Source organism: Phaenicophaeus curvirostris, chromosome Z (genome assembly GCF_032191515.1).
Source record: "Phaenicophaeus curvirostris isolate KB17595 chromosome Z, BPBGC_Pcur_1.0, whole genome shotgun sequence".
In the NCBI taxonomy this organism is placed as follows: domain Eukaryota; kingdom Metazoa; phylum Chordata; class Aves; order Cuculiformes; family Cuculidae; genus Phaenicophaeus; species Phaenicophaeus curvirostris.
In genome coordinates, this window is record NC_091431.1 from 52,576,076 (window position 1) to 52,720,254 (window position 144,179).

General features: G+C 39.6%; 1 protein-coding gene across 4 annotated transcripts; it reads right to left on the reverse strand.

Moving 5' to 3' along the window:
• Nucleotides 1-41,440: 41,440 nt before the first annotated feature.
• Nucleotides 41,441-96,633, reverse strand: PIK3R1 (phosphoinositide-3-kinase regulatory subunit 1). Of its 4 annotated transcripts, none has more exons than XM_069880726.1 (15): nucleotides 95,870-96,633; nucleotides 68,782-68,874; nucleotides 67,009-67,083; nucleotides 64,074-64,205; nucleotides 62,991-63,192; nucleotides 62,712-62,791; nucleotides 52,117-52,219; nucleotides 51,349-51,447; nucleotides 51,048-51,228; nucleotides 50,458-50,583; nucleotides 49,308-49,450; nucleotides 48,854-49,030; nucleotides 48,672-48,740; nucleotides 46,412-46,582; nucleotides 41,441-45,979 (listed from the first exon to the last, which is right to left on the reverse strand). In XM_069880726.1, the coding sequence occupies exons 1-15, from the start codon at nucleotides 96,201-96,203 to the stop codon at nucleotides 45,790-45,792; spliced, it is 2,175 nt and encodes a 724-aa protein (XP_069736827.1). In that variant the 5' UTR covers nucleotides 96,204-96,633; the 3' UTR covers nucleotides 41,441-45,789. The 4 variants fall into 4 exon arrangements, with proteins under 4 accessions (XP_069736827.1, XP_069736828.1, XP_069736831.1 ...); XM_069880727.1 differs by lacking the exon at nucleotides 95,870-96,633 and adding an exon at nucleotides 73,023-73,182; XM_069880730.1 differs by lacking the exons at nucleotides 62,712-62,791; nucleotides 62,991-63,192; nucleotides 64,074-64,205; ... (1 more) ...; nucleotides 68,782-68,874; nucleotides 95,870-96,633 and adding an exon at nucleotides 55,754-56,045.
• Nucleotides 96,634-144,179: the final 47,546 nt, after the last annotated feature.

Consider the following 144,179-nt stretch of genomic DNA (forward strand, 5'->3'; position numbering starts at 1 on the left):
AAAGTGCCTGTTGGATTTTTTTCTGGGACCTGGCATGCATCTCCTCTGTATTTATCTCCTTTGTTGACTTTCTTTGATTATTATTCAAGTTGATTTGCTTAAATTTGATTCAGCTTCATCTAATTTCTTAATGCTCAGTCTCTATGTAAGAGAAGATGAGAAAAAAAATCTTACTTCTTGTTTTACTTCCACCACCAAAGTAGGGAGTATGGTGATATCTATAGTGGGCTTATGCCTAACCTAGTAAAGCAAGATAGTATGTTCTAAACAAAGAGACAGGGTAATTTTATTCAAAAAACATGTGTTAAGCTGAATAGCTCCTGACTTATCCTCTCTTTGTGCACACCTTTAGTGCCACAGTCTATATACATCTGCAATGAATACAAATCCCTAACATCAATTAAGAAATTCATACTGTCTTGGTGCAGGTGTGCAAAACAGCATTCCCTTAATGCATTGCCTCCCATCTAATTTCTTTTAAAATCATTTGCACCTAAAGCAATTGTAAGGGATTCCTTTTTTTGACAGGGAACAAGTTGTCTTCCACTTAAGGAATGCTTTTTTGTATCATTACAACTACAATGTGCTCATATTGCTGTGACATCCATTAAACTTGGTCAAGGCTCAAGACACTCCTGCTGTTGGACCAAGTATTATTTATATGTTGTCATCACAGAATCACAGAATAGTTGCGGTTGGAAGGAACTTCTGCATATCACCCAGTTCACCCCCTGTACTAAAGCAGTTTCACCTAGAGCAGGTGGCACAGGAACTCGTCCAGGTGGGTTTTGACTATCTCCAGAGGACAAGACTCTACAACCTCCTGGGGTAGCCTGTTCCAATGCTCTGTCATCCTCACAGTAATTTTTTTCCTCATGTTCAGATAGAACTTTCTGTGCTCCAGATTGTGCCCGTTGCCCCTTGTCCTGTTGCTGGGCACCACTGAAGAGTCTGTCCTCATCCTCTTGAACCCTATCCTTTTGATATTTACTATATGCACTGATAAGTCTTTTCCAGGCTAAATAGACCCAGGTCTCTCAGCCTCCCCTTGGACGAGAGATGCTCCAGTCCCCTAATCATCTTAAAGGCCCTCTGCTGGACTCTTTCCAGTATTTCCTTGTCTTTCTTGAGCTGTGGAGCCCAGAAATTACATCTCTTTTAATGATGGGATATAGCAGACTGGACCTGTAAGACCCATAGGTTGTACCTTCTCTTTCCCGAGGTGCTGACAGTCTTTATTACACACTGGGAGGCACAGTGCCGAGCAGGCAGCAACTGAAGAGCAAAGGCAGTTTCCCCTTTGGGAGATTGTAGCTCAGTAGAAAGAGGAGGGCTTGGGCGGGTGGAAGAGCACAGGGAAGTAGTAGAAGGGCATTGGTTAAAATCACAAAGCAACAGCACATGCACAGTCTAACATTATCAGGTTGCCCATGGACAACTAGAAAACCAGCCACATCTCCATAAGTTGCCTTGCAGTTCTTCCAGCCATAATCAGCAGGCACAAAGATCAACCAGCCAATAAAATAAAACCAGAAGTCTGCTTAAATCCATCCTTATAAATGCAGAGATGGGAGCAACTGAGCAGGGCTGGTAACTGGGGATGTGTTGAGCTCCTTGTGGCCCCAGGCACCATGTCACCACGAAACATACTTGAAGAATGTGCCAGAGAAAATAACTATGGTCCTGAAAGTTCTTCTGACTTCCTGAGTGTGCATCTACCAGGGATGGCCCCTGTCCTAGAAAATTTGGTCAGTGGCCCCAGAATCAGCAGTTTGAAAAGGGACCTGATTAATAAGCATTTGTTCTGTGAAATCTCAGACTGGTGCAATTTTAGGTAAATATGCATAGATGGAGTTAACCCACTTCTACTTCTGATTAATAGCATTTATTTATTTCCCATGCTCACAAAGTAGGAGAATGAATCTGCTTTCTTGTTTAGACCTGCATGATAGACCTAATTGACCGATCAAGAAGCTAGAGGTGATTTTTACAAATCAACATGAATAAGTATTTAAGCATTTCTGCAAGAATCGTAGAAGACAGAAGCTGCAACATGTATTAGGTAAAATGGATGACAGAAAAATAGAGAAGACAGTAGCTGGAGGCTCAGTAAAAACCTGAATGACATAAAATGGCTTTATGCAGTGTTTCTGGTGCCTTGGCTTAGTCCTGTGGCTTAGTGGACAGCAAGGAAAAATGTCTAGCCTTGCATCCCTGTCTCTGGACCAGATCAGCCCTTGATGTGACAAAGTCCCTGTAAGAAGCTGTAAAGGGGAGTGACAACAAGGATAGGGCAACAAGGCCCTATTTCTAGACGTGATGCCACAGCAGGTCCCAGCAGGAGCACACAGTGCATATACCACAAATATACAACACACTCTGTTGCTTGAGCCATAGGGTAGGGGAAGAAAGTGTTGTGCTTCTTCAACTCTGGTCCAGACGGTTCCATCTCCTCCATTGCCTTCCAGATGTATGGGGAAGCACCAGAATTCAGCACTATGGTGCTGTGCATTCCTTGCCAGCAATGTACTGTTACCGCTTCAGACACAGAAGGGAGCTGTGGCGTTTGCACATGAGGCTGCTGGGCTAACTGCAGTGGTGTGTGTTGTCATCTCAGTCTTCAGTAGAGTTTTAGTTTTTTGCTCCAAACTATTTATCTAGCATTTTTAAACCTCACACACACCAGGTTTCAGCAATTAAAAATGTTTTAAACCATTTCCACCTCACCATTTGACTTTGATGTTGAAAGAATGGATACCTCACATGTATTATTTAACACTGAAGAGGGGGACAGAGTTGAAAACTATGCAAGCTAAAGATGACCAAAATATACTTTGCATTGTATCTGTTATGTTCTTGCTTAGTTTAAAATGACCCAGCCAAAATCACACGATACCCAACTTGTGCTATGTACCATTCAGAAATCAGAACCTAAGGAAGATCTTTGGCAATGTTTTGTCAGCAGATAAGCCAGCTAAACATTAACCACTTTTTTGCAATCTTAATCAGAGTTTTCCATTCATATGGCTGCTCTGTACTCTGAACCTCGAGTTAATTTGTCTCTGTTTTACAGGAATGTCCACATTGCTTCTGGGCTCTGCAAGCTTCACAATGTGACCTCCTGCTGCTGGCTCAGGAAAGAACATGATGCTGCCTCTGCTTAGGTCACGTTAGTTAACAAGTTCGTGTAGGTCCAATTATTAGCTTGTTAACCATGACTTGAGGTTTCTGAATGAAGGTACCGTCCTCAAAGAAGAGGTTTGCAGTTTGAGAGAAAGTACTATGATTTAGAAATTCACATTGGATGGAAAAAAAAGTATTTCAAAATCCTTGTACAGGAGTAAAGGAAGCCTGAAACAAATTACTTGCCTGGTAAAACAGACTCTGTCAGCAGAGCACCTACAAGCCCTCAAGAATCTTCTTCCATGAAAAAAAATCGAACAAAAAACTAGATACTTTGGTGTTTCTGGATAAACCATCTATGTGGTCTATTTTTTGAGTATAAGTGAAAGAGAGACATTAACTCAATGTTGTCATTTATTGATACTAAATATTAAAAAGGAAAAAGAGATAAGGGACACAACAGCAGCAGAAATGTTAGGTTTGTACATCAAGGGTTGTATTTTAATTTTGGTAATGTAGGATTGTTTTATGATTTCTCAGTAGAATCATAGGATCATATAATAGTTTGAGTTGGAAAGGACCTTAAAGATTATCTGGTTCCAACCCCCCTGCCATGGGAAGGGACACATCCCACCAGACCAGGTTACCCAAGGCCCCATCCAACCTGGCCTTGAACACCTCCAGGGATGGGGCAGCCACAACTTCCCTGGGCAACTTGGGCTAGTGCCTCACCATTCTTAGAGTGAAGAAATACTTACTTTTGTCTAATCTAAATCTGCCCCTTTCCAGTTTATACCCATTGCCCCTCACTTGGGGCAATGGGTTTACATATCACTACAAGATATATATAGATGTATGTGTATATATATATATCTATATCACTACAAGCCTTTGTAAACGGTCCCTCCCCAGCTTTCTTGTAGCCCCTGCAGGCACTGGAAGGTTGCTAGAAGGTCTCCTTGGAGCCTTCTCTCAGCTGTCCTCATATGGGAGGTGCTCCAGCCCTCTGATCATCTTTGTAGCCTTCCTCTGGACCCATTCTAACAGTTCCATATCCTTCTTCTGTTGAGGATTCCAGAACTGGACACAGTACTCCAGATGGGGTCTCACAAGAGAGGAATAGAGGGGCAGAATCACCTCTCTCGGCCTGCTGGCCACGCTCCCTTTTGATGCAGCCCAGGATGCAGCTGGCCTTCTGGGCTGTGACCTCATGTTGCTGGGTCATGTCAAGCTTCTCATCAACCAGCAGTGCAGAACTTATGCTGTTGTGGGTCAGAACTGATGCTTGTTGTGGGTCATATGCAGGGATAAAAATGATCTTGTGGAGCAGCTCAGTGGGGTCTTGGTTGATCATGAAGCCCAGTCAGCAGCCTGGGGTGAGGAAGACTGGAGGATTTGAAGAGCATAAAATATCTAATAATATTCTCTACCTTTCTCAGCTTGCCTGGACTCTGGGAATGCTCTGTAGGCAGTGCTGGGCCAGCATTTCTGCAGAATGGAACCATTTCCTCTCTCCCCAAATTCTGCAGCTTAGGGATTTTACGGTCTGCAGTGAGAACGAGTGGCAAGTCTTGCTCTCAGTATGCTGTGTGTCAAGGCTCTCACCCACTGAATTTAAGTGTGCCACTGCAGGCTTAGCCCATCCCTTCCGTGTCCTGAGAACCTAGTTCTGAAATATTATTCCTCAGGTCCTGCTTAAACATTTTATTTTCTGGAAAAGAATTACAACTAGGTTACAATTCAGTAAACCATCTCTATTCTGCACAATACTTCATCACATACCTACCCATAACTTTAGCACTGACCTGAAGGGGATGTGAACACATGCTTAACTTACTGTTCATGTCAAAGTGTTTTCCTGAGCAAGGGCTGGCAGAAGGATCAACCCTAAGCTGAACTGGATTATTGCCAGATTTTATTTTTTATAGCTCAGCTTTTTTTTTTGCTGTTTTTTTAAATTTAAAAAAAAACAATCAAAATGACAGCATTGTAAGAATTTATTTTATACCATGAGAAAAGATGTATTTTTAGTACTCTGATGTAACTCAATAACAATTGAAGGGGTAAAGCTCAAACTAATTTATTTATGTCCAGAAAGCAGAGATGAACATTTTCAGATTTCAATTCAAACAGTTTTAAGGCTCACAAAAGGTGAGAACTGAGGATGATGTCTGAATCTGTCTTGTGGTTTTATTGCAGCCTTCATGCAAAAGCAGGTAAATTACTTCTTCTTACTTGCAGACTAAGGCAGTAAAGTTTTTTTGAAGTACTTACAGTACTGCAATGTAGTCCTGTGGATGTAAGATCATCAGTACAGGAATTATATTTCCTTTTCCTGTTGTACAGCTCCAAGCACGCTCTGACATTAAACAAGTACAGGACAGTAGGAGAGTACAGGGTCAAATATAACCCCATGTTAAAAATGCAACACTGGTGATTACATTAGCTCTGGCTGTGGGTGCAGACGAAGACACCATTTTCCGACTGTGTTACAGCTGTGGCCAGGACAAGCTCTCCACTAGCTCTCAGCAACCACAGTTCTCGCCTAAGGATCTAAATTTTAGACTTATGCAGTGAAGAGCAGTAATACAGAAGCCCCTCCTATCCCCAGATTCTTTATGTGGGCACCATACCATTGATGCACAGTGTTTGCTGCAGTATCAGTAACGAGTGGTTTATGTTGACCCTTGCTTCTATTCTGAGTGTGAATCCTGACACAACAGGCTCAGTCCCTTGGGAAACATGGGGGAGCAGAACCTCAGAGGAGCCTGACACTGCCTCTCCATCCTGCTCAGCTGCCTTCCCAGCCCTATCATGTGACTTCTGCTGAGGCTTTTTGTCGTAGCCATACTGGAACTATTTGTCTCCTGAGTGTCCTTCCCTTCTGAACCTCTAGGAGACCTTCCTACAACCTGTACTGTCTCACCTAGGTGGATCTGCTTCTCTTTGGTATCTTTCTGTGCTCATTTAAGAGAGTGGGAAAATAATTTCCTCCTAAGAAATGCTATACAGCTTTACTTTTAAATCCCTTATGACTCACTACCCTCATGAACAGATTTCTTTTACTATTTTTGATGTCAGATACAATCTAAATTATATTTACATGTGTACTAGGCTTCTTCTGCGTGAAGGATTTCCAACATATTGAAGCAAAGCCTGATAACTGCTTAGGACTAAGCAGTATTATCTGATTTTTTTTTTTTTTTAGTGTCGGAAGAATAGTAATCATACATTACTCTGCAGTAAAGCCATTATATAATGACCCATCTGTGGAAGAAAAATTCCCATGAACCTAGTGGTAAAGAAATGATCCATTATAACTGCCTATCACTTCCATATGAGGCAGAAGAGCATGGCTATATTGCAGAAAACTGCCTCTCCAGGAAGGCTGGTGATAAGGGAGGCCTGTGGATGGAAACTGGTTTGCTTGAATAACATTAAGTGTGGATAGGCTGCATTATAATAAATATCTGTACCTGTTTAGATTTACCTCTGTGATCACTGAGGAATAGCAAAAGCATATAGAGTCATATGCAATTAGAGATTCCATCCTTCCCTGCATGAACCCATCTGAGATACATCGTATGTTGATACATATGTGTTCATTATATGCATTCATGTTACATACGGATATAAGGTATAAAATACAAAATACATGTTATCTACTTTACAGAGCCCAAAATAACCTGTAGAAAAATGGCAGTGACTGTTTAGAAATTCTAATCAGCCAAGTCAGTTAATAAAAGGTAATGAAATTCTTCCTGCCCCTGCAGCACGTGAACAAAGGATGCAACTTCTCAAGACTGAAGTGGCTTTGCAGCTTTTGTTTTCCTTGCTACTGTTTGAGTTTCTATGGGCAAGCTGGCTTACATCTGAATTGTACTTCTCGCAAGGTAGCCATTGGTGACAATGTAGAAAGCTGCACTATGAGGTGTTCTTTGAGTTGGCTGTACTTTCAGGTGATCACAAGATTTTGATTTGTTTCTTTCAGGGGATGTTTTTTTGTTTTGAAATTTCCCTCTTGGCTTGTAGGTATGATTTATAGCTTGCTTTGTTTTCATGCAAGAGCAATCATTCATTTTCTTTCTGCATGAAAACTTTAATCTGCTCTTTTGTAACTGCTTTCTCTTCAGGATTGCAGTTTCAAATTCAAGAGGTCCTAGCAATACTGGTTAAAATTGTCAGTTCCTGGTTAGCATTTAGAAGATACAGGATACTAGGGCTAGATGCAAGCTGCAGTGCCAGTGGTGGAGCTGGGGATGGATGACACATAGTACCTGAACAGACAATACCAATGCCTGTAATCCCCTACTTGCCACTATGTGAGCCAGATACACATGTAGGGGCAGGGAAGACTGTCTGGGTCATCTGCCCCTGGATGTGTATATTCCCATGTAGAAGGCCTTAGAGTTATTATTTGCAGGACTTGATAAGCCTTCATTTTTCTGAGGAGCTCTTCTCTTTAGCCAAAAGAATCATAGAATCATAGGATCATAGAATCACCAGGTTGGAAGAGACCCACTGGATCATTGAGTCCAACCATTCCCACCAATCTCTAAACCATGCCCCTTAGTACCTCATCCACCCGCCCCTTAAACACCTCCAGGGAAGGCGAGTCAACCACTGCCCTGGGCAGGCCCTCAGAACACCATCAGTAAATGAAGCTAATCTACCCTGTGCTTATTTTACGCTAAACTGACTGACTTCATTTTGTATGTCAAAGACAGATCTCCTCTTTTGCTACCCAGCTTGGTATGCACTCCCAGCAACTGCCAGCATTGCCCCTGAAGATGACTGATTTATTGAGAAGCATTTAGAAACTGAGTCCCACAAGCCTTCTCCTTTGCCACAAAGCATAAACTCTGATTTATCTTCGTGACCATGCACAACTGCAGATATGATTGCTTGTGACAAAAACAACCTCCTGACACTTAACCCAAGTTTCTGATTCTGCAGCCATTCTGAAGTGTGAGCCACACATCTTTACAGTTCTGCTGCTGAAAGGTGGGGTTTGGAGGTCAGCATGTCCTTCTGGGTAACAGCACATACAACCCAAAAGAACCGAAAATTTTACCCTTTCCTAAGACAAAGACAGCAAGTAAAAAGAGTCAACAAGAGATCTAAAAAGATAGATCCTGAACATGCAATTGAAGTTTAGTTTGTCTGTAGTAGCTCCAGAAGCATGCCCCATGCTTGTAAGCCTATTGAAAGCATTAATGGACACCAAAGGTTTGTGTTGATAGTCTTGAGGACTGTGCAAACATGGCTGATTAGTGGTAAGGTACTAGCAGTAGCACAGAATGAATCTTTACATTCATGCAATGCAGCTCCCCATTCTGCTGCTTAGAATGCACTTCACAGAACTTGGATCCACATTGGCTCTCCACATGAACAGGAATTCTCCTATTCCATGAGTGAGGAAGTTGCATCACATAGAGATCAAGTTACTATCCCTTGGTTATGCAAATTCAAAAACAGACTATGGGAACCCCTGATTCATTGTCCTGGCTTGAACTGTCAGATGAAAGTTCCTTGGGGTAAAAAAAGTCAGCTTTTTCAATAGTACACAATTGCTCTGTCACAGGGAAGATTGTTAGACCATTGTTCATGGTGTTTGTAGCCATTAGGACATCATTTCAAGAGGTGAATAAAATGTGAACAATCTTTATGGAATGATTGTTCCAATCTCTGCTCTTTTGGTGCTGCCATTATCACTGCAATCCTCTGTATCTTTCTGAAACTATGCCATTTTTCTCCCACTTCTTACTCTAAGGACTTCTCTCACAGGCTCTGTAGATATATTTGGTATTTAAGGTAAATGGTTTTGTAAGGAGTCTTAGAGAATAAATGCAGTGGTCAAATCTTACTCTCTTTCCAACGTCTGTTCAGAACATGCCATAAGTCAGCACAATGGTGTGCTAACTCATGACTGAGCAATGATTTTACTAATCAAGTGCTCTGATAAACTATGAGAGACACCAAACAGAATATGGTATCATCTTTCTTTCCCTAAGTGCTCAATTTGAGTCAGATTTAAAACAAAGAAGGTAGAGGAAATGAAAGGGGAAAAAAAACCCCAAAACCAAACCTGTGACCTAAATGAGAAAATAAAGAGAAACTAGTAGAGCTAGGAAAGTTTTTAATAATGCAGGAATCCAGTACTTCAAGTAGAAAGAAGTTTAATCAATTTTAAAATATTTAAATTAGGAAATCTACTGTAGGAAACATTTCCAATAATTCATTCCATTAAACAAACAAAACCCTAAACATTACCAGAGATGTGTGCATGATGGAAAGCTGGAATGATTCAAATCCAGAATGATGAGGGATTCATAGTAGGCTCCTTATTGTTTTCTGGGCCAATTCTTTGTATCATTTGCTGGATACAACCCTTTCCTAATTCTGTTACCAGCTGCCTTGTAGGCATGAGAAGTGAGCATGCAGTATTAAAGGGGCTACAGAGGTGAGAGAGGCAGTCCAGCCTTCAGGGTGGTATTGGCATATAGAACAGCACAAGGGAACCAGAGTGGTTTGTGGAGGAAAGTCATAGAGGAGACAGGGAATGCTGCAGGGACACTGGTGTTCTCCTTGAATGTGCTGGTCAGAACTCTGCCACGTTCTTCATACCTGGTGGTGTTAGATAACTAATTTTCGCAGCAAAGAAAGATGACTTTGGGTCTTGTAGGCTGACTCCTGCCTTTTATTTGGTCCTTGGGGTTTCCTCTTTCTTTCCCACTCTTTTTTTTTTTCTTCCCCTTCTCTATTATTTCTGAAAGAGAGAGAACAGTGTCATTTCAGGTTCAGAAACACCAGTCCTTGAAACTCACAGCAGCGCCCTTGGACTCCTATGAGAACAGAATTAGGATAGTTACCTGGTACTCAGTGCGAGCAGATCATGTAGCTAGATTACAGTCTGGGGAGTTGCAAGCAGCTCTTCCTGGCCCTATGCATGTAACTGTGCCTGACTTCTCCCTGGATGCTGTGGAAATCTCTCTGCACACATAACTGGGCAGATTAGCAGCAGTCAGGGAATGAGAGGATGATGACAGGATCACTGTTTTCCCCCTTCCACCACAAAGAGGTCATGTTCATTTTCAGGTAGTATAAGTTACCCAGAGGACAGATGTGCTGTGCAGGAGAGGCCATAGAAAGAGTCATCAAGGCCAGTCTGTCTATGAGAGGTCATAGTCTGAGGATCTGCTGGCATGTGAAATAACAGCAATCAACCTTCCAGTTCTGGGGCACACTCTCCTCTTTGTGTTTTGCTTTCCTTTCTCAATGAGCATGCTAGGAGGAAAATATTTGGACCTGGCTCAACTGCAAATTATATTTTTTATTCACACATGCACACACAAACCCTGGTGATTCCTGCTGTGTATGAAAAAGAAACTTGGTCAAGGTCCCAAGCTACTAAAAGGAGTGTGATGCTATATATTTGCACCAATACTGGTATATGTATATATATTGGATTAATAAGTGGAAAATCATCCCAGTAAGGTATAACTTACATGGATGAAGGATTTTCTTACCTTTTACAAGCTCCCTTACGTTCTTTTTTGGAAATTCTTGGAGCTGTAGGGGAAGAGATTTCCAGGAAGGACAAAAGAAATAACTCATTTATCAAATGTAAGGCTATTTGTCTTGTAATCACTGTATTCAGGAGCCTTCTTTGCTTGTTAAATTTTCCAGCTGCGTTCAGTTATTTGGAGGATGAAGTCACCTACATTAGGCATACAGAAACTGATTAGGTCATCTACATTTCCCTGAGTGTTTAACTTCACCCGTGGCACATCCGCTGCATGGTGATACAGTGAAGAACAGTCAGCACAAGTAGAATAAAAGTCTCTTGCATGCTGCTGTAGGATTGCTTCTGTTTGCCTGCTTCCAGATGTGGGGTGTTAAATGCATTTTGGGGTTGCTATTAGAAGCCAAGCAGTCAGCACTCATAGCTCTTTGGCTGAATCTAGTGCTCATCTAATGCTCAGTCTTCAGTTCAGCAGAGGAACCAGACACCCTGCTGGATTGTAATCTATTCTGATGCTACAGGAGCACATTCCTTTGATGTAGAGGCATGTTGTGAGGTTGTTTGCTCTTCTACAGTGTTTGTGACTCAGATGGTTTTTATTATTGTACTGCCATTAGCTCTTTGCTCTGTTATTTTCGTGCTAATCAGAACTAATTTCTTCTAAAAGTTTCTTCTTCAACCTCTTTAAAAGTTTTTGCACTGAGTATCAAATCCCATGAGCAAGCAAGGACATTTTGTTAAGGCTATAGGTATATACTAACCTGTAAGTGTAACCAAACATATTACAATGCCATGAGTTAATCTCAGGGGCTTGCATGGTGGTTAAGAGATGTAAAAGAAAATATTTCTTTGGTTATTGCATAATCCCACTACTCAGAAGTACTTTGAAGGAAGCATGATTTATAGGATCAGTCAGTTCCAAAAAGTGTTCCCAGCAGATGCCAACTCTGGTTTAGGAGGACCAGGAAGCCACCTTCTTTATAGCAGTGTTGACAAACTCTGTCAGTGATGATGCTTGTAGTATTTTTCATCAGCTATGACTGGAATGGATTTGACTTACATGTGGTGACTCTGATTTCTTTCAGCACTTCTCTGATGCTTGGCTCTGTTAATGTGATGAAATCTGGAAGAAGAGGAAACATAGCCCCTCATGTGCTTATTGGTGTGGTTGCTCCCAAACTGCAAAGGTTTCTGCAGGACCAGGGACACCTGATGCATGTGTCTGCCAGTTTCTGATATTGTGTGAAGCTGATTTCTGGAGAGACTGGGGAGCACTGAGGGCTGACAAGTGGAGTTAGAGGCCGACACAGTCTGGAATGTGGGAAGGAGTTTAGTAGCTGCAAAGACAGGACTGGGACATCTCCCTGCAATTGACACATCCATTTGGGGATTTGGGGAATATTTGGAAAATGTCTGAATCTGACAATATTTTCCATGTCTTCTGTTTTATTTTCTTTTTTCATTTTTAAACCTGGGAGTTTTTTTTTCTTTTTCTGCAGGCATGATTTTGGGACAGTTTGTCCTCCAGAGACAGTAGTCCTTGTACGTAGTTAGCTAAAGTTCCTTGTCAGATTTCAGGTGCTTCGAGGAGGCAGCAACAGGGTACACTTCTGTTGTGAAGCAACAAAGGGATTTATGATAGGCAAAAGATGGAAGAAGAAGTTAACATGCAAAAAAGGTGTGTTACCCTGTTGAGTTTTAAGATAAAAAGGGAATAGAGTTACATCATAAAATTACTTTACACTCTTTCATTCATTCTCCCTGTAGTATAAAATGCCCTACATATCACTGTGCTTCTCTTCTTATTGGAAAGTTCATAAAGAACAGCAAATTAATAAAAGAGCCCTGGCACACTAAATAAATAACAAAATCCCCAAAACAACAAAAGTAAACAACAAAAAACCCTAACACATTAGTATTGTTTTGCGATAACCCGAACAAATTCTTTGGAGTGATGCACTGATGTGCAATGTTCTTAGATTATCTGCTGTTAGATTTTATGCCGTCTGCCCCAACATTATGGCTATCAATCATTCCTGAACAAGAAGAGGAAGGTTAGTTACCTACTTGTTCAAGCAGGTACAGAAAAACAAGCTTTTCAGTTTAGCTGACTTAGGTCACTTCAGTCTTCCCATTCTTAGACTGATAAGAGTGGAGAGGATAAGGATAGGAAATAAGAAGGATGATAAAGATGGAAAGTTGGAGGAGCCTGAATGTTATCAGGCTGAGCAATTCAAAGGTGAAATATCCATAAGTATGAGTTGAGGATTAAAGAATTACGCTGTTACTACAATGCCTTACTACTTTCAAGAGGAGGAAAAGTTTGATCAGCTGCTTCCAAGAAAAAATAAATTCACAGGCAAAATTTCCCTCTAATGGACTAACAGTGGCTTACGCCTGCATGTAAAGGTTTAGCATTCACGAGGAAGAAGGAAAGATGCCTCTTACATACCAGTTTTAGCAGAATTCTGTCTGAGCAGTGCTGGGGAAAGAAATGTAGTAATACAGGTAAAAATGTTAATGAAGATGTGGTCTGTAGAATTCTGTATGCACGGGATTAAGAAAAGCAACTTGGAGCTAATATGTAGGCTACAGAGGCAGTTTCTGGAAGGGTATCTCAGATATAGAAGAAGCGTAGAAAGCATTGGAGAAAGAGGTGGCAAAGGCACGACTCCTTCAGCACTGGTACTGTAAGCAGTGAGCAAGTGGAGAGAAGCTGTGCAGTGAGCTCTGAATAGAGAACATTTTTGCCTCTCATCAACCATTGTGTGTGACAACTGTCAAATAATTTTACCTTTTCTGTGCTTTTTTCTCCTTTCCATTTTGGAAATGTCTCTTGCTTCAGGTTTGCATAGTTCTAACAAAGGAGGCCCTTAGGTTTTCTGGTGCCTTCAGGCACCATGGCAACAACGTGTTGCCTAATTATAAGAGAAGTAATGGAAAAGAGGCTAGGTCTAAGCATATGCCTGGAAATGTAAGGTAATAACTAAGAGGGAAAACACAAAATTTCCATAACCTTTCCTAGGAAGGAGGAGTGTTCATCAGCTTTGAAATTTCTGGATCTCCTCTCTTTGTCCATCTCTTTCCCTCTTGTCATTCCTCTGCTATTGTGCCTTCATTTTTATAGCTACCAGCTGACTTCCAGTAACTAAAATCTACTTGTGTCATTCCCATCTATAGCTTGCACATTACTACAAACTGCATCTCTAGCCCTGTTTCCATGGAAATAGAGGCTAGCAGCATAACAACAAAACAGGAGAAAATCATCAAAAGAGGGCAGTTTAATACCTTTATCTTCTCTTAGTAGTATCAATAAGGCAAATGCTTTATATCCAGAGCCATTCCTAGTGGTGGATCTCAAAGTGCTTTCCAAACATAACTGTAGTGAACCTCCAAACAGCCCTAAGGTAATCAATACTGCCATTTCATAATGGACAAATAAACATTTTAGACTTGAATATCCTTTCCCAGATGGATACAGGGTCCTTGTTTCTGTCTGGGCTTTTTAGGCACTGTATAGCAGCGTCACACAGCATGTGACATGACACGGTCATGTTAATGTGTTCAGGAGTAGCCCCCAAGGCTGACTATCACAACACCTTATCCCAAGAACAATCTTCTTCATAGGCATGAAAGGAAGTAAAATGGCCTCTCCTGGTTTTCTGAGATTATAGATTCATATTATACACTAGGAAAAAAATAACAAAAATTGAGTGTTTCGCTTTCATTCCCACTTCCATTCTCAGAAAAAGCGAGATTAGGGAATAGCAAAGCCTTTCAAGGACATTCAAATTATTGCCTAAATCATGTATGTGACCTTATTACTCCCTTCCCATAGTAACAAAGCAGAAAAATATGTGCAGTAGAATGGGACAGAAGACAATTGTGCATATGTGTGTAATAGGTGTCACTAATAGACTCCAGTTTCAGGTTGGATGCATTTTAAGCAGGGAAATTTTAAAAATTAAAGCTATCTGAAGGCAGATCTCTCCCCAAAACAAATCATCATCAACCTGCCAGACTTAATATTTTTTACTGTTCATATCACAATAAACCTTATTTCACTGATTGACAGGTCTCTTCAGGTTGGTTGTTGGTTGCAACAAACTGCCTTGTAGTCCTATGGAACAATTGTACTAGAACAGGTACATAATGAACAACAAAATCTTAAAAAACTCTCAGACACATTGACAACAAGTTTGTCTGTCTATTTCTCTCTGAGCAGTAAGTCCATGCAACCTTAAACAAAACCTTTATAAGATGTTGTAATTCTTCATTACAGCTCCTTCAGACTTGCTTCTGTCCTCACTATGACCATCCAGTAAGAAAACAGTGAAAAAAATGCCCTGGGGCCATAGCAAACCGTTACTGTAGACTCTTGTTAAAATTCCAGACTGAGCTCAGAATAGAAAACGGAGGGATTTCGATGTGCAAGGGGGAGTAACTGAGAATTAGAGAGAGGGAGAGACCCTCGAAGAAAGAAGAAAGTTTTGAAAGAGTGTTGCCAGCAGGAGGAGGAGAGTGTGGGCCATACAGTATAATCAGACTTGCAACAGTTGGGAAAACACAAATAAAGAGTAAGTGAGGGGGAATTGTGGTCTTATGGATACTTTGGAAGCACACAAATAGGCTGACTTAATCAGATATGTTATTAAATGTGAATTATTCATTTCACCTGAATGATTAGCAAATCTATTTGTTCTTGTAGCCCATTTTATATTTCTTGACAGATCTTACAGGTAAATGCAGAACTGGTTACTTAGGTAAGGCATTGTGATAAAGGAACAAGGCATATTAGTCAACTTGCTTACAATGGCTTCCTGCCCAAGGGCACTTGACACAGATTACCTTACACAAAGAAATAATTCAGGTGTGACTCTGAAACAACCGCATGACTTGCACTGAACTTTTATTAGAAACCTTGTTAATTGTTTACATGTGCAATTAAAAAGTCTACACCCCATCTTGGCACGAATTGAGACAATTCTATTCTCCTTGAACTTTACTTGGAAAATTCTGAGTTTAGACCAAGTAAAGGAGATGTGCCCTTATTGGTAGAGCTAAGATGATTTGACAAGATTAATCTGAACTGTAGAGAGCTAGTATGTGGCAGTATCCTTCCACTCCAGCAAAGGAAAGCAGGAACCACCTTACTCAATGGCTAATTTATTTATCTTCAGATATTGCATAGAAAGAGACTTGCTGTCCTGGGAGAGCCCTACCTTTCTGGTGCTAGGAAAGTCAGGTCAAGATAAGTCAGAAAAATGGCTGCAGATTAAAATTCAGCTCCTCTTTGAACTGTTTGGGAAAGCTTTACTTTCTGACTCATCTAGCTATTCACTAAACTGACATCACAGCAAGTCTGACAGAATTTTTTGCCTGTAAGCCAAGGCATCCAGAGCAATTTGTTTCTTCTGGGACATGGAGGACAAAGCTCTGGCCTTGGTCTGATTCACATGGTTGTCTGCCCTGGGTCTTCCAAATCTGCCTGTAATTCTGAGGGCATAATTCACCCAGAAACACCTCTTAAGATCAAGGTGCTTGAGGCTTTGCGCACGGCCTTGCAGCCTGCATAGCTCAGGTTAGTCCTCCCTCTGCTGTCACAAATCCGCTCCAGATGTGCTTCCTTTGCTGTGGTGGCCCACACAGAATTGCTCCTTCCCTACGTAGGTGTCATCATCAATAGTGACAGGACTTTTGATCTGCTTATCTGAACATTTTGTGTCTGACACCAAAGGTTCTTCACATATGAGAGCTGAGGGTGGTGACAGATGAGCTTCCCAGCCCCGCCTAGTCCTTGATCTATGCCTGTCTTCCGGTTAAATATTTCTTTGTGTTGGAGGCCAGGAGTGCTTTCCAGGTCGCTTGTGCGGAGGAGGTAGATGCAGGGGTCTAGGGACCACAAGGAGGAAGGCTGATGCATACCATTAGGAGCTTGCTTCTCCCTTAGTGTTGCTTAATGCACAGACACAATCTTTACCTTCAGATCTGGACAGTGGTACCTCTGCCCTGTTTCAGAGGAATGTGGATTTCTTTGCTGTGCACAGCTCAGAGTCAGTCATACAGGTGTAGTAGTGACTCTTGTGCCTCAGAGTGAGGCTGCTTTTAGCCCACTAGGTCACCCTGCATTTATGCCTTACCCAAGGTTTTGAGAGCCAGGAACAGGTCCCTCCCTCAGAAGATTCTCAAATCTAAGCTCTGTCTTTCTTTCTTCATCTGAAATTAACACACCAAAGTGGAAAAGAAGGCATACAGCGAGGTGAGGTATGGTAAATCTAAAGATATTTTTGGTTGACTTTCTTCTGGAAAATGTATGGCTTGTTTACCAGAAATCCTTCAGGTCTTTTGAGGAGAGAGTCATCTACTTACAGGAACAGTCCTACTCACTCATGGATTTCAGGACTACCTTTTAAAGCCATCTCTGTCATCCAGAGTTGCTCAGCTCTAACTTCTCCTCTCTGCAGTGCCTCTGGAGTGCTGTGGTGCAGTGTGGGGTGATACTGCTGGGAGGAAGACCCAAGGGTCCCTGTGTTATGCCCGGCTCAGGGACCACAGCTATCAGACACTAGGGAGAAAACAGGTGTGGGGCCATTCATCTCCTTAAAGAGATAAAACCACCGCCTTCTTCCTTTGCCTTTCCTGCCTATGAGACTGGGAACGTAACCTTGGAAATGCACTTCAATTTTGCAAATATTACCTTTTGCTCCCAAACATTCTTCAGGAATCTTATCCACAATGCTGAATGGTTTCTGCATTGAGCTTAATTGCCAAAATAGCTGCTTAGTTGGGTTGTCACTCAAAAGATCTGGCATCTGTTCAATGGTCTACTATCAAGTTAATTTGCGGCCGTAAGCAGATCCCTTCCTCTGGCTGTAATGCAGAGTGGTGAACTAACAGTGAATTGGGGAATTTAATTATCTAAAATTTTGCTTGTTCAGATGTAGAATTTATCGTAGCCCTATGACATGTTAAACAGGAAGGCAGTGAGTGAAAAACACCAATAAAATCTGCACAGCCTTAGTATAGAACTGGTGAGCAGTGAAAGGGACGAAATAAACTTCCAGAAAGTTCCAGCCAGTCTTGCATCAGCCTGGAGTCTCTGGAAATGTTTTAGCATGTATTAGTTCAGGATGTTTACTAGGTTTATATTCAATTTCATTTAAAAAAAACAAAGCAAATGTGGGTATGAACGTATGTATGTAGTTGCATATTACAGTTGTAATTGTAAATGTAGGTTACAGTTGCATAGATAGCTTATTACACACACTTACATGTATATGTATTTTTTTTCTGATTCAAAAAAAGAGTGAAGACCGTTTCCATTACAACAGGAGTGTCTCCTAAAAAAAAACCCACAAAAATCACCTCAAGTTTATCTCTCTGTTGTTCTGAATGGCACAGAAATCAACCAATATATTCCAAAGGCAATGGAGAGACAGCAGATCAACAACATAGTTTTCATTGCCTTAGAAAACTAGGCCAAAAATCAAGCTTAGAATTTGGAAAGTTTCTATAGTACTCACACTCTAACACTTGAGCGAGCAGAAGTAATTATTTTCTAATGTCGTCACAGAAAAATTACTTTATTTGTTTACCTTTTAGACTCTGGTTTCACTGGATTAATTACTGTGTTTTTCAGACTTGCCTCCTATTTTCCTGCTCCTTTCCATTTTCTTGTTGAAAACAACTTACAAAATGCCAGGCAAATCTGCATAGCCTCAGGCTAGTGATACCTTGGATCAGCTCCTACCTACTTAGCAGCTTTATCGTGGTCTACAAGTCATTTTTGAGTTAGGGTTGTCCACCTGGCTGGTCACTGACTATACCCGTCCTGTGAGATAGTTATATCCAGCTATCCATAGAATTCAGGTGTTTCCTGGTGTGTTGATGCATGCCAGTGCCCTGAGACCTTCAGCTGTTGTTACGTCCACACACACATCCTCGTTCCTGAGCCACTGTTGTATCCAACTGAACAGCCCATAGCATGGCCCCAGAATTGGCAGCCCAGTGTTTGAAAAATTGGCTGACACAGAACTCACTTTTAAATGAACAACTTCTCAGTTTTTCTTATGCCAATACAGACAAAAGCCTCTCGCGCCCCAGAAGTCCACCAAAGCATACTACAGTGATCAGGCACAGGGACAAACATCCAGACATATTTGGAAACCATGACAAAAGTGAGAAAAGGGCAAACCTAACAAATGTTTGTGTTATCCACTGTTTAGTTTTGACCTAGGTTCTTATTCCTTCTCATTAACTTTATTTACAGAAGTATTTGCATTCTCATCTACATAGGGTATGAAGCTCGTTTTTTCTGGACACATTGCTTGTTGCCATGGAGAAATCTCCAAAGTCTTGCTCAGACTCTCTGCAAAAGGTATCAGAATTGGTCCCTCATCTCTCAACCCTAAACAGCTTGTAAATCCCATCCAAACATTTTCAGCAGTGCTTATAGGGCCAACAGCATTTTCTAGGATCATATGTCTCCAGTGATAGTACAGAAAATTGAAAGAATTCAGCACCATGTATATAGCATTTTGCCCAAATAAAGTCTTCATTTTCTTTGGGCGGAGAAGTTAATTTTGAGTGCTTTCAAGACACGAAAAACACCTTCTAAATAGAATCTGACAGGTGATGCAACAGTTATTAGACTAACAAGAAAGCTGGGAAAAATATGGCTCTGGAAGAATATTATCATTCCAAATAGCCTTTCATAAGTTTACGTATTCATCAAACTGTACTTTTTCTCAGAGTTCATCAGTTTTTGCATAACATTTTTGGGCTGATCAGGGGTTTAGAGTACTTCTAACCTTTTTTGGCAGGTTCCCATTTCTTGTGACATCTGAAGCACAGGATCCATTGCAAAGCCTTCCTTTAAGTCACTCCCAAAAATGAGTTCCCTTCCTTTCTTCTATCCACTTCACCTCTGTGACCTCTATTATCACAGTTTAATCTCCCAGGGCTTCTTGCTCAGCAGCCACATGTCCAGGAATAAAAGAAGTCTTTGCATCCTCCTGACATGACGGTTTACTAAACCCTGTGGGCTGGCACTGCTTATATTCTAGGAGGCTGCTTACATGCTGTGCAGGCACTGGCTTTTGGTCAAACTTATATCCCGTTGTAACAGCTATTGCGCTCCTTGCCCCGCCTGTTTCTTTTCTCTCCTACTCCTCAACTAGCCCACCTCAAGTCCAGTGAACACATAAAACATAGCAGTGACACATATTTACATAAAAGCACAACCTACTGTGGAACAGTATGGCTACTGGAAGGCCAAAGTCCTATATTTATTTTTCCTGAATCATATATCTTTAGTTCTTTCTACTTTTAAAAATACTTTTATAAGCTTACTGGCACCAAAATGTGTCTTTCCTTTTGCTCTTGTGTCTTTTTGATCATGGTGGACTGTGCAACAAAACCCATCGTAAGTTATACCAAGATGGCAATTGTTTTGGATGTAGTAGGACAAAGGGGAGTCAAACTGAGCCGGTCTGAAATAAGCATCATGGGTTTTCAAGCTTACTGGTAGTCTCTTATCCAAGTCATTCATTGATCAGAACCACCAAAACAAACAAATTATCAGATTTTGTGCACTTCTCGGTGTGTCAGTAAATGTCCTGTCAACTGCAGAAAATAAACATTTAGTTGAAGGCATTCAACTGCATAAATAACATATTCACTCATCAGCGTATAGGCTGGGCTAAGGGAAATATATGACACGAATTTTTTACGTATGCCTTTTTCCCATTTTTCTTGGCTGTGTTTCTAGTCCTGGATGTGACAAACATTTTTTTTTTTCTCCGTCCCGTTTCAACAGGAAAAGCAAACAAGGATATTTTTGCATCTCTTCCATGCAAAACTGTGAACTACTTTGCTATAATTCTGTTTCTTCCTTGTACAAGAAACTAGCTGGACTCATTGTCCATGTGATTTCCAGATTGAGTTGATTTCCAATTGTGGCCCTTCCCATGATGTTCTCATGGAGTTAAGAGTATTGTTCAGTCTCCCTCTTCTTTAGCTAGGAGTACTGTTGGAGGAAAAAATCACCAAGAAAAGTGTTTTTTAAGTCCTGCATGTTGTTAGATGGATTTAGGTCCACAACATTTCATGAAATCAAGAATATCAGATCAGATTATATTGATAGAGAATGAGGTGGGGGCGTAAGCATGGTTTAACTTAGTGAAACTCCTTGAGATATCTCAGTCACTGGCTAGAATAACAATCAATGGACTCAGCATGCTGTTGAAGGTTATTTTTTTGCAGTGCAATCTTAGCTTAAATACACCCTCCCCGCTGCTGTAATCTGTATTGGCTTGCCACAGATTCTTCAAAGAAGATGAAACACTGTTCTCTCCTGAATTTCACGTTTATTAAAAGATTTCATCTTCTCCTGTGTAATGTTTGCATCACAACACAAATCATCAGCTTGCTTTGACCCTGACACCATTTTATAGGCTTAATAATAATAAATCTATGTCCTGAAATAGTTTCTGGAGATTACGGCAATCAATCAAAATTCAGGGAGCCTTAAACCATTAATGTCATCGGCAATGATCCAGCACCCTGGGAATCCATCTAAATCAGCCATTATTACTGAAAATGCTCCTTAAGAGCCTTAAGATAAAGGTAGTATTTGGAAGCATAAATTGCAGTTCTATTTTTATCAGCCATTGAGGGATGATTTTCATAGCGATTTTTTTGTATCGGTTTTGAACAAGCCAAAGCCAGAACAATTCTTTCTTTCGCCTCATGCAGATGTTTTGGTTATTGTAATTGAAAAATAGAAGGCAATGCATAACAGATTGCTTTACTAAAGTGAAACTGAAGCATTTGTTATGTAAAGGAGTCTTCAGATTTTTTGAAGGAAGAGGAAAGATGTGCCATCGCAAGTTGTTAGTGCACTTCATGTTGAAACATTTCTAGCTCAAGGCTATTCTCCTAAGGGCAGTTGTGCCCACTTTATTAGACTACAGATATCTACAGGTTTTGGTAATTTCACACTCTAGAGCTTTGTGATGTGGAGAAATAATGCGAGAGTTCAGGGCAAAGCAATTCCTTCACTGAGGGATGCATCTACAACTTTTTGTGTTGGGATTTTCTGTAGCCATCCATTAATGGAGTACCTGAAATCCTATCATGTAGAATCAATAGAAATAGTGAAATGTTGTGAAACTTATACACATTTTTTTCTTTTATGTGTAGAAATCTGTTTACTTTCTGATTTGTGTGTAGATTTTTTATATTAGTTTTCTTTTACCAAATTTAATTGCATTTGTATGAGATATTTTAATTTTATTTTTATTGAAATTGAAAGCCCTGTGATTCAGGGTAAGGTCTTTTGAAAGTATTTAAGTTAAATCGTGATGATTATCACGTCTAATGTGGTCTGACAGCCTGTTCCCACTCATTTGTGAGCACACAACACATTTCAAACATATCAGTGTAAGCTCTGCATCCAGCATTTTTTTGAGAACAGCCATCACAGTAAAAATACTAGTGGGAATGGATTCAAGATGCCATTGAAGACTAAGTCCAGCCTCACATATTTGCTACAAGCCAGCTAATTTCACAACAACCTAAACATATTGGGCAGTGCTAAGGCTCTCCAGCAGTGTCCATCTTCAGCAAACTCCTCAGAGATCCAGCCAGATAGTTACAAAACATACCAGCAAACTCCAAGTTAGAGGAAAATGTTTCAATCGCGTTGCCTCAGACAGGAATGTAAACCAGCTAATCAGACTGTCCTCATCATAAGGCATCTCTGAAATGGGAACAAAATTTTTCCAGTGGCCTGGTTTATCAACAGATACAGCTACCATTCTGTTGTTCATGCCTTGCTGTTTCCCCAAAATAGAGCAAACCTGAGCTTCATGAATGATTTTGAATCTTAATACCTAAAAAAGGAAACAGAAAGAATCCTGTCTCAGAAAGCATGAGAGTCACTGAAAAGCTCCCTGAAGTTGGATCTAATTCAAAGGAAATATATCTCCAGACAGGTTTTCAGCCTCCCTTGTCACACTGAAAAGTGGAATATGTAAGAGAATAATTTTTTGGTTCACCGCTTGTGAGAAGCACTCTAGTATCTCTTGGTGGCTCCCTTTTTCTGTAACTGCTATAATTCCCTGATAAGACATTAGCTGCTGTTCTGCACTTGAAAGATGACAATGACATTGTTGTCTTTTAATGGTTCAAACCAAGCTTCAGGTGCCTAGGGAAAAAGATTTCCACAGCTAAAACTTTCTCGGTGAGAAATCTCTAAACTTTGCTCCCTAACACTACGAGGTCTATAAAATTCTGGTCCACCAGAAGCATGCCAAATTCCTTTGCCTGAAGCTGGATTATAGCCCATGAAGTCTATGCAGTAGAGAGAGACAGGTGTAAGGGTAAAACAAACAGGCATTGTCATCTGTTCTGTGGGTTAATGGAAGAATAACCTTTGAAAATTATAAACTACAGAGCATGGAGCTAAATCACCTTCTCTTGTTCTCCCTTTAACCTTGTATTTCCTAAAATGATACTCTTGACCGTTTATGTCTTTTAAATTTGATAGCAGTATCTTTCAAAACCAGACAGACAATTGTGACCTCGACAATGTCAAATAATTTTATCTACCATTAGATGCCAGTCCTTCTCATTTAACTGATTTGCATTCGTGACTGCAGCTCTCCCTGAGCTAGGTGGCTGTTAATGGGGCCTGCTGCTGTGGTTGGTGATGCAATAAGCTATAAATGCAACCTTTTATTTTAGCTTTTACTATGCAAGTAAAACCAGTTACTGTAAAAGCTGTTTGGGGAAATGGGTGACGAAGCCCATCAATTCAGTAATGTGGCCCATTCTACGTCTGAAATTTTGCTGCAGGAATTACAGTTAAAGACTGACAATGAGGACCAAAAAAGCCCCAAGGCCAAGACTTCAGAGGTGGATAACTGCTACTTTAATGTAGTAGAAGAACAAGCAATGAAGTTTTTATTAGGTTATTTCTGAGAAAATTTTCCCAGATGTACTGAAAAAAGGACTCGGCTAAAGAGGAAAATCACGTCAGGAAGAGCTATGTAATTTCTTGGGGTTCATGAAATCCCCCATTATCTTGAGGCTGGTCTAAGGTCCATCTCATGGCTGCTGCCCACATGATAGGCGGGACAAAGGCAGATTTCTCTGGGTTCTTCTTTTTGTGCTTTTCTGTGTCTCACACCTGTCAAGCTGCATAAGATTGCTTCAGGTTCTGCTCTACAGCTCTAACGAATGGTTGTGAGATCAGTGTAAAGTGGTATTATGGTGTAGGAGCGAGCCATAAGAGAACTCCATACAATAATGAAACACATGGACCTGGGCAGTAACAGAGCTGAGAGATGTGCCAGATAATGACTTAATCCTCATTTGAAGATAAAACCAGGTTCTTTCTGACTTTCATTTTATCTTCAGCAGAACAAGCAGAGGTTAATTAAGATTACCTATACTCTACAAACAGTTTTGGAAAGATTTTAATCCTTGAAAGCTCTTGGAAAGAACATCTGGACTCTGAACACCTAACTCTTGACACAGTATCCTTTCTTTCAAAGGAATGTTATCTTATCTGAGAGAAGTGCTAATTTGCTCTGAGTTGTATTTCTATGCAATCTAAACAGGAAGACGGTATTTCAGAACTGGGACGTTTTGTGTGTGTGGACTCCCTGTACTCATGAACATTTAGTCTCTTACTTAACTTTTGACCCTCCATTTCTGACTGTCTCGTTCTGGAAATCTGAGGGGTTTGATCTATGTACTCTCATCTTTCATCTAAACTGCAAATTGAGACAACGATATCGATACTGCAAGGGAGAAAAGACCAGCAGGATCACCCTCATTGCAAAGGATAGACAGGATTGGCAACTAACTATCCCGCAGATTTCTACATGTCCTTTGTTTATTTTGAGGAGCAGCACAGATTCTGTTACGTTGCACTTTGGTGTATGCTACAGTACATAACTTAGATCATGATCTTACAAATCTCAATCTGATTTTTGCAAATAACTTACATGTATTTAATAGAGCACTCATTGCATTTAGTTAACCCGTATGCATAAAATGACTCTAAGAGCTGAACCTTAATTATTGCATGTTAACCTCAAATTTTGTATGTATTTTGTCCTGTCCTACGTTTTCTCAGATTTATGCCATACAGAAGAAGTCAGTGAAAGGTTTCAAAAATGTGACCTTCTTGGAGATCAATGAAGTCAAATTAGCATAGAAAGACCTGGAGTACAAGTATGTATGTATCATTAAATAAATCAAACATGGTCTTTCTGAGTTTGGATTAGTTTATTACTAGCAGATTTTGGTATCCTGATTTCCAAGTTCCACACCTCAAAGATTCAAAATCATTCTGCTAGTTCAAGCAGCTCTAGGGGTTCCCAGTTCTGCTGATTCAAACACCATTGAGAAACTATGCCAGAAGACACCCTTTCCATCCAGGTGCGCAGTCCTACATCAAGAAAGCTCCTCAGGAACATCAAATACCTTCTGTAGGAACTGGTAGCAATATGAGGTCGTGAGGGACTTGAAATAGAGTATGTTTAACAAATGGCACTAGGTTACCCAACCAGTATTCCTGCCTACAGGCACTAGGCCTTTCAGATCTGTTATAGCAGCAGACAAAGCAATCCAGCCCACAAGCCGTCAGGGTGTTGAAGGGGAGAACTGGAAAGTGGTCAAAAATGTAAGAATAATCATACCAAAATTAACACAGAAAAATTCTTCAAAAACTTCAGGACAGTTTTCTGTTCCTAATCTGGAAATGTAAATTTCTTCCTCAGTGAGCTGGTTCTCCCAGTACCTGTCTCTATACTCCTGAGAATTTGCTCACTGGATGAGGGCTAGAAAGAAAATGCAGTAGCTAAAGGCAGACTGGTGAGTTAGGAAGAGCAGGATTTACACTACTGGTTTTATTGAGAGGATAACTCAAAGACTTAATGCTTATGGCTTGTTGCATGTGGTGCCATTTGTGAAGCTAAAGATGGAGGAAGGGATTATTATTTTAATTATCATTCTGCTGAACATCTGAGAAAGGCGTTTAACAATTTCCATACTGTCCATGAAGAAGTGTTGGTTGCCTCTGTGTTTTCAGGAGATTAAGGCAAACTATCCAGTGTCTGTTTTCAGAGGAAATTTAGTAATAAGCAGCAGGATTTTCCAGAAAAAAAAAATCTTGCATTAAAAATTGTGAAAAGTATCTCTCCATCTTTCATTTCTGCGTAGACATGTATTGTCATTCTCAAGGAGTCGAGGTGGAGTCTGGATGGCAGTAGAGAAAGCTGAAAGTACAAAACAGAGTTATCTGCACAGTTGTAGAGTAATGGTCCATAGTCAGGAAATATTTTAAGCATTTAGATTTGATGTTGTGATGAGGTTCAGTATACCCAAAGCCTAATGAGGTCTGCAGAACAGATTGACCATAACAGAGAAGCAACTATCATCATCTCTTTTTCTATCCACATTATTCTAGATATAATGGGGAAAACCTCAAGGAGTTACATCTCTGAAGTATCTGAACAAATTTCTTAATCATGGAATTTCAAATGTGTAGTTTTTCCTTCTTTGTGATGAAATGTTAAGTGAAAGTGTTGTTTGTATTGTGGATGACGAATTCTGAGTGCAGCACGGGAGCAGAGAACTGACAGATATACAGTGAAGGTTTTCTGAAAACTAGCTGTACTTTTGAGTCACTAATTGTACAGCAAACCTGTGCTTAGTCGGAATTTATGCACAGCCATTAGTAGAGTTGTAAGAGAGAAATATATCCCATACAGTATTTCCTGGTTTAGGGCTTGCCGAACGTTGTGCTGTTCCCCGTGGTGATGGATATTTTTAAATCTCAAGAAGTCAAAAGTATCATTATGTTCTTAGTACCTCTCCTCTGTAAGAACAGAGCCAACAGGCTCATTGCAAATTATGTCCCAGAGCAGTGCAGGTAGGGAAGTGCATATCTGCAGGTGGGTGGGTTTTAGAGGTCTATAATCCCCCAACCAGCATCAGCCCAGCTAGGCTCAGATGCCATCTTGGGATAATGCTGCAGTTGGGCTTTTTGTGACAGAAAACTGGATGTTGGATGACCAAGATCTTGATTGAAGTCCCATGCATCTATGGTACTACGCATGTCAGCTACAAAACAGCAGGTTTCCAAGCTTTCTTGCACTGCAATACAAGTCTGTTGTGCTTTGCTGGCTGTGTAACAATATGGTTGCACTCAGGACTAGAAAACCCACTCAGAAGAGTACAGAGCAAGTAGCTTTTGCATCACACTTATGCCACAGATGTTGCAACATTCACAACTATTCAGGATTTTGCCTGATTATTTTGATGGGTAGAAAAAACTATCCCCAGCATATCCTTTCGTTTCAAACTCTGTTCCTGCTTCCTCAGAGGTCCTGTCTTAGTAGGCTAAAAAGCATCCTTTTTCACTCATTTAAGCTCAAGAAATGCAACTGAGAAACTGTCAGGTTACCAGCTAATATAATTAAAAAATTGTTAGCTGCCCATATTCGCCCTGGGGCAGGAGTCTAAGCTACAATACATTGAGTAATACACCTTTAACCTTTGCTTTGCTCCTAACAATTAATCTAAATGTTATTCTAATTGTTAATCTAAATAAAACCAGAAAAACATGTGGGTATAATTGGATTCCAAAGACACACATCCATCACTAATATGTATGCAGATAGATATACATGTAGTTTCACTATCTAACTTCTTTAGCAGGTTTCCAGTGGCACTCACAATAGTAAAATGAAGGCCCACACAAAAGCTACTGAATACTAGAGAGATACAAACATTTTCTTAAATTGCAGCTATGTATTGTACTGGGCTTTTCAATCATCTTAAGTTAGCTTAGCTGCTCCTTTTCTACTCCTAAAGGAGGATCAAACCCACATGATCAAAACCACCTTTTCTGTTATCCCTGACTGGTGGTGAATGACATTTATCTGACTGAATAATCAAGCTAAGTCAGAATAATAATTCTGTTTTACTTGGATATGTTTGTACAGGAAATACATTCTCCCATTGTTCGTGACGTACATGGAAGCTTGATACGGGTACATTCATGTAGGGGTTTGCTTCCTGAATGCTGATTTCAGAACCAGTCTGAGGACCAAGCCTCAGGTTTCCCACGGATTTAGACTGAGCTCAAGAAAGAGATGAGGGCATTTTGGACCATTACAAATTCAGACCATGGGTATCTAAACGCACAGGTGAATTCATGTATTGTTACTGCTGTAAATCCATTCCAAGCATGCAGCATGATATGGATTTGCTGCCTCTGAAATCCTTCTGGCAGATGATAATGTTTGCTGTTGTAGTGGTTCATTTTCTGTTTGAGGTAAACAACAACCAAAATCCATTATTAAAACTAAGAAAAATATTTCCTAGTTCAGATGGGAATAACATCCCATGTGTGCAGGGCAGCTCCTAAACCATGTCCTGCCAACCTTCCTCTGCCACCAGAGAGAATCTTCTGCACCAGCCCTTGGGAGTATTTTACCTCTGACACACTCCTTATGCTCATACTTGCAGGATTTGCTCCCCCATATAACCTTCATCACTGGCAAATCTTCTTGTATGCTTTCTTTGAAAACCTAACAAAAAAAAATATTCAGAGCACTCTCCTAGTCTTCCCTATTACTCATAGCTTTAAAATATCTAAGCAGTTTATTTTAAGCCACTCCTTCATCTAATTCCATGTCTCTAATCAAATTATCCTGCTGTTAGATGTTCTCTCAGTAATCCTCACAAAATTGTTTCTCAGCTAAGCTGATTTGTAACAAAGTCTCCTCCACAAGCTCAGTTCTGGGACCAGAGCTCATGGTCCTTCCACCCTGACCCTGAGCTTTTAGTCTTGAAAGTTTGTACTTTGGGCTATTTTGCCTGGATGTAGACCAGGCAAGGTGATACCACGCTGCTGGAGGTCTCCACAAGCAAAGCCTGATTCAGCTGACTTCAGAGTCCATTTACGACAGTCCTAGGCTTCCTTCTATACTCCTAAAATCACTGAAAATTTATCAACTGAGTGGAGGTGACCCACCAGCACGGATGCAGGAATTTTGCCACATTAGTGGCAGGCAACAAGTTTTCTTCTTTCATGAATATAAATATAACTATAAATGTAAATGTAAATAATATGAATTAAAAATAATATTACTTTTTGGTGGAAGAAAACCCAAGGGGAAAGGACACCAGTCTTCTGCTCACTAGAACGGCTGATAGATAATTAGCTTCTGTCTCTGAGTCAGTCTTGGTTTCAGTTGGTTTTGTATTTGGAGTGTATGGAAATAGAGATTCCATTTTACTGGTACTTGTTCAAGTAATGGGGAATGATAAAAGAGGCAAATGGCAGGAGGGGATGAAAGTTTAGGAATGTGTCCAATGGAAATTAAATAACTGGCCTATGATACTTCAGAGAGGAATGGGCTGAATCTGGCAGGGCTTTCATTTTCTCTCCTTCTACTCCAAGACAAAACTCCCTCTAATTGCTAAACACACAGTAATAAAGAAAAAAATTCTACTTTTTCAATCCTTTTTTGGGGGGGAGAATTTTCCAGAACGGAAAGGAAGAGGAAATCTTATTTGAATGACTGGAAATTAAAAGGACTAAATGATCAGGAAAATATTTCTAACAAAGAGAATGTTATTTTCATGCAACAGGAGTTCTCAATACATGGGCAGGCAATTACCCAGTCTATTATAGGCCACTGCGTATTGGATGGCAGCTACTGAACTCAAGGCTTCAATATGTTTGGATACAGCAGTACCTTAATTCTTCTTCCCTGTTATGTTAATGGGAAGAACAGCAGCTGGAGGGAACATTTGCTGTGGGCAGAGTGTAGACCGCATTAAGGATCAAACATTTAAGCAGAACATTTCAACGGGGATGCAGAACCCATTTAGATTTCAGCTGTGAACATGTTCAATCTTGTTTAAAACTGAGCCTCTTAGAATGCCTCTGCAAAAGCTGAGAAATACTAGAAATTAAACTTGCATTTGCTTTTAAGGCAAAAGGACATAAGAACACTGTAAGAATATCCCCTTATTTGTTTATGTTGACAAATACTTCGAGTAATTTTAGTATGTGTAGCAATAGTACTGTACCTCCTAGAGTTTGAAAGCGAGTCTTGCATCCTCTTGTGGAGATGGAATTCTTTCAGGTTTTTCCAAAACTTTTATTTAATCAGTCATGAGCTTCCAGAGACTTAAAAAACAGAAGTAATACTAATGTGACACAAGTTTGAAACAAAATTAAAAAAAAAAAAAGAAGGCCAAAGCAGAATAATATCCCATGTTTCTAAAGGCAGAAATTTAAACAATTACGTGGAGCTGAGTATTGCAGCTGAAGTTATAAAGGGCCTACCCCCTAAACCCTTAACATATTTGGAACCCAGGTCTGAATTTTGTCAATAACTTTCTTTCATATATTAGATTAGTGCCAATATAATAGCTTTCTTGATTTAGTACAGGCTCAGTTCTCCCTGCAGTCTAAGGATTGTGCTGCCTGATGGTTGTAGTGGTAGTTTTTGTTCAGTAATCCTGATGGATTTAACTGCCATGAATTTGTCTAGTAACTCTTTGATATTAACAGTTTCCCATGTCAAAGAATTTCACAGTCCTCCTGCATATTATTTATATAAATTTGTTTTAAATCAAGTACCTGTTAAGTTCATTTAATGCCCTTTGACCTTGTGTTCTGAGAAACAGTAACTACATTTTTTTGTTTGCCTTCTCTCTGTTTTTCAGAAGTGGTGATACCTTCCAAGTGACAGGGGACAGGACAAGAGGGAATGGCCTCAAGCTCCGCCAGGGGAGGTTTAGGCTAGACATTAGGAAAAAATTCTTTACAGAAAGGGTCATTGGGCACTGGAACAGGCTGCCCAGGGAGGTGGTTGAGTCACCTTCCCTGGAGGTGTTTAAGGCACGGGTGGACGAGGTGCTGAGGGATATGGTTTAGTGTTTGATGGGAACGGTTGGACTCGATGATCCGGTGGGTCTCTTCCAACCTGGTTATTCTGTGATTCTATGATTCTGTGATTCTTTCCAAGCCTCTTTCCACACTTTCTTTCCAGCCTCTCTTCCAAACTAAAGTACCCTAGTCTAGCTTATCTCCCCTCTCAGTGAAGCTACTCCACACCTTCAACCCTCTTTTTCATCCTACCTGGTACTTCCGCTAGTTTTTTCATCTGTTTTCTAGATGGAGACCACAACCATATGTAGTTTAAGATTTCCACCATCATTGAAAGAGCTGAGTTGCTTACCAGTTTATGAACTGATCTTCTTTGGGTTGGGTACTGGGTAAGGCCTTTCTCATACATTCAGCTTTGATAAGGCGATAGACTGAGCTGTAAATTTTTACTGCCAACCAGAGGAAAAAAGGTAGATATGGGCTTCTGACTGACTGTGCTTATGGTGCAAGCTGGTGCTGCAGCAGTGACTTGCTACTAACTGATTTGTTGTATAAGCCTGCCTGCACCCATGCAAAAACCTCTGAGCAGCTTCATATATTGCACTTTTAGAAGAGGAAATGTGCACCTCCCTTTGCCCTCACTACTAACAAGAAAACCACTTCCCCTCTACCCCAGCGCAGCGAAGTTATCTCCACAATAAAACAGAGACAGAAAGATTGAACCTTTCTGATTCAGGTAAATGCCACAAGAATATCTTTTCACAAGCCCCTGTGAATTTGCTCTCATATCAACTGCTTGTTCCACCCTCAAAGTGACTGCTGATTACCACGTAAGACAAGCATTACTGCCAATTTGCTCTCCACCCTTCCTCCCCACGGCTTGTTTTTTAGGCAGGAAGGTAATTGTGCAGAAGAAAGTTAAAAAATGTAATCCCTTCCGTGGGAACAATATTTAAACAAAGTTTGTAGTTCAGATTTAATGGAAAAGAGCTCAAGAAAGTCAGGCATCTGTAGGAATATTCAAGCTCTCTAACCGGGGAATAGAAGTTCTCTTTTCCATTGCAGATATCACTCAGGTACACTGGGGCCATGCAGTCAGGCATGCAAGGGGAACAGGTTTCTATAATACTAGTACAAAAGTATTCCATGGAACTGGTGGCAGCAAAATTAAGCAAGACTGATAACTCACACTTTCTCACTTACAAATGCAATATCATCAGCACTAGATAAATTATTGAAAAAGTTGTCATGTAAGTTGCCTAGTGGATATGATCTCCATTTTGCCAGTTGAAGAGCATTTGAGCAAGTGTTCCTCCAAAACTAATTACTTGAGTAAGGTTTTATTGTGACTCTTCGCAACTTTCTTTAACGAATAGCCTTGTTGTAATTCTGGCACCCACTTAGGATTTTTGCACTTCGATACTGTTCCCGTGCTAACTATAGGACAAAACTTTGTCCTTTACAAGACCATGCACGTCTTCAAGGCTAGGTGTCCTGGCAAGTGATTTCTGTTAAAAATATTGGTAGAAGAAGTAGAAACTATTTAAAAATATTTTAGCTTAGCAAGTAGGCAGGGCTAATCACTTTAATTTAACAGTAAAAATAGTAACCTGAATGGCAGCCAAGTCTGTTCATAGGGAATGAAGATAAATCTGGGGAGATTCTTGTGCTGGGATTAGATGGAATCAGTGAACATAAAGAGATTTTTGGCATACACAGTCTGGTTATGGACATTTCTCGTTCACACGAATTTGTGCTGTGACTGGAGTAGTTTGGAGGGAAGGGATTTGAAACAAAGACCAAAAGGTCTTTTCTGACTTGGAACTTCCAATTAATTAACAGTTAGTTACACTGTGGTGTATTTTTAGAGCCTTAACATCTTCTATTTCATTCACTGGCCTTTTTGTTACTGCTGTATTCAAATGTTCATGTTTTTAACCAAAAGACTAGGTACTATTGAGCCTTTCCATAAAAAAGAACTGAACCGAAACTGATGATCTAACATACTTTTGATTTCTGGGTAGATAGAGTACAGTTGGGAAAGTGCTAATCCAGTCTGGCTTCTGTGTCATACTCAGATCTGGCTGGTTTTGGTTTTCTGCTCTGTATTTAAGTTATATCTGTTCGAAGCAGGTTTGTGATTTCTACAATTGCATGAGATGATTTCTTGTGGCAGAAATACCTCACAGACTTTGGTCCTTTAGAAACCAAAGCCAGACTCACATTGCAGACTTTGAAATGTGAATATTGATCTAAAAATATTTCTGATTAAGATGACACTTCTTGAGCTGCAATGGTCAGTATAGAACCAAGAAGTCAAATTGCTTAGAAAAAAACACCACCATCTTCATCCCTATACAATTACCTGTCTCAGCCTAAGCATGTTTAGTTTTCAAGAAGCTTGAGGCTTCATGCTGTACACACAGAGTAACGATTGAAACAGAGATGTGAATTCTATATTTTTTCTCTGGTCTATCTTTATTCTCTCTGGTGAATGCCATAATGACTGGACATTATAATCAGTTTTCTTTATTTCAATGAATATTTTTATTTATGTGGAGTAAAACCACCAGTAGACTGAAACTAACTCTTTAGTTTGGTAGGAAAAAAATTAACCTAGGATGCCTTATCTCTGACTTCATCCACTACTCACCAGAGGCTCTTCTAGAAATCATATATGCTAAGTGACTGCTAGCACATTCACTGTTGGTTAGCATGCTATATTAGATAGAAAATGGAGTCCCGATTTTAATTCTGAACATTGCAAAATTTTTGCTAAATCCATAACCCTTGTGAAGGTTTCATATCAAACAAGTGAGGTTTTTTTAAATGATAATTATTCTTGCAGGACTATCATTGATCCACTCCAGTATGTGCATGCCGAACTGTACCTTCCTTGCCTCCTTCAAGTTCATGATTAGATTGATTTCTAGGAAAGAACGGAGAATGACGACATCTTGTTGCTGAGTGAGTCATTTATCTGACACATGAATGTAGCCTTGGATCATGAAATGCATCAGCACAAATAAATCAAAAACTTTAAATTGATAAAGAAATTGGGCTGGAAAATTTTGACCTTAATGATCTACAGAGCAAAATTAAAAAGATGAGTAAATCTGAGGTTTAAGAAGAATAAGTGAATAGAAAATCTAGTCATTAACAATCTTGTCATATGTCTCTGCCTTGACCCTTCCCCTTGCATCCAAGTAGAACTTCCCAGAACCTGACCACTGAAAATAAATAGCTCAGGAAAACATCAGAAGAAAATCTTATTTCCAGGTATCGCCCTCTCTCGCTGGGACCCAGCTCTCAAAGTTCCAGAGCCAAATTTGCTTCACAAACTACAGAGCTGAAAGTGTAGAGACTTTAGATGTGAAGTATCTGCTGGGACCTATGCCCACAAGTACTCATTATTTTTCTTGTGGGGAGCCTAATCAGACATTTCAGCTACAAGAAGGTAGAGAGTAGAGCTGACATTAAACCAAAAAAATAAAATCAGAAGAAACCAGCTGCTTAGCTTGTGCTCATTCTTGGTATGAGCTAAAAAGCTTTGAAGATGACAGCTCAAAGAAGAAAACATTCCTGTTAAACTTGGCATTAGTGAAGGCCTACATATGTATTACCAGATACAGGAGCACTTCCTTCGAGTTTCTGAGATCAGGCATGTTCCTGAAGTGCGTCTCAATTTCACACCACGGCATGAACTAGTCACCACTTTTCCTTGCAGTCCCATTAGCACAGAAAACGATGCAGGTGCATGGGTGGGAGCAGCTTTGGTCTGCTTCAGCTGTCTCCCCTGTCAGTGGCTGGAATACAAAGATTTGACAACAGTCAGAAAGACCCCAGTCTTTGGCTTTTGACTGGTGATGGATGCAGGAAATAGGATCTACAAACCATACATACTCACAACAAGGACGGGATGCAGTGACAGAGCTAGGTAAGACTTGCTTTCCAAGCTCCGTAGTGTCCTTCCTGGAATACTCTCATAGCAGCGCATTTTACTCATGCAGCACAGTTCCTTCCTTACTGAGTCATTGACATGGATTTCTCAGGCTTCTCAAGATGATTTTCACCAATGTTACACCATTTTCAAGGGATAAATGAATTTTAAGAATGAGGGGAATGTGGAATTTTGAAAGGAAGACTTCATTGGCACAGCCTTGCTAAAAAGTTGAATATGTTCTCAATTACTCGGCTTGTCTTCTGGCCTGAGGCCACATTATAAGTTGTATTCAGCTAAGAAATGACAAGTGACCCCAAGTGTGCCCACAGGTATGGTAGTCACAGTGTCTTCAGCATAGACATGACGAGGGAGCACTTGTGTTCACATCACAGTAGATGTTCTGAAAATAAGGGGGGAGAAACCTGTTCATTTAATCACCACAGCTAACTACCTTCCCCAGGAGCTTTCTTGAACTATCTTAATGGAGGATATGCTCTTCTGTATGTGACACCAAAAGGAAGATTCTTGTGAAAAAAACTTCTTACGAAGACTTTAGCAGCAAACCCTTTCCCTTCTCCACTGCTCCCTTCCTCCAAAAAGTGGGTGTTTGTTGGCAGCATTACCCAGGAGTTGTCATACAAAGCTGGCCAGAAGAGTGTGCACCCACCCAAGTGACTCATGTTTATGGAAGACAACTTGGGTCCAGCCTCTCACGGCACCCCACTGGAAAACCATGGTAAGATAATGCCTAAGAGGCATTTTCTCCACTGCAGACTGTGGGCAAGACCTTGCTCATCTATGCCTGCCAAAATTACAATGGGAAATGGACAGACCTTGACAAGATTTCAGTTTTAGTAAAAATGTAACAAAGATCAAGACATTTTGAAATATCATTTAGTTGTGTGCATTTTTTTTGCCAGTTGGCCTTTTTCTATTTTTTGTCATTCAGTTTTTCCTGTCACCCTCTCTGAAATACGCACAGTCCTGCAGGAGAGTTGTGCACATTTATTCACCTGCTAGGTGACCCTGTCTTTACCTAGGACCATTGTTCTTTTGTCTGGAAACTTACAATGCCTACGGTAAAGAGGTGCAATACTGTGAACCCATGCTGAGGATATTATTCACGTAGCCTGAGGACTCATGCTCCTCATGGGCTGTTTGATGGCCCATGGCTTTCTTGTTTACATTGCTGCTTTTGCACATTTGTCTGTGTGAAGTCCAGCATTATAGATCCAAGGAGTACCATCTTTTTGAACACATCAGCTACCTCCACAATTATTACAAAAGACCAAATTCTATAAACCAACTGAACTTCCTGCCCCAAATTACTGTTCCTTATCGTTATGCCCAAGAGCAAAAGATGTTGCAGCTGGTGTTGGAAAGATTATAACTGAAGTGCCTTAGCAGGGAAAGGACTGATTTCATCTAACCTTACCCACCTTAAAGCTGCACGAATAGCATAAGCCATTTGCTGGGGCTTCCCCTCCAGTCAATGGAGTGACTTCAGAGCTGTGATTCACCATAGCCTAACAATAGTTCCTGAGGTAGGCAGGGTGAATCACCCTGGGGAATTTCTCTGTGAAGAGAGCTTTGCCAGATGGTTTTCTTTTAGATACTTAAAATTAGAAGAGATGAATCCCATCCCAAAATGTTCAACTTCAATGTATTTCTGAGACAGGGAAGAGCTGCAAATTGCACGAGCATGCAAACAGCTGCTGGTTTTAAGTGGCAGCCTTTACCCAAAAGAATATTAATCTTGCATGGATTTCACAGGGAAGGTGGAAGCTGCAAGGTACCTGGAGCCCCAGCACAATGCAACCTGTGTCCTTGCCCAGAGAGCAGAGTGAAGATGCAAGACTGTTGCCTTCATCTCTGCTTTCTGGTATGGTACGGCTGGCTCTGGCAGCTGCTGGATTTTCATTCCTCTCGTATTTTCACTTCAAGCTCTTTCAGGTCCTACTCTCATTCAGCCTCACAACATACAAGCTGCTGAGAGTTGTCATACCCGTCTTTTAGATACACAAATCTTAGTAGTGATATGCTTGAGGGTATACAAAAGCTAGCAACAAGTATGAAGACTTGCTATGGGTATGGACAGGTAGGTGTGATGAGCCACCTTGTCATGCAAACCAGCCATGAGATTTCCAGCAAGAAGGTCACCAAATGTTGACTTTTGGTGTGTCTGTTTCACCAAGTACCCTGTGGACAAATCTGCTGAAGTACTTTGGATGGCTGCAACATAAAATTAAAAAAAAAGAGAGAAAATAAAAGGACCAAAAAGGTCTGGCAGCCTACACAGAATATTTATTTTACACCAAGCACAAGATTTGTAGAAAAATAATGTAAACCATGTAGGAAAAAAACATTTATAGAGGAAGAAATGTTCTCAGGTATGAATTCATTGTCTTTCTTCTCAGGCTAAATCTTCTAATGAATTAGGAATACCAGACACATGACAGTGAAATCATCATCTGAATTAACTATATTCATGTCTGGTTCTGTCAACATTGTTTGTTCAAAGACCTGAGTACAGCAGATTTTAAATCCTTTTGTGTGCTACCTGTTAAATTTTTCTCCAGTCAATATTTGCTCATGTTTAAATCACTGGCCTAAATGTCTACCTTCTTAATATGTAAAGGCAATTTCTTTGTAGAGGGAAGAACAGTGCAACAAGAGGTGTCCTTGCAATGCTTTTCTGGCAGGAAACATGGCCTGGCACGGACATAGATAAAACCTGCTTTTTCAAGGAATTGTCATGATGTTTCTCATTATCTGATTGCTGTTCAGAGGTTAAAATGCTGGTCCCTGCAAAGATTATCCAGAGTTTGAATAGTGGCTGATCAATAGATATCTGTTTACCCAAAAGGTCCCTACAGACTTTCTATTTTTGGTAGTTTATATATTTGAGGACACTGGTTCTCAAAGGGATTAAAAAAAGAGAAACACCTCAACTATGTCCTCCATATCACTCCCACAGTTCACGCTGTTTGTTGTTTCAGAGGTGGTAGGAAAGGTCTACAGCCTTTTATACAGCTCACGTCTGACAGGAAGCCTGTCTGATCCAGCTCCCTCCTGCTATCCAACAGGGAAAGCAGAACTGCTTATTTTTAGCCATCTTTCCAGCCAGGGACTCTGGCAGGACCTCATGTTTGCCATTTCATCAGTTTCCACCCTCTAAATAAGGGCTCCTAGTGTTAAAGTTAGGTGTATCCTATGTAGGATAATGTAGGGAAAAAATCAGAAGGGCTAAGGCTCAGCTAGAAATTGGATTGGCCAAGTCAGTGAAAGATAACAAAAAATCTTTCTACAAATATATAAATAATAAAAGGCGGACTAGGGAGACCATACAGTCCCTATTGGACGCAGAAGGGACAACAGTAACAGGGGATGAGGAAAAGGCTGAGGTACTTAATGCCTTCTTTGCCTCAGTCTTTAGTCGTAAGGAGGGTCGTTCCGTCTGTGTACAAACCCAGGAGCTAGAGGAGCATAATGAGGCTCCCGTGATCCAAGAGGAGGTGGTCAGAGCCTTGCTAGCCCGACTGGACAGTCACAAGTCTATGGGGCCGGACGGGATTCACCCTAGGGTACTGAAGGAGCTGGCGGATGTGCTGGCCAAACCCCTTTCCATCATCTTCCAACAGTCCTGGAAGACTGGGGAAGTCCCACTGGACTGGAGGCTGGCTGATGTTGTGCCCATCTACAAAAAGGGCCGCAGGGAGGACCCAGGAAACTACAGGCCTGTCAGTCTGACCTCAGTGCCAGGGAAAGTCATGGAACAGGTGATCTTGAGTGCTATCATGAAGCACATGCAAGAGAACCGGGTGATCAGGCCCAGTCAACATGGATTCACAAAAGGCAGGTCTTGCCAGACTAACCTGATCGCCTTCTATGACAAAGTGACCCGGCTACTGGATGAGGGAAAGGCTGTGGATGTGGTCTTCCTGGACTTCAGCAAAGCCTTTGACACAGTTTCTCACAGCGTTCTGCTTGAGAAACTGTCAGCCTCTGGGCTGGACAGGCACACACTCTCCTGGGTGGAAAACTGGTTGGATGGCCGGGCCCAGAGAGTGGTGGTAAATGGTGTGAAATCCAGCTGGAGGCCAGTGACAAGTGGGGTTCCCCAGGGCTCAGTGCTGGGTCCAGCCCTGTTCAATGTCTTCATCAATGATCTGGATGAAGGCATCGAGTGCACCCTGAGCAAGTTTGCGGACGACACTAAGCTGGGTGGAAGTGTCGATCTGCTGGAGGGTCGGGAGGCTCTGCAAAGGGATCTGAACAGGCTGGACCGCTGGGCAGAGTCCAACGGCATGAGGTTTAACAAGGCCAAATGCCGGGTCCTGCACTTGGGGCACAACAACCCTATGCAGTGCTACAGACTGGGAGAAGTCTGTCTAGAAAGCTGCCTGGAGGAGAGGGACCTGGGTGTGTTGGTTGACAGCCGACTGAATATGAGCCAGCAGTGTGCCCAGGTGGCCAAGAAGGCCAATGGCATCTTGGCTTGTATCAGAAACGGCGTGACCAGCAGGTCCAGGGAGGTTATCCTCCCTCTGTACTCGGCACTGGTGAGACCGCTCCTCGAATACTGTGTTCAGTTCTGGGCCCCTCACCACAAGAAGGATGTTGAGGCTCTGGAGAGAGTCCAGAGAAGAGCAACAAAGCTGGTGAAAGGGCTGGAGAACAGGCCTTATGAGGAGCGGCTGAGAGAGCTGGGGTTGTTTAGCCTGGAGAAGAGGAGGCTGAGGGGTGACCTCATTGCTCTCTACAACTACTTGAAAGGAGGTTGTAGAGAGGAGGGTGCTGGCCTCTTCTCCCAAGTGACAGGGGACAGGACAAGAGGGAATGGCTTCAAGCTCCGCCAGGGGAGGTTTAGGCTAGACGTTAGGAAAAAATTCTTTACAGAAAGGGTCATTGGGCACTGGAACAGGCTGCCCAGGGAGGTGGTTGAGTCACCTTCCCTGGAGGTGTTTAAGGCACGGGTGGACGAGGTGCTGAGGGATATGGTTTAGTGTTTGGTAGGAATGGTTGGACTCGGTGATCCGGTGGGTCTCTTCCAACCTGGTTATTCTGTGATTCTGTGATTCTGTGATTCTAAACATAATAATCTCAAAAGCATCCCTGTGTGAACAAGAGGAGCTCTTCCCCATGGCATGACGCAGTGCTGCCTGCATGGGTGTCTAAAAGGAGCATGAGGGGGGCAGGGGGCCTCAGCAGTGCTGCCACAGGGTTCTCTTCATGCCACCTGCAGCCCAGCCATGGGAGTGCCTGTGTTTGTCCATGCAGAGCCATCCACAGACACGCACATGGGCTCCGTCTGTCTCCCTGCTTGGCCTATTTGCTTTACAGGGACCTTTGCCTGCCAAAGCCACCCTTGCTCACCAGCCTGCTGACCAGCACTGAGATACGATTCACAGCAGGCCAGGTTGGTTGGCTGAAGGAGGTTACCTCCTGGGTGACCGAGACGCTTGGGTATTGGAGGCTGAGTGATGGGGGGATGAGATACCACCTGTCTCTTCAGCAAAGCCTGGAGAAGGGAAAAAATGAGAAGTTTTAAAAAATCTCCTCTTCCCTTTCTGGCTTCACAGCTTAGACAAATGAATTTGTGTGAAGTTAACACAGGCTCAGGCAGAAAAAAACTCACCATGATGAGCATTCTCAAGCTTTAAAAATATCACACCTGCTTGTGGCTGCAAAAAGATTTAAACATTTTTTCGTATTCCCTATGAAAAATGACCATCAAGCATTAGCAAAAGGCAGAGAGGGAAAGTGGGTGTGTGTTTATCTGTAGACAGCAAAAATTGAACAACATTTTTGCAAACTATTTTTTAGTTTGCCAAGAGTAATTTCTATGCCACGTATGATGTGCACATGAAATCCGCTAGTCTGTAGATTTCTGCTGTTTATGGTCAGTCATAATCACTCTCAATAGGTGATAACGGATAATGCATGATCCATGACATAGCTAACCTTATTTTTAAGGTTGAGCTCTATTGTCTGCAGAAGAGTTTGTGTTATTCAACACTGGTTCAGGGAGCAGGAATGAGATAAATTGTTTAAAAAACACCTGTTTAAGAGAATCAACATACTAAGCGAGAAAACCTGCAACAGATACACTCATTGGTGATCTAGCCCCACTTTCTATTAAGTGGGTTAAAAATATAATAGCCTTTAGTCTATGTCTCTGTAAGAAACTCTAAGGGCCAGTGACAATGTTGTGATTATTAATTATTTCAAGCCTGTGCTACCCAAGTACCTCAGTCAGGGGCTATTATGTGACTACTGTAAGCAAAATTGTGGGCAGATTTTGGAATGGAAACTTTGAACAGAATGAGAATAGGAATCCCTTTTCTCTTCCAGAGTGGCTAGGTAATTTCCCTGGAGGACCTCTCTTGGGGCAAGATATGGGCTGGAAAAAGTGAGATGCTACATACCAATAATGAGGGAATGAAACCAGTGCACTGAATGGTTCTTGGCCAATATCCCCCTCAGTTCCTCCCTCTTCTTCATTCTCATGCTCATTTTCACAACTAGATGCAGCCATGAAGCTGATAAATCATTTCTAGCTACAAAGGCTGACAGACTGTCTTCATGGAAATCAGTGACAAAACTCACACTGATTTCAAAGAACCAGAACTTCACTTGTAGTGTAAAAGGCGAATCACAGATAATATAGTACTGCCTTTACAAGAGTACGAGATGAGCATAACTTTTGGTATTGTTTAACATGAGACTATTCTGGAGCTAGTCAGCTGCTCCATTCAGCTCAATACAGTGGATGGCTGTGAGTCAGTTGAAATTATTTGCTCCCTAGTTCCTTCTAACAATATGGGTATTTGGATCTCATTTTCAAAGCAGGCCACATAAAGACAGGAAGTCAGATGCTGGTAGATAGACATCTCAGTCCTCAATGAAGCCTCAACAAATGAAATGCAGTTTTAAAACAACCTTTATTCTGCTTGAAGACTTATTACAATTTTTAAAGCAACTTAAAAACAAGACACAGCTCCATCAACTCTATAGCTTGAACAAAATTCCAAGGAGGCATGTTTTCACTGTTGCCTTGTAAAGGCAACTTACAACCTACTTTACCCTTCACCTCTCAAAGACCATTTTAAAACAAACTAATCCTAATGTTTTAAAGACATTTAACAGAGCCTTATTTTTAAAAACAAGAATAAAAAAAATAGCAGCATCTTGGGCAGCTAATGCTGTCTCATTAGGACAAGTGCAATGTAATGTTACCAGCTCCCACAGTCTGCTTTAGTCTTCAACTGCAGTAAATATGGCATGATTCAACGTAAAATGTTGCACTTTGGAACCTTGTCCCATGGGAGGCATTGTACTTTGAGCTGCCCATTCCTAAAGTGACCCTGAAAAAAAATATCATCAGGATTCACTTTCCCAACTTAATACCATGCATAGCAAAAGCACTGTGTGAAAATCGGCATAAATTTTCCCCATTAGAAGCATCTGAATGTTTTTCCAAGCGTTATTATTTCATTGCCAATTACAAGACAAAGCCATTTCTTCACTACAGAACAGTTGAAACCAAACAGAAAATTTGAAGATTTGGTTTTACAGATTGCTTGACAAAATTTCTTACATAACTGAACCATACAGACAAGCTCTATTTAAAAAAAAAAAAAAAATAACCAACAACACAGCAGAAACTCAGTTTACCCACTGTAGTTGGAAACATGCTGCACCCACAAAGGTCTAGTGTGCATGTATGTATGTCTTCAAACAAAGTTAATAGTACCACTTACTGAATTCAGCAAAATGATCATGTCTGGTGTAAGTGCACCAATACAGGTATCTATTCATACATACACATAGTAAGTGTGCACACATATGCACAGATAAATATCCCCAAACCTGCAAATTCAAATTTCAACTTAAGGAAGTCAGAAACTATTAATTTTGCTTGTGGGTTTTGGTTCTCTGTGATGTTTCATATCCTTTCAGAGGCCTTGTGAAAGTGCTGCTACAGTGCAGCATAATTCTGTGATTTAAAAGAAAAAAACAAAACAAAATAATTCCCCAAATGAAAAAAATGTAACAAAACAAATCCTACCCTCGATTCATATTAGCTGGAAAACTACATGTTAATAGAAATACAGAAAAGCATCATTTTTCTTCAATTATATCCACATGCTTTTTTCTGTTTATATTAGTCTGAAATCAAATCAAATCTGGAATGAGCAGTATGGTACATTAAGGACAAACAGCTCTGCAGTGAATAGGGCCTTTGGCAAGACACAGCTCTGTGCATTAAGGAAGGAGGGAAATGCAGAGGCCACACAATATGTAAGTACCAAAGAAAACCCACTAAAGCCAATTTGAGGGCGTAAGTCATCCTTGCAAATTGCACAGACCCTGCGTAGGTAGAACTTCCCCTTAGGAAGCCCTAACACTTATCCCCACAACATAGTGCTTATTTCTCATTGTTGCTTGTGCAAGAAAATGAGTGCCAAATTTGCACACACACAGTTTTTTTTTTTCTCTGCTACAACCACAGATGGAAGAGAAGTTGTACAGCATGATGGAAACAAATGATATCCCATACTGGGCTGGGCATGCTAAGGATATGGCCCACTGACAGCAGAGGTTTTCTTAACATGAGGAAAATAAGATCCAAATGCCCTATCTACAATAAGTTTCTTGACAAATGCTACATGAAACATCAATTCAGATCACATATATCTTGCTTATAGAGAAAAAATACAATTTTACTCTTAAAATATTAAACATTCAAAAATTAATATATGTCCAAAGAATATCTTGGATTGCTACAAGTGTTAAAATGGTTGTATATTGAACTAGTTTGTAACTTCAAGCCCAGTAGTATAACTGGCATGCTAAGGTAATAGTTGGTGCTTTTCATAGTAAAAACCAGTTATTAGTAAACCAAATCTACATGGTCCTACAGGCCTGAAAAAAGTGTGGAATGAGGAAGGGAAAGGATGAAGACTAAAATTCTATTCAGAAAACAATATTCAGAATAATTGTGTAAGTGATGACTATCCCCATACATTAATATTGGTTGATTCTTGTTTCCTGATATAAATTCTAGTAAGAAAATACATCTATAGGAAAGCAAAGACAATCCACCAGAAAAACAGCACAAAATCAAATCAAACAACTTACAGCCTCAGAAATGAAGGAATAACATGAAAATTAAAAGATAATATAAAAACTACTAGAGACTGGCAAATACCTTATTATTTCAAATAGCTTAATAAGCACTACATACTTTGAATTAAAACGTTTATCTCTATAACAGAGCTATTAAGAGGGAACTCCAATGGTTTTGCTCTTTTGATTGTGTGTGCAACTTTCATTACTATTAAAGGAACTTGCCTTTGCATCTTGAGAGGAGAATAAATTTTTATGTTCACTAGTGAAAAAGTTCTAGAAGATTACTCCGAACTTCATTACTTTATCAGTTTGCAATATACGAATTTCCTTGGTGATCAGGACAACAAGTAACCATTGCAAACCATCCATATTAAAATTGTCCCAGAATTTCTAGTAAGTTTGCTTTAAGAGGAATTCATTTACTTGTTTCCTTTAACTAAACCATAATTTTGTAAAATCCCTGATGCCTGAAATTACAGAAGTGTTCACTTTGATACTGCCTAAACCTGCAAACTTACAAAAATAAATCTAGTCCAAAATGTTAAGTGTGATATCCTAATCATTTTCAAAACAGAAATTTTCCAGTCTTAATTAGCTCTATGTTATATCCAGACATTCTTAGTAAAGATGGGAGCCTTTTATTCACAATATAAAAAACAAACCTAGGCAACAATTAGAGAAATTTCCTTCATATGAAACAAAAATACCATTACATGCTGACAAAAATTCTGTTGCAGTAGGTCAAGAAGTCATTTATTTACTACGAAGAGTGGATTCATTCTGAAATCCAAACTATCTCAGTAGCCAAATTTCCTTTGTGTTCTTTTTTTTTTCCTGCAATCACTAACAGAAAAGGATACATAATTTTTCATCTTCCAAATACAAGGACAATCATGACGGAAATTCAAAATGCTTCAAGAAGCAAATACAGCACGGTACCGTATTCTAAAGATATCTCCAAACCAATACTGTTGGATTCAGTGATATTTTGTAATGTTCATACATATTTTATTGAATAAAGCAGCTTTGAAGCTTATCAGGCACTGCCCAACAAATTATTTAGTAAAAAAAAAAAAAATCACTAACGTTTTAAACTTTGAGCTAGTAGCTCAATATTGTATGCAAAGAAAATTGGAAAGTATTTCATAGCCAACTCTTGCTGGCTTCCTGTACATTTTTTTTTTAAAAAAGCCACAAACAAACAACAAAATGAATAACAAAAAATAATAATCAGGAAAAATATTCTCAGGAAAAAGAAAGAAAGAAAAAAGACAACAAGGAAAGGAAAATAAGCTTAACCTGTAGATATGCTTGAGGAAAGACTACAGCCTAAAGAAAATTCAGTATTGCATAGCACAGTCTAAGAATTCAGCTCTCAGCAAACAGAAAAAGGAAAAAAGAAGCAGTTTGGTATTGATACTTTCCATCAATGACAGTTAGTCATCCAATACTATTTACATTGTTATCTACTGTATGCCACTGAAAGTCCTGTTTTCTTCAGTCTTAAATATATTCTTAAAACAGGATTTCTAAACATCTAAACCAAACCCTTCCTGGCACTTTGCTATTACAATTAATCTGAACAGCATACTGTAACTGAAGTTCTTTTAAAGTGTCCCTTAGAAATCAAAGTGCCATTCTGCTACATAGCATTCACTAGGAACCAAAAAAATCCACAATGCTGTGTGTCTGGATCCATTGGGTGCAGCAACACCAAATCCAAGCCAGGTTGTGATCATGAAATTCCAATAACCGAATGAAAAAGACCTCTTACACCTCGTATCTGGAGAATCCAATGTTCTAGCTGGTAAAGCTTCAGAAGTGGTCGTAAACAAGCACCATGGTTAAAGGCCTCTATGTCCCTGCAGGGAGATCAGATTAGGATTTTCCTCTCTTGTGTTTTCTTTTCTTAATTTAAAAAAAAAAGCACTTCAGATTAGAAATGTACATTCACAGCTTAATACTGTGATCTTTCCCACTGCAGTTCTGAAGAAAAGCTCTAGTCCCATCTGAAGACAGATAGCTTTGATACTGCAGCTCAAAATCTTGAGTAAGGCTGAAAGGAGCCTTCTCTCTCCAGAGGCCTCAGTGTTGTCAGATCTTTAGAAAACAACCAAACAACGCAGAGTACTAAGATCTTCATCGCCTCTGCTGTGCATATACTGGGTAGGCTAGTGTGACATTGAGAGAGTCATTGTGCTGCACGAGTGATGTGTGTTGATAATGTAGCACCAATTCTTTGAGCGAGTTGTATAGGTTATATGGCTCTGCAAATCCATACCCAGTCGGTGTTTTGTTTATCACGCAGTGCTTTACTTCTCCATCCACCCTAAAGAAGAAAAAAAGCAACCAGTTTTAGTTTGTCAGTTCAGTGAAGTTAAGCTAGAAAATACATTACTGGCAATAAATCTTAAGATGCTAGTGACTACACAGAAATCCTACCTTTTGTGGTGGGATAATGGTAAAAGCCTAGGTTTAACCTGAATTCCCAGGTATTGTGCTAGCTTAGGGAGGCAAGAGATGGGCAGGACTTTGCAGCTGCACCTAAAGGAATGCATCCATGCTTTGGTTTCCCCTTTTTCTGTGTAAGGCTCATCTGTGGGAGTGCCACAGGTTTGAGCTGTGAGCCTCAGGACTTGTTGGTCTCCTTCTAAACCCAAATGTCCAATGGGATTCATGTATATGCAAATGTCTATCTGTTCTTGGCTCTAGGTAGGTGACTGAAATATTGGCTACATTACTCAGAAATTACAATACGTACACAACAGAGCAGGCATAGCAGCCTTGTTTGCTGCTCTCTCGAACAAGGAATGTTCCATCTCGCTTTCCCCGTAGCAAATTTTCAGCTTGGCTTCTATTGATATTTCCCACGTTCCATGTTCTCTCATCATGATGGGGCAAGTCCTCATCATCTTCTACCATAGAGTATTGGCTGTTGAAATAAGACAAAATGTGTTTGTGAAACACATAGCAGACAAAAATCCGTGAACTAGGTAGTCCCCATTTCTCATTACTCAGAAAGAAAAAAAAGAAGTCAGTGGTTAGTAGGATGCCTTCCTGGTAAAACTAGGAATGTAAACCACTGCCATGTTTAAATCACTGAATAAAAATAAAAGTTCTGTGTTTTGTTTCTTATAAAAACATTCATGTAAATCTGAAGAAGGATATTAAAGGATGCTGTTATCTTTCAGAATCTGCTGTGAGAACTTCAGTACTTCTACCATTGCTCACTGTTTTGGTAAAAAGCAAAGCCCAACAAAACCAATACCTTCTGAGTTGGCTTTAAAGAACACTTGGTCAGCAGTGGTAAATCATGCAATGTTATCAACATCAGCTGCTGCTTAAGAACGCTACAAGCAGTTGTACAGGTAGACAGATCGAGTATTTATATGGTGGCTGGCTTTGTGTAAAGGGTGCCTCTCCTTCTCAGCTTGCAATCAGATTGTGTTTGGCTAATATATTTGTTCTTTCTACAATAGCTTTTAATCAGTTTCCCTCAGTCTAAGAAATCATGTTTTCTCATTCATCCACAGTTCTGTCTTTCTGAAGATTCTCAAAGTAGTCTATAGAAATCAGCAATCTCATGCAGAATTCAGCTCATCAGAAAGAAGGGTCCTTTCATTTCTTTAGCTTCCTTATCTTGCAGTACTCCCTTGTCCTGCATGATATTGAAATGCATTCAGCAGTGGCTTTAATTTCAAACTAGCACCTAGAGAAAGCTACTCCTGTTTTTTCTGCTGCTCATTATAATGATTTTTTTCTTCATTACAACTTTTTTCCTAAAGTCATATTCTGAAAGTTTAATTTTTCAGCAGAAATCTGAGCACTTACCAGAATCACCGGCAAAAAGAGTCACAGAGAAAATGAAGACTTTCTTTAAATGATTTCAAGTACTACTTTGATGCTGCATTCAAACTACAGCCTCACATTATTATTTAACTACCGTTTAAAGGACAGGAGTACTACTGGAAATGGGTACCTACATATTCTCCAACTTCGACCTATGCTAAGACTGAGTGAACAACTTGGCTTTAAAACATGTGTGCCATTTTTATCCTCTGCTTCTACCAGTGTAGCCACAGCAGAGACGTAGAGTTTCCAGGATAACTGCAGAAGACTAAGTAAACCAAGCCAAACTAAAATAGATGCAGACAAGGCTAGAATGAAAATCCACAAAACAGTCATTGTCAGTCTGCTGCTTTTGCTACATGTTCAGCCAGGCAGTGTAGAAGGCATGCACAGTACATACAACTACCTAGCCCTAAAATGTTGACACAAATATTACTCACACAACTTTGGTTTTCCATTTGTTCATTCTTTACTGTTACTACACTTTTGATATTATTTTGTGGCTTGCTTTTGTTTAAATTCTACATTCTACATTCACACCACCTAGGTGCTTTTTACTTTTTTTTTTCCCCAGGAATGAAGTATTCATTAGCCAAGTCCCTGTCAGAACCTATAGTAAACTGAATTGCTGAAATGACAGAACGCTATCCTGCTGCTTCTTAGAAAAATCAACCAGATCACAAAATCAGAGTAGGACCACTTTTTAGCATACAGAATCTTATCATCGCCAACAGCAATGTGAATATAGTGATGTGGGTACCACTATATTAGATAGTACCACACTACCAACACCTGAAACTTGGAAAAATTCAGGTGCCTGCCCAGGCCTAAGAGAATTCTGAACAATTTATTCATCCACATGGCATGTCTTTAAGCACTAACAACTTATGATCTCTGTTTTGCTGGTAAGAATAAAGACACAGGTTAAATTTCTGTGCTTTGCTATAGTAACTTGATTATGCACTTCCCTGAATAATGGAGGGAAGAGGGTGAGACAAAGTCCTTTCTAATACTTGCATGATGTAAGCTGCCATGTGTTAACAGCGTGCATTGTTACTGAAGACCTAGGTTTGAGATTTCCTGTGTGCAGTCCAGGAATTAAATATGCTTTATCTCAGTTTTGTGTAACATGATTTGAAATACCAGAAAGATTTAAATCTTTTGCTACTCACTCTTCTGTATTTTCATTTCCAAGCCATTCATTTAGCTTCTTTTGCCGAACACCTTTTTGAGTCAGCCACCTGGACAATAAATCCAAATAAAATCAATTACTATTCATGGAAGTTAGATGCCAATTAAAAAAAAACAACCCTCACTTAAAACATATAAATTAATAATTCATAAACATACTCACATTAAGTACTGATCTCTTGTCTTCCTCAGCTGTATGAGGTCTGGCTTAATGCTGTTCATACGCTTGTCTATCTCCCTATATTCAGCTGCTTGCTTCTTTAAATCCTCTTCTAATCTACGCCTGCTGTCCACAATTTCACTTATCCGAGACTTCAGTTTTTCATAGTTGTGCATAATCCTGAATGGAATAACGTGGTAGGTTACATTCTAATGATGTCTGATTCATAACTTTACAATCTGCTACACAGCAGTGTAGAGACTTAAGTGAATGTATTATTTCTCTGGATGAGGCTATACATCTTGCAAGTTCACATCTACCCCATTTGAGATTTGGTTTGCTTACAAGTGAACAAACTTCAAGCCTGCCATCTTGCTTTTGTTTTAGGCAGATCTATACCTGGCATGGTTTATTTCTTCAAAGTCATATAATTTGAAAAGCAAATACAAATACTGACCTTTGTATTTCTTTCTCATTGCCTTCCCGTTTAAATTTTTCAATGTACTCCTTACTGTATCTTTCTTGCGTCTGGCACTGCTCTTCAAATATTTTTATTGTTTCATTAAACGCTTCAATAGCTGTTCTTTTCATTTGAATTTCCTGACAACAAAATAATTGTTATTACAGTTGTTATCAGACAGAGGGAGTGATTTATTGGCTTGTATCACAGAAACAATTCAGTATATTGTAACACAAGACTTTAATATCCCTTTACCAGAATGCATTCTGTCTGCAGAGGCTTGTAACTCAGAAAGAACAGGCCTTTGCAAAAGGCTACCCCAATGAGGTTTTCCAAGAAAACAAAATTTCTAGACAAAGAGCTAGCTACAACCTTTATTTTGTATAAATTTTATTTGTGATGAATAGAGCCTTACAGAAATGCACTTTGCCCTTCATACCAACTAATGTCCTCATAGGCTTATCTGGCTTTCTGAAATGGAAATGTAAGACATTGGCCTGCACAGGTCCTAAGAGGTCACTTAGTCCATCCCCCTGCCCCTACATTGCTAGTTGACAGCCAAGTCTTTTAAATTATTAGTTCAAATTGCCTGCACTCCACCATTCTTCAATTATTTTTAGGCGTATTTCCTGCTTTAAGAAACAGCCTTGATTCTGGGTCTGTAAAACAGTACTAGCTCCAATTCAAGACCTGGCTAATAATTGATCAAGTTGAAAGAATAATAGAGGCAGCTTTCCATTCCTGCATTGTATCTACCCAACATCTCTCTACCTTGCATAGAAGAAATCAGACCTTTCAAAAACTAGTAATAATACAGAATGCTACCCTGCAAATACGTCTTGGAAATGGTAGCTCAGCTTGATGATGTCAGTATGCAGAAGTGTTGGTGAATCAAGGCAGTTCTGTGCTTGCTCTAGACTGGGGCACAGGATGGGTTAGGTTACAGGTGGTGGCTGTTCCAGCATGAGGAAGAGATTCTACTATACCGAGCAAGCACATCAGATATGTTTCCTCTTTTGGGCAGTGGTAGTGGAGGCAGAAGGCAGAGGGAGGAGGATAGAGGTAGATGGCAGTATGAACTTATAGTAATATTCTTTTAAATCTACAGAAGTCTTCCAATCTTGCTTTGGTTTCAAATCTAGCTTACCTGAGATGTTCTTGTGTAGTCTTCATAGAGTCTATCATATTCTCGGCTTTTCTCTTGAAACTGGGTATTATATTCATGCAATTTCTTTCCCACAGCTTCAATGCTATCCTCTTTCACAACTTGATCCTGGAATGATGAGCAGAAGGAAAGATATTCTATAAAGAAACAATTATATTGCACAGATTTTGATGACAAAACTACTTAAAAATGCCTAGGTAGTTAGATGGTAAATGTGACTCCTCTTTCATCAATATGGATACACAATATACTTTAAGCATAATATGCAAATGAGAAATTACTGACATAAAGCAAATTTGCATTGCAAGTATTCAGCTTTATACTGAAAATTATATATTTTATCATTAATGAGGTATTTATTAACATAAGTTTATTTCTTAATAATATATCTGCAGTATTTCAAGTTTTATATGCAAACTGTGGAATTGCTTTTATATAAACACACTCATTTTTATACTCACTTTATTTTTTCAAATATTAGCAAAGCTGAAGTTGTTCATGACAAATGACTCCCTAATCTGCAGTAATTTCTCTGTATTTAAGTGAAACACAAAGAAAATAGACCAAATTACCTGTTGGTACTTAGATACTGGATAAAGTAATTTTACATCCAACTTAGGATTATACTGAGCTAGAGATTCATTCCGGTAGTGGTTTATCAGCTCAACCACAGAGTTGAAAGTTAATGGGTCAGAAAAGCCATATTTTCCATCTCGATGAAATATTTTGATTAATTTGTTATTTCCTCCTTTCCTGCAAACAAAGTTTGGTAAAAAATTAGGCAAACTTCAACATGATTTCCTAAAGAACACTTTAAATTGCAGTATTGCATTTTACTGTCAAGTATTAAAGACCTAGCATAACTAATCTTACCTTAGTGTAAGTGTGTAGTCCCCAAGCATTTTGGTTGAAGCATCCCGTACCAAGAAGGTACCATCAGCAGTGTCTCGAAGCTTCTCATTTACTTCTTCTCTAAAATGAAAGCAAAAGTAACCAATCATTTCTGCTTCTGGTCACTCATTATCCTCTCACTCTGCTTTAAATTCTTCTTCTTTAAAAGTGGCTGGTATAAGCCTTCTTGATCTCCATGTTAATAAATACAGTTATTAAATAACTTATTTAACATTGCTGGAGAACAACTGTGATATAAAAATGGTATATCTATGTCCTGTCACTGCTGGACAAAATTATACTAATGCAAAGGTCTTTCTGCTTGTTCATACAAGCCTGCACAATTGGAGCAGCCAGTGCTTGTCTAACATACCTATATATAGTACAGTTAAAAATGTTGCTAATATATGGCACTTGTTAGTCTGGCTTGTTAACTGTTGTGCCTGCAGCTGAGATTCTGGGTTGAAGACAATACTTATTTCTCAGTGTTGCACTTTCATGCTAGTATTTCATATAGCTGTCTTAAAGTAACAGAAAAATTATTTCATACACTATGTTCTAACTGGCTGCCAATAACTTTTTAGTCATGTTTGGAATAAAACCAACTGTAATATGTTTGTGTTGGAAAACATCCTAAAACTGTCTCTTAGACTCTAATTTTTCTATACTTAAGCATAATACACATAGATAGAATAGCACAGGAAGAACATAAAGCCAGGCATAAGAAATACACGTTTTGAGCTGATTTACCTCGAGATATCTCCCCAGTACCATTCAGCTTCTTGTAATGACATGTTGTTATTCAAGCCGTTGTTAGTTACAGTATTAGGCTTTGGTGGCTTAGGAGGCAGTGCTGCAGATGAAAGGGGGGGGGAAGAAGAGTCAGTTATAATTCACTGAAAACCTGAACGTATATAACTTGAAACGATACATTAGTACATAATCGAGAATATAAAAAAAAAAGAACAGCTACAAAATAGTTTTCTATCACTCAAACGCTTTAAGAAACATTAGAGAAACCAAGATATTTTACTGAAAACAACATGATTCACCAAGAAAGATATACTCTTCCAACAAAGTATGTTACTCTTCCAGTAATATTTTTTAAGCAAAATATAACACCATACTCATCTCTTCCCTCTGTGAAGAAAGCATCTGAGAAAAAAATAAGCCTTAAGTTTGCTTTTACCTTCTACTCTCTTCAGGTGAATACAAAGCATAAAACATGTAAAACGTTTTTGGCTGTTTCTCTCCTATGTAATGATCTTGGAAGAATGTTATTGCTTCCTCATCTAGAAACTGAGTAATAAAAGATGCAACCCCACAGTGATACTGTATATCTTAAAAAGAAGAATTGGGTTTTTTGGTGATCCTCAGCATTCTGTGCAATGACTTGCCAAAAAAACACTGTAAGAAACCCATCTGTGACCCAAATATCCTTTGTGTTAATCTTAGTATTCTATAGAATGAACTGTGTTCCAAATGCTAGAAATGATTAAAAACCACATCCCCCCCTTTTTCAATGTCAAAGCTGCATATGTATACCAGTGGGTGCCAGAGAAGATACTGCAGCACTCCTAACTTAGTAGCAAGGGGGACTACATTGCAATCAGGATTAAATATCAACCCAGTTCTTTTAGTTCTCCTCTAAGTATATCATTCCTCACAAATGCCTCTGCCCTATATATTATGAATGGCTACAAATGCAATGATTTTTAAATTGAAATGAATAACAAGATAGCGTATTTTTATATGATATGAAAGCAATGATGCAATTTCAGGTACTTAAATAAAACTGCTAGATTTTAAAATCTGTTTTTCCTCAAACAATCCAAACCACTTATTTGTAATCACTGTTTCAGGAAATAGAAGTGTTATTACAGCACCTCCTTTTAGTCACGATGTTGAATGGAGATAGCAAAAATAATAATAAAAGAAATAAGAAATGTTTATGCTATAATGGCAGAACCAGAACTACATCTGACAGGGAAAAAAATCAAAACAGAAACAAGTCAGTTCAGTAAAAATTCAATTAAGTAAGTAGACAGGTATTTCTACAGGTATGACTCTAATTACAATAACCATGCACTAAATAACAATTTAATCTAATTTATTAAAAGAGAAAGATAAATAAAACCTATTTGTATCAATGACAAAATAAATAAATCCTACATATCCACTACGAATTGTTTAGCATCTATTGTAAAGATCAAAATCAATTAAGTCTTCCACAATAAGACTGCAGTTTTACCTGGTGGATCCATCTCTATGTAAAACATCAACTCTGTGCCACAATTTATATCTGTCTTAGGATAGTCTATATCCAGTTCTTCCATATTCCAAACAGTATTGTACATCTGTACGAGTTTCACTGAGTAAGCTCACATATAAGAAAAGAGTCGGGCTCTCTTTGTAATGGTGTCTTGGAATTCATTTTAAAACCTATAAGGGGCTGCACTGTAGCCTATTACATCATAATCCTCAGCCAATCATGTCAAAATAATGTCACCAGACCACTCCTGTTTCATCATTTTGTTCTACATTAATCTTAAAACAATTTCAGCATTGGAAAGCATCTACATTTAGCAGAACTGCACTATAAACCTGGTATTACAAACAAAAGGAGTGAGTGGGCTCTCCTTGCCTGCCTTCACGGATTATTTTCCTGACTTTGCTGCATGGTACAGTCCAATTCTGGCAGGATGACAAAAGGCTGATATGCTGCAGCACGTAGCTCTTACACACAGGCACACACAACACACGCACACTCACACACAGGGCAGCTCCCTTTAGAAATAGGTCGGTCACGTCTCAGTTGCATTCTGCTGTTTGGATGCCTAAGGTTTATCATTCAAAAAGCTTTAAAATGCTTCAGGACCTGCTGTATGTAATAAAGATGCAGGAGGCAAAAGAGCATGATTCTATGTATGTATCCATTACACATACAGACACCCAGGCACACATATATAGACACATAATGATATATGGAATATGTTTTTAAAGTTCGCAGATTTCTATTATCTAAATGGACACAGATGTCTGATACTTGATATTATTATATAAAATACATTTACTGCAGAGATGTCTTCCCCTCCCTTATAATTTTGTAATAAAAACCAATTCTAATCAATCTAAAGCCAAAATCCAAATATCGTTATCTTACATTCAGCAGACTTGCCTAAACTGTAGAAGAAAGTAAAAACTTAGAAAGATCTTGAAACGAAATTGTGCTGAATATATAAAGCTAGTCTTCAGGACACAACAAAATCTAGTCTGCCTTTTCACATTGTTTCTCTACCTTGCTCTCACTGAGATATTTTTCAAGTTAATTGTTTTTAAAAGCTTGAGTGCCTTGTCAGTGTCTCCTTCCTTACTTGACTTTATGTCATCAGTATCCTCCTACCATTTAGAGATATTCCTTCTTAACTCCCCCAACGTTGACTGTAACACTCTCAGATCTCTTGGAAGAAACATGCACAGATAAGACTATTAATTCCAGAGCAGAATGCTGTGTGAAGCAATGTGACTGTTTTATACTCACTATGAGCTATGGGGGCAGAAAACCAGATATTAAAAATAACCACAACAAAGAGTAGCTGTAGCAACTATCTGTGCCTACATCATAAGAAATTCTAGCGTGGCTAAAATATGCTCTATCTCAGAAATACTCATTAAAAAATTTAACACACTTTACATCCTTCCCAAATATTTCACACATACCTAATCCTTCTCTGTGCTCCTCAGCAGCTTACCCATTTAGACAAACATTAACACACAAGAACATGTCTGAAGTACCGACAGCTACAAAAAAATGCATGCATTTTATGTTAATAAGCTTAAATTTATTCAGAAGCAGACTTTGCCCTCCCTGTTTAGACAGACGTACCCCAAAGATTCCTTCCATTTCCAAAATGAAATAGGATCCTTAAAATCATCCCAGACAGAAGTACAAACACTGAACTTAGAGGTTTAGCCCACCTGCTACCCAAACAGTTAAGCTGCCAAAGTAGTTATTCAAATTAGGTTATAAAGATTTTGTACAAAGACTACATAGCTGCATTTAGGTCTCCTGTGGGATTAATAAAGTTTTTTATTCAGTTGAATAAAGGCTTCCAGGAAAAATTATTTCTCCAGGGTTTCACTAGTGGCCAGATTCTGGACTGCCCACACTTATTCAATCAGGTTGGTGCTCAGCTCAGAGTAGCCTAGCTTGCAGGCAAGGAAAGACAGGAGACAGATACGCAATAACTTGGAGAGGTATCAAGGTACTCAGCTTTCACTCATGTATCATCTTAAGATCATGAAAGCTCTACTTGGTAATCAGTTATAGTAAAATACTTCCATAAGATGATGAAGGAAATATGCACAGAAATTCAAAATCACTTACTTTGTAAATTATGCATTGCAAATTCTTGCCCTTGTAATGCAGGCTGAAAATACAATCCAATGATCTGAAAAATTAATTGGTTTCCTCTTATAAAAATCTTGCTTAAAAACACTGCAAAATCTCCTTTTACTAGGAAGCTCCTCTGAAGCAATGAAGAAAAAAATCTGAAAAAGACACTGCTATGCTTTCCAACCAATGTTCCATAAAAATCCCTAAAAAAGCTGAAAGATGTAGTGAGAAAATCCAAGCCTTCTCTCCATTCTTAACTCCTTAAAGCTCTGTGCTGCGCAGAAGGTATCCACTTACTCTTGTTCATCATTAAAATGTGAACCTGACTTTAGTACTGTAAAAAAAAAAAAAAAAAAGAAACCACTGGCCTCAGTAGCTTGCACGTCTCTCAGATAAAGATCTCAGTTTCATGATTAACTCAGGCAGGTTCAAATATTTGCTGAGCCAGGGATGTCAGGTGGGGGAGGGGGGGTCAGATTCAAAGTAAAAGTTGTCATCAGCTAACAAGTGGCCAGTGCAGGGCTAACTTTCTCATTTTAGCAAAGTAAATGAGAAGACCATTGTAACAGGCCTTAAAATAGTCTCTTGTCACCGGCTGCTGAATGCAGTGTTAAAGTTGAAAGAACACCATGAAGAGCCAAATACAGGAAGTGGCTAACTAACTTACTGCAGAAAAAAACCCAAGCAGAATCAAAATCTTCCTTGAAAAGAGCTGCACCTCTCAGCCGAGCCTGCTTGCAAACACAGTATCGCTTCCTACACACTCACACTGGATTGCAAATACACGTGCTGCTTGAAGACCTTTAGCATGAGGCTGTGAGGCATTTTATCCATCTCCTATAAACTGAAAAGCGTAGAAAAAACACCTCTCCAAATCCATGTTGTTCTCTAGTAGATCAGGATTTTTCATTTCTTGGGCAGGTGGGCAAAGGGACTATACAGAAAAGTCAGGTTTAGGTCAAATATATTTTCCTTGGTTTAGTATTTGGTAGAGATCAGAATTGCTAACAGAACAGAGCAGCAACTGAAGAGCCTGCTCCTCATTGCGTACAGAGGTTAACTTCTTTGCCAGCTATGTTTTTACAAGGAAATAAATTCAAAGTGAACAGAGAAGACGACCACAAGATTTAATTCAGAGAAAGAAGAGAAGGGAATTAACATGTTCCTCCCACTTGCTGGAAAGAGTGAGAACTTCTAGAAGCTGTGTTTCTTGAGATCAGCTTGTGCTCCTTGTGACTTTAAAATGGCAGTTAAAAGTTTTCAGTTCTTGGTCACTCCACCTTCCAAAATCCTCCTGTGCTACAAAATACCAAACTCACCTATACCTGTTAATGAAATCCCAAATATCTGCAGTAGATTTTTAATGTTTTATAGTTGATTGATTAGCTTCACCTAAAACAATCCCTTGCTTTTCTAGTTTTAGGTTTTTCCTACTTGAACATTTGTTAGCTCTACATATAATTGAAAGCACCACAATCATAAAGATACAGCCTACCACCACAGTCATAAAGGTAAAGCCTAATGGAGATGGTAACCTGAGTTCCTGAACAAATCTAACTTCTGCTAGCATCTGATATGCCTCTTATATCCTGTTACAATTACAGAAAGGGTTGATAACACTTGTTGTTTTATTGAGTCACGATACAGAAACATATTCTCAGACGAGAAAAGACAACCTAAACCTGGTTCACTCTAAAAAGCACAGGTACCCATACACAGATAAAAGATAAAGCTTTTTTCCAAAGTACTTTTTTTTTTATTTCAGTGCCTTGTGCAAAAATAAATGCCTTATATTAAGTTCATGTAAATTTTAAAAACTTAAGTGGTGTCCACTGAATCTATAGATTTGTATTTGTATTGATACATAGATTTGTATTTGCAACAGCCTACTGTTTTTTGCAGTTATACCCATAGTGTTTCTCTGCCTATAAAGCATTGCTTTTCTAAAAAAATGATGTATGAAGCAGGAAGAGAACTGACCAGGTTTGACAGGCTTGCATGTGTTCGTTACGCATACTTATGTACAAATACAGACACACATATATCAATCTGACAACAAGTCTAATAATGTCGTACATGCTATTTCAGTCCTACCAAATACCTTCAATTAGGTACTGAGAAGCAAATCAAAACTTAAGCCAAGAATATAGCATTCCTAGGTACGGTGAATAACAAAGCACTTTGCTCTCTGTTAAATCAGGTATAAAGCCTGAACTTATTAGCTTAGAAGGGGAGCCCTCTGCCGGGTGAGGCATGGATGTGCAATATCCCTCTCAAGAGACATCAGCCCTCTGTGGGACAGACTGCCTTCTGCTCTCACCAAACCACGACTGGCGCTGCGGATAGCCCAGCCAAGCCGGTGACATGACGCAGGAAAGTCCTAACGAGGGACAGCTTTCCTTCGGATTTGCTTGTGTCCCCAGGGCACTACTGACAGGACTGCGGCTTGAGCCTGACCGCTGCAGCAGGCCAGGGGAGCGCTGCGTTCAATTCCAAGAGGAATGCTACCATGCTTGCTAATATTTTGTGCAGCTAAAAGCAAAGTGTCTGCATCTTGATGATACTGCCAGGACTCTCACTCCACCACTAGCAAGTGAGCAATTACATGTAAGACAGTCTCATCACATTACCTCACTCTCAGCTATGACCTTGCGAGCAGTAAAACCTACCTCTTCCTGCTTAAAACTGCAATATTTCACAGCTTGAGCGTTATCTACAACGTTACTTACAAGCTTGGGAAACAGAAGCAAACTGGGATAGACAGTCCAGACAAAGCAGCCAGGCTTGAGTTAGTGTACAGACCATACGAGGCTTTGATTCATCCACACAGGACAGCAGCTCCTTCCCACCACTGCAGTAGCTCTTCCTCTGTTCCTCACCAGTAGTCTGCCCACAACGCCACCTCCCTATGTTGCCTTGCCCTTCCACCATATCCACCTTCCTCTCTGCCTTCTTGTGAAAAGACACACTTTAATCTCGCACATCCAAAGACACTCCATGCTCCTCAGCACCCTGCAATCCCAAGAGGACCCCTTCTCCTTATGTTCTCCCTAAAAAACCCCTCCCAACTTTCCTATCACCTACCTTCCCCAGTACGACCTGCCTTCCCAGCTACCACCTTCGAAAGGACTGCACTGCTCAGAACACAGGGACAGCTCTAGGATCTGCATCCCGGGCAGGCCTTGTTCAGACAGCAAAGTCAGGAGCCCTTACAATCCTTGAAAAATAACTGAAGAAAACACTCGGTCTTCCATACCTACAACCATAGCCTACTATTCAATATTTAACTGTAAAAGCACACGTGCCTTCACACTTCTTTATAATGTGTGAGATTCTGAGAGACATAAGCAGCACGGTTAGCTATAATCTGTTACAATTAAGAAATTTTCTTCTAATATTACTATTTTGCATATTTAGAGATGTATACTTTGTTTCTGACTGTAAAATCAGCATAATCCTTTAAATTCAAGTCTGTGAAGCTGTTCATCAAGATGAGGTGTTAAGATGAGACGCTAAATCACCCAGCTTGCCCACTAACACCAACGTTTGCCTCCTCTACTGACAAAGCTGAAGAACAAGACAGGAATCAGAAAATGCGTCTGGCTACCAATTATTCAAAACACCAACCACTTCCCCAGACTTACTGCAATATTACCATGTCTTCACCTACTACATACATAGGCACAACAGGTATTTCAACTTCCGTATGTTAATTTTTCTAGTGGGCTAAGCACTATTCTAATTCACAAACTAAAATGCATAGTTTGCTCTTGAACACTGTGACAGAGAAGAAAAAAATCAGTCCAGAAAAAAAATCAAGTAATGGCCTAGGAGTAACTCCAGTTCTTGCATTACAGTGTGCAAAACACCACGGTAGCTGTAAGATGTCCAATTAAAGATGACCAATTTAAGATATTAATTTTAAGATATAAGGTCCAATTGCATACTTTCTTTTGCTTTAAGGCAAGAAGGAAAATTAGTGTGTGATGCAATAAGAAAAAATCCCACCGTTGTGCAAAGAGGTACTCCCTCTTTAGATCAATTACCTCTAAAAAGTACTGTGTAAGATAGCACTAAAACTTCATGCCCAGCTCATTTTAAACAGGATGTTTTCATCCAGGCTTGGGAATAACAGAAAGAAAAAAGAAAGGAGGAAACTATCACTCCAGCCTGTGAGGAAAAGAAGAAACCTGGTAGCACTGGCTTCTCTGTTATTGCTTAGCTGTCACTACATTATTTTCAACAAGTACAATTCTTTCTGCTTAAAACTCGTAACTTAAACACTTTTAAAATTCCATTATAGACTGTCATTCTCAGAACACTTACATGAAAAAAAAAGGTATCTTTTCTAGGAATCTTCCTTTTATTACAATACGTTGAAGCAATTTTTATGGAAACTCAAGCTACCACAAGCAATAATCTTGAAGATAATAACAGAAAATACACCTTAAAGTCTTCTATGAGAACAATAAAAAGAGCATTTCAGATCAACTGGCCACCGAATGCTTTTGGTGAGGAAAACAGGCTCATGTTCTAATCCTGTAAACTTACATAACATTCTATTAAGACTTAACTTTTGAAAATTATTCCAACACTTTACAGTCCTAAGAGCAGAGGCTAGCTAACCAGAGACTGTAGCGATTAAGGCACGGACCCCGCGATAAGGCAACAAGTGACATTACCTTTATTGACAGGATGCAAACTTTATACAGTGTTTCTGTATCCAGTCAGCAGCTACCGCAAGCTACCCCAGTGAATTTCCACCTGTGAGAATCCCGCAGTTACAGTGATCGAGTGCAATCCACTATTTACCACAGATGTGGCCCTTATCTTCATATTTTCAGTCTAATGCATTCTTTTCTTATTAACTCATGGGTCTTACTATAAGATTCCAAGGTCTCAACAAGTTAGCAAGCATGAGAACACCGGCTGTTTGCTCTGTGCTTGCTGCTAATATCACGGGTATGCCAAGGCATCAGCTGCTTGTCCCAGCACACATGCCACAGTGAAATCTTTGATGCTCACAAGTGACTACAAAGATTGAAAATTCATATCTGAGGGCATATTACTGAACGTGCAAATGCCCTACTAAAAAACATTCCGCTGCCCAGGATCGACTTCAAAATGCACACAGAAGGAGTTCTACTTTTATAATAGACCATATAAAAAAAAAACCCAGGAGACCTTCAAAATAAACTACTGCCTTAAAGTATTAATTAATGCAGAAGCAGTATTAAAAACAAGCAGATGTTTTATTACAATTATTAATGTAGCGTCAAAGCCTACTGATCTGCTGGATGCAGCCACATTTCTTCAAGCACCTCAATTATACCTCAAGATGACTAGACTCCTTGCCCTCATTAGTAGTTCTAATCTAATAACAGCACCTTTCAGTTTTATATTTCCCTCATACGAAACAACTCAGGATGGCATGCAACTAAGCAATCTCTCTAGTACAACTAAGAAAACTCTCACTGTTGACCCTGCCTTTCTAACCTCCCAGTCAGGGCCTCTAGCCATATGAATTTACATAACTTAAAGCATATGTGAATATATAATTAAAAAAAAAATGCAATTAGCAGACTCTTTAGAATATTAGTGAATTCAATGAAGTATTTTGTTTTTTAAGGCTTATAACAAGTTATTGTTAAAGAAAATAATTCTTTAACAATCGGTAGTTATTTGCTGATACTTAGTAAAACAGCACAAACAGTCATTAGAAGACTGGATGGACTCTCATGGTTGTTATGTAGCATTAGGAGATAAAAACCACTGTAGTTCTGGAAATAACTGCTTAACTGACAAAATTAAACACAATAGGTACAGGTATAAATTAATAGGTATAAACTAGCTGAAAATAGATGAACACTACATGTTAGAGAAAGCTTCCTAACTAACAGAGCTGACAAAGTTGGAAAAGACTTCCAGTCAAAGCTATAAGGAACAAAAATCTTGGCCATTTAAAATTAATCTTCATTTGTTGATGAAGGGGATTATACAGTACCCCTATCTGAAACACAAGAAATAAGACATTCTTCTGCTGCTCTAGCTCTTCTTCTAGGTCTTAAGCAGACTATACCTAGAAGCCCTACTGCTATGAGCTTTATCTTGTACTTTGAATAGAATGGCGGGAGACCTACAGCCTACCCTATGCTCTTGTTCACCATCACCCTATTCTTTGCTTGGGTATTGTCTGTTAATAGGCTATAAAAGAAATTACTTTAAGCTAACATATAAAGTTTCCCTGTGTAAATAATTTCCTTTGCGCATAGTTAGCAGCTCTATCTTGCTCCTACCAAAGATCTGATTTAAAACTGAGGATTTTTGCATAAATTAAGGGTGGGGTTTACTGCTTGTTGGCTAAATTAGATGCTAACTCACAAAATCAATAAAAGTGTAACCTAACTTTTCTGACTGGAGTTTTAATATTCTCGGCGTATTTTATGGATGCTGATAAATAAATCTTTAAAGTCTTTAGATTAAAAAATACATATAAGTAAATAAAGGGAGAAGTCTTACTTTATTCTGATGATCTCTATGAGATATTGTAGTTCTAGGAAAATTTGACTGGGAGCGGAGTGAGAGTTAAATAACACCTCCAAAATTTGCTTTCCCCCCACTACTGCATGACATACATTCTACTAGTTTACAAGCCTTAAAATTCACAAGTTCCTATTGACAAGTTACTGAAAAGGAAACGAAAGTCTTAAGGCTATACAAACCATGTGTACTAAAATTATTTTAATGTAAATGACAATTTCTTATAAAACAAATGTTGCACGCCACTACAGAAAATATGAACAACTTCTACTTAGTTTTGTAGTTATGCACTTTTTACATTAAGTTTTATTAGAACAGAAAAGCAATGAGCTTTTAGTGCCCTTAAGTTGAATTTTAATATTTAAGAAAACAATGGTATCTAATTTTTTAAAATAAAAACATTTCCTACCTGGTACAGACTGTCTCTCATTCCATTCACTTGTGATTAAATCCTCAAGGATTTTTACGTGGTGTTCAGTATTATCAGAGCTGCAAGAGATGGAAGAGATAGTAAGAATTGGTGATTATGCAAAAATTTACATCAGAATTAGTCAAAAAATATTGGAAAAACTTACAACATAACCCTCCATATTAGACATAAGATCAGAAAATGAATTAATTAAACTTAATTTTGCATATGACTAGCCCATATTTTCAGTACAAAATACAATAAAGATGACCCACATACCTTGCTGTCTGAAATTTGAAAAGCAGAGGGCTGAAAATTTCAGACAGAGCCCTTGCATTCAAAAGATTTTTGCTGGAGGCTTGACAAACTCTGAGGAAATGTTTGAGCAAATACTGGAGTGTGAGCCAATACTGGGGAGGTATATTTGGAGATCTGATGAGTTTCTTCAGCAACTGAGCATAATCCTCCGAGTTCTGCACTTCTGCAAGCAAACAGAAAAAGGTTCTTGATATCAGCACAGGAACATTCAATGATTAAAATGAAACTATATCTGATGCTTTTGGAAGCATAAATTGTACAGCAAAAAACAATAATCCTGTCCTTCATTTGTGTCGTAAGACTTACTTTTTATTTTGAAAAAAGTGAAATGTTCAGCGAAGAGTAAAGAACAAATATTTAAAAGTCAAGTGGAAACACATACGCATTTTGGTAAAAACCACAATGTGTTCAGAGTGTACTGGCAGAAGTCTGTCTCGTGTTTAGTGTCACACATGATTGGATAGTTCTGAGATGCACTAGATAAGACTCACAGGTGTTGTTCAGACTTTGAAGGTTACCAGTAACAATATCCTGTCCTGAGATATACAACAGAATAGCTGGCCCACAAGCTGAAAGCCTACAAGCTGTACTTGCTTGAAATGACCATAGTACATGATGAATCTTACATGCATGTAGCTCTCACTTCATAATCTGCAACTCCCAATGTACCACAGAACACCATGACCTCTAATGCATTCACTTTGTCAGCACTGATAAAAAGTTAAAAATTAGCTTTCTGCATACAGATAAGTCCTTGATTTTTCCGCCCACTTCTATACTTATTCTACTTACTGAGATGAAGAGAGCTGTGTTATCCCTTATATTTTCTATTATGTATACCTAAACAGCTAAGTAACTTATGCATGTCTAGATCTGAACTGAAGCAGCTTTCATCGAAAGCGGCAAAGGTATATATGTTTTCTGAGATGCTGTCAGGTTCTGCAGAATCTTCCCTGTTCTGTGGATGATAGCAGGACCACTAGATATTCAGAATCTTAATAAAATTTTTTCTGTTTGACATTTAAAATAATGCGATAACCATACCTTGAGCTACAGAAATCATGTCACTGTAAACCGCTGCTGGAATGATGGGATTTGGCAGGTCCAGGAGATACCTCTTGAGAGCATCTGATAAAGTGTGCACATCAAATACCTCTAAATCCAACGAAGCAGCATCTAAAGGGAAAAAGCAACACACGTTTGAAAAACTGGAAACTGGAAAAAATATAGAGGCTTATGATACTAGGGCATCATACGAAGTCAAAAAACTGCCCACTTATATCTAGCTTATGTGGAACTACTCATAAGAATGTAAGACACCAAGAAGCATCTTTGAGATGAAGAACATACAGTGCTCAACAGCATGCCCAGGTCTTTTGCATGTGACAAACCAAATTAATTCCACAGCTGCATGTAGTCTTCTGTAATTTACAAGGCAGGGGTGCACTCAGAATAATGGTAGTGACCTGCTGTATGTTGGCAATGTTATGGAACATCAGAATATTTTTAACAGGTTTCTGTTTTACTTGTAAATATTTTGTGTAAGTATTTTGTAAATATTTTGTAAGTATTAATCAAGGGTTCGGGCAGATGCAGCTTCCCTACTTGTGTCTACTTCTACTATAACTGGAAGTTTGATTAACAGCTTGGGGCTCCAAGCCTGTAAATATTTATGTGAGGAAGTCGAAACATATACACGTGCAGAGCTGGGTGCTGACTGGTTTATGCAGCTGCTAGGGCTTATCTTGTAAAACCTGATACTCTTCCAGGACAGTTATGGCTTGCGCTGAGATTTGGGAGTGTCACATAAAGGACTACTGGTTAGCACCAGAACAAGGAATATTAGCAGCAAAAATAAAAATAGGAAAACACAGAAATGTTTACTTAGTGAAAGAAAGATAAGATTCATCTTAAAACATGAAACTCTGGCACAGTAAGGTCATAAATGTTTACAAAGACTGATATTTGGTAGAAGAATTAAGAAGTATTAGAGGTAATGCTCACCAATTTTCTAGGCTAGTCAAGTCCCCTGAACCCATCTAGCCAGTTTAAACCGAATTCAACAGGGATGTAGAAGGATCAGATATGTAGTATGTCTACACAGACAGTGAAAACAGGCAGTCAGGAGGTGATAGTGAGAAACTTAGTGCTCCTCCACCTCCTTTCTGTGCAGCATGACCTCAATTCTTACCAGACACCAAAGCATTTACACTATGAATGGTTCAGATGATAAAAAACTTGCAATGTGGGTATGAATTCTACAAGGGCAATTATAGAGAATCCAACCACAATTTCATAAGAAATATTTTCATTAATTTGTGGCTTACAGGATGCTTTTATTTCATATGCCATGTTAAATCCTGGTTCTTTCTGTGTTAACCCATTCTCTGAAGCACATCCTGAATTAGTATAATGAATACATGAGTAAGAACAAATGTATGGTACTTTGCAGCTCTTTGGGTGTAATGTGATAAAACGACCTGGACTCTTCGCATCTGCTGAGCTGGCCAGATGCAAGTCAGCTCTGATTTTGGAGCTAGATAGCACTGTGTTGAAGCTAACAAGCAGTATCCAATTAATATAGAGACTATTTTAACCATAAGCAGAAAAGCACAGTAACGCAGTTCACAACTTTGAGACAAAAGTTGACCTTGCTCTCTGAATTAGCACGCTCTTAATTCTAAGACAGGAGGTGGAGGAAGAGATCTATTTGTATCCAGTATCTGGACACACAGTGCCTATCTTAAAGACAACTCAGAAAGATACACTGTTACTAAAGGGTAAAGTCCTGTTCTCTCTTCTCAATGCTAATTATATTTTAAATAAGAATACATATAAACCACAAGTTCTTTATCCCTTGAGATATATGAACCTTTCACAAAAGTACACCTCAGTTTAGAGACTTAAAAAGGGATTCAGATTAAGAGATATGTTCATATTGGTGCCATAGAAAATCTGGATTTATCTGGACTTAAAAATAGAATTACAATACTAAAAATACAGCTTAGGCTGCCAGCACCACAGACACATCTCTCCTTGCTTGCTGCATTCATATACTTCTTTATTAGCACCACAATCAGAACAGGACAGGATGCTCTTTCCACTTGAAGGAACTGACAACTCCAACAGTATCATCTCTTGTTCATCTTGCTAGTATCTGCAATTACTAAAAATGAAGAGAGCTAATTCACAGTTTGAGTTTGCTTCCTTTGTCCCTTTGGCAGTATGGCATGTAACTAGTTTCATTTTCTAGCCCTCCTATTTTTGTGCTATTTTATGCAAGGAAGCTCACACCCTACATTGCTCCCCAGCTTGCAAAAGCGTGCTCAAGCACTCCGCCTGTGATAGCTCCTGATCTCTCATACTGCAACTAAGCACAGACATGCCAGTATTTTCTGGCCTGAAGTAGAAATAAAGAATATCAAAAAGAGAAAGTTGCGTTTTTCTGTCCAAAATCTGAGAATTCAGCCTACTGCAGCAGCATTAACCCAACTCTCCTTCCCTTCCAGCATCATCTCATACAGCAGGCAGGGAATGTGCAGCTATTACTTCTCCACCTACTGGACCAAAAAACCACACACGCAAAACTGTATGTATACAAACCACCCTTTGTTTACAAAATAATAAACTGTAGCCTTACAAGCATAGTTTATCTTCATCTTGTTTCAGAGCAAAGCACCTTGTTATTCTCTGTACAGCTAGATTGTTAGTCCTTGAACAAGCAAGCGACCAAGAAACGATTAAAATAACTATTCTTGGAAGAAAACATGCAGCGTAGTCACTAATGAAAGACAACCTGCAAAAGTGAAAAATGCCTTTCATATTAAAGGTTAGAAACCTTTTTAACTTGTATTTGTCCTTTTAATGTTCTGTTGTTCAGAAGCAGATAAATATATAAGCTGAGTAGAGGAACAAAGAAAAGAGCAGCAGACTGACCACAAAATGTGTCTAGTGCTTTAAGGAAGAGAACTGTACTCACCACATTCAATAATTTGCCTTAATTCTGCTGAGCTGCTTGAGCCTTGTGTTGCATACAAAGTCGAGCACTCCAGACCTACAAAACAAAATTGATGAGATATGTTAATATTCCAGTGACTGTTGCCATTACACAACATACTTCTGTTTTCTTCAAATAAGTACTGACAGTATAAATTAGCAATATTCTTTCACCACCATATACCTACCATGCTATGGAATGTGATTGTTTTTTAAGGCTGTAAGAAATCTCTTTCTATGTGCAAACTGCAGGGTCTGCAGAACATGGTGGCCAAGGAAGATCAGAGATGCCAGCAGTCCCACATACTCTGCACAACTCTCCACAGACTGGCTGTAGGATGGCATGATTAGGAAACAGATTTATGTACCCCAAGGAAGACAACAGCTTGCAGTAGCAATGTGGGAGTCAGATCTTCCTTTATAACTTACACGCCAGCTCGGAACACCATGTCTTTGAGGTGGATAAGAAGTGGGTAATCTAAGCCAGGCCACCCCACAACAATGGGACTGGGACATGACAGAAGTTCAGACACACCCTCATTAGCTTTAAAGATTTAACTGAGCCACCTAAGTCACAAGCATGCCTAACCTTTGCTACCCTATGGAGTCAACAGCCCTTTTTGTGGACAGGTAACCCTTACAACTCCTGTCCACACAGCCCATGACTTCACGGTGTAGGTAGGGTGAGCATCACATCATTGGTGTGAGAGAAAATGTCTGTATACGTCACATAATATGTTTGATAATCCACCTAAATAAACTACATCAATGCAGTGTTCTCATGTGAAAGATGCTGTTTAAAACTTCCCTACTTCAGAGAATATAGAGAAGATACAGGGAAAGAGACCATTCCTAGGGATGTAGAACAGCAACGACTTAATAATCACAGTGGCTTTCCTGAAAGCAATACTCGCTTATGCAAACTGTTGCTAAATGTTTGCCCTTCTCATTGATACTATCAAGCACTCAGTCATTCAGGAAAGGCTTATGCTCTCTTACAGTATCAAAGCAGTATGCGAGGACTTAAGTCCCCAAGAACTGCAGCCTGAATGTGATCAGAATACCAATCTTCTTGCTCCCTGGCTGTAAGGCCACTGAATGAGCAGGGTCCACTGAGCTACTCCTTACCTTGCCAGGACTCTGAAGTCAACAGAGGAGGGGTCAGGAGGAAAGAAATAGGGCAAAAGAAGCTAGACATAGCAGAAGGAAGGGGAAAACCTCAGAAGCATGGAGACATATCAACAAAGGAAAGCAGGAGATCAACAATACCATAAAAATAGCACTGGCTGGCTCAGCGTACAGCAGCAATGAAGAACTGACTCCTGAAGCATAAAAACAGTTCTTGTAACTTTTTCATATTTAATTATTTTTTTCTCCCTCTCTTTGCGGCAAAACATTACTTGCTTAGCTGTGTATCCAATTCAATGCTTGATGGCATTTCCAAAATCATCATCAGGTGCTTATCAGTAACAAAAAACAAAGCAATACCAAGCCCTTCGTCCTCACCTAACAATAATACATTAGTTAAGTTATTAAATGTCATCTGAGGTAAGCTTTGTTTTTGCTCCTACGGTCCCAGTAAGCCTCTACTAAGCAGAAACCAATGCAACAAAACTTGAATGAGATTATTTCATGTATGTTGAGTAATGTGATGCATTAGTGGCTATAGCCAGGGGAGATGCCAGCTCTGGATCTGAGTCTGCAGTCCTGGCTCACGTAAGTAGCGAAATACTTGATACATTACTCTTTGTCCTACCTTTCTTTTCAATTGTCTCCACTATCTTGATAAGAATCAGTGGAGCAACGTCAGGAGGTGCAAACTGTTCCGTAAGATCTGGAAGTGAAAAAGCTGTAAAAGAGAAAGAAGGAAAATAAGCCAACCTACAGCTGAATGCAATTCCTGTTTATAAAAATCATAACGCAACCAGTTAATTTTTCAGTACAGAACAAATATCCCACTTGTCAGGCTTAAATGAAAACCCTCCACAAGTAAGCAGAAAGCTGAATAAAAATGATGACATTTGCATTTTTATAGCATTTTCTATCAGGCACCTCAGTCAGTCCTAGAACTCCTCTACATATTGCCTAAGAAAACACAATAAAGTTTGAAGTGTATGGATGGGAGAAATATAATGCAAGGAAGAAGAGAAAAAAAATCTGAAAACATTACATACAGCATGCACCAGATGAGGGAGCTAAACTCACCATCATCTGGAAGCTGCTGGTTTCCCTGGGTAAAACAGACTTAGAAAGGTCTGAAACAGCAGTAGAAACAAATATTTCACACTCATACAAAAGTTCCATGACTTCTGCTTGCTTCCAGTTTTCAAGCATAATATTATTAATGGTATAGATTTCATGAAACAAGAATTTTCTTGGAGTGGTTAAGAATGAACAGCTGTATAATCAAGAACGTTTTGCAGATTCAAGCAAAGCTGCATAAGGATTTTATACAAAGTAATTTTTCACGCAATCCAGTTTCTTCACAGCGAGAATACAATGTATAAAGGAATGTTCTGACTCTGCAATGTGAGGGATGATCTATCTCTTAAGCACACTACTTTCGCCAAAAGATTAATTCAAAAGCTTTAGAACAGTCCTGTTTAACTCTTGGAAAGCAAGAATGTTTATATGAAGATATTATTATATCACTGCCAGAAACATCTGGCATAGTTTGATGGATAATGATTGATAAACAAAGATAAATCACTGAAGCAAAAGCTACCAGTTGCTTACATGGCGGTGACCTCTGCCCGATTAAACTCACCATGGACAAACAGACAGCAATTCTTAAAACAAACGCATGTGTGCCTACATGCACAGGTATACATTCATGCACACACATGCATTTCTATAAGATTGAAACTCATGGAAATTATAAGGGTAACTAAGTAGATGGAGAAAAAGAATAGAACACAACAGTGAAGTATCAACAGAGAGTTCTTAATGAAAAACTTTTAGACAGGCAAAAAAAATGAATATACCACAACCAAGAAAGAAAAAGCAGACAATTTTGGCTGAGAATATTTTGGAAGCAGCAATTACATTACTGAAGTCAGGAAGTGCAGAAAACTGAAGAGAGAAATGAAAGACAATAAATAATTAGTATTTATGAACTAGTAAGAGAAGTGAAGCATACTGGGGCACTGAGACATGTCCCTTGCAAAAAGAAGCAGAATGATGGTATGATAATGATGGAATACTTTCCAGTCTATTCATAACTGAGAAAGACATTAGAAGTCCATCTGCTGGTCATTACAGTTTAACTTAGGAGACCCAGAAAACGAGCATCCCAAAAGAGTTGCCTAAGCAGATCTTTGGCCTGCTGATGATAATTTTTAATTACTTAAGGAAAATCAGAGCAGTTCCTGGGATCAAGAGCTCTAATGCCTGATCCACACCATGAAAGGACGAGTAAGATGACTACATGCTGGTTACATTATCAGTCCTGGGCAAAACAGAGGAAAACCTGATACTAAACTCATATGATAGAACAATCGAAGACAAAGCTGTAACTAAGAATTGTCTGCATAGCTTTTTAGAGAATAAATTCCATTAGAAACCACTCTACTTCCATTCTTTTTGGCACTGTAGTTAGCTGGAAAATGTAAATGAGCAGACATAACAAGCTCTGAAGTTTTGTCAGATATATGACATATTGGTATAACATGGTGATTAAAAGCTACATTCAAAGAAAGAACAGGTTACATAGGTGGAGCTAACCAGCAGATTTCCAAGTATAGTCTTTTATGCAGAACAAGCTACTCAGGGAAGGAATGGACTTTTCATCTCTCTACACTGTCAAACCACTTTCAGATTGCATCTGGATCACCTTTTCTAACTTAACGTCATATTCACTTTATCAAACACAAGTTGGGCATAAATAGAAGATGCTGCACTCCAAGCAACCTCTACTGAGGCATCTTGAATTATGGCCTATTTGATTTGCAATATTCAGATTTATAACATTCAGTTCCTTTTACCCCAAACTATGAAGCTATATTACGATGAGGGCAAACGTACTCAAAGAACAAACGGAAGATCACATCAGAGTCACATCAAAGGGCACGGTAGGAAAACACTCAAGATTATGAGATACTAACAGACTAACCGAATGCTAAGGGCGTCAAATACATCTGTTACACTGTAGCAGAGAAGAACAGGTTTTAAGAACAGAGTTTACACAGTCTTACTTATAAAACAAAATTTCTGCTCCCTTAGGTAGCAAGGTACATTAAGTACTTGTCTCTCTTACATCACAGCAATGAAACCACATCATTTCTGAACAAAGATGCTAATCTCATAATTCCTGCTGGCGGCATCATGAAGCAAGAGTCAAAAGTCTAATCTGAAACTGAGGAAAGAAAGAAGAGACAAAGAAATAGAAACAGAGGATGGACATTTGCATATTTCAGGTGACAGCTCAGCAGTTCAAGGACAGTCCATCCAAGCTACTATGCAGCAGAGCGCACCATGCTTTCTTGCATTAACCAAGATGTGCCTTGAAATCATCTCATGAAATACACTCCAAAAACCTATGAACCAAGTATATTTAGAAAAATTATTCCGTTTTCTACTAGATTTAGATTTTCTACATGAGGGATGGAGTCCAAACAAAGTGAAAAGCAGAATCCAGTATTAGGTGAAGACTTCAGTTCATGGGAAGAAGCTCTTGCAGGGTCAAGAAAGACACTACAGAAAATGGTTTGCCTCCACAGGACATAAAGAATGGTCTGGATGTAGACCTTGTCCAGATTACCTAATCAAAGAGTGCCTCTTCCTCCAGCCTACCTGACACTTCAGGATCTACACTTTAAACAGGATCTTAGCTTATAAACTAGGCTTGTATCATCATCTGTTACTGAAACTCTTTCTTGTACAGTATTCTTGGATTAATAATATCCTTCGTGAAATTGAAGGGCTTTGTAAGCTACATATTTACCTTTGTACTTAAGGAACATCTATAACATGTCACCAGAACATATATATATGTAAACAAATGGCACACTGGTTAAAAGGAAGGATTTCCAACACTCGTCTGCTACCTTAAAATATGCAATTGGACAACCATTAATATTTTAGGACTTCAGAGGATTTCTGATAGCTCTTCCCCCCTGTACCCCATTCCTTCTCTTCAAAAATGGAAATTTGTATGTACCAGAGACATTGATGAACTTTTAGATATGAAGAGAGCCTTTAACATAATGACAATCTATTCCATGAACACATAAATTGTAAAATACTTGTGTATTTGACTGAAAACTCAGGATATTAATCTCTCTTTTAGTACTATGCACACACTTGTGAGTATAAACTCTACAGCAAAACTACAAATGAACACATGCACATACACAGTGGCAGGTACAAAACCTGCAGTTGCCTTGAACACAACAACAGAAGACTACATCTAAGTCACACAGTTATATATTGAAAAAATAATGCACTTTATCAACACATAGAAGGTATTAACAAATCAAAATCACTTAAATGTCTCACTTGCTCTAGGATTTCCTACTCATTGTGCCACCTCTAATATAATTATCTCATAGCATCACACCGACTTTAAACTTCTGAACATTTCCACAAAAGAGAAAGTACATTCATTTAAAGGTGAAACGCCTTACAAAACACATATCTTTCAGAAAAACAAACAAACAAACAAAAAACCCAAACAGACTTAACGGTACTTGTAGAACTGAAGGCAGTTTAAAGTATTTACACAGAAGACACCCAAGTTTGGGAAAAGTGCCCTTCAATTTCAAGATGCTGACAGGAAAGGGCAGAGGCTCAGCCAAGGAAAATACCACCTAACTTTGGGAAAAACATGCTGACTCCTAGAAACAGAATAGAAGATATCCTTACAGAAGTCCTGATTCTAGATTAGGTGAAGAAAATTCAGCATGCGTCTTAAGATCTACGGAAGGAAAGGAAAGCTTTTCAGATAGGTCAGTCTCAGCAGAAGAGAGTGAAGGCCCTCATGCAACCTGTATTTAGTACCTGATTTTAAAAGTGTCTTTTGCTTTGAAGCGTGCTGTAGCACAGCACAAAGGTCTGGAGAACCAAGTCCACTCTTAAGAATCTGAGCAACTTTGTAGATCCTTTTGCTACAATCCAATATCAGTTTTTCACTTAAAGCAATCATTTTTCCCTCCGAGTCCTGTAATTTTTTTTTTTAAATTCTACGGTCTCCAAAATGTTAAGGTCCTGAGAAGCTGTCATGCAGTTTTTGTGCCTTCTTTCTAATCACAAGTCTAGTAGTGGGTCTCCAGATAGTAAGGAAGCTTCTGATGACACATGAGAAAAGCTACATTTTCCACTAGCTCTATTTTTACCTTGCGACAGCGAGAACCAATGAGATGAACCACAAGTCAGGGTTTGCTCCTATCTGCAAACTCTTCCTTCTCTCTGATACAGACAGTCCTGTACAGCTCCAAAGCAATGGCAGTGTGGGAGATGAGAGCATACCTTACGTTCAAGGGTTGCCAACACCGCTACAAAGTGCAAGATGAAACCAGTACACAGCTGCACCTTTTGGAAGGGTTCTCAGTAAAAAGAGATACTTTGGAGTTAGTATCTGGCAAGGACAAGTGGAAATTTAAAGCTGGAATTTGGCTTCAGACACTTCTGAGCCAAATCTTTCATCACCGCCAGAAGATGAATGAAAAATGAAAATATATAAAAAGACTATAGCTTAAAATGTAACAATACATGGAAAGGAGTTTATTTCTAAATATTTTACAGGAACTATATCTTAACATTACTTGAGTAAGTTCATACCCATGCTTGGTATGGAAAATTTGGGATCCGTGGGAGCTTGCTTTCTTGACTGAAATGTTACTTCAGGAGTTACGTACTCTACTAGGTACTGGGAAACAGAATTAAAAAAATGTCCCACTACTATCACCCATCTTCCTTGAAAGAGATTCTGAATTTCAATAAGGATTCATAATGGCTGAATTTAATAACATATAGAAATAAATACCAGAGAGATCTGCGGACCATAACCTTGCCTTAACATTTGTAATTTAGAGACCTGAATGGTATTTACCAAAAGATCAGGCAGAGTGTTCAGAACTGCCTAGCTGCTATTACTGAAAGAAAGACAAGGTTAGAGTGAAAAGTTGTTGTCACTGTGTGTCTCAGATAAATCAAGGGCTGTAATAGAAAGTAAATTCAGCTGCAATTGCTGGAAGAGTAAAGTACCTCTCCTTAGACCCCAATGACCTGAGATGATTTAGTCTGGCTACAGTTAAAGTCTTCTAGAGGCTAAAAGCATCACTGAAAATGGCAGGAGTAAAAGCTTGCTCAGGGTTCAACCACTTTCTCCTGTACTGCTTTCATTAGCAAGATTTTAAAAGACAGCATTTTTAATGTAAAAATATGAAAGTTATTTAAGCTTCAGTGAATTTGACACATCATTACAAGTGGCTTAATAAGTCTGTCTACTATTACTTGTCTTTTATTTTTATCAGATGTCATCAAACAGGCAGACTACAGACTCAGAATACCACAGAAGCCTTAGCAGCCAAAGGAGACTAGATCCAGGAGAAATGAAGAGAGGTGAAGATTCCTACAAAAAGGAGTGGTATGGCCCACCAACACTATCAGCCTTCAGTCTCCCAAGAAGTCCATTTGTATGAAGGCAGAAAAATGTCTGCAAGTCAAGATTTATTGCAATATGAATGACCACAGAGCTATAAAAAGGAATAGTGAAATGAAGCCTGCTAGTGACCTTACATGACTGGAGTACAACCGGGAAACTAGATAGAAATACCGTCAATTCTAAAATCCTTCAATACTATACAGCCAGCGCAGTCTACTTCTTTCACTGGTGAGTACATGTCAGATACGAACTAGAGGATGAACTAACAACTTGATTCAGATATTCTCTGTTAATGGTATGCTGAATATTTTAGCTGCAGAGGGAAATACAGGATTATACTGTAAAAATGGTTTATCACGTCAGCTGTCATTCATCTTTTTCTTCATCTTCAATGGAGAAATACCTTGAATAAAGCAGAACACCCTTCCTAGGGCAACTCAATGACAACATTTAACCCTCACTGACAAACAGCACTCAGCTAATACGCTTCTGGACTTCAAATAGCTTTTCTAAGCATCCAGATTTCTGCTAAAATTCTATTTCTGCAATACAGAGTGACAAGAACTTTTTGAAAACACTTATTCCCAAGCATGATGACTACTGGAGTTTTCAGCATGGCATTCTGAACTCCAGTCAGTGCCTGTGCACTGTCTAAAATCCAAAGCCAGCATCTCCAGAATCCTCTGTGTAAGGCAGGCACTGAAAACTTTAAACACCTATAATCTTGAAAAAGGGCATTTCAAATTTGCTTTTGTGGAAAAACATACACAACTTGTTATAATACATGTGGTATGTAACAGAAATATACGTATATTATGACTGGGCCATTTGTAGTCCAACCCTCTGAATCCAGGGGGGTTGGAATAAAAAGTTAAGGTTGCTTCATTTTATCCGGCTACAGACAACACATCAGAAAAGCACAGTCAGCTGTATAAGCCAATGCTGTAACTGAGACACAGCAAATACTTTGCCTAGATACTTTCCAGGTTTATCAGTCCATAAATGCAAGCAATGATCTGATTGACAAAATATCATGTGCATGGTGATTATGCAGGAAGTTTGAAGGGGAGGAGAACTGAATCCTCTCTTCATCCCCGTTTATAAAGTTGTATCAGCTGCACCCTTGGGGCTCAGGAGAATAAGGGGCAACTATGGGAACAGAGGGGAAACAAGCCCAGGAAAACACAAACTAGTACAAGAAAATAATCTATAAACTATAAATGATAAAACTAGATAGAACAAAGCTTTGATTTGATATAGAAAATCATACTTTCTAATGTACCAATTCTCCCGAAAGAAATCTGGGGTCTCTTTATCCTTCTCTGACAGAAAAATGAACACTTGTCACAGAGCTGCTGCCTTAATCAACAAAAATCCCTCTAAGACAAAACAAAACAAAAGTGTGGAGAGACAGAAAAAAAAGACAACAGTGTCCAGCTCAAGGAAAGTGTAGCTGCACAAATAATAAGAAAAATAAAACCACCAAGCAACTTAACGTAGAGTACTATATTCCTTTGTTTAATACTTTCAATAGTGGCTGCTAATCATATTTCACACTTAGTAATTTAATGTTTCATAAGCCCTATTTCTATCATTTGTTGAAATGGAAGTGATACTGTCTGTCCTGGGAAGGAATTCTGTACATAATATTCTATCAGATTAAACCTCAGTAACTTTATAAATTATGAGCTGTCAGGCACTTTTCTCATCTGCTACAGAATATACTTCTTAGAAACAGGAGCTATAAATAAGACAACAGATGTTCTTTGTTGGCTTCAGCTGAAGCACAGATAATTTTTAAAAGCAGCTTGTAGTCAAGACTGCTGTAAAGACAGTATTTTGCTTCCCTCTATGGGTGAGATTTTGCAATACTCCTTTAGAAACTAGAACTGAATTCTGGATTTTAAATGACTGCAACTATTTACAAATCGAATTAACAAATATAGAGAAATAAGCAGCCCTGTTGTGAGGAAAAATTACAAGGCTTCTGAAAAAAATATCAGCCAAGTGCAATATTCTGGCATGCAGTGCACTGCCTTATAATGTCGTATGTAATGCATAAACTGTTTTTGCAAAAGAAACCCCTCCAAAAACCCAACAGATGGAAGACCCACCTGCTTATTCAACTGGTCTTTCAAGAGCTGCAGGATAAGCAGAAACAGTAAAATAAGAAATATGCAAGAATGTAGTAAAAGATGCTTTTCTGCTTCTAGGTAAAGGAGGGCACTCAATAAGTCAAAAAGCACAGATAGGGCTCAGGACAGACACTGCTGGAGCTGAACTCCAAGCAGGCTAGCACCAGGGCTTTGTTACTGCCACCCTTCAGTAGAAGAGTATTCCAACTCCTTTCTGCAGTCTGGAGCACAGGACTCGGCTAGAGGGTTCCTAATGCTTTTCTCAGAGGTGGCAGTCTGATGTGTAATTTCCTCTTACCACTCATTCTCAAGGGATCACCCCGAGCCTGGTGTGATGTGCAGGAGCACAGCAGGTAGCAGTCCTGAGGAGCATCGCTTCAAGTGGAAAAGCATGTTAAAGTCTCTAAACAGAACAAGTGTCAGAGTGTGATTCGGAGGACAGAGAAGGAAAATATTTCAGTAATGCAAGACCTATTTTTCATGCCTTGTTGATGCCTACAAGTTCCCTGCCAGCAGTTTTCAGTCAGAGAGATAGTAGCAGACGACAGGTAAATGTCATGTGGGTACCAAGTCAATGCACCCCCACAACCAAGGAGATGATGACAGAGATGAGAGCAGTGGAAGGACAGGGTCAACTAAGAAGCTGGACTTGGTGAAACGCTTCTTTTGTCAAGTGATTCTTGTTATATTCCCTCCTTTTGCTTCAGGATTGCTACCCCAGGGTCAGTGAAGAGCTGAGCTCTGCAAGAATTTGAGCAATTCTGCACAGTTCTCCTTAGAGAGACTAACTGCCAATAAAAATCTCACCACAGCTTCTGCCAGTGGTTTGACATAAAACCATACAAGACATCAAGAAGGAAAATACATGACACTGATACAGAACACATCAAGTTTAGTGTGAATAGTGCAGATGACAAGCAGAGCACATTCCACTGGCAGCTGCATCTTGTGACCTACTTATCAGGTTCCCAGTGCAACCCTTAGGGTTACTGTTGTCATTAAACATCCAGATTGAAGTAGTAGAACCTAGAAGCCCTTATGAGAATCAGAACAAACTTGTGATCGTTATCTACAAACAAAACCTCCCTTATTGGTCTTGTGATTGATCAAGTGATCTCTTAGAACTGATGCCAGCTGACCTACCACAAACTCTAACTCATCTTTCCCAAGGATATTAAAGTCATGATAATCTATTAACTTCTGCACTCTAGACTTCCTTTTTTTACAAAAGGAGCAGTGAAACCAGTAAAAGCATAATTTATTTTAAAGAGCTTATATGCAAGTTAATAATAAGTTAACAATGAGTTCCTGTGCTAGAACTATTTTACCTAAAACACAGTGACATGTATCTTCTTATGAATAGTTTGGCACTAACCAGTCTCAACTGCCTTTCCACACAGGCATGGTGGCAGTTAATAATGGTGCCCCAGCAGCACCTGTTCTTTGTAACAGAGATAGGCCTGCAGGACTGATGTTCACTGAGATACTGGGAATGCTGGAACTCACTCCAGAATGTCCTGTCCCACCTCTAAGAGATCCCTATTCCTTACTACTGTTTCCTCTTTTTTGGTACCATGAAGTTGTTTCTTATGCAAGGTAATCATCTGTTTGTGATAACAACTCTACTTGAGAAGCATATCTTAAGGCATTCTTTTTTATTCAATAATCATAATCCATTAAAATTCAGGACAGTATGTTTTGCTCTGAAAGAATACTTGGGTTTGCTATATTTTTGCTGTGGGGAAACTAACGGGGGAAAAATGCAACAAAACCCCCTCGAACTACTCACAGGCAAGCAATCTAGAGGAAAAGAATAAGCTCTTTACCCCTGCAAGAAAAAGATAGTGTGTATTACTGTGACTGAGAATTCAAGTTGTTTAGATCTGGAAGATTTACATAAAATACTGGCAGAAGCTGCTGATAAGATAAAAGCCAAAACAGCTACTTCATCTTTTGAGGATTATGGGAAACAGTTACAAGTACACAGAAAGTTAAAAATGAGTGTATAGCAGTCACCCAGAAAAAAAATGCAGATAATAGTAACAGCAATCCAGCATCAGAAGGGCATTTTATTCTAGAAACTACTATATTTCAAAGCAAGCCTTTTCCTTCCTCTTAAAAAGAGGAAAAAGCTTAGGGCTCTAGCTGCAGCAAAAGAAATACAGAAATGCTGAAACGCAATCTTATAAGAAAGTAAAACTGGGTTAATCCTTGCAGTCATTAAACCACGGGCTGATCTGACACAAATACAGTAACAACATAATTATTAGGAAATTCCTGAACTAGATCTACAGACAGTTAATCCCATCATCACCTTTAATTTCAGATGAAGAAGAATACTCTCAGTCTGTATGCATCAAGATTTTCTGACTCATATCAGACACCCGTTGAGATTTCTCTGCATAGTAATGTCAACTCTGATTTCTCATTCTAATGTGTTTCACACTATCTAGATACTATACAAAATGCAGGAACTTAAAGACCTCTCTTCCATAAACCACTTTTTGTTCACATTCCACAGCTGAAGTACATTCAATTTAGACCTTGGTGGCTAAAGCAGTGAATGAGTTTCATGGACCTTTTGAAAACTGTAAGGTTCTCAAATGGCTGGCTAACTGAGACTGGACAAAGATCTTAGTTTGTGTACTGTCTAGCACACTAACTTGCAGAAACTCATATAGTGCAAAATCTGTTTATAGGAAGCATAAAAAAAGAATTGAAAATAAAACCAAAGATGGTGCTAATGAAAAACTAGCATGAAAAACTGGATATGTTTTTACATCACTTTTTGCAAGCCAAAGATTACCTGAATTCAGGGTAAAGAAGTATGAAATAGGATTTCAGTCTACGTTGGGAATATTGGTTTGTAAAGAGACTAAAAGCAAGAGGCAAAACCTGTCTTTAAGAAAACTCAAGCATAATTCTAAGCACTTCAATTAGAGAAATACTTTTGCAACCTCCAAGCAAGACCTTCAGCATTAAAGAGTTTAACAGGTCTAAAACAAAGCAAAATGTCAATCTTGAAAACAAGCAGTGCGTTGTGAGGGAGCAAGGCTAAGGAGAAGAGGTTGAAATAACTACAGAACTTATTTTGTAAGCAGTCCTGGAAAGCCTAAACTGCAGAGAGTCTGTGCAAACTCATAATATACACATACCTAGTTAAAAACTGGCAACATATTCCCTATTATTTTTGACTTGGATGGACCAAACGAAAGCTGCTCTTCCAGTGAAGCCGACAGGAGCTCTTTAGGTCCTCTACAAAGACTCAAGAGGCAAAGCAGTACTTTGACGACCTGCTTCCCTTCCTTGCCTCTAACATCAGGCAGTTCCCTTACACTGGCCATTTACCAGCACAGGTAAATGGGCTATGGACATTCTCTCACCTCCTTACAGAAAATTTGTGGGGAGAAGGATCAGTGCTCAAGCTGACTGCCTCTGAAATTAGGAGAGTACCGAGTGTAAAAATTAACATGCCAAGAATCTGTTGAATCTTTTGATCTGTTGAATACTTAAGTGCTGCAAGTGTACAGAGCTTCTACAGGTCATACACACAACCCCCCCCCCCCAAAACAGTTTTTGTACCATACTGCTTCCGTCAAGACAGTTGGCTAGTTTTCTAACTAACCTACTCACATCTGAAAACATAATGGCACTATCTAGCTATATATCTATTCTCTATTTCCACATACATACAAACAGAGCTTAAAGCTACAATCACTCAGTTGTTTCAGAATTTTGATTATAGGATGCAGTAAAGGAGCAAAAATACATTCCTAATTTGTACAAGATGTGATCAACCATGTGAAAAGGTCTTCCAGCTATGACTCACTAAGAAATGGGTGGAGGTTGGTGAGACTGAAAAGCTGCTAGCTGGAAGAAGCAAGCCTTCTTCCACACTGGCCACCAAGGACTGGGAATTGGCTGCTATTCTGTCAAAAGGCCATGTATATCCTTGTTGTTTTCCTGCTACCCTACTGGGGAAAAGTTAAAAAAAAAAGGAAGTCTCACATGTGTTTTTGCTTTTGTGCTCCAGAGAAATCCCTTGGTCATCTTGCCAAAAGAAAGAACCAGAGTTACCTTTATTTGACCCTACCAGAAGTGAACACCTCTTTCTCATTTCATTTTACCTTTCTTAAAGGAATTTATTGATTTATTTAAATGTAGACCATGCCCAGAAGGGAAAGGATGTCTCAACTCCCAGATCATTCCATGAAAACCAGTTCATTGTCGAGAACAGAAGGAAAAGGAATGCATTAATTTTAAAGTGACCTGATTTTTCAAACAGGCTTATGACTCCCTGTTTTTACAAGTAGTTCACATGAACTGCCTGCTACATCGGAACAAGCATCTTTCTACTCGTATCTCCTTCTAATTTTACCCTTACCCTTTCAAAGTTGAGCACAAAGCTGGAAAAACGTTGTATACTAATTTGTATAGCTGTGGCATCTTCAAAGAACTCTGCCGAGGCTTTTGCAAGATGAAGTTGTTCAAAACCGGTAAATGCAGTAGACAGCTGGTGTAACTCATGCAAGTAACTCTGCTACAGTACCTCCAGGTACACGGTGCTTGCAGGACTCAGAACTGCCAAACACAAGCCTACCACCTCCAAAAGGGTTCTACTGTTTCATGGTAAATGTGCCAATAATAGCCTCTTTTAGAGAGATGGATCTAAGCCGTTATCTGAATCTAGGTCTTGTCTTAAATGAAATGCTTTTTGTTCCATGGTTTGTTTGTTGTTTGGGTTGTTTTTGTTTTTTTTTTTTTTCAAATAGCACATTTCATCTCTCAGGGGAGCCAGCCCTTCTGCTTCTATTTCTCTTGTATTTCACTAGAACAGTCAGCTTTCCACCAGTCAGCTTCCCACATTTCAAAACTTGGTCTCAAACTGAGAAGTCTTAGAGAACAGGGTAAGAGGAGAGGGCTTGCTATTCTACTGACATTCAGCTAGGAATACATAATGCAAAGGATCAAGTGAATATTCTAGGCCACATGTGCCAACCTCTCCAGTCACACATACTCACTTTGTTTGGCTGCTGCTTACAAAACCTAGAATGACAGCTTAATTCCAAATTCCGTTTGGTTTTGTTTTGGTTTATTTTCCCCAAAACAGCTACAAATTACGTATCACCAAACTACATGTAGAAATTTACCTATACTGGGAGGCAATACTGTAGTCTTTCATCAAGTTGATCAAGACAAAGAACAAAGTTGCAGAGCCAGTTAAGAGCATCCACTTATGCCATGATCTGGCAGTGCTTTGTAAGGCTTCAAAGCAAGTTACTTTTTAAATTATTATTATTTCAGTCAGGAAAAATAAACTTGGACTAAGGATTTCTGACAGGCTGCGAACAGGTGAGCAAACCATACTTAACATGACAGAAAACTTTACATTGTCCGAAACATTAAATCCATATTGAAGTGAGAGAAATTCATGCTTTTACTTCTGCATGGCTATCAACTTGAGCCCAACAGAACAAATTGGAACCACATTTAAGTCTACGTTTTTCTGCTGGCTTTAAAGCTTCTCCACACTTTCTGCATATTATATAGTCTCTCTGTTTCCCTCAGCATTTGGTCTCTTTCTCATTTTGCTATGCTGTAATCCTGCCAGCCAAAGTGCCTTGCTTTTAATAAGTAGATCTGCCAACTTAAATGCTAGTCTTCTAAAGCAATAAAATAACGAAACACACATGAATGTCCTTGCACGTAATCTGTAAAATGCTTCTTGAGCCCACTACAAACAATTTTCGCAATTTGGAGTTTTTACAGGAGCATGCATTCACACAGTCTTGGTTTTCAAAGATCAAATGCAATGGTTCTTCAGAATCCTGCGTCTCGTTAGTACATACAAACCCAATGACCCTGCCATTTCCATACGAGTATCCAGAATATACAAAGTAAGAAAAAATGTAAAAACACAAGGGTTGTGCAGATGACTTCATAAGAAATAAGCATATACTCCAACATGGCATAGAGGCTTGGTGTAAGACAGATTCCTTCAAGGCAGAACACTCTTCCCATGCCCTACCGTGTCTGGAAAGTTAATGAATAACCATTTCAGGCATTGAGAGTATTTTTTCTATCTCGTCCTTTACTCATTTATCTTCCACACTGAAGCTGCCTTGATTTCCACTTTCAAAACCAGTATTCCACAAAAGAGAAATCTGGTGTTGGATGGTAACAACACAGTACTTCAGGAAAAAACACTATCACACTGGGATGAAATCACACCAACACATCTCTTAATAAAATAAGGTTGCAGTTTAACCACTGTAGAATAAAGATAACAGCACCAAGACCAATTGGAAAGCCCTGCACCTGGATCAGGGCAAGCCCAAGCACTGCTACAGGCTGTGGAGAAAGGACTGAGCGCAGTTCTAAAGAGAAGGACTTGGGGGTGTTGGTGGATAAGAAGCTCAACACAAGATGGCAATGTGTGCTTGCAGCCCAGAAAGCCAACCACATTTTGGGCTGCACCAGAAGAAGTGTAACCAGCAGGGGAAGTGATTCTGCCCCTCTAGTCTTCTCCTAGGAGATCTCACGTGAAGTATTGTGTTCAGTTCTGGAGTCCTTAACACAGGAAAGACATGGATCTGTTAACAGTGAGTACTGAGGAGGGCTATAATGATGATCAGAGGGCAAGAACACCTCACATAAAAGGACAGGCTGAGTGAGTGGGTCTTGCTCAGCCTAGAAAAAGAGAAGGCTCCAGGGAGACTTTATACCAGCTTTCCAGTACTCAAAAGGGGTCCTACAAGAAAGCTGGGGAGGGGCTCTTTATCAGGGAGTGTAGTGATAGAATGAGGCATAATAGTTTTAAACTGAGGGAGGGGATATTTAGTTTAGATATTAGGAAGAAATTTTTTACTACTAAGGTGCTGAGGCACTGGCACAGGTTGCCCAGAGAAGTAGCAGATGCCCCATCCATGAAGATGTTCAAGACTAGGATGGATAAGACTTTGAATAACCTGATCCAAGGGAAGGTGTGCTTGCCCATGGCCAGGGGGTTGGAATGAGACGACCTTTAATATTCCATCTAACCCAAACCATACTATGATTCTACATCCCTGAAATGCATATTTCTGTTGCAAGACATACTGTACATATTATAAAACTCTGAACTCTCAGAACTGGGAAACAAATGAGACAATACTAAATTATGTCATCACATCTGTTGAGTCTGTGCTCTCACACTAATTATCCTTCGGCTTTGAGGCTTAAATATGTATTTTTGCTAGTGAAGCTGGATGATGCAGGCACAGGTACCCCAGGAAGATTTGTTCTGCAAGAAACTGTCTTGTACATCCAGTCCTCAATTAACTGAAGCCAGCTGTGGAGGGAGCTCCTTCTGACAAATAAAGCCTTACACTTAATGCAAACTTAATGCAGCTCTGGCTTCTGGTTTTAGTTATCTTGATGAATATTTAAGTGCTAGTGTTAAGAGTTCTTTAAGTTAGAGTTCTAACCCCAATTCAGCTTTCTGAAGTATTTTTCCACATGAACTCCATATTACTGAGATTAACCTTGAACTATCTTAAAATCGTCTTTCTTGCCCTTCTCATTCCTCACAAGAATTATCACACCACCACTGCTCACAACGGTAACCTGAAGATGACTTGGTATTTGTGAATATGATGATCTAGGAAGCTGTTATCAGCCACATCACTGGAAAGAACACAAGAGGCAATGAAGAAACCAGTTGCCAAAGAGACCGAAGGCTGTGAAGATGGCTTATGACCACAAACTAAACAACCAGAATGAAGCAATTCTCATTCAGCGAAAACCTCAACAATGAACAAAGCAAGGGTTAGCAGGAAAATGGATCAGGCAACTATGTAATTAAAAACTCTATCAGATGGAATACACTACAAGAAGGTGTAATTACATGTACAAGTTTTAGATGCCTAATTTTACAATCAATGTTCCTCTACTATAGCATGTAATTCACTGCATATGTGTGCATGCATCAAAGTAATAAAGCTGTATTTATTGTAAATGTAATAATTTGTTACAATAACAGAATATACAATTAAAATTGTCACCATATCATTTCCTCAATCATAAGAAACTCTCGTTACTGTCACACTCCATTTCCCAAGCAGGCACCCCTAAGAAAAACAGCCTTGCCGAAGTATCACAGAATCATAGAATCACCAGGTTGGAAGAGACCCACCGGATCATCGAGTCCAACTATTCCTATTAAACACTAAACCATGCCCCTTAGCACCTTGTCCACCCGTGCCTTAAACACCTCCAGGGAAGGTGAATCTACCACCTCCCTGGGCAGCCTCTGCCAGTGCCCAATGACCCTTTCTGTGAAAAATTTTTTCCTAATGTCCAGCCTAAATCTCCCCTGGTGGAGCTTGAGGCCATTCCCTCTTGTCCTGTCCCCTGTCACTTGGGAGAAGAGGCCAGCACCCTCCTCTCTACAACCTGCTTTCAGGCAGTTATAGAGAGCAATGAGGTCTCCCCTCAGCCTCCTCTTCTCCAGGCTAAACCACCCCAGCTCTCTCAGCTGTTCCTCATAAGGCCTGTTCTCCAGCCCCTTCACCAGCTTTGTTGCTCTTCTCTGGACTCACTCCAGAGCCTCAACATCCTTCTTGTGGTGAGGGGTCCAGAACTGAACACAGGATTCAAGAAGCGGTCTCACCAGCGCTGAGTACAGAGGGAGAATAACCCCCCTGGACCTGCTGGTCACGCCGTTTAAGATACAAGCCAAGATCTAACAGTGTGGAGCAAATTTTTCACATGCATTAGTAAAGAGGACTGAATAGAACAGAAGAAAATAACATGGTGAAAATCATCTCTATACTATCATCACCAAATACAGTTATAAGTGTGTCCCCCAAATAAAGATATTTCCATTACTACATTTGCAATTCTTAACTATATTAAGCACAATACAATGGCTAAAAACTTAAGTCATTTACATTAACTATGTTCTAAAGAGAGGAGTTTGGACTAATTAGTAACACTTTAAATCTATCTAGAAGCTACAAGCTTGATACAGACATTACCAACTGAAACTCCATGCTGTGCATTAGCCCAAGACCTCAGAAAAGATGATCATAACAGCATCTGCCTTCTACGTCTTTGAAATACGTGAATGGGCAGTCAAGACACTGCTATTTGTACCAGTGTTCACCACACAGTACTTCATGCACATTCATATTATATGCAATCTGGTATACTGCAGTCTCTTTAGAACAAGGCTAGCATTTGTGCTCCAAGCCCTAAAGGCAATGGGAATTTTGCCTGAGAAGCAAAAATAAGAACTGTAATATTTGTCCCAATGCTAAACCTTGACTATAGGTCTGATACTGTTTCCTTTAAAGTCAAAATCGGTTTTGCCACCAATTTAAGAGAATGTAGGATAGGAACCTGCTGCTTCTTGTATAAACAAGTATTTTTAGTAAATAAAAAAGAAACCCAACCATGCATAATATTTTTAAGAACATCAGTACTTCAAAATAATCTTATTTGTAGTTTGCATCCAAAGGGATTTTTAATAAAAGATTTTAATACTCTATTTAGAAGAAAGCAGCTCACATTAATAAGCATGAGCATGTTCCTTCTAAACTACCAGACAACCTACCACAGTATTTGATTGACTGGCTATTTAGATCAAACAGACAATGAAAAGCAAAAAAACCCACCACCACTCTCATCTTACTGGCCTCTTCTTACTGTGTCATAATAAAACCCTAGATATTTGTCTTGGAGGAAACATCTGGAGAAAAAGCGTAACAGTAACTGCCTTCCCCTTTTTTTGCTAAGCTGAGCATGCAACTCAAATTCATGCATCTTAAATCATTGGGGAAGGCACCCACAGCCCACTATCCTTTTCAGTACAAGTTTTAACAGTGAAGATATGAGACTTTTAAATGTCACTATGTGACTAGTCCAAAACAATGATTAGTACTACATACAACTTATAAGCGCAAAATGTTCCTCTAGCAGAAAGTAAGAGTTCTCTCAAAAGCGAGAAGGCAGTTCAAGAGAAATGAGACATCATGCCAGTCACTCTGTAGTAAATACGGTTAAACCACTGACTTAATACAACCCCCTAAAAGTGTCCTGATAATAATGAGATTGTAAAAATAGAGAGATTTTGCATGGAGAGGTTGCAGCTTACACATGCTACCAGAAGGGTTTTGGAGTTGTCAGGACTAAGCATGACCCAAAAGGAAGTTAGAAAAACATGAAAGCAAATGAGGAATGCATGCTAATTTTCCAACTAATGGTACTAAATTACAGCAAAGCAAACAGAATTCAGACATTCATCCCTCTGTGCCCTTAAGGACCCCTCACTGAGTGAACAGAGGTCCTTTATTTGTGGACATGCAAGACAAAGTTTTTGCTACATTTTTTTTTTTTGAATGTGAGTTCCTTAACACTTTCTCTATTAACTCAGCCAGATTGCAAGGACCACTAAAACCTCCTTTGTTCTCAGAACTGCCTAGCAATGCAACAAAAGGCCTCCCTAAGTCTTTTTCCCTATAAGAAAATTGCTTATGTAGGCTAATGACTAGCTACACTACTCTGGCTTCAGAACAATGGAGTCGATTTGGACTGGTAAGAATATATTTTAAATTATACTCAAATATCTGTACAGTTTTGACTTCAAAGTACCCAAAATAACTTGTTTCAAAATGTCAATGGATGACATTTTCTGATGTTTCTCCCAAGGGAGCAGTTATATTGCAAACAGTGCAAAAAATATCGAACACAGTATGACAGACTGTACTACAGTAAAAGGTACAGAGCCTGGTCAGCCAAGAGCATCCTGTTCTAGATGAGCTCTCGAAGGTCACTGACCTCTTGCAGAAGACCCATGCACCAGTGGAGCTGGGAAGACCAAACGAACAGATGACACCTCGTTCCACTCCACAGCGTCCTGGAACCTCACAACCCTTTGCAGACCACAGCAGGGCAGATGCCCCAAGCATATGCCAGCCAAGCAGAAAATGAAGGAGGGCTTTGCCATGGCCTCTGCTGCTCCTCACCTGTGCCAAGCAGCCGTGTCTCAGAGGGGAGAAAATGCAAGGCTATGTTCGTAAACATAACAAAAGTTTCTGCATCTTCACCCAAGCACAGCACATGAAAAATGGTGAATTAGCAATAGTGGACTGGAACGTGTGGTCACAGGGTCGAACACCATGTGCATGTAAGAAAATGACTGAAAATCTTTGCCCTTATCTGCTTATTTATGGAATGTTCCTGGACAGAAAGATAACAAAACCAGACACAGCTGTGCAGCCTTATCTACCACAGCACATAATTAGTGGTTTCTTTCATTAATTCTCCAATTTAAATGCTTTGGCCTACCTCCAGTCAAAAACAGCTTAGAAAGATGGCTTGGAAATTAAGAGGTAACCTCACAAATTAAAAGCCTTCCCTTTAAGACAGGCTGCAGGAGAAGCTTTAACATGGTTTGAAACATGGGTCTGCAGTGTCTGATACCATTTAAAAGTTTTTCCACCAAGAATAATTCTCCATGCTTATCTGCTCCCTACAAATCTTGTCCAAGTGGGATGAGGAAATCTAGGAAGAACTCAGTGACAGCACTAAAGTTTTCTCTCCTAACCCCAACAAACAAATTCCACTGTTGTATCTGTAAACAAGACATAAAAAAATGGTGCAATCATGCTTCCCGGGACATGAAATCCCTTCTCAGACTACAGACCTCAGTTTGTGTTACTCTCCCTTCACTCCCAGCTGGTGAGCAGAAGGATACAGCAGCATGTCTGAGCACTCCTGTGCATTCTACCAATCCAATCCCACAGGAGAAAGAACAAGGAAACCCCTTGAATTACACCAGTCTGATGTGTATAAGTGGAATAGTTTGGTTTTTGGTCAGTATATTTACACTTCTGAGTGTGCAGGTTTTTTAGAAGGAAGCATCAAAACTTGAAAGGAAAACAGAGTTATCTTTGTTTTTTCCACCATAAAGAAACTCAATTTAATAAAAGTAAAAAACCAAAACCAAACCAAAAAAAATCAAAGCAATCACAGAGGAAAACCAGGCTCGTACACGCCTTGCCTATTTACTGAAAAATACAATAGCTGTGCAAGAGCTTCTGGTTGCTGAACGGACCAGAAGAATCTGTTCTTTTTGCAGCAAGTCTGACTTCTGCAGGAGCATCTTTCCATCCTGGACACTAGAGTGGTCTGCTAGCAGGGATGAAAAAATGGCATGTTCAGACCTGTCAAATCTCACTTCTTGCCCTAGTGAAGAAATTATCTCGGATGTTAACCTCTGGGAAATGCTCTAACACAAAAATGATGTCAAGCATATATGAACAGATCCAGAGGATTATACAAGCAAATTGTCTGACAGTTAATTGAACCATTAAAGACCTTCTTCATAATTCATACCATTAACTATAAAGTATTTCTGAAGAACGAGATATTCTTGAATTATATTTTTAAAGTTGAGAAATCATACAGAATTACATTGTTTCCTAGCTCAGGGCAATACCAAGTTCCTGAAAATTTGTCCTTGGAATTTTGGCAACAGACACATACTACCTGAAAAGCTGTCAGCATAAGTATTATTTTTAAATGTTGTCTTACATGCAAACTGTTCTATAAGTGGATCAACACATGGTGAGTACTGTTTGAGTGCTATTCTTGTGGACTGCTGTGTACAGCATTCATAAAAGACTGAACAACAAGCAGTCAAGATAGTACAAAAAGTTACAGCTGCTAATATCTTACCGAGGACTTCAGGTAATGTCCAAGGATGCAAGCATTTCTTTAACAAAGTGCAAAAATGTAATACATAACAAAAAAGAAAAAAGGAAAAAAAAAAGGCTCTTCTATTATTAATGAAACCACAAAATAGAATTTTATTATAGCACATATTTTACTGAATTCATGAACAGAAGTTAGCAAGCATTAACCAGAGTTACTACCTTTTTATCTTTTAAAGCAACAAATTCTCTTTAAATTCTACCAAGTACCTAGACTGTCACCGAAGAACTCTCAGGACTTAAAAATCTTTCTGCAGTAAAAATAAATATTTGTTTAAAATCTTGTAATTTCCCTTCTAATTCTTAGCTATGCACACAAAGGAGTTCTTTGTATTCTAGCCTTCAGATTGATTTCATGGATGTTCATCACGGAAAGCAACTTTGCAGCAAGATGTAGACGTGAAAGAGTGCACAGCCAGCTGCAATTACAACACCTGTGTTCTTTCACACAAGAAAATCTGGATGCGTACATGGCATCACACAACTGTTTGAGTAGGCATGGTTATTTGCTCAGGGTGCAGAACAATCTATTCTTGGCAAATACTTAGCAGCATGTGTTGCTGAAACTCACAAACTGATGTTATCATATGCAAACCTAAGTAAGAATTTTCTAAGCAGCACTTTTTTCAGATGTTCCTGGATCACAGCTACAGGGAGAGAAGCATGCTACTTCACCTTTGCCTTGTTATAAATCTGCCTCAGGAACATTTATGTCAGCAGGAGTTATTAACAGACTGAATCTATATTACTGAATGCTAAAGAAAGGTAACCTAAGTCACCCAGCATAATGCCACCGTTGTATCCTCAGAAAGTCATATTAAAATTGGTGTGATACAAAACAGACAAATATTTTTATAGCATCAAAACAGGAGTGCAGTATTCTTTCAGTTTTGTGTAACAAAAGGCAGTATTTTTCTAGACTGATGGATACAGCTCGTAAAAAATGCATTTCAGCCACACAAGCCTTTTCAGATCTGAGGTCATCTCTGAGGATCAAAAGGGCGTTCTGTGTGCCCAAAGAAATATCTTTTTCCCAGAAATATCAATTGACCAACTAGAAAACTCTTCTTAAAAGCACCCTCTCACTTTTATCCTATGACATTAAAACAGAACATGGAAGATTTTGGTATTGCAGCTTCTCCCTCCCTCCTCTACCAGCAGGTGGGGCCACACATCAACCACGGACTTGCCCAGATCCACCGTTAATACACAATTTATACTTGTATTTCCAAGTGTACCCTTGTGCTCCCTGTGGTGCTCACGAAGACTTTTGTAGTCACTATCATCATGATTTTATCACTGTGAAAAAAATGCTCTGCCTCAGTTTAAAACAGCCTGCAAAATCCTTGTTTTCATTAGCAATATAGCAGGTGGGAAGAACTAGTTTTCAGATACACATGTTCATCTGGCAGATAGAAATTTGCCTCCTACACTAAGAAACATGACCACAAGCAGCTGGCAAGGCCCTCTGGCAGGAACCCGCCCCACTTCCCAGTGCAAGTCAAAAGCAACTTACTTGAGTAGTTCATGACTACAGGGCAGTTTTGGCAACTGCAGCAGGACAAAAGGCTTACGCTCAAAACAGACTTTTTAGAATGAATCAAAGAGTTCTGGTTTCAACAGCAAATACATTTATCAAATGAGATAGTGACTCATCACTTCACCCCATAATTTCCTTTTTCCATTTGCCTAAATCAGGAGAGATGATGACCATTTTCTTCCTAGTGGAGGCTCCGGGCTCTCTGCATTCCACTCACTCTTACAGCCCTTGATATAGAAGTATAAATAATTTTCAGAAACACAATTGCTCTACTGGCTTTAGAGCAAAATTAAAGAAACAAATCCTACAGCATATTCAGTTCAAGCATGCACAAATGGTTTTATGCTGTCAGTTTGGACCTTTGTCAGACATTGCATAACCTGGCCTCTGAAATGAGTTTCCAAACGTTCTATGTCATTATCTTTGCCTAATTTGCTGATCACGAAGAAAAATCATAAAGAAAGGTGTTTTGCTTTGGTTTTGTTTTTTCTTTAAGAAAGAAACCTATGTTATAGTTTCAATGTCAGAAGGAAGAGCTTTGGATTATTTTTAGGTTCTAGACCACCTAAAATGTAAGAAGTGTCAACACACACAACCCTTTTAAGTTACACAGGAAGTTGCAGGAAGCTCTAAAACATCAAAACAGTCAAATAATATATATAAAGTTCCTTTCTGTCCTTCTGCAATCTGACCCTCATTTCAAAGTGGGAATTCAGCATTCCAAGTTAAATCTGGAAGTATTTCTGTTGATCAATCAAAACTTTATGCTCCAAAGTCTGCCTGAACCTTCACAATCCTGTAGAGGAACAATACTGCATGAACCAACACTAAACCTAAGCAGCTGAACCAGATGAGCTGAAAAGAAGTTCACAAAACTCAGCTGGACTCAGTACAGCTTATGCACTTTGTTTTCAGAGTTGGGCAAGACAGGGATAAGTGAGAGGAATCAACTCTATGTGGTCCTAAATTAAGAATGAACGCATTTGAAGAAAAAACCCGTCATATCAAATATTTATTGCTTCATGTAAACTTCAGATGTCTAGTGGAGGGCATGAAGATGACGTTATGCTGGGTCTCCACTGTTACAAGTGCCTTGATTCCTCTAGCAGCAGCCAGTCACCCTTGCCTAGCAGAAGAAGAAATCTGGGGAAAAGCATGTTGAGCCAGCAAGAGCCTCAGAACAGCAAGAGGAATTAAATCTTCCTTGCCACAGCTGGGACCTGTGCCAGACCTAAAACTGAGTGGTGCTAGAGAATTCCTGGGGCTCTTTATCCCCTTCATTTTCATATATTCGTAGTTGCAATAAAGGAAAAATTCAAAAAATAAAAAAGCCCCACAAACTTAGACTAAATGTACTTCTTTATTGACAATGGAAAGGGGAAGACAGCAAAAATATAACAGTCCTAAAATTTCAGTCAAGGACCCTCAGGGCTGGTCTTGACCAACGGTTCTAGAAATTCAAATGGGTCATAGATACAATAAAAATACGGAGAAAGATTTGACCCAAGCGTTGTAGTAAATAAACGAATGTCTTACTAGACTTTGAGACTACCAGAAGTTTTATTTGTTTTCAGATTGGCTTTAATATTTAAAAAGCTTCCTATTTATAAGTAAGACTGAGATTGCATAAGGCACTGCCTGCTGAGCCACTCTGTCCCTGTTACTAGCCTCAGTGACTGCGAAGTCTGTTGAGATGCCTATAATTATTCGCATATGAGTACTATGGCATTGTGACTAAATGTTGTAAAACTAATCTAACGCAAACCAGCTTGGATAGTGATGATCAAGTGAACAAGCTTAACAAAGCGAGTGGAAAAAAAAACCATTCAGAATAAATAATTAAGTATTAAAGACAACTGAAAATATTAGAAAGTTTTTTTTTTAATCTATGTATGTGTTAAAATTACAAGAACTTACATGATTATATATTCTTCATCTATTATATATATATTCTTTAGATTCTTGAAATTAAGTTTCTGATAGTCTTATTCAATATATACACAACAGGGGTACAGAAAGAATTGACTCTTCACAGAAGGAAAAAAGTATTTGGATTACAAGTAACCGAGGTACATTTAAGAAGCGTGCTCTGAGTTTCCCATTTATTTGTTATTTTGATCCACAGCAGTTTCAAATCATCAAGTACTGAAAACGTAAACTTGACTGTATTTGGTCAAGCACGTTTCATACTACGCATTAATTTATTTGAAATACACTCTAGGAGTGTAGAAAGAATTATCATCCTGGGAAGAATCTTCTGGCCCACTGCCCATTAAGTTGGCTGCTGGACAATGTTAACTGTGCTATTCCTGCACAAAACAGCAAAGCCACTAGAAAGTCAAACTTACATTACTACCTCATTCTTTATTTGAACTGTATTTTCTCCTGTACCTCTGGTTTCACCATAGGTATCTTTTTGGTATTATTCTGCTCACCTAAAAATTTCATGTTTGTTTTGTTTCTTGTAATACTTTTTCAGTGCAACATTTCCCAAATATGTTCCTAATATTTAAAGTGCTCTCTGCCTTAGTTCTTTACAGTATGAAGATCTGTAAAGAGACCACTTATTACCTTTTCCAATTTCTTTTAAGTAAACATACAGTATTTTAAAGGTAATTAAACTTCACTCAAGCTATCTGACTTCAAATTTCAGTGTTTCCCCTAATTCTGTTGAGGGTGGTCTAATCTCTGATCCTAGGACATTACCGAAGATTAGCCTCTTGCACTAACCTTAAATTTTTTTAGTTCAAAAGGAGTTACAGGAACTTACCTTTTTTTTTTTTTAATAAAAAAATACAAGGCTGGATTGCAAACTGATTCTTAAAACATTTTGGAGCACAGCAGGGTCATGCATGCAGACATAGAGACCAAGATTCCCCATAAATTAGCACATTTTCTTGTTTAAAATCTCTACAGTTGCAATCTATTAAAAATAAACAAATTGTATGTTAATAGTACTGTGTCCAGAGGCAATAAACTTGCCTTTAGGTGAGATCTAGTCACCAAGACTTGGAGCACTGCATCATCCTAAGGAAGCAGAAAAGCCTACATTTAAGCAGACGCCCCCCAAAATCTGCAGTGTAATTTCCCAGAGTAACTTCCAGCAGATGAAATTTCTTTAAGTGTCTGCTTCAAGCACAGTTCTGGGGCAGGCTTGGAAACTGCAAGATTAACACCAGGACTTTGCAGCACAGCGCTGTGGCCAGCTCACAGCATGGAGCTATGAACAGGAGTATCAAGCAAACATGAGTACAGAGATCAAGCAAGTTACAAAGCAGTGCTTTAAGTTTAAAGCAATTAACGCATCAAAGCCTGGGATGCTAGTTCCTTGATCACAGCGTGCACATCTGAAGAATGAGATTTTATTTCCACCCTCTGCTTCTCAAAGTGACCTGTCAGCACTGAGGTGTCTATCCAAAGAGCCATGCTTATTCTGTAGTTACATACAGTGGAGACAATCATCTCCACAAGTGTGTTAAGAAAAAAGCCAATGTCGTCTGATCAGCACATATTAGCATGCAATACAAAGAATGATCAAAGCAGTAAAAGTGTTTTCTTTCAAAATAAAATATCTCATTTTCAGGATTAATCTAATGAGAAAACATTGCCATATAAAAAAGTTCAGATTATTCTTATTAAGCCCCCACCAATCCAGAAATGCCTCTACCAGGTTTCCACTGGGTTGCCACAGTCAATTTTCTACATTTCTGTTCTTAACTTTGTTGATTATCAGCACAGTTGAATATAAACACACAGGCAAAGCAAAATGGAAGCCGATAAACTGACACTATAACTTTGCAAGTGATGCTGCAAACACTTCTATGGAGTCAGAGGCTAATGATGCCATTCAGGATTATGGAGTCACTGTGAGAATCAGGATGACATACTACAACTTGTATCTCCTATAGATAGAATCACTGAGAATTTAAGTAGTATTAGATGTTGAAGTAACATGAGCCATTCTAGACTTTCAAGAAGTGAGAGACCAATGTAAAAATTTATGCTAAGATGGATTTTGCTTGTTAATATGAAAAACTCAAATTCTCACCGTCAGCAGGTAAGTGACAAGTCACTTAAAGGGTGTTTTTTTCCAATTAAAAAAGATAAGACTCTTCTATTAAAAGCAGAGTTCTGATCAAATTGAGTTGTGCCCAACATAATGTTGCAAATTTAAGTTAAAAAGCAATTTATGTTTTAACAAAGGAAATATCTTCCTTTGTTTAAACATAATTGCTCTTTTATCTACTGCATGTCCTACTCCCAGAAAATGTTAACTCTGAATTTCTTTTCATAATCATTCTATTATTCAATTTTAAATACTTGCCTTTACTTTTAATGACACAGGTAAATCTCCACCACAAAGTACTTATTCTTTGCAGTTAGCATGAGATTTATAATAGGAACATGCTGTTTATCTGGAATACCGACTACTGGATTCACCAAGAAGTTTTTCAACAGTGAGCCTTTTGAACCACAGAGGAAAAGACTTCTTAGAAACCTAAAATAAATGCTACCCTGCTAATTCTCCATTTAAGTCTTCAGACTTTTGAACTACAAGCATACTTTCTAAAGCGTGAGATGTACCTCACAGTAAGTTATTGCTCTCTGCAGTGCCTGAGACAAAGTACATGAAATTACAGTGTGAGCTAAATATTATGAACTAGAAACATGTCTTAATTGACTGAAATGAGCCATACTCTAAAAGAGCTAACCAGATGGTGTTATATACATAAACGTACAGCCAGACAAGTCTATTGAATAAAAAATATCTGAAAAATATGGAGGGCACACCCTCCAAAATCAGTACTGACCTTGTTGCTCACTCTCTGCTTCATCTTTTGCAGGACTTGGTGCTACAGGAAGAGGTCGAGGAGGACGAGGCTTCGGAGTTGGGGGAGATATTTTTTTTCTTCCAATATACTCTACGTAAGTTCCTGGGAAATCCCCTCTCTCCCCTGTGGTTTCATTAAAGCCATTTAACCAGCCAATTTCTTCAGGCTTTGCTTCTTCCCCTTCACTGAATCCAAGTGCTAGTAAGGTACCTTTATTCACAGTTAATATATCTCCCAAGTGCAAGTCAATGTCTTCTTCGCGCTCTTTTTTGTAGTCATATAAAGCTCTGTATTGATATCCTTCAGCACTCATCTTGACAAATGATTTAACATTCAAAATTGTTATTAAACAGTATCAAAATACAATTGTCCAGTTATATTTTTATCTACAGAGAGATTCAGTATGTACCAAATGGGATAATAAAAATGTCAATAGCAATGTCTAAGTAATGAAATCCACTAGAAAATCAAAAAGCATCAGGACCTGTCATTTCACTGCTGATACTCTTACAAATGCAGTTATTCTGAGTCAACAATTGTTCCAGAAGTAAGTGCTCAACAACTTCTTCTATGCCTAGCAATATTCCTCCAACTATTTCCTTTTCTGAGCTTGCCGACTCCTCTGGGTCTCCATACTCAAGTTCAGCTGATTCTTGTAGCCAATCACACTTTCTTCAGATGGACTTGCCACAGACTGCCCATGTACCTTAAATAATCTGCCACCCAATAATCTTCACACATGCTTTTCCTGGAAAGAGAAGAGAAAACTGGTGAAATTGTTTCAAATTTTCTTGACAACTGCAAACTCGGATTCCACTTATGACTTAAGCTTTCTGCCACTGTGGCAGATGTGTCCCACAAGAGAGTCCCAAATAACAATAAAATAAAGTGACCGTACAAAACTATCTGCCAGCTAACACTTGTGTTTTCATAAAGGATGCAGGTCTACTTACTTGAAACGAATTTGCACCCCTGCTGTATAAAGCACTCTTCCTTCTGTGTAGCTTATGGGTATCAAACCTTCAGAGATGGCTAAGCCCTGGAGCTATCCCTGAAGTGGAATATAGAACTCAGAGGCAAGATTTTAAATGTTATCCCCCTGATGACACATGACCAGAACCCCTCCCCCTTAAGAGGTCTGCCGCTACAGAGGAGGAGCTCACTGTAATTGGTTCTAATACTCACCAGTGGCGAGTCCCCCTCCTGTTTATGCAGAGGGTGAGGATGGCCAACACCCCCCAGCCCAAAGCCTATATTCAGAAAACCTACTGGAGGGAGGGAGCTTATCATCATCTGCAGGAGAACCAAAACACTTGTATTCGATGAGCACACTATTTCTGTTTTTTTAGAAAGAGGGCCTTCCCCAGTTTCCCATCTTCCAGATGTTTCTTAATGTGTTTATGGTACAATACTAGAAAAACAATCAGCAATTGAAAAAGACACACCCAGACCACCTAAGCAGCACTAGCAGAGGGAAAGTATCAGGGTGTAAGCTTAAATTATGTTAGAGGCAATAGAACACAGGCCTGAACATTTGACTGAAGGTTGCCTGACCATAAATTATAAAGGCAAAATATGAAAAAGAAGAAAAAAAATCAATTTAGAAAACAGTATCTTACATACAGAACAGTGAAAGTTTTCTAGACTTTATTTCAACTGTTACTCATTTTCATCTACTTAAAAAGAAAAGCCCAATCACAACTTGCAATGCTACACTGGGAACCAGAAAGTGCTAACTACTCAAAGTTGCACCGGAACTCCTCAACTATATCTGAATAAAAGACACAATACAAGTAGGTAAAACATGGACTGTACCATGCACCTAGTGTACAGAAAGCTGATTTTTTTTTTTTTTGAGAAACACTCTTTTTTTACATTGTAAAGAGAAACCAGCAGAACGGGCTGGAACAGGGAACTTCTGACAGCACTTTTCCACACTACTTGCTCAAATGTTTCAGTCATGAAGTCCCTAGAACATGACTAACCAACAAGCTAAAAAGTACTTATAATAATGTATATGGGCTTCCTTTGTCAGTGAATGACATTACCCTAATTTGTATGTGGCTCCTTTTGTGTCCATTAGGTCTAAATATAATTCCCTGCAGCTTATTGCACAACATCTCTTAGAACAGAACAGAAAAGAAAATCTTGTAAGGTCTTGAAGAACTTCCTTATCATCCCTTGCAAACAGTCTTAGCTGTAGGAATGAATTATGTGAGCCTAAATTAGACTTCTCATTTCAAAAAGCCTACACACAAGCATTTATTCTAATAACTTGCAAATCTATCCACGTGGATTAGGCATCCATCTCCCACCAAAATTTTAGTAAGAAATTTCTGCAGCCACTTCTGAAAAACCAAACTATGCTGCTTAGCTCATGCTACCAGTCATCACAGACTTTGCAATTATCCTGAACAGAATTTCACTGATGTTCCATTTTGCCTCTTCTACCAGAACAAAGCATACAGACAAGAACTGGGCTGGGAAGGGGAGGGGGGTGGGTGTAGGGAAACAAACGTAAAGCACAAGTATCAATTAAATAGTACAGAAGCCTTTTCAAAAGCATGAGTTCCACCCATTTCATATAGCAAGGGAACAAAATGCACTTACACACCTTAGATCTAAGAGTTGGAGCTAACCTAAATGTTTCCAATCAAAACCAACTATGCACAGCAAAGCCTGCTAGAAAATTACCATTTCAACTACATTAAATACTCTTTAAATATTTATTTTCTTTTTAAGAAAGGTTCAACGAGTGCTCTGCTACAACTACTCATTTCACTCCTACTGCCTACAGGCATTCTGGCAGTCAACGAAGCAACTCTTCTAAACATCACTTAATTTAACTGAGTTGACCTACTCTTCTGATCTTTTATCATCAAATGTATCATAGCGACTTTAGGGTCAGATATTTAAAATTACTACTTCCGTCTCTTATGCTTGGTCTGACAATACAGAACTGGAAGTGTCGTAATACCATAAAAACTGCTTATGACAGTTTTAAAGCATATTTTAAAAACTCAAAACCTGAATCAGATAGGACAAAAGGTCTGATTTACTTGCATGTTAGAACAACTCAGCTCAGTTACGGTAGCACAGTTTCCCTAAATCCAGTTTTCCTGGGGCTCAGAGCTGCAGTACTGGTTTATACTTACTACTCAGCATTGCCCTGGGTACATTTGCCCCACAGCAGCTATCTCCTGACTAATGTATGGTTTGTGTACCTGCAACCATTCCTGTGGGCAAGCCATGATGGGTTTCTTTGATTATACCTTTTTCTATTCTCACCATCAGTCAGGTTTGTGAAGAAAGGAAGAATCCTGCAGAAAGTCTTTACCACAGGGATACCAGTTTTCCACACCAGCCCAGCAACACTGCAGCGTTTCCAAAGCGCTCTCCTTATAAGTTCTTTACTTAAAATAAAGAGCTCAGAGACCATCTTAAATAGCGGGAAAGAAACAAACCAAACACTTCAGGGAGGATTTGTTGTTGTATTTGAGATGATGTATTACTGGATTTCCATTTGGCTGGTGGAATGGAAAAGGAGGAAGAAGTATGGTAAGAGAAGCAAACACTCATTTGTTTTTTGTTTACTGTCCAAAAGCTAGATCCCAATGAAAAAATTCCTGAGTTCAAGCAGAATTCTGGACTTTCAGCAGAACAGCTTATGTTGAGCATTTCAACAGCTATAAAATTTAAAATTCAATAGAGAAATGCAAGAGATACTTTTAAATTTAACTGGAAAAGGAAGGGGTCATGAAAGTTCCCCCTACACTTCTCCTTCTCCCCCTATTAAAAGTGATGTCTGTCTCCCACTCCACTGGTACACAAGCATTTCCTCTCACACTAGCTTACATTCCTTTGGTCACCCAAGAATAAAAACTCCTACTCCGCGAGTCCATGTTGCTACCAGCCCAAGAAGACGGACGCATAAGCGTTACTGATATGGCACCACTACGCAAGACAACAAACATATTCTTCACCTTTATATCAAGCCATTTAATAACCTTATCTCCTTGTTCTGCCATTGCACTCATACCGTTTCCAAAAACCCCCAGGGAAGCAGCGCCTAACACGAACTTCCCTCTCAGTGCAGTTATAAGCTCTGCCCGTAGAAAACAAGACTAATGTACTTCGGGGGGACACTGAAATAACGAGAACTGAAATGTAAGCAGGGAATTTGCCTGGAGACTGACTCTTCTCCCCACTAGGTGTCTACACACCTGTAACTCCAGCTGCAGTTACCTCTGAAGCAGGCTGCTGCCGCTCTCCAAATAAAGACCACCAAGGTAAGGACCACATCAGAATACTACTTTCTGCAAGTAAGTCTGGTTCCCTCCACATCGCGAAGAAGGAGACGCATATTTGTAATACCTTTACGCCACTTCCACTCTCTTAAAGAGTGATTCTGAGCCTGTGGAGATTCTACCACCGAACAAATTCAAACACGCACACTCACAAGCGGCACATCGACTTCACTCCGGACACTGCAAAGCGCGTCCCAGACAGAACCGTCTCAGACGGTTTACAGGGAAGAAAGCCGGCGAACACCAAGAAGAATCATTAAAATAACACCACTTAAAAAAAAAAACAAAACAAAGCCCAACCAAAAAAACCCAACAAACCAACAAAAACAACCAAGGCGGTAAAATCCAAGCTTCCAGTGTGTCGGGAGGCCGGCGAGGGAATCCCTCGGGCGGCCGCCAGGGCCGGCCGGGCCCCGCTCTCCTCGCAGCGCCGGGGTCCGCGGCTCGCCGCCCGCCCGGGAAGCGCCGCGCCGGCCCCGGCTTTGGCGTGGAGGGTCGGGGGGTGGTGGTCGGGGTGGGGGAAGGCACGAGGGGACGCGTGTGGAAGAAGCCGCTGGGTGCGGCGGCCCCGGCCGGCGCGCGCTTTACCTCAGCGGCGGTGCCGCCGCCGGCCGCCCCGCTCTCCGCCGCGATCCGGCTCCCCCAGCGCCTCCACCGCGCCCGCCCCGCCCCGCCCCCGGCCGTGACTGACGGCGGCGGGAGGGGCCGCGCGCTCGGCACGCTCCGCCCCGCGCGGCTGCCGGGACCGGGCGCCCCCGGCGGCCGCGTTCCGCGGGAAAGTGCGCGTGTGCGTGAGAGCGAGGGGGGCGCCGCCTGCAGACCCACCGGTGCCGGGCGTTGCCGTGTTCCCGTGGCGCGGGGCCTGCGCTGGTCCCCGCAAAATAAAATGACAGGATTCCCGGGCTGCCGGCGGACCGAGCAGTGGGAGGGTCTGACACAGCCCCCGCGAGAGAGTCGTGCAGCTGAGGGGTGCGTGCGGGCTTTAAACAGGGCTCTCTGTGTCTTTGGATGCTAGGTGTGCGTACATGTGCTGGCACAACTCAGTCCTTGCAGTGTCGCTATGCAAGAGGAGAAAGTAGTTTAAGAGACCATGTCTCGGACTGCATCAGAAGAAGCGTGGCCAGCAGTTCCAGGGAGGTGATTCTGCCCCTCTGTTCCTCTCTTGTGAGACCTCATCTGGAGCACTGTGTCCAGTTCTGGAATCCTCGACATAAGAAGGATATGCAGCTGTTGGAACGGGTCCAGAGGAGGGCTACAGAGGTGGTCCAAGTGCTGGAGCACCTTCCATAAGAGGACAGGCTGGGAGAGTTGGGGTTGTTAAGCCTGGAGAGGACAGGGCACCAAGGAGACCTTGTAGTGGTTTTCCAGTACCTGAAGGGGCTACAAGAAAGCTGGGGAGGGACTGTTCACAAAGGCTTGTAGGGATGGGATGAGGGGCAATGGGTATGAACTGGAGAAGGGCAGATTTGGACTAGACGTAAAGAGGAATTTTTTCATCATGAGAGTGGTGAGGCCCTGGCACAGGTTGCCCAGGGAAGCTGTGGCTGCCCCATCCCTGGAGGTGTTTAAGGCCAGGTTGGATGCGGCCTTGGGCAGCCTGGGCTGGTGGGGGCAGATGCTTGCCCGTGGCAGGGGGGTTAGAATTGGATGATCTTTAAGGTCCCTTCCAACCCAAACTGCTCTATGATTCTATAACACATCCAAGCTGGCAGCTGTGCAAGAAAGCAAGCTAAGGGTTCACTGAGCCCCGTGTTGTGAATACAACTGCCAGGAGTTGAACTGGCGAAATGCAGCCAGATTTGAGTTATGTAGAACATCAAAAGCAAGAGCAAGGTGTTTGTCAGGATGGAGTGCAAGGATCAGACCTTGAAATACCCTGTGAGAAAGTGTAGGACTGCTAAAGTAAGGCAGCCTGAAGTCTTACGTTTGAAAGACGAATATGTGTTAGCTGGGGGGAAGGGAAGCCAACTCTTGGAGTTGGCTTGTTGGACCTTGCTTTAATTTGGCAGTAGGGCATTGTGAAAGAGAGAATTGGCTTATGGTCTGATTATGGACAACTGAGAGAAAAAGTGGAACAGTTTTACTACAACAGGGTGTAATTAGTTTTTGCCAGGTGCAGTGGGTCAGAGTGTGGTTTTGGAATCCTTAGACTTTTGGAGGTATTTTTCCTAAAAAATGCTCTAAAGCAAGAAATTTGCTTATACTGAGTATAGGGGAAAAGTGGTGATCTCTTATCAGCCATAATTTCTTTAAAATGTGCTCTTGAATGGACTCTTACGCTTCAGAGAGGATTTTACCTTTTCCCCATTAAGTTCCTTACTTCGCAAGCTTCCAAGAGGCACTAGAAGTATGTTTCCTCACACCCTTTGATCATTTCTGCATTGATTCATTTGGAGTCTGTTCACCTCAGGACTGCTGATGAGAGAAGATGGCGGCTCCTAAGACCTCTTGGGATGACAGTGTGGATCTGACCCCAGAGGGGTGTGACAGAGCACTGCAAGGCTGCAGCCTTGGAGTTGCAGGATCCAGTCTGGAGAAAATAGTAAAAATGCCCTTATTAGCTTATCTGGCAATCTAAACACACAGAATAACTTTTAAACTAAACACTCCTTTTGGAACAGAAACCAGTGTTTGTACATAAGCAAAAGCATTGCTGTAATTTAAATACTAAATAGTAAAATTGTTGAGGGAAATGCCAACTCTCGTCTCATACATTTTTTGTGGTATTGAAAACACAGGCAGGAGCAGAGTTAAGAAAGAATGTTCCATTTCTTCTATCCAGACTGCTGTCTCTGGCATTTGCTGTTGCTGAGGGCAAAAACAGCATGGATTTTGAAAGGGATTAGACAGACTGGCTGGTTGGAATGCCAGTCCTGGGCACTGGCCTGACAATGGGTATTTAAAAGAACTAAAAACCTCTCAAGTAGTGTTTCTCAACTGGTGAGACTAGGCTTGTCCCACAGATAAAATGTAGGGCTAGAGTTTGTGATGAGCTCCCTCCCTGCTGGTATGGTGTGCCTCAATGGAGGGGAAAGTCCTCAGGGCAGAGCCCTGGACCTCCTTCCCACCTCCCCTCAGTGGTAGCTGAGCCTCTTGATCACTGCTTTCTTTACCAGTTTTTCTCCCTGAACTTGATTTTTGAGCACCTCACTTGCTGCCTTCTCTGTTGGTCAAGGAGAGAAAGGGACCCAGAAGAGGGAAAGTAGGAAATAGCAGCAGGTTGCTTTGTTGCATCCCTTGCTGACTTTGTTGTCAGGCCTGTTGTGACTACTGTCTCAGGATCACTCCAGCTACCTCACATCCATTTCCCCACAGGTCCCAGCATTATCGCGATGTCTCCGGGAATCATTTCCTATGTCTAATCTTGGTAGGTGAAGGCTATGCAATAAGGTTTGCTCTAGGAACAGAACATCGGCAAGCAGTACTCTGGTGTAAAGCTCGATAAGGAGAAGGATGCACAACTTCAAAACCTGGATTCCTTCTTCAGCTACTTTTTGACAGGTCTTAAGGACTGCATAAAGCTTTTGCATATAAAGCTTGGAGTGCATGTAATGCATGTAGACGTGTTTGGTGTTGTTGAGAAGGACGTTCTCAACCAAATGAAAGGATAGGTCATTGAGGCAACATGTAAACGGGGAGATTGTCAAGTGGAAAGAAGTAAAGACAGAAAGGTGAAATATTGGGTAAAGGGCAGGTATATCAAGGTACAAGCTATACACACTTGTCCTTGCTAAGGAAGACAACTGTAGTCTTCATCTGTCAGGAGATGTCTTGAGCATTTCTGCCTGAGGCTGCTTAGTGGAATGCAATAAAAATGTGAGACATTCTTTTGTTCAGTACTAGTCGTGGTCAGGTGATTTGAGCCTTTGCCTCTTACCTCTGGGTAAGCTTTCTGTGGTAAAAGTCATGCAGTGCTGGAGAGTTCCTGGGAGTTCCCTTTCCTCTGGCAAAAAAAAAAAAAAAAGTCAGCTTGATCTTAGGAAATTTTGAAGTATGGAAACTGAGAGGGAAAAACACACTCTTCAGAGGGTCTGTAGGGAAAGCAGAGTTCACAGAGCATCAGTTATCTTACACTACAGGTGGCAAACTCTTTTGTTTTTTTTTTTACTTGCACATTTTAAGCACAGAGATTTTGTTCTGTTTCTTCTAAGATATCAAGACAAATCCCTTTGTAAGTAAGATACCTAGATTAATGGATTTTATCAGTGCTGAATCTGATCTCCTGGGATAACGTGGGCAAAGGCTGAGGAGACTACGCAGGGAAGTTCTATTGGAATATACCTTAAGTGTGATGAATGCTAATGGCATATGTAATTTACTAAGTTCAGAGCAGAGTCCTGTGATTTGTGACATAATGTCTGCAGCAGTGGGGTTTCATCCAGCTGATTTAAAGGTTGAAGTTGAAAGAGAATCAACGCTTATATTCTTTTTTGCTCCAAAAGATGAAAATTCATACAGTGTAACTATGCTGTTCTACTAGAACACATTGCTTAATGACTCATGTAAAATTCTCAAAGGAGTGACCATAGTGGGAACTCAGGAAAACAACAGGAAAAACTGTCTATAGTTATTTTAGACATGAATTAAACACAAAATAAATAAAATGGATCACAAGAAGGACAAGCATCAAAGACTCTGAATAGTGATGTTTTCCTGTCATAGCAAGGACAAAGAAAATATTGCTACCCTATAGCATGGTTGTAAGTGTGTATCAGAAGAAAAAGCAGTAGCATGGAAAGCAAATTGCTTCACTGCTTGGCAGCATTTTAGCATATAAAGGTAAAGAATGAGCTAAAAATAAGATGGAGGAATTCAGGAAAAAAAAGGAGCAAAGCGTGCTATCATACTAAGAATCAGAGAAGCAAGCCTGACAACCTTCATCTAAAACTGGAAGAAAGCTGATTAGAAGCATGCCAGTCATGCTGGGCATCACAGCGTGATTTGATTTGAATTTATTTCAGTTCTGTGGGCAAGATAGAATGGCATCTATCTGACCAAATCCCTGACATCAGCAATAAATGTTGGTATCTCAGCTAATCAGATCTCCCTTTATAGACATTTCCAGTATGATTCATTTATGATGTGGAGGAAATCGGAGTCCTTTTTACATTCTTCAAGATACAGAGTGACTGAGGAGGTGATGGAATCTCCATTACTGGAGGTTTTTATGACGACTACTCAAACAGCTGTCTGGCAGAGATACTGATTGTCCTGCCTTGGCCTGAGAGAAGGAATGGAAGACCACCAGAGGCCTCTCATGGCTCTGTAAGCCATTTACATGGCTAAGTATATATCAGTTATCAGAAGATGACCCAAACCCTGAGAAATCACACTTCCTCTTAACTAAATTTTCCCACCAGAAGTGAAGTGGCACAAAAATTGCTTCTCTGCTCCAACCTGCTATCTGAAAACCAGCAGAAGGGAAAAGCAGAGAGCCTTAGCTCTGCAATATACTCTGTTAACAAGAAGTTTCTTTAGTTTGCATTGGAGAACATTTCTAAAACACAAAAGTAGTGGAAAAAAAAGATTTCTGTATGCAAATCACAGCCAGAAAATAATTTGTGCTCATGAAAAGTCTTCAAAATATTTTGCCAACAAACCCTAACTATTTTTATTCATCTGAAAGTTGTCTTTCTGTGTAATCTTTTTCTCTAGTCTTGTAATTTGGACTACTTAAATGTATGAGAATTTACATTTAGTTAAGAGGCCTTTTAAAATGTGTAGTATTTTTTTATCTACAATCTATTAATGCAAATAAGTAGGCAGTATTTTACCATGTGTGAAGCACAGCATAATTGATAAAATAATGTTGTAAGTATAATATCTGCAAATGCAACGTCTGTGTTTATCTTTCAACCACATAAAATTACATAAACATAGATCTGCTTTTTATCAAATCTGAGTAAATCCTCCTCTGTTTGTTCAGTCCTTGTACACTTAGTCACTGAAAAGCCTAGGCTTGACAGTCATGCAAAACTCACGTCTTCTGTGTAGATAAGTGATGCAGCATGAACAGAAACCTTGAAAGTTTTCATGTGCAGTGCATCATTTGTGCCCGCCACATCCATCAGCACCATCTGAACAGACCGTCGGGAGTAATAAGACCTCCATGAGTAATAGTGTATCTAAATTTCCAGGGCCATCTGTAGATGTGTTTTCTACTGAGACTGTCTCCTTAATCATGCTATTTGGAGGTTTTGGTATGTACATCTGATCACAGGGAAATTTACATCCTGCAGCAGTGAGCTGGGCCTGAGGTGCAGACGCAGTCTAAGGTAGGTTAAGGTTATTTAGTCATTTTGTATCAGATTGTACAGAGTAAGAGTTGTCTGGTTTCCTCCAATAACAGGGAGGTGGAAGAGGTCACATTTTATTACTAATTGTCTGAGATATCCTGGACCCTTAAATCAATTATTCACAGGAGTCACTTATCACAGTAATTGTCAATGTAGGGGCGTGATAGATTGAACCTTCCCTTCTCTTGCAAAGTGCATAAGGTGCAAGACCAAGCCTTGGAAAGCTTGCCAGTTTAGATGAGTTTTTGCAGAGCCTGCAAAATTCACTAAAATATGGGCATGAATAATCCAAATTCTGACAGGCTGTGCTGTTGCTCCTACATAAAATACACTTTGAGTGGCATCTCTAACAATTACAGTACTAATAAGCAAATACAAAATATGGGCTCATCCTGTGAAGCTAGTAGGTGTTCAGGGCCAGAAGAAAACTGCATTTGGTTTAGTTCTGCTGCCTGGGACAAAGAAGTTGTTCTTTTTTTATTGCAGCAATAAATTAATGAATTTTACTGCTTAATCTGATGGGCCACAGCTATTACAGTTTTTAAACTTTGAGACAAATTTGCAAGATGGTTAATCATGGCATTTTGTAGCCACAGGGCTTCTACGTGTTTGTTGCAGATATTATCACACAACGCGATAGCTTTCAAAATGATAATATAGATGCTGTGAGCTACACCTTAGAAAATCAGGCTTCCTTACATCTCAGCTGAGAAGACTGAAAACATTTGCCCCACTTTTTCAACAGGACATGGATGGCAGTAGACTGTCTTCGTTATTCATACCTACTCCTCTTTCTTGGTAGCAACAGCAAGTGAAACTAACAGTGCCATTGTTACCTTGCAGCTGTAGGACAGGATCATTCATCATGGGTCTTCTCAGTGCACATGTGGGCAAACACATACGCACATGTAATTGATTGTTAACTGTGCCGGCTGAGTAGGGTGTTCATGTAAATATCAGTGTAAAGCAAGCAATTATATGAGCAGTTTGTATCTGGTACCCTCTTTTGTTTGTGTGATCAAACGTGCTGAGTTAGCTACATTGGCTAATCCTCCTTGGAGGAAATTGGAGAGGCTAGACTCGATGACCCTCAGAGGTTCTTTCCAACCTAAATAGTTCTGCAAGTCTGAGTCTATAAAGATGGAATAGCTTTTATTTTCATTTGGAACGTAATAAAGTTGGTACATTACATGTGACATTTGTATAAGAGTATTTATTTGGTGTATGTTGCTAGGACGCCTTTTTAGTTAGACATAAAATAGGATTTGACAAATGCATGTATGATAGTATATTTCAGTATAAATGGAATAGCTGTTTAGAAACTACTTTCATTGTAAAAATGAAAAATAGGGAAAAGAAGGATGCTATTTCTGGGAAAAAAAAAGGAAGGTAAAAACTTGAAAAGCTCTTATTGAGACAATTGCATCAATAATTTGCTAAACTGAAAGACCCAACCAAGGAAGCTCTCTGTTGCTGGCAGAACAAGAAAATGCTATCCTTGGTGTTCAGTTGTCATTTTCTTACTATCAGTGAGCCTCAGAATAACAGAATAATTTAATGTTTTTACATGCAGCAAAAGCAGTAAAACCTCCTCCCATTCTGACTTTATCTGTTAAACCACAAAGGAAAGTGTGTGTGGCAGCAAACCACAGTTTTAAAGTAAGGTTTGGTGTCTAAGGAAAAGAATGTAAATTAAAAGATAAGGATGGTAGTGTCTACCCATTACCCACCAATTTCTACATTGTAGTTGCAAGTTTCATGTAGGTAGTATTTCACTTCTGTATAACTTTGGAAATAAAATGCATTTGGAAAAAGGAGTTCCTCCCAATAACCTTTACAAGAGAGGGAAATGTACCTAGAACAGAGCCACGTAGTCTCCAGCCATATTTGTTACTTGTGTAAGAGGTTAGGTTCAGGTTTTGGTTTTTTTTGGTGAGCACAGGTTTGGATGCCAAACAAAAGTCAGTGGCTGTAGCAAAGTTACCGTGATTCCTCAGACCATGATGAAAGTGAATGTCTGGAGAAGGGTTTGGCCTCTCACTGTCCTTGTTTGTGTGTGCCAGCTGCCTGAAACAGAAACTTTATTATGAAGTGCAGTTCTTTCATGCAACTTGCTACTGAGAAAGGGTGCCTTGATGTGATGCAATTGTGTCTTATGGTAGGGTCACCAGCTTCTTAAGAGGCAGGACTGCCCTTCGGCCTGTTTCCTGAGGCATCACTTTTTAAAGTAAAGGAATTTGGGGAACTTGTATCTCATTAGCTGTGTCATATCATAAGTCAGATCTCAGAGGGATCTTGTGACAGCCTTGAAGATGTAAAAAAATAGCTGAACTCAGTTTTGAAATTGACTGAGAAAGTAGCAACCATAAAAAGTCTTGTATGTAACACAGTAAAAAAGGGGTTGAGTTTCCTAGTCTTTCTAGAGAGAAAGTCATAAAAGAAACAGCAGATGCTAATGGATTGAGTATTGGGAACAAAATGCAAAATGTATAGACTGGGAACAGAGTGATATGGTGAGGTAAGAGACATCATAGTTAAATGCAGAACAGAAGAACTGCTGGTACAGCAAACATTTTCTTGGAAGCTGATGAGAGGAAGTGCTACTAAAGCCATGTGACGTGTTCTGAAACTGTGGCTGTTCTTGCCTGTGACTAAACTCAAAACTGCCACGGGACTGGACTGTGGGAAGCAAATCCCTCATCTCATATTGCCTTGCAGCAGCTGAGCACTATGATTTGTTATTTTCTGGAAGGCCAGGAGGCATAAAATGGTGGTGCTGGGAGGGCCAATGTCCCTGAAGGTTGGCTTCTCTCCATGCTTGTACAGGACTTAGCACAGAGGCCTTTAGATAATTAGGCAATAAATATAATTTAGATATTCATGACTAAAGCGTCACCCAGAGAAACTCCAAGCTGGGCAAACCTATAATGTGTCTTTCATGACTTATGTGCCTTAGCTTAGCTACAACTGGCTCTCAGTTTCTTGTAGTAACAGCAAAATGGAATAAACTGGAAAACAAAAATGTGGCTAATGTAAGCTACATAGAAATTGAGGGACATGTATGGTAGATTCACTGTGAAAAATGTTGTAAGCAGTTGCCCTTGGAAACCATTTCTGCTTTCAGTGGAGAGAGGCAGAGAGAGGCCTGGGTGAGCACTGCATGTTGTGTTGTACATGCTACCCCATAGTTCTACACCCAGGAGAGCTAGCGGGGATACATGGCCTGGTGAATTTGCAGCCCAGTATACCATTTTTAAATCACTGAAAGTTTCTTCTGTCTTTTTTTTTTTTTTTTTTTTTTGTGGTTGCTCATTGTCTACAAAATAATGCAGAGATTGCTTAGAATGCTCAAAAGAAAAGTCAAGGAGCTTATACCCTATGGATGTTCTTCACAGTGTGCTGTGAGCCCTACCTTATTTAGAGTTGGAAAGTATTGTGTATTCTGTGTTTTTAATAAAGCATTATAATTCTCTGAAAGGACTGTTATTGTATAATACAAACTTGATTTTCTTCCACCAGTTGTAGTGGGAATAGGGGCAGGCTGGATGGATGCCAGATCTGTGTATCTGAGTCCCATACAGTAATGTAACAGCTAAAGCAGGATTTAAATAATTCCAGTAAGCCTGGTGAGTTTTTTTACTATAGAGTGCAATATTTCATATCATATAAGCACTGCATGGAATCTTAGTGAGCCTTGGCAAGAAAAAGCTGAAGGGAGACAACTTTTGAAGGTATTCTGAAATATATTTCACTTCCCATGCCAGTATTCATTCTGAAGTCTCAGTATTTCTTGAAGAGTCCTCCCTCCCTCCATGAAGAGAGCAGGATATTCGGTGTGTTGCTCTGGCTGGCTCAGTCAAAGGAGACCTCCTTGAGATTGCTTATGCTGGGTGATAAAGCTGGTGTGATTAAAGAAAAAGGACAAAATTCCTCTTTCACCATCTCAAGTAAAAAAGACAGGTCTCTTTAGTAGTTTTGCTACAGGGTTGTCTTCACAGTAACAGACGTGATCTATAGCTCTCAATTTTTATTGGCTTATGTCCTGTGGATAGATGCGTCAGTGGGATCCAGACTCGATCTGTACTTACCTTTGGAGTAAGTATTGCAAAGAGCGGACCACCCTGGAGAACTATGTGGTGAGAGGAAGGTGAAAGGCTTAGGCCAGTCAGTGCCTCCCTCTGTGCTCAGTACAGAAACTGCTCATGCCCGTGCCCAGTCCTGGAAACTATTGTAGTGCTGTTTCTGTGGGAGGCTTTGTTCTCCCTGAAAACTGCTATTGGGGTTGACGTGCACATGTGACCTTAATTCAGTGGTGCAATTGAAGTGTGGTAGCCCTCAGAGTTGGGGCTTGGAGTGGACAGTTAGGCTTAGGATCAAGTTGCATGGTTTAGTGTTTGGTAGGAATGGTGGGACTCGATGATCCGGTGGGTCTCTTCCAACCTGGTTATTCTATGATTCTGTGAAGTTGAAGGCTTCTGGAACAAGGAGCCCAGGTCTTAGGGCTCTTCCTGCAGTTAGATTCCAGCTAGTGACAGTAAATTCTGTTCCATAATCCATCAACCAACACACAGATCTACTGGAGGAGAGCAGTGCAAAGCTGAGAGACCTGCGGGGAGTCTGCATAGACTAGTTTGTGGCAGGTGAGCTCACAGTTTGCGTATCAATTTTATCCTGCACCTGATCTATAGCAGCAGAATAAGTGTACAACCTCCTTCTTCACCTATGTGTCTATGGAATATAGGCCTGGGGCAATAGGTCAGTCTTTGGCAGTTAAGCAGTTCTGGCTTCTCACTAGTCTTTGTTTATGCCATAGTCTGAGCAGAATGTAGAAAGTTCTGTGCTTGCAGTCAGTTCCATCCACCTGGCCACAGCCTGGGTGCTGGAGCTTCTTATCTGCAGAAGAGCTGGACATTATCTTGGTGGGGCACTGTGACAGATCACCAACTCCATCCAATGGGAGCTTGATTCATGCATAAAAAAGAAGAATGTACATTCTCTAGGATGTCTTTAATCTTTGAATATGATTTTTAATTCAGAGACCTGAAACTTTAAGAGGCAGGTACAGCCCTCTGTTATGCCAGAAAACTGCTGATATGCTTTATTAACATATGTCTGCTATGTTGCATGGTAACTCCAGGTGGAATACTTTACACTGAATTTTCCTTATAATTTCAGGGCTTACCCTACTAGTGTGAAAATATATTTCACTCCCTAGAAAACCATCATCACATCTAGTCTTATAAAGGAACCAGACCACAGAGTTCCCTGTCCTTGATCTGAGCCCTGTTGAAGCCTGCTTGTCAGTCCTCACCTGAGGTGAACCAGCATGTATTTATTTATTATTTGACTAGGATATTTATGTATCTGGGTTCATTGCTAGTAAGGGAATGTGATTGCAGACAGATCTATTCAAAGGATTCCCTTTCTGGAATGTTAGAAGTTAAAGTGTTTAGTATTTATATCATAATTATTCATCTTGTCAATAGATAAGATTTCACTGGATTTTATCATTAGGTTACCACAAAGGTTTTTTAAGTAGTCACTAGTGCATGTAACTATATTCGTGTATACCAATAAAAGTACTCTCCTTTCTAGGAGGGAACAAAATATAGTCTTAGTTATAAGTGATACTTAACACATAAGCAGTGTCCTAAATGCCTTGATCCATTTTCATACTACCCCATAGGATAAAGAAGTTGTCAGCAAATCTTTTTTATATTAAGAGTTATTCTTATGAAAAACTGTTCCCCAAATCTCCCTGCTAAGTACTAATATTGTTCCTGGTAGAATCCACTTTGTACAGTTGAGTGCTAACATTTACAGTACATTTTCTCCTTTGTTGTAAGCCATGCTCAAATTAGCAATTAACTAACATAGTTGCTTTTGTAAATGGAGTATAAGAACAGTTAATAATTTATATTTTTCTGATTCCAGAGTGTGACAGTGTGAAAATGAATGACTAAGTTGTTGTTGATATGGGAAGGAATTTTAATCTTTTATGAGAACATCTTGGCTGAGGATACGCTTATCTCTGAAAAAGAGAGATGGAATTCTTCAGTGGACAATGTGTGAATATTATCTGAGGCAGTGTTGAAAGTAAAAATAATTGAGCAAGGAAATAGTGGCAATATCCTCTTCTGTATCTATGATTTTTATCAGGCACTTCCCAAGCAAATTGTTAGTCATATGGAACCAAATACTATTTCTGAAACGATTCATTTATTAGTTGAATGTTTATCTGCTTCTGTTACAGGATTCAGAAGTCCATTGTTACAAGTAAGCTAAGAGAGAAATTTGGGTAATTTAAAAAAAAATATTCCTATAAAGGGGATTTCATAATCAATATAAGTGTCACTGCTACTTCAGTTAGGATTTCAGAGGAGCTAGTTGTATTGTTGCATTCTGGAGCCATTTCCCTTTGTCCTGCCGTTAGGTTCATGCTTCCAATTAAAGATCATCAGCGTGACTGTATGTGCAGACCTGGTGACTGTAGGGGGAAGCGAATGCTGTCCTAGTAATCTTTGGTGCAGTGTCCTAAGGGTATTTTCATGCAGCCTTCCATTTCATGTGTGTATTTTGTAGGCAGTGAAGAAGAATGAAGCCCTACAGTCCAGTTATCTGTTTGCCAGCTGTGCAGCCCAGAACCACTCTCCCACCTGGGTATTTCCAAGAAGTAAGTAAAGCCTATTGATACTGGATCTACTACCTAACTCACCTGGTGAAACACAGCACGCAGAGGCTAATTAATTTCAAGTATTGCCCCTTGTAGAGTTTTGGCACGACTGTAGAATAGAAATGCAGGGAATAGCAAAGAACCTTCCAGGGAAAAGCCAAAAAAAATGACATGATCTCCCCCTCACACAGATGCACTCACGCCCATACTACTTGCATCACTCTCGCACTTTGCAGTTTTCATGATCAGATTCTCCCCCTGTATGAGCCACCCTTGTCTAGATAAGGGGATGAAATGACTATATGTCTTGCTAAGTCCATGGACAGTATCAGCTGTTTAAGTGAAGTCGTTATTGTCAAGCAGAAATAGTGGCTTGTGGCCTGTTTCTCAGCCCCTTTCTTTGACAAGTGTGCTAGCTGCTGCCTCCCTGTTTCACTTCCTGGTTACTATATCCTCAGGACACTCATTTTACCTTACAACTCCTGACCCAAGGAGAGGATACTTTTCTTTGTGCTTACTCAATACCTAAGATTACAAAATGTTGGTCCACACAAATGTTTGAATGATATTGTAGTATACAATAAATGACTGCTACCTTAGATAGCCACTGGACTAACTCCAGTAGATGAGGCAGATTTCTCTTCATATTTTGCATTCCTGGTATACTGACAAAATCCAGGTTTTGCAGATCCTCAGAATTAGTGGTTCATAAGAAGTCATTTCTTAGTCCTTCTCATTACAGTCATCTGCTTTTGTCTGGGTGGTGCAGGGGTGGTAATGGAGGTGAGCGTATTGGGAGCAATTAGTGCAAAAGCAACATAAAGAAAAGAGTGAATACATTGTATGACTCTAAGCTGCCTTAGAAGAAACTTGTCCAGGGGTCTTGGGCTATTGATTTTCGTAGTTTTGGCCTTCTGTTCTCCTTTTAATTGAGGCAGCACGATCTCATTGGCTTTCTATAACTGACTTTTATTTTTTTTCCCCTCTTTGGGAAACAATGCACCTAGAAATTAAAATTATTTTAGAGAGGAAACTATCAAGTGTTAACCTTCGCAGTGATAGATTTTTATTCTTTCCTTGCTTGCTTTTTGGAGGAAAATCAGTCCTTCCTTTCTTCTTGTAGCCTAACGTCACTTCTTCCATGATTGCTTGGGTTTAGATTTAGTGCTTCTCTCAACTGATTTTGTAGCATTTCCTTTCTCTCAACAGAAGTGCAGAAAAACATTCCATACTTTTAACCAGTTTTTCTAACTGCATTTTCAGTTATGTTAGATTGTGGAGAAAGTAGAGATGGAAAGGACCCGTTATACTTCTAGGTTTTGCCTTTTATACCAATATTATTCCATATAGCCTATTCTCAAGGGCAGTGAGCAACAGCATTGTAAGTGGTCCTCCCACTTTTCTATTTGGTGTAGCATTTCATGTTCTTGTAGACTTCATCACTAAGAACTTTTCATGATATGTCACAGTAAAATAGCTTCTCTTCAGACAAGTCATCTGCCTTTGTGCCTACAATAAGTGACTTTCTATCTCTCTTTGTTTCAGGAGTCTTACTATGAAAACTTTCTGGAATGAACAGTCCAGGGCCAAGTAACATGCATGAAGATCTGCCAGTTCAGGAAATCAAGGATCCCAATGCTGAATTCAGATACAGGAACACTGTGAGAGTGACGGCTTCAAATGTGCTGGAATTATTAGGCGTTTGTGAACCTTCACCAGAATGATAGGAGAAGAAGTGGTATGTGTCGCCTCTTCTATGGGACAAATATTCTTTTATATTCTTTTAACAATGTATCTTTATAGTTTCTGCCTCTCCTGTGTGCTTCCTTATAATGACTCCAGAGATGGAGGATGACACTGAGATGGGGAGAGAAAAGTAGAGTACCAAAAAGTCCAGTTCTTTTAGAAAATAGCATAACTTGCCTCCTTCATACCTCCTTACAAATACCATATTGATACGATGCTGCTTCATGTTGCTGAAAAGAATTTCCCTAGCAACTGGGGAAAGGAATTATTCAGCTTAATTTTCTTTCATTTCCTCCCCATAGTCTGGTGAGTGATTGGAACAAAAAGCCCTAAACGGTCCAATTGGGTTTTTTTGTTTGTTTTCTCTTTCTTTGAACACAGCAGAAAAATGGCATTAGAGCGTGTACAGTATACAAGCTTTTTGTGCTCGTATTCTAACATATGCATACAAGTATGTATATGAACATTGCTGCTGCCCTGCTGGTTTACACTGCAGAGTGGATGCTGCTGTTGGCTACAGACTCAGATATCATGTGGGTTTGGAGTCTTCCAAGCTTATGATTTCATCTTTGCAAATTATGGTTTTAAGAAATCTGTTTATATGCAATGTAAACTGAAATGTTCAGCCTGAAATAGTTCCAGACATTAAACCTTAATCAATACATTTTATGGTTCAATTATGCCTGCTTCCACTGTTATGAAAGTTCAGGTAATGAAATCACATCACGATATTTTAGATTAGATGTCCAGCACTTGCTTGTTTTTCTACTTCCTTCACCCAGAAAGTCACCATGTTAAGGGAGAAGGACTTAGCTCTCTAAAAGGCACACATTATTTCTGAAACAAATCAGTAACATTATTAGTATTACCATTTCCATAAGAGGCTTAACGTTACGGAATTTTTTGTTTAAGCCAGTTGCCACCTTTTATTTTGTAGCTACCTTTGAAGATCATGCAATTCCTTTGAAGTCCAGGATAAATGCCATTATGCAGTGGGAGCCAGTGATCTTCCGAATGTCTCAATGCGTCAAATAGGTGACGGGAAACAATCCTGCCCACTTAGAGATTTATCCAAATCCTTCTATAAGGACTGGAAAGACAGCCATTGACTTCACTGGGAACCGGATGAGGCTCTAAACGTCAATAAAATCAAAGAAGTCTCACAGTGAATTGGCCTATCTGGCACACGTTAAAAAAAACGATTGTAAATTTTGAAAATGAGTCTTCTTGCAATGTAGGCCAATTGGTCAGCTGCAAACTTGGCACAGCTGTGAAGCATGTGTCCTGGGCAGTCCACAGGAACATGATGTTCTTTTTCGCTTCTGAGAGCTTTGGGGACAGAAAAAAAAAAGGACTCAACCCAATGCTGAAGACTAAATGCTGAAAAAAATGGAGCTAAATACAGAAATCCACAAATACTTTACAATGATAACACTTCTTTTGAAGAAAAGAAATTAACAAATCCCCCGAAATTTGAAACATTTTTTTAAGGCAAGTGTACTGCTTCATTTTGTGTCCTGGAAAATAGAACAAAATTCAGAGAATTCTCTGGCAGAAGCTGATGGAATTTGACCTTTATATCAATGCACTGTAGAAATAAGGCAGAATTCCTGAAAAAAAAAAGTACTAGGCATGTAATTTTCATCCTTTAACCATCTGTGGCAGGAATGAAACTCATCCAAAGAGAGAAGAAGCGACTAAGCCCTAGGCATCAAACTGCTGTGCAGAAATGTTGTTGCTTTGTCTTCAAGTTGGAGTATGATTTTGCAGTACAGAAACCTAGTTGATGTTTTTAAAGCCTTGTGCAGTGGGTATGAACTCCAGAAGGAACATACAGACTTTTAACTGCATACAAAGACACAACAGCAAAACTGGCTGTCGAGTATTGTGGTTGATGTAATGTGTAAATAGAGCACAACACATGCACACTTAGGCTTGAAAGCAGCCAATGCAAAACTGGTTTTGATTGCCCTAATTACCCACAAAGGAAGCTTCTCATGCTTAGGAAGAAGGAGTAATGTCATTAATGGCAATGGAGCTTCACCACAATAAAAGAAATGTGAGGTTCAGTATCTGTATCATGCTGCTAAACCATAATCTCAAGAGACCTCAAGTCTAGCATTCTTACAGCTCAGCATTCTGCAATTACATAGCAAAAGATACTTTGGAATTTTTCTTTCATGTATTTGGGGGTAGGCTGCACTGGTAAAACAACATATCGTGGTATATATGATTAGTAACTAAATATCCCCATGACCTAGACTGATGTTTCTCTCCTGTAATTGTACCTTCCAAGGAAAGTGAATTCTTGAAAACTATAGTTGCAGTTGCTAAATGGACTGGCAAATTTGGTTTTCAAAGGAAGATATTAAAAAGTCACTCTTTAAAAAACAAGTCTATGCAATTTTAAATTAGCATTTTAATTTTGGGTCTTTAGAGCTCCAAAGTTTCATCTGCCTTTTGTTTTACTTTTTACTTACAGCTATTGCATGTGATCTGGAGTTCTCATCCTCCTCCTCTGCTTCTCTGTTCTCTTGAAATGCCTTTGTGACTGTGTTCCACAGAGACCCAGCCTGACAAGTGCAGAAAAATACATTAAAGATTTTTTAAGGGTCATTTTAAAACTCTCACTTTCACTAATTTACACTCTTTTCTGTGACAGAAATTGACCACTAGTAGTTTGGATTGACTCATAGATGCTAATGGATCATTTCCACCTCTGTTTCTATGGAAATGGATGTCAGCTTGGAGACAGAGGAATGATTTTAAGCATATACTTCATAGAAGCTGTCACCTACCTGATGTCCCTTTTCACTAAAACCTGACTTAGAAAGGTTTCTAAAGCAAAACCAGAGCACCGTTGATTGGTTTCAGCTGCTAGATGAAGAATGGGCACCTAAATGCATTTTTCAAACATATACAAAAGAAAATCTCAAATCCACTGGCTTCTAGAGCCTGATTTGTCGTTATCTTGCATCCTGTGCAGTAATTGTGTATGAAATTGTGTATAATCCTGTGCAGAAAAAAACACCATTAAAGTAGGGTAGGTGAGTAAAGCATTACCAGAGTGGGATAAGACTCTTCTATTCCTGAGTTCAGCATTCTCATAAAGAACAAAGCAAGATGTGAAAAAAAAGAGGAGAAAAAAAAAGGCAAATATTAAATATCTCCTCCTAAAGGGAACATAGACATTGTCAGGCACCTTCAGTCTCTGGAGAGGTTTTGCAGGTAAAGTACAATGCAAAATTTCTTTCTAAAAGGTGCAGCAACATTTCCTTAGGAAGAGTAATTCTTTTTTTCTGATTCATGGATAAAATTCTGCTTGATTCAACAGATGCTGGTATTAGCGTAACTTAGAGCAAAATTTGTCCTAAATTTGTAGATTGAGTGTAAAAAGTTGCTTTGTATTTTTTTCCCCAGCAGGAAGTTGAAAGAACACAAAACTGATTATGCTTCACTGAAAAAAAGCCCATCCAAGTCTCTGATCTGTGTATACATGTGCACACACGATCTCCATCTCATATAAAATACCAAGGAAGGATAACGTGGAGTGAGTATTTTCACAGATTAATATGACAAATAGAAGTCACTCCTCCACTTTTCAATTAATTTCTCTGGCACAGTGTGTGGAGGCAGAGAACACCTGTCCTGGCATGTGTGCTATTTCAGCAGATTTTGGAAAACTGCCATGCTCTTTTTCACATGATTCTTTGATGGGTTCTCCTACTGGCCATCACCTGTGTTTAGGTTATTTGAGTCAGATGCAACATGCAGCATGCCTATTTAATATCTGTAACTGGGCATACTGCAGAATCTCAGCAGTTTAACCTCTGACAGATATAGCATACTGAGCACGTTGCAAAGTGCATGACCCAGGGATGCCATATGTGGTTCTCACTGTCTGAGGTCTTGCCCTTCATGCCATTCTCTCTGGTCAAGTGGCAACACAGTTCATTGAAAGCTGAGTGCAGACCATTTTGTACCTGTTTTGAGCAGCTGACGCTACATCAATCTTAATGCAAGGAAATATTTTTGACAGTTTGCCACAATAAAAAGACCTTAGTCTTGGCACAGTTCCCACCTGGAAGAATGATGCACTGTTATGTGGCAGGTTTGGATTTTTAGATTCACTGGGATGGACTGGAGAGAAAGTCTTTCCTTTTATCAAATTCTTTTGGAAGTGGAGTAAGAAAAAGAACCTTGTTTTTTTTTTATTTTTTTTTTCTCCCAAAATGCTGTGGTGTTATCTGAGGTAATGTTTCTTTTCATAAACTACAGTCCCTCAAGAAATCACACTTCTTTTGCTGAGCTGCTAGGATGTGTCACAAGAATCCCTGAACATATTACCACAGAGAAAACTGAAGTCCTAGGGCATGAAGATGCTTAGCATCTATCAGATCAATCAAATTTGGCAATGGTGAGGAAACAAAGGATTCAGCTGAAAATCAACAGTGTATTTAACATGATGTTGAAAAATTTTATTAGTCAAAATATCAGTTTTCTCTTGTAATGGAGTTTGGACAAAAAAGCCCCTCTCAACTAGTCATATCTGAAAGGGTAACACTACTGATGGCAAAGTATTTGGTTGCTACTTTTGTACAGATGGCTGCATAACATTCACAGAAGGAGTGATTCTAGGAGCCAGTTTTTCAAATGTCATCTTCTACATATGTAAGTGCAAACAGGTCTCTGCATATCACTTTTGCATGCAAATGATAGACCTAGCATTTGCACATCAAGCACAGAGCAGCTTTGGGCATTATCCTACAGATAGACAGATAAGGTGTGAATTACATTTATTCAAAGAAAGGCAAGCTACAAAGCCCTTTAAAAAGGTGGTCTCTGAGCAGCATAGTGCTGCTGAGGTAAACAGTTACTCCTACATGTTTTTGTGCAGAGAATTTTTTTGTACTCTTGGTTTACATCTTGGTAAACTCTTCCCTGTTTTCCAAAGATCTGGAACCATTCGGTGAGGCTTGGCATTGCAGAAACCAAAAATTAATTTTTAAAATTAGTGTTGCATGGGCCGTCAATAATTACTCATTTACCTCTGCAATAAAAATTGACTGGAAGAAAATATGCTGGGTCCATATTAGAAGATTGGATTTTTAAAAAACATTTTATGATATCCTTATCTTTGTTCTTGTCATTAACAATGCATCTTTGGCTGGGAAGTTACCTTATTTGAGCTTGTGATTAAGGTTTTTTTTTTCAGTCTACTTATTACTGAGAATAGATTTCTGACTGAAATAGCTAAGACTAAGAAGTATGGGCCAGGCTCTCAGCAAGTCTAAACGGGTTCCACTGACTTCTATACCAATTATTTAGTCATAGACAGAAAATAAACAGCTTAGTTGAGACGCATAGTAATTTGAAATAGGGTTAAACTGCTAATAGGCTGCTATACATAGATGTGCAACTACAAATATGTTAGGTGGACATGCATCAGATATCACATTGAAAGTTTTATTACTGCTTCAGTGAGTAGTAGAGAAGTACTGGGGTTTCACTCTTATTGGGTATAGCAGCAGTTCTGCAAATAGTACCACGTTAAGTGTGTAACATGCAATAAATACGCCTTTGCTTAACTGATTTTACTTAGTATTTATATTTTACTGGAAAATGTAACAAGCCTCTTCTCTGTCTAAGCACAACTCTTTCCATGCTTTCTTTCTGAATTTGTTGAGAAAAAGAAAGCAGAACACTTAATTTTTGGTTTTTAAAGGTATTTATTGTTAGCCTGGTTTCAGTATTCTTGTTATTTTTAAGGTACTCAATTAATTTTGCCTCAGTTCATTTGCCAGCCATTTGACACCAATAACGTTAGCACAGGTGAAATAAAGTGCATGAGAAGTATTGTATTTCCAGAAAACAGACAGCTTAGCAAGTTCTCTGCCAGTCAGGTCATATGACAAAAGGGTACTTAGCATGGCATACTTGGTTTTCTAATTAGTGATAAACCTTATAGTAAGAGATGACCTACCAGACTGTTATGGTACTACATTTTAGCTAGTGAGCCATAAACACATTTGTTAGCATTGAGATATATAAATGATTAGAATGTGTATAACAACCCATGAAGAAATAAAATTGAATGTGACTTTTGTTTGGATCCTGTGGGAGCACAACTCAGATGAGTGTTAACTTTCTCAGTGGTTTTAGATCTGTGCATGCGCATGGCTAACTTAAAAAAGACAATGCCAGAGAGACAAGTTTCAGAAGGCTCAGTTAGTTATTATTTTTTTCTTATATTGGTGAAATTGACAAGCTTAAACAATGTTGTGTGTCAAAGATCTACTTCTTCTGAGCCCAGAGAAAAAGGCCAGGAGACCTGAAACTGTAGACAATAAGTAAAGTTTTCCTAGAGGCAGTAACATGCCAACCAACAGAGCATGCTGCTATCAAGCTGGATGTAGCAATAGCTAATGCAATTGTTAGTCTTCTGGATGAAAGGAATAAAATGACCATTTCTTCCTGTCCATCTCACAACAAATAGATTCAGAAAAAAAGAGACTTGGGGCTTTCATCTTCCACTCTGAACTTAAATCTTCAAAGCCTTTTGTAGCTTTCAGTTTCTTTAGCCGCCTGAATACTGAATATCACGTATTTTTTTCTTAGAAAACTGCAAAGAAGTGGAAGAACTGGGCCTCAAGTTTGGTAATGAATAATTTTGAGTTGGAAAGAAGAAGCACTGCAGGACATGAGCTTCATATTTCACTACGTAGTCATCTCCAAAGAGTAGAATTTGTAGTGGAGTGCATCCTGTAATTTAGTTCTTAGTATCTGAGAAGAGCATTTCTTTCTGCCATTCTCCCTAAAGTTTTATCCCACCATGCATTTTACTAAACATGGAAGACAAATATCTGACATGAGAAATGAAAGAATGTTTCTCCAGCTTTGAAGCAAAGTATTGGTCTAGATAATCTCTTGAGATCTCCTTCCCTATCTCATTTTCATGGACTGTGGGAGTCCATGAAAATTGCAGGCAACTTTCCAGAGATTATACAGTTTTCTCTGAATTATGCAAGATTAAAATTAAAGCCTAATCTGACTTTCATTCAGAAATTTGCTAGTCAGAAAGTAAAATGCAGTTTGAAAGAGAATGGTCCCTGTATCTGCTTGGCTTCATATCACTCTGTTACCAACAGATTTATTCCTTGGTGTGAAGATGCAGCTTCTTCTTTGTGCAGTGCAAATCCTAGTTCACGTCTCTTTTGCTCTCCCTTGCCATTGATAGGTGTTTGATGAATTTATATTTGACATATTTGCAGCTAAATGAATTGAAGGCCAGTTTGTACTATAACATGGAACTGTGCAGCAGATCTGAATTCTGTGTTGAGCATATAATTTCTAAGATACATGAGACTCATTTTGGTTTGCTTAGTCTGCCTTTTTCTTATGTAATATAGGCATCCTCTTGTGAAGTTTTTAAAAAAAATGTATCTACAAAACTAGCAGCTATTCAGAAATGACACCAAACTAACATGAATTCATCTTGAAGTTACCAAATGCCAACATAAACTATCATAAACTCTGCCAGGTTTACTAGATGCTTAACACGTGTCATAGACACAAACTAGGTAGCATTCTGCAGACAGAGATGTCACTAGAATGCAAAGGCAGCTACTCCTCTTCCCAGTGTTATTGCTCCATAGGCTATAGGAACACTGAAGTCTCAGTTCAATGTGCATAGCCTTTCTACATTCTTCTTAGTGACAGGTTTCTTACAAGCAAATCATGAAGCAACAGATATGCTAGATCAATACTTACCATCCAAATTTTTTCATTTCAGGTTCTTTGTCTGGCAGGTGGCTCTTCAAGGCTTCAGGACAGTTACAGAATGAAACATTTGTAATAAGGCATGGAAAAAAGACATTATGAGATAAGTGTGACATAGCTCCTGAAGAAAGGTATGGGTTTATGGATTGTTGTTTAAAGAGCAGTTACAACATCCTTGTCACCACTCTTTAAATGTGAAGAAGAAAATAATGCTGTAGCCTGAAAGTCTGAGCTTAGCAAAATGAGCAAAAGTTATTTTTTCCTCATTAGGTAAGGAATTCTGCAGTTTTGGTCTTTGGACTTTATGCTGAGAAGTAAACGTAGGTATGGGAGTTCTACAGTTGTCTCAGAGAGAAACTCAGGTATGGAAATGTGGCAGGCAGACTGTAGATAATTATTTTTTCTTCTATATTTCTGATTAGTTGTGAAGGCACAAGGAAAACATCATGTTTTATCCTTGAATTGTTAGGTATGTTGCAGCACAGAGATGAGATAGGAACCAGCCAGAAGGTTTAGGTTCCTATTGAGATTAGTCGCACTCCATACTGAGAGTGACTGCAAATGCCATTTCTGAAATTTTTATCATTCATTTTTACTACCTCACTCCTGCGACTTGTATCTCTCCTATTCAGACCCTAGTTTTAGGGATTTCATAGGCTTTCATCTTTATCTTTGTGTACATTGTGCTGCTTTATGCCTATAATTGCAAAGCTAACAACTCTTTCATGTACCTGACACTGTTACCTCCTCCAGAGGATATCACCCATCATCCAGAGGCATGGCTTTATAGTCTCTGTAGTCAGTAGTCTCATTTTTGTTTTTCTGTACTCCTGGTGCTCTTTGGAACTTGGTCCTGGGAGTGGAATGCAGACTAATAAAATTCTGGAGTATGTGAGGTTTATAAATAAATTAAAATACTCTCATCTGAAGTACATAGAAGGGCATTTGCCAACACTAACTGTAGGCATCCCCTGATACATAGGCCTTTAATATCTATTTTTGACTTCTTTAAACAGTTGATCCACCCACTAGAATACATGAATAAGTCACTAGAGTAAAACTCTCTCCGCTCAGAGCGTGCATTGCTCTGTATTGTGGCAAAAAACATTTGGAATCCCATTGGCAGATGCCTCTGGAGCCTCGTAGATGAGAAAATGCCTACAGTAGACTTCCTTTTCCCGAAGAGTTTTACAAGCTTTCTGTATGGAAGAGAGTCATATATTACTTCTCCTGCCATATGTCTAGTATTAAAAGTGGAAATGTGGCAGAGGAGGGACTGTAGGTAATAATTATTATTATTTGTTCCCATTATTATTTTAGTAAGAGAGAACTGAAAGAAATTCACTTATCCAATCCCAATCATGCATCTACACTTAAACTTATGCAGGTCTTCCGATGGCAGAACAGGAACTATAATTTAGAAACAAAATATTCCTCATTTTCCAAGCACTGTCCCACAGCTTCTTCATCCTTATAAACCAGTTTATGGCTTTGGAGTTGGAAAGAAGAGGTCGAACTGCAGATGTAATAATCACTGAGAGACAAGCATATTTTTTTTTCAATGTACTGTAAGCTGAACAGAGAGAAAGTCTCTCTTTTCCTGATAGAGGACAAGTTTTTTGTCCTGATTTTGTGCCAAGGCTGGGGTTTTGTGGAGGGTTTTTTTTTTGCTCTGTTTGTTTTAAGGTAGCTATTCTAAATTAAAAATGTCAAATGACCAGTCTACTCAACTTGGTTGACTTTTCTAAACATGATTATAGATTCTGCTGTATCAAGGTCTTTGTGACTCCTTTTGCAGGGCATACGTAAGGCAAAACGAAGCCTCTGGATCTAGGAGGGTGGTGAGCTGTACACATGCCCCACTGTGTAGGTTGTGTGCCAGGTGGGTTTCAGGGCATACAGGAAGATGTAAATCCCATGCCTGTTCATTCAGGCTTTGTGCACAGAGGGATGGATTTTATTAGAAGCTGATGTTTGCTCTTATCTGGATTGTTCTATGCACCTTATTGCACCTTTAGAGGGCATTCCTTACATTTCCGCAGCAACAGAAGGACACCAAATCTGCTTCCACGGCAGGACACTGTACAGCTCACTCTACTGCTCACCATATTTCTGCCTCAGATTTGCTACTGTTTCTTAAGTAGATACTCCTCTGTTAAGAATTTTTTTTCTTTGGCTTTGATTCCATCACCTGGAATTTCCCATTTCAGTCTGTAGCAGAAGACAGCCACAACATACTGTGAATACTGTGTTCAGTTTTGGGCCCCTCACTGCAAGAAACACATTAGGGTCCTAGAATGTGTCCAGAGAAGGGCAACAAAGCTGGTGAAGGCGCTGGAGCACAAGTCTAATGTGGAACGACTGAGGGAACTGGGGTTGTTTAGCCTAGAGAAAAGGAGGCTTAGGGGTGACCTTGTCACTGTCTACAGCTGCCTGAAAGCAGGTTGTAGAGAGGCGGGTGTTGGTCTTTCTGCCCAAGTGACAGGTGGCAGGATGAAAGGAAATTGCCTCAAGATGCACCGGGTGAGGTTTAGATTAGACCTTAGGAAAAACTTTTTCATGGAAAGAGTTATGAAGCACTGGAACAGGCTGCCCAGGGAGGTGATTGAGGCATCATCCCTGGAAGCATTTAAAAGATGGGTAGATTAAGTGCCTAGGGATATGATTTAGTAGTGGGCAGGTACTGTTTGGCTTGATCTTGAAGGTCTTTTCCAAACTAGGGCTTCTATGATTCTATGAAAATATGTTCAGCTTCCAGGACACACAAAAGGTGTGATTCCATTGAGCTGGTCAGGTGAAAGAATAGGACTTCAGCAGGTTTAAACAGATCCTTTTGGTGGGTTAACCCTGACTAGATACCAAGTGCCCACTGAAGCCGCTCTACCACTCCTCCTCAGGTGAGTAGAGGAGATAAAATATAACCAAGGCCTGTGGGTAGACAGATGGACAGGGAGATCATTCAGCAATTACTGTCACAGAAAAAGCAGTCTTGTCTAAGGGAAAAATTAGTTTAATTTATTACTAATCAAATCAGAGTAGGATAATAAGAAACAAAAAGTAAATCTTAAAACATCTTCCACCCACCTCTCCCTTCTCCCTGGGTTTAACTTTACTTCCAATTTCTCTAACTCCTTCCTCTGAGCAGTAGAGGAAGAAAGGAAATGGGGTTGTGGTCAGCTTATCGCACATTGTCTCTGCTGCATCTTGAGCCTCAGGTGGAAGCCTCCTCACTCTCTTCCTCTGCTCCAGCCTGGGGTCCCTCTCACAAGAGACAGTACTCCATGAACTTCTCCAACATGAATCCTTCCTACAACCTGTAGTTCTTCACAAACTGCTCCAGCGTGGGTCCCTGCCACAGGGCACAGTCCTTCAGGAACTGACTCTTTCAGTGTGGGTCTCCATGGGAGAAGTCCTGCCAGCAATTGTACTCCAGTAGGGGCTTCTCTTTCTGTGGGGTCATAGGTCTTGACAGAAGCCTGCTCCAGTGTGGGCATCCCATGGGGGAATCCAACTACTCTGCTGTGGGATCTTCCATAGGCTGAAGGTGGGTATCTGCTCCACTGTGGAGCTCCATGGGCTGCAGCTGGGCAGCCTGCTTTACCATCACCTTCAACATGGGCTGTGGAAGAATCTGCTCCTGTGCCTGGAGCACCTCCTCCACCTTTACTGACCTTGATGTCTGCAGTGTTGTTTCTCTCATATATTCTCACTCCTTTCTCTGGCTGAATTTGCACAGGTTATTTTCTTCTTCTTAACCATGTTATGGCAAAGACACCTCCACCGTCAGTAATGGGCTTAGTTTTGGCCAGCAGTGGATCTGTCTTGGAGCCAGCTGGTATTGACTCTGTCAGACACAGGAGAAGTTTCTGGCACCTTCTCATACATGCCACCCCTATTGCCCTCCTGCTTCTGAAACCATGCCACTCAAACCCAAAACTTTTCTATAAATACTACTCATAAAAAAGGCTACTCCTATTTTAAAAGTTTGTTTGAAAAAGTCTACTCTTTAATGGCATGAAAAAATTAAACTTAATGTAGAATTAGTATTTCAAAGCGAAGTGGCCTACTGCCCATTCCTTTCTTCAACAGGGCAACAGGACATTAGGAAGAAATTCTTCACAATGAGGGTGGTGAGATACTAGAACAGGTTGCCCAGGAAAGATGTGGATGCCCACTCCCTGGAAGTATTCAAAGATACGTTGGATGGGGCCTTGATCAGCCTGGTCTAGTGGGACGTGTCCCTGCCCATGGCAGGGGGATTAGAACTGGATGATCTTTAAGGTCCCTCCCAAACCATTCTATGACTCTATGATTCTATGAACTGTAAGGGGTTTTATCTGCTGAAGAAACATGTAACAAGACAAGATGTACTAACCAACCAACTAGAAGATGTCTTTTTATGTGCTGACTCTCTAATTGAGTTTAGAAACATCCCCAACAAAAAATATAGTGGCCAGAGGCTAGAAGAACCACTCCATCAAGAGAGCTAGGCATCAGACACTAGAATGAAATAAGACAAAACATAAAATTTCTTGTGAAATGAATTCTTAAATCCCAAAAGGTTGCTTTTATCACTGTGTTAATTTCAGTATTATCACAAAGCTTCATTATAATTTGGATGTTTTCCTAAATAGAAAATAGGATGTTTAATGTGAAATCCAGTTTTTACAGTAGAAAACCACAGAAAAACAAGGAACTCCAAGTGAGTGCTTTTGCTTAATTGGCATGCTCTGTTAGATCATAAATCAATGGGAAAGTTTCTTATCTTCTGTAATAGCTACTGCACTTTTGTCTTCTGTACCCTAAAAGCCAGAATCATAGAATCATAGAATCATAGAATAACCAGGTTGGAAGAGACCCACTGGATCATCGAGTCCAACCATTCCTATCAAACACTAAACCATGCCCCTCAGCACCTTGTCCACCCGTGCCTTAAACACCTCCAGGGAAGGTGACTCAACCACCTCCCTGGGCAGCCTCTTCTCCAGTGCCCAATGACCATTTCTGTGAAAAATTTTTTCCTGGTGGAAAGCTCCCTGGTGGAGCTTGAGGCTATTCTCTCTTGTCCTGTCCCCTGTCACTTGGGAGAAGAGGCCAGCACCCTCCTCTCTACAACCTCCTTTCAGGTAGTTGTAGAGAGCAATGAGGTCTCCCCTCAGCCTCCTCTTCTCCAGGCTAAACAACCCCAGCTCTCTCAGCCGCTCCTCATAAGGCCTGTTCTCCAGCCCCTTCACCAGCTTTGTTGCTCTTCTCTGGACTCACTCCAGAGCCTCAACATCCTTCTTGTGGTGAGGGGTCCAGAACTGAACACAGGATTCAATGAGTGGTCTCACCAGTGCCGAGTACAGAGGGAGAATAACCTCCCTGGACCTGCTGGTCACACCGTTTCTGATACAAGCCAAGATGCCATTGGCCTTCTTGGCCACCTGGGCACACTGCTGGCTCATGTTCAGTCGCTGTCAACCAACACCCCCAGGTCCCTCTCCTCCAGGCAGCTTTCCAGACAGACTTCTCCTAGTCTGTAGCGCTGCACAGGGTTGTTGTGCCCCATGTGCAGGACCCGGCATTTGGCCTTGTTAAACCTCATGCCATTGGACTCAGCCCAGCAGTCCAGCCTGTTCAGATCCCTTTGGAGCCTCCCTACCCTCCAGCAGATCAACACTTCCACCAGCTTAGTGTCGTCTGCAAACTTGCTAAGGGTGCACTCGATGCCTTCATCCAGGTCATTGATAAAGACGTTGATCAGGGCTGGACCCAGCACCGAGCCCTGGGGAACCCCACTTGTCACTGGCCTCCAGCTGGATTTCACACCATTTCCCACCACTCTCTGGGCCCGGCCAGCCAACCAGTTTTCCACCCAGGAGAGTGTGCGCCTCTCCAGGCCAGAGGCTGACAGTTTCCCAAGCAGAATGCTGTGAGAAACTGTGTCAAAGGCTTTACTGAAGTCCAGGAAGATACATCCACAGCCTTTCTCTCATCCAGCAGCCGAGTTGCTTTGTCATAGAAGGCAATCAGGTTTGTTTGGCAAGACCTGCCTTTCGTGAACCTGTGTTGACTGGACCTGATCACCTGGTTCTCTTGCATGTGCTTCATGATAGCACTCAAGATCACGTGTTCCATGACTTTCCCTGGCACTGAGGTCAGACTGACAGGCCTGTAGTTCCCTGGATCCTCCCTGTGACCCTTCTTGTAGATGGGCACAACATCAGCCACCCTCCAGTCCAGTGGGACTTCCCCAGTCTTCCAGGACTATTGGAAGATGGTGGAAAGACATACTCCTTTTGTTCCTTCTCTCCCTATGTTGCAGCCCTCTGAAGACTGTGCGTATGAAACGTTGGCTGCCAGTTAAGCTCACAGCTTTACTGGCAGCAACAGAGTCTAAATATCTGTGTGCTTCATTAGCTCTTTCCACACATCATGAGGTTGCCCTGGACCTTTCTCTCTCTCAGATGCAAGCCTGTCCCTGTTCACATCTACCATCTGTGGTATGACTCAAAACCCCCTTGCAGATCCCTGTAATCCAGATAGATAGGCAAGAGCAGAGAGTATTTCCCATGTCTCCATTTTTTTGTGGATCAGACCACTTGGAAGCATTTGCATCAGTGAATAGCAAGCTGCAAAAGCAGAACTTCTTTCACTTCATTTTATAAACCGATTTCTACCTTAGCTGGAGTAACTTTTGAAACCTTAGGCTTTTAAAAGTCTTATGTCACTGAGCTATTATTACTGATGTTCCTAACATAACAGGAAATTGATACCTAAGGTGAGAAATTCCTTGAACAACAGTAAACATTGCACCTTTCAGTAGCAACTTGTAGCAGTGTAGTTGCCCTGTGTAGCACCAGCTATCAGAAACAATTGCTTCAGAATGGTTAAAGCTGTTCTACAACAACTACTGGTTTGTAGTTTTGAAGATTTCCAATGCCTGAAACCCTGTTTGTAAAGGCAAAACAGCTCCCATTATCTGCAAGGCCTGATATATTTATCTTCCCTTTGCAAACTGTTGGGAATGATAGATAGAAAGTGCGTAATCTCCATTATTTAGAAAAATCATTTGGTCAATGAGAACGTCTAGTTCAGTTGTAGGCAGAGCTCAAATGCAACTGCAGGCTAGGGATGGAGAATGGAGCTCAGGTTCCAGTCCCCACCCATTGAAGTCATTGGCATGTATCCCATTACTATTGGAGAGAGCAGAACTAGACACCATCTAGTACACTTTGTATCATAGTTAACTTTTCCAATTGAATGAGTAACAATGTGTGGCTTGGATCCCTGGCTTAGTCAGTCCTGAGGTAATGTCCAAAATTAATTTGCTCTTCTTTCTCCTCCATAGATAATAAAGAACAACTGCATCAAATTCTGTTGCCATGAACAATTCCTTGGGGATTGAATCTATAGGACCTACATGGCTACATGGATGAATCTGGCAGAATCTTGACATCTTGAATCTGGATATCTTGACAGAAATCCCGGATTGCAGATATTTGCATATTCCTATCACTTCTATCAGCATAAAGTATTTCTAGCTCTGGGTATCCAGACCTAAGTCATCCAAACTGGCAGTTGCAACAAAATCCACATATATATACCCAAGGCACAAAGCTTACATCAATTATTTAAGCTTCCATTTTTAGTACAGCTGATTTTAATATTTGTACATCTTCTTTCCCCTGATTGAAATCAAGAGATACCCTTTGTAGTCTGCATGGAGATAACTGAATTAATCTAAGCAGCATAATTTAGGAGTTACTCTGTTAACACAAGGGGAATCCACTTGAACTTTCTTGTACCTGGACAGAGGCAATACTAGCTAAGCATTGTAATAGCTTTGACGTTCATGTATAAGATCCTTAGCTAGTTTCCTTTTAAACCACCTTTACCCCAGTACAGACATCAGCCTTCCTACATGCTTGGGGGGTTTGTGATGTAGCTGTAACTGTCTGGAGCTGCAGTAGTTTTGGGTTTTTTTAGTACTCAAAGCCAAAGTACTCTGAAACATTTTTAGATCTTCCACTAGAACCATCAAGCAAAGTTCCTCATTGGCCAAAGAACAGAAACTTAAGTTTTCGAAGCCCAAAGATGTATTCACCAAAAGATCTATTTTTAAGTTTCCTATTCATCTTGCTTTCACATGCTTTTCTCACTGCCTCTTACTAAAAGATATTTTGGCAAATGTAATTTACCCAACTTTGCTTCAATAAACTTTTTAAAAGCTTACCATTAGAAAGTATACTTGAAACTCTCAGTTGCTTTGGTTTTCATGCTATGACATTTTAAATCGGTCTTCAATTATAAAATAAGGCCAGCAACAAAATACAATTTGCTTATCATAATTCTAAGCCAGTACAGCTCTTTCTAGTCCTACTTTCAAATATTCCACACATTTTTATTTTATATTTGAGAACTTAATAAACCTCTAGTAGCTTAGCACCATTAGCTTCTCACCGTTCCTTCTCTGCTCCATGTAGTTCTTAATGTAGAACTGCAGAAAGGACATGAATGATGCATTACATCAGCCAGTCATAGTGTTATAATTTTTTGGTGACTTATTAATAAAACTTAACAGTAACATACATTCCTCAGTCTTGTGTTATTTGTAGTAATAGTAGTAAAATAGAGTTTGGGGTGTTGTCTTCATGAAAACCATTGGGATTTTTTTCTGAGAAAGAAATACAACATCACTCCTTGATGTAAATAAAAGTTAGGTTTCAAAAATGCTCTGAACAATGCAATGAAGTTTACTGGCCATTAGAGATGTTTAGCATTCAGTTTAGCAAGGCTCAGGGTGACAATGTGAGAATTGTTTAGGCAGAAACTGATGGAATACAAAATGTTCTTCCTCACCTCATGTCACACATAAATTATTAACATTCCTAAAAATTTCTCTCTCCCTCAGTCATCTTCTGATAGTGCAAGAAGACTCAGTTTTTTTTTCTAATGCTTTCCTCTTCTGCAGTCCACAGTAAGGAATTTAGCTGTTAAAATGGATGGATTGTGCCAGCAGTTAATTGCAAGTATAATAAAATTCCTCGCTTTGAGGAATGGTCCAAGTTCTTCCTTCTATTCTATATTGCATAATGTTGATTCCACTACACAACTCAGCAAACAATTTTGGAAGTAAAAACCATGTCCACTTACAACTACATAATAAATTACCCTTTCCATCTTACCTTTTCCATCTCCTCTGTGCCTTTCCCCCCTCAAAAAAAAGCAAAAAAAGCAACAAATCATGAAGGGAAAGGTATACTGCTATTTCTCTGTCATCAGCAGGCACTTGTGACAAACACCGGTAGACTGCCTTGTCAGCCAGTATGTCGATGAATGCTAACCTGTTACAGCTATCAGTTACTTCACCAACCCAAATGACAGATCCGTGTAAGGCTTTCCAAGCCAGCAGTGACAATACCCAGCAGTACTTTCAAAGCAGAGTGTAAAAACGAGTTCATATTGCACAAATCAGTGTTTTTGCCCTGAACTAGCAACTGTCTTCTCTGCTCAGGTCAGTGATTTTGTTTAGTTCTTTACCTGGAATTTCCTTACTGCTTTTGAGCTGATAATACTAATTACAAGCAGCATAGTTAAGCAGTTTACTTGAAATGGGACTTAAAAACCTAGAAATCAGTCTCCATGCAAACAAAGTATATGAATTACACTAGTTCCTTCATTAGGGACTTGGACATATAGGATAAAAAGCACTACAGAGAGCTGGAACTCCAACTGGAGCTGCTCTCAGGTGTATCCCTCAAAGCTAAGGTAATTCTGGGTTTATTATTTTCCTCCTAAACTTCAGTCTACTATTTGACAGCATACTGCACAGACCCTCAGGCATACCCTCCTCTGTGAGAAGTTTTGATGTTCTGGTGTGATCACAGTTCTTGCTACATGACTGCTCAGCACAGAAAGGAACTCCCTGTGTGCCAGCCACGATGATATCTGAGCAGCAACACTACTTGTTTTGTGGGTTTCCTATCAACAGACAGCAGTTGCCCACTGGCATCATAACACACCTCACCAGTGCTCAGCCACATGTCTCCACGTGAATACCGCTACTTATCTCAGCTGGCAGCACCAGCAGGTGGTTTCCCAATCCAGCTGCAATCACATGGGTCGTTGATCAGTTATTATAATCACATATATGGCAGTTAATGGCTGTCAGATCCTGTGCATGCTGCTGCTTCTTTACTCCTTCGGTAGTTGTGCTGTAAGGCATGGTGATTTATTTTTCCCCAAAGGCTGTAAACCCCTCTGTACAAGTCAATCCTGCTTTCTGTATTTTCTGCTGCTTCCCCAGGCATCCACTGGCCATCTGGATCATCCTCCTTCCCCTGATCACCTTAGCTTTTATTCTACACCAGTAAGACTTTTTCCTTGATCCTTTTCCTCAGCTATCCTTGTTCCTCAAAAGCCTCCTGTAGGACTGAATGTTTCTCTCAGTCTGTTCTATAAGGAGGATTAATTAGTTCCCCAAGCAAGCTGGTCTTTAAATAATAAGACCTTAGTGTCTTTGAAGACAGACAGAGATCACATTTTCTGACCTGACTAAAATTGTCTCTCATTTTTGTTCACACATAAATTATATGAGTCTTTCTGTACAACCCTTCTATAGATGATGACAGTTCACAGACTCCTATATTTTCTCTGCCATAGGGTGAAAGCTTTGGTGGCAGGGCCAGGTCCTTCTCAGTCTTCCAGCAAGATAACAAAAGCTTTTGTTTCTTAGTTTTCATCTTTTGTCTAATCCCCTAGTTTGCTGTGTAGATAGGTTCTGAGCCTGTTTCATGTGTTTGCAAAAGCTCTTGCTGAGGACTTGGGGTGGCCACTGAAGCTTTTGCTGAAGTCATTGTTTAGCAACAGTAGATTTAAAGCCAGAAAAACAGCCTAGGTTTCAAGAGAGGTGAGTAAGAAGGACTCATATTTGCGGAGGTGGGTGCAGGCTGTACATCTAAGACATTTTGTTTTTCATAAGGAGGTTGCAAACTAGTTCTGCAGGCAGAACTGCAATAAAATCACATTCCCAACAATATTCTAATACGTTTTACAGCAAAAGTTACAAATATTTTCTACAACTGCATTCTATAACAACACATTTGGGAATAGGTTCCTGTTCATGTCTCAGCTCTGTTTTAACCCCATATCAAGGGAAGACACCAATGTTGGTGGGGACAACTCCTTTCCTTCCCTCTTTCAGTTCCTACAACATATCTCAGGCAGGAGTTATGCTGTACTCCTGGTAGATGCCAACCTCCAGCATTTATCAAAGTAAGTGTTTCCTTGTAATTTACTTGGTGGCATGACCTGGTTGAATGACTAACATGGCATGCCTTTCCTCCAGCTGCGTACAAAACTGCTACCAACCTGTGTTACACACTAGCTAAAACCAAGGTGCTGCTAATTAATCGAATTCTTTCAGATTATTATAATCTGTGTTTTTTGGTTTTTTTTGTTCTTGTTTTTTTTTTTTTGCATTATCTATGTCTCAGGCAGAATGCAGGTTCCTTCATCTGCTCTTTTTAGGAAATGTCTTCATCCATTCTCCTAAGTCAATGGCAGAACCCAGCCCACGCTCCAAATCTAGTAACAGTCCACCAGCACCTTTGGTCTTTGGAGAAAATAAACAGTCTTGCTCCTTTGAAGAGCCACAGAATCTCCTCTGTAACAAACTAGTCTTGAAGATCTGATCACTATATGCAAAGTCCCCTATCTGCTTAATCATAACTATAAACATCTTTGTGTACCCTTCCCTCCAATTCGGAACGAGCAACACTACAGACTAATGACCCAAAACTTGTAAAAATCCATATATATTTTTCTTCCATAACAGAAAACATTTCTCTCTATTCTTTGCTGCTGAGTTCTTAAAAAGCCATAGCAAGAAAAGAATGTTGTTTAAATGTATTTTGTATCTAGGAGTGGTATGAAACAAAATAATCTGTAGAAACTCTTACTTACAATGTAAGATCAAACCTCACACTTTGAATTTCACTAGGAGCTGCCTTACCCTTTCTATCCTTTTGTGCTGCCTTAGGCTGCTTTCTAGGAGGCTAATGAGCTCAGGTGACTGTGACCTTTGCCAAATGACCTTTGCCTTTCCAACCTGTAACCCTAAGACCTTTCACCCTGGTCATGCCCTGGCAATAGGCCTTGCCACATGTAGTTAACTCATCAAGCCTATCCTGTATTTGAAAACCTATTATTAGATAACAGCATTAAAACCAACACTAACAGCAAATACTTTCAGCAAATGAACTATAGATTCACTTTTAATTAATATCTGTGCTCTTAAAGGCAAGCGTTTGATTATTCATAGAGTGAGAAGATGCAAGGGCTGCAAATGCAGCTGAGAAATTAGTTAATGAGTTGTAATAATGTATCAGTGGGAAAGCTTCCTGTTGTTTGTGCTGCATCAGGCATTGTCACGGGACAGTATAATATACTTCCTATATCACATATGGTAACCATAATGTGCTGGAAGAGAGCTGTATCTATTTTGGTCATCCTTTGTGCTTGACAGCTCTCAAAGTGACACCAAATTATTCTTCTGATCTTATGGATTCCTGTGGAGCTGCTTCTTAAACGTTGATCTAAGACATGTGAGAAGAGCTTCTCTTGAAGTAGTATAGTCATACAGCATATATAAGTTAGATTAAATGTAGCTCAGCTTTGCCCTTTGGAATTTGATACATTAAGGGATTATCAAAAAACCTCAAGTATCTGAATTGCAGGTGTTTGAGCTCTGATGTATGCATGTTATGAATGCATACAGCAAGCCAGCTTCCTTCACAGAGGTGAGGGCTGACACATTTCTGGAGTGAAAAGTACCATCTCTAGAATAACACATAGTCTTGAAAATATCTCCAGTTAATATTTTCCGAAAACAGAAGCGGTATATGTGGTGTGCCCTCTGAGGAAGTATACGTTTGAGTAAATCTTACTGCCTCTTAGAGGTCATCCACAACAAATGATAGGAGGTGTGCAGAACTGGCTTTAAATATATTTCAGAGTAGGAAATCATTTCAACAAGAAAGAGGTGAAAATTTCAGATCAAAACATGCATTACATGAAAAACAGCATATCTGGTAGCAATCTGTGGTGTTTCACATGTATTCAGTATGAGATGCATTGGGAGGCAGTTAAGAGATTTGACTCAAATGTGATGAGATTGCTGATACAAGGTGAGGTTTACTAGGAAAGTGTGTTAAACTGGAAAGACAGCACACTGCATTATCAGTCATTGACAACCTGTCAATAACCTGTTGACAACCAGAAATAGTTCGTCAGGGCTCTAAGGGGGCCCTGGCCTTTTCATAATGCTTATCAGTTCAGGGCATAGTCCTACATAGCACAGTGCATAGTAGTCACCTGAGAGGTATATCTTCCCTAAATAGAAATCTCTGAATATTTTTTTATCATTGCTTGAACAATGTATATGTAAAACTATCTGCTGTAACATACTACTGTGAGGTGAATGTTCTTTTTCTAGAGAATATTGAAAAAATCTTCACAAAAGGAAGGGAGGTTAGTGCTTTCAAAAGAGCAGCAGAATTAGTTTTCAAGATTAACAATGGAAGGAGTATTGGTCAGTAAATACCAAGCCAATGGACACTATATGGAGGACATGACTTGGAACTCGAGCTCAACTGAAATTGTGTGCTAAGGGATGCGAGATGTAACAGGACCTAATAGACTGTCTACAATGGAAATTAATTTCCCCAAAAGAAAATCAAGGGCATCTGAGATAAAAAGAAATTGGAATAATACATGATTTTATTCTATTAGAACTGCTCAGAAATTTGCAAAATGATCTTTTTATGTTAAAAAAATGTAAAATAAATAGCATGAAATCAGCTCACAAGAAAATACTAATGTGGGGATGTGGGGACAGACTGGGAACTTTTCGTGTAAAGAGAGCTGCAAAAGTTCCTTGCCTGCCAGACAGATTTCTGTCAGAAGTTTGTCAGCTTTCTCAGCTATATGCTTTCCACCCACCTGTAACATAGCCTCAGATTCGTGACCTAAGTTTCAGTAAGCTGGCACCCCTGAAAGCTCCCATCCTGTGTGCTGCTGTAGGGATCAGTAGCGCAGCGGTTTTCAGATTTGCTAAGTGCAGCCAAGTGGCACCTAGGAGCTGCAGTTGCTTCTGTTGTTTGTAGGAGTTTAATTTGAAATACCTGAAATAAAATGCTTGTCATGATTTCAAGATGAAATGTGGTGGGAATTTCCCCTTTCTTATGAAGCTTTGAAATTTCTGAAGACATTCTGGAACAACATGGAATAACTTCTCTTCCAATTTTGTAATACCTAACAGAAAGACAATTCTTGCTTTCATCCAATCTAGGAGTTTTATAACAGCATACCCAACACTGCCCCATTTACTTGCTTTAGCAGCAAAGTGGAGTTGTATCCGAAGATAAACTTGGCAGAGTTAGCAATACAGGCCATGCTTGACTTGACATAGCTTGCCTTATGGTATTTTGTTTCCACTTTTCACTTTGTTTTTTTTCTTATTGTGCATTAGTCATGTCAGATTAAAAACTTTCTTCCTGAAAAATGAATGCATAGCCATTGGGAAGCAATTAGCAAACACAAGAAAAGACAGAGGCACGAGAATGTGGAAAAGGTGGGTTATTCAGGGTAAACATGGCCAGGAGGAGTTTGCTTTTGAAAGGATGTGATGATGGCTTATCAAACTTAAACTTTCTATTACCAGCTAGTGCGTTTTTTAAGTTCTAAGCACAACTTCCTTTACTAGTTTGCTTAAGCAAACTTAGAGAGCAAAAGGTAAGGGGAGATTGAACCTCTGAACTTTTCTGGATGTGAGGAGGAAAGGGGTAAATATTGTTACTAAATTATTTAGAATACCTCCCCACCAAAAGAAAAACATAGGGAAGTTTCACAGATCTAAATACTGAACCTCTAAATAAAGAAACAAAGAAAGTAAAATGCTGAGTAAACATAATTACAGCTGGAAGTCCTTCTCCTAAATACATCATATAATCACTTATATCACCCTATTTTGGATAGGGTAACAGAAACCTTTGAAAACTATCGTAGTTCTCTGTGGTGAAATTATATGATCCCTGTCATAGCGTGCTGTGAGCTGGTTACTCATGAATGCATGAAGGCTCCTGCTACATAAAAGCAAGATTGTATGCCCACTGAGGATCTGGGAAACTCCTTACTGTTTGAGCATCCCTCTAGCAGGTTGGACTCCTGACTTGATGTGTCTGATACAATTAATACTCAGTGATATAAGAGAGTGCCAACAAAGATCCTTCTTTGTTTGTGGGTTGCAACCTTTAAGCAACTGATATTCTGCAAGCAGCAATGCATTTCGCTGCTGTACAAAGTGGAGATCAGAGCTGTCACGGCTTTTCATCCTCTCTGGCTGTAAAGAAGGTTATATTTCTGCTGTATATGATCCACTCATGGGTCTTCTTAAAAGCTGTGAAAAGTTGTCCAAACAGCATCATTTTCATTTCACAGTACGAGGGTAATTAAGGTGCTCATCTCTTTCATATCATTACTGCTGATATGAAGAATTAAGTTGTGAGGTTCCCAGCCATATAAATAACTGCAATCCTGGTTCTTTTAATGAACCTGAAAGAACACTAGTATCATTGTTTAGGAGAATGTATTTACTCTACAATAACTGTGGAAGAATTTTTATGTTCTGTTTTGCTTAGTTATGATGCTGGAAACATACGGCTGTGTTGCCCAGCCTTTTGACTGATGATTGTATTGTTGTTCTATGATCCTGGACCCTCAGCTGGAAGCAGAATAAAAATGCTGGAGCTCTTACAATTTCTAATCTTTTGTTGTTTTCAGATTCAAGGAAAATAAATCCAGTGTCAATGTACACAGATGAAATAAGATTCATGGGCTAATAAATGCTTTTGTTTGCTGTTGCAGTCAGCCTCTGAGCACTCCTGTAGGACAGTGCAAATATAGACTCTGTGTCATATTATTGGCTTTCAAGGCACGAGTATAGGATTCCTCATAGTGTTAAAACCTTTCACAGTAAATGTCTATGCTATAAATTTTGATATGCTTCCTAGCTGAATGGATGCTTTGAGTGGAGACAGACTGGCTGGAGCTAAAGTAGTTAGCTTTGATTTACCTCTTTTCTATTGTTCAGTCCTATTGAGCCTTTGGAGTAGAGGTATCAAGGCATGTTGATTGACTTCAGTTTATGGATTGATATAAAATGAGTGCTATTTAACCTTGGCCAACACCATGCAACCTTATAACAATGTTAGTGGGATGAAGTAATGTGTAGATTTGTATGACAGAGACAATGAAGCATGATGTTTGCAAATAAATCCATTGATGGATGAGTTTTCTTTATTAATCATTCAATGTGTGCTTTTTGTGAAAGTCCTTGAGGGTTTTCCAGAATTAGGGAAGTACTTGTGTAGAGTCTGTGTGTCTGCCGTTCCTTAAGCACCATTTATATCTAGTCTGATTTGTAATGTTTGATTTGCATATGTTGGCCATATTAATGCAGTGCGTCTCAGTTGCTGCTTTTCCTAGAGGTTCCTGCTCTCCATCATTCACAGGATTTTCCTCTTTGCTACAGTTTTTTAGCTGCAGATGGAATGAGAGCAAGTTAGTTATTCATGGGCCTAAAATGAGTAATTTAAGAGTGATCCATTGTCTAAATCCTGTTCTGACACTTTAGGATCCATCATAGATATCTAGGTGTTTCTGTTACTTCTTCTCAGATTAAATTGTGGATATTTATGGAGTTGAGTAATTTCCTTATTAGTTCTGTCTAGCTTCATAACTAAAAGAACATGAATTATCTTTTTCTTCTGGTATCAAACAGTGATATCAGGGTTACTTTCCTGATAATTATTCACGAGACTGATTAGCAGTTTTCAAGTCATCAATCCTGTGCAAAGCTCTTTTTCCCTGCTACAAACCATAGGTGAATTTTAAAGGGCTATCAATATTGACAGTTTTAAGTACTATACAGTAAAAAGGGCAAGTACTGGTGGGAAAAAAGGACAGACAGGCAAGTGTGCTGAGAAAGATCAGCGGTCCTAAAATTGAACATATCCTAGCCAGCAGGATTTCGGGAGGCAGTGTGTTAGCTTTATGTGAATCCTTAGAGGCCTTCTGAAAAGGAATGCCTGTCAACTGTGGCAGCTATAAGTTATAGTCCTCCCAGCACATACTTAGTCCTCTGCATATTTGTCATGCAGTCTGGTGGCCCAGAGTTAAGCCAGAATTAGGATATTTATATCCTGAATATTATTGTCACTAACTCACACCAGAGTTAGATACAGTTAAGCTGTATTTGGCCATTACATTAGACAATGTGCACTTGAGGGAAATTTCCAAAAAGAAGAGGAGGAACTCTGAGTGGTATCAGCTGTTACCACACAGCAAAGCAACAATTAAAAACTCTGCGTGTATAGGTCTGGTTAATGTCTATGCATGCAGAAATCTGACCAGCACTAACATAAGTATCTGCTGTTACTGTGCTCCATGCTATACTGCTCCTGCTCAGGCGAAACTGTCAGCAGCTGCAAGTCGAGCAAAATCCCATGCTGTCAGGCCTTACTTTTTACTCTCCATGTCCTACAGATGAACTAATGTAAACAAGGTGAAATATGGAATCCTTACAGACTTTCATTAAAATAGAAGTCTATAGATGAATCTCTGCTTATCCTTTCTCATCTCTGTCAATATTCTCAGATCCACCCTTCCCATAGACTGACAAAAATGCTTAGCATTTAACTGCAGAGCTATATCAGGCTCCAGTTGAATTTGAAATAGTACCAACCTCCAAGCCTCCAGGTCTTTCAAAGACCATGAAAATCCAAAGAGTGTATACAAAACAGACCTTGCAGATGGGGTGAATCTGCAGCCTGTCTCGTGTGTCCTAAAGGCTACATATTCAGTTTTATACTTGGCTTTTTATTCCAAATGCAGAAGATAGATGTGAATAAGAAGTCTGCAGACAACTGGAAATTTATGGAGTAGAACTAGAAATATCTCACTGAGCTATCAAAACACTGTCGTTCCCATCCATTAGTCGCAATGGGTGGGAATTCCCTTTTAAAAGGCTAGTACTGCAGGTTTTAGATGGTTTGCTCTCATTGGCTGGCTCTGTATTTTGGATGCTGTGAGTAATTCTAGTTAGAATATTCTTAAGATGGCATCTGGGGAAAAAAAATTATAATTGTGTCTTTTCTGTAAAAGATTCACATGTGAAAAGCAGTACAGTCAGGTTCCAGTGTGCAGGAGAGAACATTTGTAGAAGGTGAGGAAGAGAGAGAGTCCTCACAGATGCAGCTCCGCAGGTGTAAAACCAACAAGTGTGTGCATAGCCACATTCTTTGAAGTGGTTTCTGAACCAAATCAGCTTGAAAGAGCCTGGGAACAGCTTTCATCATCTGCCTCCTTGATGCCCTTCTTTGACTAGTGTCAAAAAGCTTGAGTGAGGCCTGAAAAAGACCTGCCTGTGCACTACTCCTTGTTCTGTCCCTCAGGCAGGATTCAGAGAAATGCAGGCAGTGAATCTTATATATTTTGAAGTGTTTTGCATTTGAGAGTAAGATAACCACCTGTCCAGTTAGCTATATACAACACATAAAATCTACGTGTGCAACTGACATTATTATTGTATTGGTAAAGTGCCAGTACCCAGCAATATTTGAATATTCCAGACTATCAGTGCTTTTGCTTGTCTCTGAGCAGACTAAGTGTGTCAATATTTTTAAGTAGTTCTTGCTACAATATTAAATTTTAAATCTAAAATGTTCCTCTTTTAAACAGTAGAGTAGATCTAGGTAAATGTAGTTTACCTAACATTTCCAGAATGAATTGTAATTATTCAGGAAGACAGTTGTTCTCATTTCTTGGTGTGCCTCTGAATCACTTGAAATACGTCTTGGAATTACCAAACTGTGCTGCTCTACAAGAAAAACAATAAGTTATGACTCCCTATTTATGGCTTTATATTGATAGAAAATGCTCAGAGATTTTCCTTCATTTTATGGTGTCACTGACCAACATAAGAAAATATTATACATTCTCTCCTTAGCCTGACTTGTCTTACGAGGGATCTGATTCTAAAATCCCTACATTACTGATTAGTCAAGCTGGTTATAATCAGTCACTTACTATGGTTTCTCTACTTCTACACTAATGCTGCAGTTCAGTAGCTTTAGATACAAAAATACTACTCTTACAGAAGTAATTAGTTGGGAAATTCCCAATTCCTTACATCAAAATATCCATTCATTCAAACCAAAATAGATGGCAAAAATGTTTTTTAAAAATATGTCCTCATTTGCAATTTGGCCAAAACCTCCTCTGTTGTCAGAATTAAGCAAAAAACAAAAAGTAAGTTTTATCTTAGAATTGTTTTCCATTTCAAAATTTTTTGTCAAATTACAATGGGGGAGGTTAGGAGGATGAAATTAAACTAAACTATCAGAGAAGCAGACATAAATCAGGAAGAATTCAGCTAAGCTGGGAAATGGGGGGAAATTCTGGTGCAGAATCACAAACAATTTAAGGCTTCATATGTCAAATTGATACTTCAAATAGGTGCTTAAAATCCGTGGGCTAACATGGTTCATTCTACATACTGTGACAATCATGGGTAGCAAAAGCACTCTCTGGTAGCTTCCACCACCAAGAATAATTTCCTGGAGTTTCCCAGGATTTGTCCTTGTGCATGTGAGAGCCTCTTGGAAGCCCATCATCCGATCTTTAGGACCCGTATCCATGTGACAAAGGTGTGTTGAGGTGTGAAGAGGAATGGAACTCAGTGAGAAACTTGCAGACTCATTGCTTTCCACAAATAGTGAAAGGTGTACTTGAGGAACTGCTACCTATCTGCCCGGAAGCAGCAAACACCCACATTTTATTTCTATGTTCCTTCACTACTGTTGTAACAATACTTTTGATTAGCTTTTCTGCTAGCAGAACTTACAACTTCGGATTGTATTGGACTATTCTTCTTGTTTCAGACACTCTGCTTTCTTAAAGGGCATGCTTTCTAATCTCTGTAATTCTACTGTGTCAGTAGTTGAGGTCATCTGGTCTAATTCCAAGTCAATTGCCCATGTGCATTTTAATCGTACGGTTGTTAAGAGAAAAAGCCCAGCGTCATAATGAGCCACCAAGTGCATAATTTCTAGGAGCCTTACATTCCACGGCAATGTTAGTGTGCAACTTAGTGGGTATATTTGCGTACATGTCTTTCTAATTCTGTCACTACAATTTTCAGAGGCAGTTGTTAGTGTACTTTCAAAAATCTGTTCTAAATGACAGAAGTCCCTCAAAACCAGATAAAATATTCCTAAGTCAATGTTAATTATATACCACTTAGACACCTCTCACAGTTAAACATCTTTCTTAAGGAGCTAACAGTTACATCAGAATCTCATCTTTTGCTAGAAGAAACACACATACAAATAAAAACATTCCACAATCTGGTCTGTTGAGTAAAACATGCAAAAGGAACACTGCAGGTTCAGATATCTTTAGGTAAATAAACAGGCCTAAGCATGTATTTTTATTTAAAATTTAATTGTTCTTAGCCCAAATCCTTTAGGTTTTTGTGAGCTGTATCTTGTTTTGGTTTTGATTTTTTTTCCCTTTTTTGAACACTGGCAAACACACCATATTATTCCATGATAACAAATTCTAAAGACATTCAAACTCTCTTGTTTTACCACAGAAAAAACTGTCATCCAGCAGTAAGATTTAGATGCCCATGTTATTTGCACATAAGTATGTTGCTAGGATTGTTAGTATTTCGCTTCTCAGAAATGATTATCTTTGTTTTACATTTGATGAAACAGAGACAGAAACTGAGGAGTACAGATGGATTTTGGTAAGCATATATATTGGGATACATTACCTGCAATGGAAGATATCAGGTGTACTTGAAATTAGAGCAGTTTTCATTTCCAAGATGAATGAAAAAGGTTTCAATACGCATGTTTCATTTTGTGTTTACAAAATGCATCTATGTTTGCAGTGTTCTTATATGCATAATGTCAGGTATTACTATTTTCCTTGGCATGGATTTTTAATTTAAAGTAAGATTATTTTACCATGGGCATTTCTTGTGAGAAACACCAGTGTGTGAAATGAAAGTATAAAATCCCAGTCTGGTCTGCAATTTCTTTTTTACTCTGAAACATTCAATTAATTTTTCTCATGTTCCACCTCACCCTCCCCCTTCCCCCACCCAAGATTTCATTCTTCAGCCTTGTAGAGGATAAGCATTTTCTTGTGTGAAAGGAGAACTCCTTTCTTTGAGGATTTGTCAACAACCATATTTACACATTGCCTGACTGTATTGAGAGGTACTGATTTACATTTCTATTCCATTTACTCTGCAAGATCTTCATTCTGCTTCCCAGTTAGCAGAGCACTGCTTTGTGTATCCTTTATAATGGCAAATACATCTTTTCTGCTTCATTCTGACTCTAAACCAAAACATGTGGAAGAATCAGATGATG

Coding starts and splice junctions, on each gene's coding strand:
- PIK3R1 (XM_069880726.1), bottom strand. CDS start 96,203: ATGAGTGCTGAAGGATATCAATACAGAGCTTTATATGACTACAAAAAA. Junction 67,084..68,781: donor GGAGACAATTGAAAAGAAAG/GTAGGACAAAGA, acceptor TTTGTTTTGTAG/GTCTGGAGTGCTCGACTTTG. Junction 49,031..49,307: donor AATGAGAAAGAAATACAAAG/GTCAGTATTTGT, acceptor TATTCCATTCAG/GATTATGCACAACTATGAAA.